The sequence below is a fragment of the Leptidea sinapis genome, chromosome 34 (assembly GCF_905404315.1).
Source record: "Leptidea sinapis chromosome 34, ilLepSina1.1, whole genome shotgun sequence".
NCBI classification, from domain to species: domain Eukaryota; kingdom Metazoa; phylum Arthropoda; class Insecta; order Lepidoptera; family Pieridae; genus Leptidea; species Leptidea sinapis.
In genome coordinates this window covers 1,202,014-1,346,192 of record NC_066298.1, presented here as the reverse complement: position 1 = coordinate 1,346,192, position 144,179 = coordinate 1,202,014, and the positions used below count along the sequence as shown (strand labels likewise).

The 144,179-nt window shown below is 34.3% G+C and overlaps 1 protein-coding gene across 1 annotated transcript; it reads left to right on the top strand.

Moving 5' to 3' along the window:
- The first annotated feature begins 38,599 nt into the window (after positions 1 to 38,599).
- On the top strand, positions 38,600 to 136,519 carry LOC126974833 (uncharacterized). Its single transcript, XM_050822502.1, has 9 exons — positions 38,600 to 38,684; positions 121,993 to 122,079; positions 123,361 to 123,820; positions 128,502 to 128,610; positions 129,695 to 129,777; positions 131,355 to 131,491; positions 132,498 to 132,678; positions 135,851 to 136,002; positions 136,413 to 136,519. The coding sequence occupies exons 2-9, from the start codon at positions 122,019 to 122,021 to the stop codon at positions 136,517 to 136,519; spliced, it is 1,290 nt and encodes a 429-aa protein (XP_050678459.1). The 5' UTR covers positions 38,600 to 38,684; positions 121,993 to 122,018.
- Positions 136,520 to 144,179: the final 7,660 nt, after the last annotated feature.

Genomic DNA, 144,179 nt, shown 5'->3' with positions numbered 1-144,179 from the left:
TGTCAATGATAAATTGTATGGTTACTATATTTTTTTGCAAACTGTATCGCTATAGTTCTACATTTCCTCTCGCAACTGGAAACTATTAGCATATGAAATATTTTGTCGGATGTTTACGCAGTAAGGTTTTATGTAAACTTCTATTTTTCTGCCTATGAGTTTCGCAGAGCATGAATTTATTATATACCAACTTTTTATTAATCAGAGAAAAAAAATTATTAAGAACATTTATTTAACCAAATAGCTCAAAATATACTATAGGTTTAGATATATTTATTTGTAGAATTCGGTATTTACATGGTATTACAAAACTAATAAACTACTTAATGCTTTGCCGCCCTTTTCTAGAATCGCAAATATTTGAGGGCGCTTATAATTATGTATCATTATAATCTTTTCCTTATAACTACTAAAGTAAGAGATAATTAATGCAAGCATAAAGCTACGGCCACACCTGCGCGTCAAGTTAGCGGGAAGCGGGATGCGATATGGGAGTGTCCATGACGAATGGAATATGAATCTATACGTTCACAACTACGACGCAAATCGTCACTCATTTGTGGTGCATTCTTGCTGAAGTTTCACGTCTTTTTACTGGCATTCAAAGTGTTGTTATTTCATTCTCGTACTAAACATCGGAGTCTGATTCAGATGAAGAAGACCTTTTAGTGTACGCCTTTGCGGTACAAACCACATGGTCAGTACGATTATAAAATATAATATTTTAATAGGTAATAGCCGCGACTCCTTTCGCCTGGATTTAGGTTTGTTAATTATGCCACAGGAACTGCTGTCCGATGCTTTATGCGGGTATGGTTCAAGTGCTAAAACTATTAAGAAAGTAACAAGGTTTTCGGTGGTGCATAAGCACGAATTTGAAAACATTTTTAAAATTCAAGTTGGCCGTCCCGTTAACCTATCATTAATCATTATTGATTAGATAGATTTCCGGGACGATACGACATGAGTACCTTCAAAAAAAGCGCGTACACCTTCCTTGAAAGCCGGCAACGCTCCTGTGATTCCTCTGGTGTTGCAAGATAATGTGGGTGACAATGATCACTAAACACCAGATGACCTCGTTTGTCCTCCTTTTCCATAAAAAAACGTGGAATAAAGATCCCGGATATATATACACGGATACATCCTTGTATCCGTGTATCTATGGAAACAAGAAAAGCAAAGAAAATCCCAATCCATCACTCAAAGCGTCTGCAATGTTTTCATTTTGAAAATGATTCGCTTTTATATAAACTTGTAAAATACTCATTAAAGAGTTGGAGACAATGGTGGAACGACAGTGTGATCCTGTGAAAGTATCGTACGAGTTCTCATCGTTTAAAGTTGTGTCATTAATTATAGCATTACAACTTAAAGTTAGGTCATAGATATTACTTTAGTATTTACTGTAATAGAAACTTTATTTACCAAATTATCTTGTTTTGATATTGCAATATTGAATACTATTTGTATCAAGTCTAAACTAATATTATAAGGCTGAAGGAATTTTTGTTTGTTTTTTTAAACGCGCTGATCTATAGATTTACTAATCAAATTCATAGTATATACTATCTAACATAATAAGCCATTAACACATGGTCCGATTTGGTACGGCTGGACTATCAGATGTGGGCACCTCCCACCTATCGGTCCGGCGTCATACTCCGTACGGTCCGGACGGTAATAACAATCACTTTGTGGGATAGACAATGCGACATACCATAGAATATGGTCCTCTACCAGAACGCACCCGATGGTTCAGCCGTTCCGAATCCGATCATGCGTTTAGGCTATTCCTATACACATCTCAGCTAGCATTAAATATTTATTTTATTGTAATGTTTCCGAAGGTAGAATGAATTTGTGGGTTTAGTTAGAGACAGCTAGGTAATAATATCTTGCAATATACCATTGATATCATTATAATTGTCTTAATAGATAGCTATGATTTTCAATGAAAAATAAGCATTGAAATGTGTTTAAATATTTACAATTAGGTATATATTTACTTTATTCTGAATGTTCAATTTGTAGTGAACTAAGTACGAGCTAATAAACAACAACCGACTTCAAAAACACTATTTCAAAACAATAGATAATAAGATGCACTAAAAAGTATAAAAAATATTGCGTATTTTTATACAATCTTATTAATTAATCTAATTTTAGTTACGATAATTGTTATTTTTGGAGTCGGTGTCAGGCAAGGTAGGTTTGTAACCTCATACATAGTAATAGGTGAGATGTGCTTGAGTCGCACGCCCTGGAGGACTGCGGCGGGAGGACACCGATTTAAAAAATAACAATAATCTAATATAGAATTAGATTAGAAATAGAAATATAAACACACTTTATTAGCAATAAAAAACACTCACACAAAAAACAATAATTTACAATATTAATTAAAATATTAAAATACTAAATTAAATAACGTAACAAATATTATAAAAAATTAATAATAAATAAATAAAAATAACAGTATGAGCGTGATTCCCTGCTAAAAGGAGCTGACTCAGTATATTGTTGTGTCAGTGCAGAAGACACCGACACAACACTGGTTTTCAGCAGCCCCTCGTGACATTTGAAGTAGAAAGTTCCTTTAGTCTTCCCACTGCAAATTAATTTGCGTAGGTATCAAAGTAAGTAGTGTAATAAAATAAAAATAAGTAAATTATTGTAATAATAATAAATATTAAATCATACTATAAACTGTACGTAACTGTATATAATATAATAAAGGTGGTATTAGGTACTATAAATGAGATATAAATATATTGGTGAACATTAAATAATGATAAAAATACAGAATTGTGTTAATTTATAAGATACATTGCACATCAAGGATAATTATTATATAATGATTCTAAAATAGTTTTTTTATATTTCAATCTAAAATTTTGGACATTTTTTAATAGTCTTAAAGGTGGCGGAAGATTAATTAATTAGATTGTATAAAAAATCGCAATTATACTCGAAAAATGTTTTTGAAGTCAGTTGTTTTTTGTTCTTTTTTTTTTATAAGAGTCCTCTTTCGCGACTGATTTTTATGAAATAAATAATTTTTAATTTTGTTTAGCTTTAGTTTGTTGTAATCATAATATTTTGGTTTTACTCTCCGTTAGAATAAATCTTGGATGAAGGTAATTTAAATTATAATAATATAATACGGAATCTAGCTTGTTCAAATGTAAAATATTTTGACAGAGATTTATGGACAAAATAAAATATGATGTGAAACTTGTTTTGTTGGAATAACAATTGGATGTTGAATATATTCTCAGAGCAGATGATAAATTATTTTAAGAAAATCTTTAGTTAAACAGAGTTCAGGCTTAGGATTTCTTGGAAATGTTTTATGTATCCGACGAGCGTGGGCTCAACTCGTTGGACGTTTAATATAATTTTTTAACCAACTTCAAAAAGGAGGAGGCTATCGATTCGATCGGTATTTTTTTTACTTATTATAACTACGAGCTTATAAATAACAATTGTTAAAGTTGTTATTTGCTGTTAAAATTAATATTCTAGGAAATATTGTGAAAAGGGTTTTTTATAACAAATTTTACATACCACCTACCAAATATTCACAAACTAGCTGACATCTTTGTAATTAATTGTAAAATTACATAGAAAAATGTAACAAAACTAAACCAATGTCTCTGCCAAGCTTCTGAGACTTATGATAAAAAGATACTTGAATATTTGATCTAAAATTGGACAGAGTAACTTCCTAACTCGTCAACAATTGAAACGAAAGTGTGTGAAAACCATTTTTTTTCCGGCCAGACAAAGGGAGAGAGCTACCCTCCGGGATAACGACGCGAGAAGGTGGTGAATGCTCATGCACACCAACGCAGCCTTAGTCTGAGTACCTACCCACTAAGCACCACCTGAGGTTGGCTTTGGGCAAGTGCCCTCTAAGCCTACATCGAAGACAACCTTCTCTTGGGGTAGTACACTTCCTATGGAGTATCCGCTGGAATAGGGTTGATACCAGTGAGACATCGCCTTTTTATAGACATCTCTACTCTCTTCTCCTTTCACTATCTACTATATATTAACTAATTTATTATATGAAATTTTTAATCCGTTTTTAAACACATTATGGGTACAATGAGCACGAATATGGAGAAGTGTAATTAGTTTTAAGATTTGTTAATGTGGCACTGTTATTTACTAAAGATTATCTGTGTTATTAATAAATGCGAAGTAAAGTTATTCCAACCTTAAAACTTTGTCTTTCTGTTACCTTTTTGTCACTACAGAATTACATGACAGTTGGAAGTAATTTTAAAGTTGAAGCAACTTCACACTGTGTTTATAAACAAGACATTAAATTGTTTGTAATATGCATTTATTTGGCGTAATTATTTAAGTAACATGTTTATTTATTTGCTATTAAGTAGGGTGGTACAAAGTTGGTCTTACAAAAGCTTAAAGTATATCCTATTATTCCATTACCATACCACCATAATAGCATGGAAACTTCTTGGTCTTGGTGAATTTTTTTATTACAATATAAATTAATTAATTTTATATTTACACAAAATAAATATATATTATAACATAAAAATGTATTTTTTGTTTGAATAAATTTCAGGGAAATTATAACATTTTAATAACTAGTTTACCGGATTATATATAATCGTAAGATTATTAAAGTAAAGATAAGAATAATCTCCTTAGAATACAATGTTAAAGTCCTATACTCTTTGTGCTCAAAAAACTCTTCTATAGAATAAAATGAGTTTTGAATTACCAACTATGTAAAGATATTTTTGAAATCTTCAAAAGAGTAACATCTAAATTGAATCAGGGATCTTCATCCAGAAGCAATATTTGTGACATAAAGTAATAAAGACGCTATATTTAAATAAAGACAATCAGCTTGTAATAAAGACGCTAAATATTCAACTCGGTATCGCGCTGACATTTGACGTGCCATTCTCAATGTTCATGCTGACAATAACCATTATAGAAGATCCCCCTTATCATGAGGAGTCGATACGTGAGCATCAAGAATTTCAGGTGATTTCAGGGATCTTATGATATTGGTTGGTCACAAAGAGAATGTTGGAAAGCGAGTTGAATTAGTGTGGTGAGAGGTCTCCGTAGGTCCGTCCGTTGTAAATTCTGTAATGAATACTAATTCCTTCGTGAAACATTTTCCAGTAAAGTAAGATGTTGAAGTCTTGAAATTTTATCAATCTGAAGGATTTTCACTGATGATATAGATTTAATTCTGGTATATCTAATCCAATCCAGGTCTAGATCTAGAATCTAATCCAGATCGAGTGTGTACGTGAATCTTTTCTAAATTTGTTTTTGCACTAACATGCATTAATACTAATAAGATATACATTTATAATATTATGCAACATGCAACTTGTTATGTTTTGTGTTAAACAATTTTACATTATTATCTCATATATTCAATATGGGTGCAGTCGATACGATGTTCCTTGTGACATGAATAATCATAATATCTAGATATGAATCTTGTGAGTTCTTGCTCATTGCCGATCGGCTACATCTGGGCCTACTCTACGTTGAGTAGTACTGGCAAATCTTGTCTTTAGAAAGGCTAATAAAACCTACTAACCATTGAGACATTAACCTCTGATATGCCAACACGTCCCGCATACCCACAGAAGCCATTTGCTGAGCTGTTTTGGCGCCAAACCCGACTCCAGCCACTTGAAAAATTATACGCACTTGTGTTTATAATACTCGAGGTATCATTATGGGGTTTATGTGACGGGTTGCTAGATAAAAAAGCTTGGTTACTGTAAACAAAAAACGGGATTTATGATAGATACGTACTGTGAATGACCGCTTAATTTTTTGTATTACCTATACTATAGTGGACACGTTATAATTTGATCTAATAATTTCTATAAAAAAAAATATACTAAAATAAAATGAATGGTCAAGAACGAGGCAGACTCTCACGAGAAAGGTACGGAACCTTGTACTAAATATAAATGTTTTTAAATACTTTTGTAAAACGATTGCATTGTTACGTCTTTGGAATTCGCCATTTTGTTAAAATACTAAACTATGGCGGCTTATAGATACAACCAACCGAAAGACAGCCGCGTCCTTTATAGGTATCTCCTTGATTATCCCTCCTTTAAATTAAGATAAACTATCCTATTTTTTTAAATTCAAGACAAACATTGCAAAGTAATGAAGTCACAAGGTGTCACAGCTGTTGCTAGCAGATGTTAAGCTGTTCACAATTTATGCGCTCCTCGTGTTCACTTAGAACTCACTTTACACGAAACAAACTTGTCAAGTGGCGTCACTTTGCGATTCTTATTACCAACGCTCACAGCTACATACCTACATAACGTTATCTAGAATCTTGGGAGTTGTGTCTGGTTAGTTTTAAACTTGGCAAAGTTTAAAGTACTATGAATTGTAATCTTATACGACTCTCTTGCGGATTTCTTATTTATAGGAGCTAGAAAAATGGGCATACATACCTACAGGTAGCCAGATTGGTTTTGATCACCTTGGGACATAGTGTCTTGGTAACACCTGAACACCTGAGGAATCACAAGAGAGTTATCGATCTCACTAAAGCGTCTAAGCGAATAAACTTTGACTGACGACACATTAGTTCGTGACTGGAAAGGGGAAAGACAGAAGTCAACTATTCTAACTTTTGCGCCAACAATGCTCATAAATGTTTAGATAATGAATTCTTAATGAAATATGGTTCAAAAAGGGCCACGGCTTCGGTGATTTCGGAATTTCTTATTACCTTAGTGATTTAAAAGGAGGGCTCAAGTCTCTTTTGCAGCTGTTTAATCTCAGATGTCCCATATTCTTAGATTGCTCCCATTACAAAAATCTGATCTGACGATAGAATCCATTATTAATTGAAGAAAGTCCACAAATTATATGGGTGTGCATATATTCGCATATAATAAATGGTAAAAATGAACCACTGAATGGAAGGGATCACAAGAAAAAAAGACATTTGCAGACCAAAGAGGTGGTCCGATGATACATTGTAAAAAGGCAATAAAACTGCTTGCAAGAAGGAAATATCATGAAAGAAATCAATGGAGAAGGGAAAAGTGATCCAAAATAAGTTAGATTAATTTAATTTTAAGAACCTAAGAAATTGCATTTCACAAAGTCTTTTTAGCAACAAATATGGCATTTACATACAGAAAATTTCGTGTTTGATACCATACCTACTTGGAAAAGAAGAAAATAATTTTTGATAGAAGGACAATAAAGTTATTCGTGCTTAAATTCTGTTGGTTAGACGGTTAGATGATTAACCAACGGCAATATTATCATTTGTAGGGCCCAGTAGTTTTTAATCCTGAATTAGTAGTGATTACCGGTAACACGATTTATGTGGTGTGCGTGACTGAGAGACAAAGCATGTTCCTTTGGGAGCTTACAGTTTGATGACAACACTGCGTGTTTGTCGGATAGTAAAATGCTTTTATTTGAATTAAATTCGTTAGAGTCACTGCTAACACCAGCTTTAATACCGACATTGAATTCATAGTGTATTATATTGTTAGTAAGTTATTTGTTACAGCGGTAGTTGTACATTTACGTCATACTCTAAGTTTTGCTTTGTTATATTTGTTGATTACATAAAACGTTACAAAAGCATTAAGATATTGTGAAATATTTGTCAAGTGGTTGTGATAATAAATGTGAAAAAACCAGCATGAAGTCTGTAATATCACTGTTTTGTTTCGTACAGGTCAGTGTTCGAATCGAAGTCGAAATTTGCCGTAGTTGTCTCCGCGATTGTGAGTATCATTACCTGTCTATTCTATGGCCGTGCGTAGATTATGTCGATATCTACTGCATCATTATCATCATCTACTCATCGACCATGCTCACGCAGTAGTTCACCTTACTGAAATCGGAGTGTTAGGTGATTGGCTACAATTTTACATTGCCGTATGGTTTGTCCTGACAAAATGACATTATTATTGGGTATTCTGTCAACAACACATACTCAAATACGCCAGTTCTCCATCCGCACCTCTACTGGAACTTTCAATTATTTTTTAAGTCTAGTGTGTAATACCAGTTGGACCAGACCACCATCGTGAATGGGATAGGATACATTTTGTATGCATGTTATCTTTATTTTCCTTCCAATGATCCCAGGTTAAGCGCCTTTACAACATAAAAGTCTCTTAACAATTCTTTAGAATTTCTTACATAAACATATGTGGGATCTTAAAGTTAGTAAAACCACATACATCGCCCCATAAAATACTTTCTATCTCGACTTAGCCGAGTAGTTTACCAGTGGAAGGAAGTTACTTCATTACACAGGATGCCGGCTAGATCATACGTATCACAACGGCGCCTACTTCTGCCGTGAAGCAGTAATGTATAAGCATTACTGTGTTTCGGTCTGAAGGGCGCCGTAGCTAGTGAAATTACAGAGCAAATGAGACCGAACATCTTATGTCACAAGGTGACGAGCGCAATTGTAGTGCCACTCAGAGTTTTTGGGTTTTTCAAGAATCCTGATCAGCACTGCATTGTATGGACAGGGCGTATCAATTACCATCAGTTGAACATCCTGCTCGTCTCGTCCCGTATTGGCGGCATTATAAAGTACGCATAATAAGTTTATGTTTGTTCCTGGTGTTAACATTGTGATTATGAGACGTTCTAGATAATTCACATAAGTGCCTCTGTGTATAACATTATCAAGAATATATATATTGAGAGGCAACGGTAATAATGAAAGTATATCTAATACAAGTCATTTTGTGCATGATATGCCATTTAAGATTATCATGCAGTGTGAAGTGTCCATTGTGAAGTAAACTCAACGTTCAATACTACTAAGCTGGTTCCCTTGGGCTTTCTGTAAATTCCAATCAAGTTTGATCTTTGGTTGTTAACTTAACCCAATACAATTATCGACTTCGCTACAAGTTGTGAGCCTCCGGGGCCTTAAGTATCAAAACTAGTTTATTTAATGGTCACTTATGATTATTACTTCCGATCACAGAAAATGAAAGGCAGTTGTATTTTCGATATTATCTATTTTATTTTATGAACTTACCGCTTTTATACAATTGCCTTATACTTCATTTACTAGTTTACATTACATAATAAATACAATATTTCTTATAACATATTATATTATCACTATATTACTACAACTCTGGCGTTCTTTTTCCAAGTAGTATGTACCTATATCCTCTTCATCATAAAACTATATAATTTATAATCTTACATTTTATAAATTTAGTACTTAGACATTTTTGACTGTATAAATCACACTGTTACCATTGAATGATGTGTTCATCTTTAATTGTTGCATAATATATCAGAATTGTACCTAGTACAAGTTTATATAAATAAAAAGTTAAATGTATGTGTAATTTTAATGATCCAAATAATTATTATAAACAAAGTCCTCCAACGCGGCCTTCGGTCTGTCTGTTGGCGATAAACTTAAAAACTACACCGATATTCATACTTATTTCAACAATGGTTATTGAAGAAGGCTTAAGTATATGGCCTGTTAAGTTTTTGTATAAATTTTTGTATAATTAATGAGAGTCGTCGGAAAAAAATAAGCTTTCGGGGAGCAGTCAACGGACACGCTAAGCTCCTGCTTTTAGGATGTAGTATTTCTTTCATTAAAGCGAGCGTTACACATTTAAATGAAATACTTTTCAAAGAATTAATACGCGTGTATAATTACTGTAATTTTTATATAAGGTATTTACGTAAAAGGTACCTTCATGTCCCCATGAAAACGTGCGGCTGCAAAGGTCACGAAACGTTGGGTTGAATAAATTAATTATTAAAAAAATGTAACCTTATTATAGTTGTGTAATATAAGGTAAGTGAATTGCAGTTAGATATATATATATTATTTATATTAAAGCACCCAACTTTACTACGTACAGACTCATGTGAATGCTATGAACTGTAAGTGCTCATATTTGCGACGCGCACTAGAAAATATGTTTCCACATGAAATAGTTAATTTGAGCTTTTAAGCTTTTGATGAAAAATGTTAGATAACTTACGAAGCTGTAATACTGTGGAAATTGAGAAACTTTTACTTAACCTTTAATTATTTTTTTAATATTTGGCTTATCTACCAAATGAAAAATCATTTTAATATAAAAGGAACATAATAAGTAGAGCTATACGAAAATCTTACTTTTTTCTTTTGTCTACTGTATGTTTATTCTTCTTGTTGCTTCTTCTCTCTTTTATGGACGATCTATTGGAAATTTTTACTGTGCATCCCTTGTTCATCATATTAAAGTAATGCAATTGAAAGACCAGCGAACTTTACTGAGATGTTGTTTTTGTTAAACATGGCTCTTAACGAACCCTTTCTATCCCAGAACTAGGCGATCTGCCTTGCCCTTAGCAGTTAAAATAAAATAAATTCTTATTTTGTAGTCGCCCATAGTAAACAATCCTCTAAAATCAAAATTATAAAATTTGTTTTAAAATCGAGTATTTTAAACGAGTTATTTGTTTTTAAATAACTTATTATTCTAACCCCACCTCCAGAAACACACACACTCTCATATATAAAAACACGAAATGTATTGTGTTTAAAGCTACGAAATCGTACCATCAAAAATATTAACCTTTAATTTGCTCGGCTCGTCTTATTGTCATAAAAAATAATAATAATTAATCGAGAGCTGGCGTATGAAATATTTAAGTGACAGCTGGCTTCGATAGTAGCTTATAGTTTTAATCAACACACTACTTCCTCTGTAGTGATATTTAATAAACATGCCTCTATTGGGAAAAATTGTAAAATAATTGGCATACAAGCCTCTATTGGGCAAAATTCTGAAATAAATGAACTATGAGTGGTGACCTTTTATTCATATAATGTTCACATATAATCCAAGCTCATGAATATAAACCAATACTGTGACGAATTAAAAAATAATAAGGCTAATTTCCGATATAAATGTAGTGATTTAACAATGTATCACAGACTACCGTAACATAGCAATCAAAATAATGTCGAATAGGGATGTATTGTAACAAAAGTCCACAATGTTACGGCTGATGTGATAAAACGAAGTAAGAGTGACATGACAGCAGTCGATAGCACGTTTATCTATTGTGCTCAAACAAAGAGCGGAACGGAACACGCTAAACTAAAATTTTATTTTTAAAATGCTTTTTCCTCTACAAAATGAAAAAGCATTTGATTTAAAGAAGTGGGATTTTATTATATTGTATGAAGTTTTGTTGTTAATTCTACATGCTGCCAGAATATATTTCGTTTAAAATAAAACCAAAATACATTATTAAGACTATGTATATGATTTGCTATATTCTATAATAATCTTTACTAATATCATACATGTGAATATCTGTTTCACGCCTTAACTACTTAACTCATCGTCATGAATTTTTCTCACACATTGTGAGGTATATTAAATTCTAGGCAAATTATACAGGTGATGTTTTGAAATATAGGATGCTAAAAAAATCCGTACTATATCATATTATGGATTATATTGGTATCAAGTAGTGACACCATAATACACATTTATTTTCAGGAAATAAGCACATTAAAAAAAGTGAAAATAATTTAATAATAACCCAATAATAATTATAAAAGATTTTACACCTCTGCCTGCGACCATTCTGATTTTTCTCTGCTGGCATACCCATTTCATTCATGTTACCTGTGAAGGGCGGGCGGTGACCGCACATATTTTGATTAATATTATAATCAGCTTACTTACTGTAACTATCAACGACGCCTGTCCATGCGTATCTGTTCGCTTGGGTGTTTTGTTCTAGAATCTAGACGAACTTTTACCGCTCAAATTCAAGCATGGCGAGTGTACTACACTCACTCACACTCACTAGTACCGCAACCAAGCGACTTGGTTCGACCGTGGTGAGTGAGGGCGTTCTACTTCATATCGCACCGCATCGTTGCATACACAATATGGTAGTATTGTAGGTAGCTTATTTAAGTAGCGATGCGGTGAAGTACCTATACCTTGTACGATGATACGGACCCTACATGTGAGTAAGTATTCCATGGTTTCGATATTGATTTATAAAAACATAAATAAGCGGGCACTAAGAAACTATTGACGATACATAATAAGATAATATTAAATAAAATTTGTTTAAGTCACGACATATTGACACGGGAGTGGGCCAGGAATTGGAAATAATACTCCGCTTATAGGAACAAGTCTTTATTTGCGTTCACTTTTTCTGAACTTGCACTTCGCCGGCCTGCCGCTGTTCCTCTTGTGGGCGGCGGTACTTTCAACGCGTCACACCGCACCGAACACTAAGTCTCTTCTATCTTCTTCCTCTTGGAACACTTCCACTTTTCACTACTTCTTCTTTTCTTTTTCTTTCTTCTTCTTCATTACACTTTCGAGTCAGAACTAGAACTGCCGTAGGCCACGCTTAGTACGGCTTATATACCCCCGGATCCGTTCTATTTTCAAAATGATTCTCCCATTCCATCTTTAAATTTAAATTGTACTAGAAAATTCTTTTAACCATTTTTATCCTGCTTACACATTTTCCATCCCTTTTTTTCTGTTCGATTTGATCCTGAACTTACTAGAAATTTCCTTTAACTTTACAAAACCCTTTAACTATTATAAACCTATAAGACCATAATTATTTTTAATGTTTTGTATGTAATGCTGTTGGTGTATCAATAAATAAATAAATAAATAAAAACCCAAAAAAATCCATACACTGGTAGGTGTATCGAACCCGGGTCTACAGCGTCTAAAGTAAACACTTTTCCGCTGAGCTACGAGTATTGCTGACGAAGCTGTTGAAATTAACAATGTCTTGAAGTTTGACAACTCTCGTCATATACTTCGAAGGGTTGCTACGCAACACTGCCCCCTCCCAAGACATGATCGTCCCGATCATCGTTGCTTCCGTAGTACTTAGCCACCCGATCGACATGTACGATTTTCGGGGGACTTCGAGGGGTACGCTGGATCCTGAGAGTCACATCATTTATCCTTGTGATTACTTTGTATGGTCCCTCCCAACTTGGTTGGACCTTCGGAGACTTCCCCTTTCGCCTTACAGGATTGTGTAACCAAATCAGGGTTCCCTCTTCAAAACTAGGAATATTAGCTCTTCGATCGTAGGGGGTCTTCATCCGTTCACTTGCCTTAAGCCCAGTTGTTCTAATTTCCTCGTAGATGTCAACCATCTTTTTCCGTAACACATCCACATATTCTGTTATACTTTTCGGAGTATCCGGTGGACAGCCTGAGAGTAAATCAGCTGGCAATTTCAATTCCCTTCCAAAATTGGTGAACGCAGGAGTCACCGTTGTCGTCTCGTGTATTGCGCTTCTATACGACATAAGAAACAGTGGAATGTACTCATACCAGTTATCCTGATGACTGTCCACTACTTTTGCCAGATGTCGCTCCAATGTTTGGTTAAACCTCTCCACCATCCCGTCCGACTGTGGATGATATGGCGTAGTTCTGGTCTTATGGATCCCCAAGATCTTGCAAACTTCTTGAAATACTTGTGACTCGAAGTTCCGCCCTTGGTCACTGTGCAACTTCATTCACCAGCTTCGTCGCAACGGTAACTGCTTCTTGATTCGGTAGGGCAAATGCTTCCGGCCTTTTCGTGAAATAATCCATCACCACCATTATGTAACGGTTTCCAGATTTGGTGACTGGGAACGGTCCGGCCATATCCAGAGCTACTCTTTCCCACGGAGCCCCAACATTGTACAACTTCATAACTCCTCTGCTCCGGGTCTGAGGTTCTTTGACAGCAGCACAACTCTTGCATTTTCGGCACCAGTCTTCCACATCATCACGGCAATGCAACCAGTAAAATCGTTCTTTACTTTTTGTGAGAGTTCTTCTTATTCCCAAATGTCCACCAAGAACCATCGTGATAAGCTCTCAGGATCTCGTTCACCTTCTCCCTGGGAACGACCAGTTGCAGATGGCAATCCTTTCCTTGCGGGGTTTCCCATTTACGGCAGAGCAACCCGTCATGCATTACCAAACTGTTCCATTGTGCCCAGAGACTCTTGGTAGCCGTACTGTGTCTAGCCACTTCAGACCATTTTGGTTTAAGTGATCCACTTGCTAGCCAATGTAAAAGTGGTTGAAGATCCTTATCATTTTCCTGAGCTCTCCTCATTGCATCGTTGCTCCAGTTCCCATCGATCGAATCTGTTCTGATGATTATTGGATTTTCTTTCTCCTCCTGACGAATTCAATGTTTGCATTCCGTCGGACAAGGTCTTCTAGATAAAGCATCTGCATTTCCATGAGTTTTTCCTCCTCGATGTTCGATTTCAAAGTCGTACTCTTGAAGTTGCTCAATCCATCTGGCCACTTGTCCTTCCGGATTCTTGAATTCTAGTAACCACTTCAAGGCGGCATGATCAGTCCTTACGAGGAATTTGCGACCCAACAAGTACTTTTTAAAATGTTGTAATGTCTTCACCACGGCAAGTAGCTCCCTACGAGTTACACAGTAGTTTCTCTCCGGCTTTGATAAAGATTTGCTAAAGTATGCAATTACAACTTCTTGATCTCCTCTCTTCTGAGATAGTACTCCACCAATTCCAGTGTTGCTAACATCAGCATCCACTATAAATCTTCCCTCTGTGTCAGGATATCTGAGGATAGGTGATTCACATAGTCTTTTCTTCAACTCTTAGAAAGCTTGTTCGCATTCTTCATCCCAGGAAAAGGCTCTTTTCTCCTCCATCAGTCGATGTAAGGGCTTAGCACCATCGGAAAACCCTTTCACAAAGCGTCGATAATAAGTGCATAGTCCTAGAAATGCTCTCACATGTGTCTTTTCTGTCGGCGTCGGCCATTCTTTGACAGCACTTATCTTGGCAGGATCCGTCGCAACGCCTTGCTCCGAGATAACGTGCCCCAAGTAATTCATCTGAGGTTGAAAGAAGGAACATTTCTTTGGACTCAACTTCAAGTTGGCACCCTGCAGTTTTGCGAAGACTTTTTCGAGCTTCTTAAGATGATCTTCAAAACTTCGTCCCATAATGATTATGTCATCCAAGTAGACAAGGCAGATTTCTCCCAACATACCTGCCAGCACATACTCCATCAACCTTTCGAAAGTAGCTGGGGCGTTGCATAATCTGAAGAGCATTGTTTTGAACTGCCATAATCCTTTTCCGGTTGAAAAAGCCGTCTTCTCCTTGTCTTTAGGGTCCAGATCAACTTGCCAGTAGCCACTTTTCAAATCCAGAGAAGAGAACCACGTCATGCCACAAAGTGAATCTAAGGTGTCATCGATTCTTGGCAATGGATAACTGTACTTCTTAGTAACATCATTCAGACGCCGATAGTTCACACAAAATCTAGTTGATCCATCCTTCTTCTTCACCAGAACCACTGAAGAACACCATGGACTCGACGACGGTTCTATCAAACCATTTTCTTTCATATCCCGAATCATGTCTTCCACTTCTTGTTCGCGTGCAAACGGAATACGTCTTGGTCTATGCCGTATCGGAACAGTGTCTCCTGTGTCGATCTTGTGTTTCACCAAACCAGTTCTTCCGAAATCCCCGTCGTTCATTGAGAAAATCCAACCCAATGATGCAGTCATCTGTGATATCCGCGATTACCACTTTTTGCCAGTACAACGTATCCCCGATTTTCATGGCCACGATCTTCTCTCCCTGGACTGGTATACGCTGGCCGGTAGCTGTTGTGAGTATTAAGTTTACATTTTCTCGCATATTTCGCCTTCCGATGCTCTCTAGTCTTCTTTGACTAACGACTGTACGTGAGGCTCCCGTATCCAAAGTGAAACGGCAAGATTTTCTACTTATCATTCCTTCTATAACTAAAGTGTTTCCGTCACATGTCTGCTTAACGAAGATCCTTGGGGCTTTGCTTCTAACGGCCAGCGCCCACCCCACTGCCCTGGCCTTTTCCTGCTGCTCCAGCGGTGATGTTGAGACCGCCTTCCTATCCTTCCTACCATGCGTTATGCTCTCACGCCTGGGGCAAGTGATTCTAACGTGTCCTCGCTCCCCACAACCATAGCATGCTGGGTTATATGCTTGCTTTCGGCTGGAATCTGCTGGTACAATTTTGCGGAGTCTCAACGCCCGAGAATCGTGGCGAACCGCTTCCACTTCCAACGCATGTGCCACCGCTTTCTTCAAGCTGGTATGATGACTCAATCGTACGGCTGCTCTAACTTGGGCGTCCCGTATTCCATCGATGAACACTTGGAGCAACATTTCTTCTATTGCAGTTGGCGATGACTGATATGCTTTACGCACTAGCTTCTCAGCTTCGAGGGACCACTGCTGCAGAGTTTCGTTGGCCCTTTGACTGCGGTCCTTAAGCTGCGCCCGATACACATGCTCAAGGTGTTTATCGCCATAACGTGCCTCCAACACGTTAAGAAGGTCCGTATAGGTTACTTCCTCCTTCCCAGCGCCGAGTGCTTCCAATACGGAAAGTGCTTCATCACGGAGCGCTAGTGTGAGGGCAGAGTGTTCTTCTTGATCACTCCAACCACTTGCTCTTCTGACCGTCTCTAATTGTAGCTTGAAAGCGGCCCAGGAAGACTTGCCGTCGTAGGGGGGTACTTTCAAACTTCTGGTCGATGTGATTCCGCAGGTGACTCCTGGGTTGGCTGAAGGACCCCCACACACGACCTTCCTATTGAGCTGATGAATAGTTGCTTCCATCTCCCCCATCTTCCTTTCCACAGTGTCAATCCGGGCGATCTCCTTTTCTACAGTATCAATCCTGGCGATCTCCTTTTCTACAGCGTCAATCCGGGTGGAGTTTTTCTGCACCACTGATAAAATTTCCTTGGAGAGGCCTTCATGCAGACCTCGCAGCTGCTCCTCCTGTCGACGTGCTTGCTCTTCCTGCAAGGCTCGCAGCTGCTCCTCCTGTCGGCGCGCTTGTTCCTCTTGCAAGCCCCGCAGCTGCTCCTCCTGTCGGCACGCTTGCTCTTCCTGTCGGCGCGCTTGCTCCTCCTGTCGGCGCGCTTGTTCCTCTTGCAAGCTCCGCAGCTGCTCCTCCTGTCGGCGCGCTTGCTCTTGCATCATGGCGGCCATCTGCTGCATGAGCGCGCTGATGTCTACGGCAGGAGCCTGCGGTGCTGACACGGTCGCACTGACTCCAGAGCCGGATGCTTGTTGTGACTCGTCCTCTGCCGCTGCAGCTGCTCCCGCTCGCGTGGTCACTCCCTTCTCGTTCCTGGGCACTAATGGCATCTTTCCAATCCCACTTCTGACACCAATTGACACGGGAGTGGGTCAGGGATTGGAAATAATACTCCGCTTATAGGAACGAGTCTTTATTTGCGTTCACTTTTTCTGAACTTGCACTTCGCCGGCCTGCCGCTGTTCCTCTTGTGGGCGGCGGTACTTTCAACGCGTCACACCGCACCGAACACTAAGTCTCTTCTATCTTCTTCCTCTTGGAAAACTTCCACTTTTCACTACTTCTTCTTTTCTTTTTCTTTCTTCTTCTTCATTACACTTTCGAGTCAGAACTAGAACTGCCGTAGGCCACGCTTAGTACGGCTTATATACCCCCGGATCCGTTCTATTTTCAAAATGATTCTCCCATTCCATCTTTAAATTTAAATTGTACTAGAAAATTCTTTTAACCATTTTTATCCTGCTTACACATTTTCCATCCCTTTTTTTCTGTTCGATTTGATCCTGAACTTACTAGAAATTTCCTTTAACTCTACAAAACCCAAAAAAATCCATACACTGGTAGGTGTATCAAACCCGGGTCTACAGCGTCTAAAGTAAACACTTTTCCGCTGAGCTACGAGTATTGCTGACGGAGCTGTTGAAATTAACAATGTCTTGAAGTTTGACAACTCTCGTCATATACTTCGAAGGGTTGCTATGCAACAATATTATTATATATAATATGATTGCGAAACTGAAGTGGCAGTGGGCAGGGCACATAGTTCAGCGGACAGATGGTCGTTGGGGCAATAAAGTCCTCGAATGGTGACCACGTACCGGAAGACGCAGTGTTGGTAGGCTCCCCACAAGATGGACTGACGATCTGGTCAAGATCGCTGAAATACGTTAGTTGAGGGCAGCGCAGGACCGATCGTCGTGGAAATCTTTGGGGGAGGCTATTGTTCAGTAGTGGCCTAATCCGGCTGATGATGATGATGAGTTGTCGTTCTGCCTTACGACAATCAGGCAGGTTCATGGTATACATGCGGGAGGTGGGGCGAGACAGCTGAGCGATTGATTGATGTAGAAGCTATCAAAGGAACTTATCAGATAATTAATTAACAGGGTTGCGACCGCTACATTACTACAATAACAAATGTAACTAATTACTTAACTCTCAAGTTTAACTTGAAATTTCATCCGATATTTGTAATTATTTACTTTTTACACAAATAAATTTCAAATTTTATTTGTGTAATTAATCCCAGAAGTGACTCACTTTAAAAAATAACAAATTGTATTTAGTTTTTATAAATTTTGCGTGTATATTAGGATAATTATTGATTATACATTGTGTTCCTCGAATAAAAAATTTAAACTGATCTGTTCAGTACTGTTGCAGTACGATCAATTGATCAGCTAGGTTCAAGATTTTCCCTAACTCCCTTAGGAAATTAGGGATTTTAATGAAATTTGAAAGTGAAATTTTGTCGGTTGTCTCTCAATGTATTTATGCGAATGCATATTCGTATATATAAAAATATTAATATATGTATACGTATATACTTAAGAATTTAAATTTGTTTGAATAAAGGAGTGACATACACACCTTCAACACAAGATACAAACATAAATTGGTTTTTTTATTATAAGCAATAAAGTAAAACGGCATTTATAGCTTTGGGTGTAAGAACGATTTTAAGTTGCAAACTAAATGTAAGCTAATAGTTGTATGCAAGAGAAAAGCATAACAGTCATTTAAGAAAATTATAAGACATAACTTTCAACACGATCGAACTTATAGCATTACCGCGTTAATAACAAAAAATCTCGGTAACGTAGTATTTTTATATGTTACCCTTACTAACATCTAACTTTAATTCATCTGCAACGAATCTTCTGTCAAATAACACTCAATTTTGTAAAGATCTGTAGCAGAGTATGCATAATATCCGGCTTGAGTGACAGCACGCTGACGACCGTAATAACAGACTAATTTATATTCCGTCGGAGACAGTAATTGAAAAACACTTCGATGCTGAGTTTTATGAATATAAGTAGATGATCTATTCGTTGTTATGGACATGAATGAGTCACAAAATATGTACTCTTTGTATGCTACTATTAAATATTATTAAATATTTTGTATGCTACTCTTGTATAGTAATTTATCTGTAACCAACTTATCTGTGAAGTGGCAGAAATAGGAACTACGGTCACCATGTTGAACTGTCAGTGTCTACTACTTTCGAGGGTTACATACAAACTAAATATTAAAAATGTGTCGACTTTCCCGACTTTTGTGCAAATTGGAATTAATTAGCAACACTGAAATGACGTTGGCGACACCGATCAGTTCACAGATAAGTTGGTGACACTGTATCTTTGTCTGTGAATAATTTTAATGCCAAGACATGTTAGTTACAAAATTCCATGAGTGTATAATTATGCAAAAAAAATAGTTTACAATGCCAAAAAAATAACAAGGCAATGTAAATGATTTTATCATCCAACAATTTTAATAAGAATAACCATTTTTCAAGCGAAAACATTTCTGCAACGCCTGCAACAATGTGCTGACAGCTTATAAAAGTCACAATATATTAAGTTGTTCGTTATCAAGTTTGCAGCTTTATCAAGCTTTATTATAACTTTTATTTTGTAGTACGTTTCATATGTTCAACTATTACTTAATACAATTAATCTTTTACTAAATCCTTTAAATTATTCTATTTTTAAATTCAGGCTTCTTGTTAGATTTTTTTTAAACATTTCATTTTATTAGAAAACCTCTAAGGTATCTAAAACTTTTAGCAGTGGGAGGCTTCTTTGCACAGGATGCCGACTAGATTATGAGTACCACAATGGCGTCTTTTTTTGCCGTGAAGTAGTAATGTGTAAACATTACTGTGTTTCAGTCTGAAGGGCGCCGTAGCTAGTGAAATTACTGGGCAAATGAGACTTAACATCTTACGTCTCAAGGTGACGAGCACAATTGTAGTGCCGCTCATAATTTTTGGGTTTTCAAGAATTCTGCTGGATGAGTTAAGGCAAGAGAATTGATGAAAGGAGCAAGTGCACTAACCTGGAAGATCATTGAGGTTGTAGATGGTATGCTCGTGCGCAGATGAAGCCTCAATCGTCTCTTTAGACCGAAACACTGTAGTTGTGGTACCCACAATCTAGCCGGCATCCTATGCAAAGGAGCCTCCCTGGTGAACCTATATATTAGTCGATTCACTACTACTTTAATATTATAGTATATATTTAATATATAGTACTTGCGTATAACACGACGTCAGAAAGACGACTAATTAGTAGCGGTACTTCTGGGTACGAATCCCTTCAGTCGGATGCGAATTAAGTCGATATAATATAAATGTGAAATTAGTTAATTGGCGCGAACAATGATATATTCATCAACATTCACATTATGTAAGTGAATATATTGCCCACATATTGCCCATCCAGCAGATAGACTCAGCTCTGCAGCATATGCCGTTAGAAAGATTAGAGAGTACACGAATGTTGCGACCTCTAGATTGGTGTACTTCAGTTATTTTCACAGCATCATTAAGTACGGTATTTTACTATGGGGTCATGCTGCTGACATTGATGTAGTGTTTGCTCTGCAAAAGAGAGCTGTTCGTGCTATATATCAGCTTGGTTATAGACAGTCTCTCAAAAAAAATTTTAAGAAATAAATATTACGACTGTTCATTGGCAGTACATTTATGAAAATTTAATATACGTTCACAAAAATTGTCACCTTTTTGCTCTTAATAGTGATTTTCATTATTATAACACTAGACATAAGGGATTGCTTGTAACTAATTCTAGTAGGCTTCATAAGATACATAATAGCTTTAAGGGTAAATGATTACCAGTGGGAAAAAGGAAAAAAAACTGTTTTGTAGTAACTGAGGGTTCAATTGAACTGCTTCGATGATTTCGATGTTAAAAGTGGCGACGACCGGTTCGATCTCGCTAATAATACCAGTCAGTCTCATTCCGGTGCGTCTTTGCACTATTAAAAGAATTGTACCTACAACTTTGGAATAACTGACGTATTCTTAGGGATTATTCGTAAAGGTTTAATAAACAAAACAATATCGTCATCGCACCTATAAAATATGTTTCATATTAATATATTATTTCTAAATTTGTATGCTATATCTTTATGAAAAAATGTCTTTACCTGACGCGGTCTCTTGAATTTGTATGATATTTCATGTTCAATCGATTTTTTTTATATAATTAACAACTGTTATTATAATTACTAATGATTAGCAACTGTTCATACATTTTTGAAATAGTAATAATGTAGTAAGAGAGTCTTTAATATTTTAAAGTGGTAAAATGAAGATTAATTATACTTAGTAAGAAGCTAAGATCCGACGGCTAACGATGACTGACATTAATTTATAGGTCATTTTCATGTCATTTTATTCAGAGTATTTTTTTTTCTATATGGATTATCGCACTACTTGAAACCTCGAGATCTATTTTAATTCTGTTAAAATAATATATTATTATATTATTTTCACATACACATATACTCACGCCTTGTTCCCGTCGGGGAAGGTAGAGACAATAGAATACCACTTGCTTCTATCCTTACAAACCTCACGCGCTTCCTCTATATTCATTACTCTTTTCATACATGCTCGCCGGTTGCGGGTGCTTCGGATCTTTCCTTTCTCAAAACGTCCCCAATTTGGTCGACGAATGTTCTACGAGGTCTCCCGCGATCGACTTGCCCACACACACTTACCTTATATATTTTATAAGTCATTCTTTCTTCACTCATTATATTATTTTGCATGTATATTATATTATTGTGTATTATTATTAAATCAATTATTATTATATGTATTAGTATAAAATATTATATTTTCTCTACTACGTTTTCAGCCGCATGGACACTAGCAATAATTATCATCATCATCGTTTCAGCCGGAAGACGTCTACTGTTGGATAAAGGCTCCTCCAAAGATCACCATGACGATCGGTCCTGCGCTGCCCTCATCAAACCAATTCCGGCAATCTTGACCAGATCGGTATATTATGTGGGGGGCCTACCAACAGTACATCTTCCAGAAAGTGGTCGCCATTTGAGGAATTATTGCCCCAACGGCCATTTCTCCGAGCATTGCCCTCTGAACGACCATGAGCTTTCTTATAAGGCCCATAGTTAGCGACCACGTCTGCGTTCCGTATGTCATCACTGTCAACACACACTAGTTTATGAAGATTAGATTATTACACAGACAAGAACATTTATCAGAGCTTCCCGAATGCTGTCCATCCGATTTGGGCGACGAGTGACCCGAAATAGAACCTGCCACCACTTATCAGACAACAAAGAATCTCATAGTTGTTAACAGATAGTTGGACGCCATTTATTATCTTGCAGGTGGTTTTTAATGGAGATGGATAGGTCTTTGTAGAATCGCCTGTACGCCTGTTTCTTTTATTAGAAGGTATTCTGATATTTTTTGATAATCTTCTTTTATTTGTGTGAGTAATGCTGTCTTCTTACTTTTATTTTGTCTTTATTGAGAGATGTATCATTTAAATGATTTAAGTTAAATGCTTTCAGTCTGTATAATGTCGTCATATTAGTATTCGGAGCGCGCAGACACCAAATGGCTCAACGAAGCTGATTCGACTGTGGAATGTTAAGATCTCCACTTGATACTGATTTTAATAAAAAAAATATTATATTTATGTTGTGATTCAAGTAGTATTAAGAAGCATAAAAATGTTCCAATATTTGATAGGTTTTTATTGCTTCACATTAATACACTAAAGAATACGAATCTGATTCGTACGCGTAGCTCTTTTTACCTAAATATTAATATCATCATTATTCCTGAGAATGCCCTCTAAACATACATTTTTTTTAATACGTGCAAGTTAAGTGATAACAAACATATTAATATTTATATTAGATTATAGACTGGGCAGAACACAGCACTCCAAGTTACTAAAGGGAATCGAGGAAACAACACCACGGAACCCCGCTCCAAGCTTAATGTGGACTTTTGTAACATTAGGGCGTTCATTCTAATTTTAACATCATACACCACCACCTTGAGATCGTTCTTGTTATTCCTTACCGAGGCAACCGAATGACACAGCAAAATGAATATCCATAGACAAACGCATAGATGCCGATGCGATCTTCTACGCGCAGCCAGAGAGTATACAGTAGTATACCCATTAAATGGGGGGACAGCAGATATCCTACATTTCCAACACACTTACCCCCGAATGAGGCAAAGTTATACGCTATGTCAAACAATAAATCAATCGTTAAATGTGTAGTCAAACACTTATTTATTGGTCGAATCAAAAGTTAATAATTACACTTAAAATAAACTCCATTGTCTTTATTCTGGACACAAGCAATATATCTTGGCTAAGGAATAAGTTTAACTAAATGGACAGACATTCCGTTTCAACGAAGTACGCGATTTGTCCGTGTTAAAGATAAAGTTATAAAACCGTCAATTGACATTCTGCCTAATGTTTAATATCTATCGGTGTTAATTTCAATAAGAAGCTCAGTATAGTATTGGGTATTTATTCGATTTCTGCTTCCTTACTACCTGATTGATTTTGATTGGTCAGATAATTTTAGTTTGACGTACTGTTAGGCTGTTGATTACTTTATATGAAACGGTACTTCATTACTGCATAGCGAATATTGGTAGAGGTTGATCAGCTCTCGGATCTCTACGTGGCATCAAATAATAGTCATACATTGCTAACTGACAATAATTGCTTAGCTAATCGACCACAGTACGTGATATGATATTCAAACGGGAATATATTATGTTTAAAATTACTCATTCCGGGCACTCTAAACCTTGATTAATAATAATAAATAATATGAATAAAATGTCAATCATCTTTCTTGAATATAAAGGTTCTAAATGTTTAACAACAGTTAGAAGAACAATTTTTAAATTTTAGATTTTAAATTTCTTTTGCTAGGAACGTAGAAAGTGTTATAAGTTTTTACGTTATACTTTCACTAACTTTACATCGCATATGAACCTATTACATTCCATACTACTTACTTTTGTAGTACCAAAATAACACAAAAACCGACACATTTCTGATTGCCTAAATCTTCAGTACCTACCGTAACATGAAATAAAGTTATTTCAACTTCTCTGAAACTTTGGATTAGATTTAAAATTTAAAGTATTTCTATTTGTCCGTTACTACTACTACGTGATATAAAACACCTCTAGCGCCATCTGTGATAAGTATCGAATATTGCCCGTACGTACATTATATTTTTACGTTTATTATACGTGTTTAAATACTACGTTTAATTACTATAAAGTTGGATTATGGGTGCAAATTTCGAAAAATAGCGAATGGATTGATTTCAAGACTTGAATATCTGTTTGTTTATTTATGGAGATGGTTTCTACACTATCCACTTTGCTTAACTAGTCACTCAATTTCCGTTAAAGCAAAGAATATATCATAGTACAAGTACGGAAGCCTCACTCCGCAAAATCAATTAAAGAAATAGGGACTCTTGCGGTCATACAATAGGGTGTAATTCAGATGGCACAGGGATATTACCTACATTTTATTCACCTAGAAACCTCTTGTGTACGTAAAGTATACCTACCTACCATAAGGTCATCTTATAAAAATACTTAGTTTTTTCTATAATATCAATAGGCATGTTATTGTAATTTAAAATCAATATTCTTTCGTTGTCAAACCTACATGTGTTGGAAGATCACGACATAGTCAAACTCACAGAACAGAATAAACTAGTAGAAGTGGCATCATGTCCGATTTCGGCAAACTCACACATTTAATAAATAAATATTATGTAATCATAGAATAATAACGCTCAGAACGATAGTTTCATTCGTAGTTCCTGTCAATATAGAAGTAACATTATAATTAATGTGTGCGTGAGCGTCACGTACTTACATTCGCCAACACGCACACAAACAGCCGAATAATGTTGCAAATGAATGGACATTTTCCTCACTCAGTAAATTGTAAGAATTACTAGGTTATATATGACACGTAAAAGCGAGACGATAGAGGCGCCGGTCCCAGATATATCCGAGGTTTTCTAGGGTGCAGAGAATGAATTTGGGATATTTTTTTAAATCCAAGATGGCCGGCGTACAAAATTATGATTTTAACAATATGGATATCGTATCCGAGGTTCTCGTAGGTGCAGAGAACGAATTTGGGTTCACTTTTTAAATCCAAGATGGCCAAATTCATTCTCTGCACCCTCGAGAATCTCGGATACGATATCCATATTGTTCAAATCGTAAATTGACGCGGCGGCCATTTTGGATTTCAAAAATTATGCCAAATTCCTTCTTTGCACCCTCGAGAACCAGGGATTCGATATCAATATTGTTGAAATCATAAATTTGCGCGGCGACCATCTTGGATTAAAAAAAAACAAAATGGCGCGAAACCGAAAATCGCGACGATTTGCTATAAAATTTCTCTCATACTTTAAGTTTCACTTTAAAAACATACCGACGTATTGAGAACCTCCTCCTTTTTTAATTCGGTTAAAAATAGTGGCCGGTAATGAACATTACAGCTCGTGAGAACTCACGAGCTCTACTTTTTCCGAACATATGGTAAATTCAGTAATTAAAAATAAATATTTATAGTGACTATTCAAAGCGCTTATTTTAAGCCTAATTGAATTAAGATTATTTGACTTTGAATACTTATAGCATCATGTGGCGTCGTATTTTATGGCGTCCTATCAATATCTACCAATAAACACAAAAAACTATCCCAGCAGAGGAACTCGAGGTATACTGTGTGTTTTTTTTAAGTGGGACAGTATGGGGAAATCCTAAAGTATAAGAGATATAGGGAAACTGTCTTAGGAAACATTAGGTACTTTTTTGTGAAAAAAAAATTGGTATAGTCAAAATTTTGGTCAAGTGTGAGTTGTCCCTAAAAATGATTAATTTTGATGAAATTTTTTTTTGACGCACATCTACTCAGTTTCATGAGGGGATCATTTTATTGTATGGAAAGAAAAAAATCGGGACAGCAGAAGTTAGTCAAATTTAAGAAAATCATTTTCATTATTACAACCCGTGTAAATTGCCTACCACTGCCCACTGCAAGGTTTTTATTAAAAAAAATATTGCCTATTCCAGTTTTACATTTGAATTTGGAACACTTTATTTGGTTTAAAAGGGATTAAAATACTTTAAGGTATTCTTACGCGAGCACCTTACCTTACAAATCTAATTAAAAAAAAAAACAAATTTTAAATTTGGAACTTCTTGAAACAAACAGTATTTTACTTGATATTTCATTGTTTAAAGTTAACATTCTGTTAAGTTTTCGTCATGGAATTATCGAACTCGCATAAAGTAAATTTAATTGAAGCGTATTTTGTAAATTATCGTAGCTCTGTGAATGCGTTACGGTGGTATCGGGAACGTTATCCGGACCGCAAAATTTTGACAAACTGGTGAAAAATTTAAGAAAGGGAGGCTGTTTTACACTAAAACGGAAGAGGCGAGCAACAGTAAGAAATGAATTTACAACTATCGCAATCTTAGGATATTTTGAAGCCTACACAAAAGCCTAATTGAGGGAAGCTGCTAACAATATCGGTGTGCATAGATCTACAGTACGAAAGGTGTTGAAGGCTTACAAGTACAAGTGTTACATAGAAGGTCATCTTGTACAAGCATTGCTTCCAGGAGACACTGACCGGAGATTAGCATTTTGCCAGTGGTTTGTAGCATGCTGGATAGAAACCCGTCTTTTCCAAGCCGGATTATTTGGACAGATGAATGCAATTTTTCAAACAATGGCATGTACAATAGAAAAAATAATCATTTTTGGGCACGTACAAACCCCTTCCAAACTACGGCAACCCATAACCAGGTCCGCTTTTCCTTTAATTGTTGGTGTGCAATATTAGATAATAAAATCTTTGCCATTAAAATTTACCATGGAACATTGAATAGTCAAAAATATCAGGAAATATTAAACATGGCTGTGGATTTAGTAGATATGGCAATTCCATTAAATAATTTGAATAATATCATCCACCAACAAGACGGCGCCCCTGCCCACAATAGTATCGCTACTAAACAGTTTTTAAATGAACATTTTCTTGATCGCCGGATGGGCACAAATGGCCCTATTAAATGGCCACCACGTTCGCCCGATTTAACACCGTTGGATTTTTTCATTTGGGGGTACCTTAAAGGTCGAATTTATGCAGATACTTAAAACTCGGTACATGAGTTAAAAGACGAAGTGCATTATCATTTTGAAAAACATACATCATAACGCCTTGTCTAAAGCTACCAGAGGTGTTCTGAAACGCGCTCGTGCCTGCATTCGAAAAGAGGGAGGCCACTTTGAAGATTTACTTTAATGTAAAATTATTTTATTAAATTTACCTAACTTCTGCTGTCCCGATTTTTTTCTTCCCATACAATAAAATGATCCCCTCATGAAACTGAGTAGATGTGCGTCAAAAAAAAATTTCATCAAAATTAATCATTTTTAGGGACAACTCACACTTGACCAAAATTTTGACTATACCAATTTTTTTTTCACAAAAAAGTACCTAATGTTTCCTAAGACAGTTTCCCTGTATCTCTTATACTTTAGGATTTCCCCATACTGTCCCACTTAAAAAAAACACACTGTATAGTACATTCTGCTGGCAACATATTTTTTTAATGGCGTCTGTTTTGTTTACAAAATATTTTGCTGTTTAGACGAATGTATTAGCTTAAATTAAAAGTTATGCAATAGTATTTAGGTGTGAAATGTGATTTTCTTATCATAATTTTTATTATAAGACGCTTTGTGACACCCTTTCACTGCACAGTAAGTCATTTTTGAATTAAATTTCGCGCACTGATTGTCCTGGAATATGACAGAATGACACTGACGCGGCGGAAAACGTATGTGGTCATATACGACCACATTGACAGTGCTTCATTTCGCTGGGGCCTACTTATGTTCTAAGCGTTATTATTCTATGTATGTAATACACACACTTAATTCCGGCTTTATGATAGGCTTAAATTCACAGTCACGAAAAGACATAACTGTAAATTTATTGACATCAATTTAGGACTTAATACAATTACGCTAATCTCATATTCTAAAAGTGATCATGACAATCTCAGAACATTTTCTTAAATTGCGAAAAATAACATCTCTGTAACCATAGATTTGACTTCTGTCAAAATACCTAGTGTTGTACGAAAATGAATAAACATATCCATAAGTTAGTGACAAATAGAAATAATGTAATCAGGGTTGATAAACTGTACTACCGATAAAGTACCTACGTCTGCATCGTAAGCTTTTTTTTAGGTATAGTTTTGAAACGAAGTTCCTTATGGGACGATACGGAGGGGTACCCTAACCGGGAAAAAACGTCCGGAACGTAACTCTCTTCATGTACGTCAAAGCTTTCCCACGCGACAATACCTTGCTGAATATTATTGTTATATAAATAATTGACAAGTAACAATTATTGACATTTGACACACTTCTGAGAATTTACATTGATTGTTTATTTTATTTATTTAGAGCATTGGTAACAAGGCCAAATCAAACCAAAATACAATTAACGAATATTTAAATAGGTTTATAACAGCAAAATTACATTGACTTAAAAGCAAAACATAATGACGTTTACAGTACCTTTTTGATGTTATTGAAGATAAACTTCTTTGACTATTATCCGTTGCGCGCGCACAACGACATCTAAAAATAAAAGTTTTCATAAATTTTCTGACGTTTGCGAGATTTCGACATATTTTGGCGTTTCTTCGTCCATTATTAGGACAGGCAAAGGGTTCAAGCCAATACAGCCGTATTGCTTAATATTCAATATTTTATTTCACGATATTTACAATAAAGTTCTTTCTCCAAACGTAGAATAGCACGACGAATAAATAATTTTAAGGATTTGTTTTTTACATGAAAGAAGTATAACTATGTAAGTATAACTACTGTGTGTATACTTATGTATGCAGGCAAGACCTGCATACATAAGTATACACACAGTTTTACTTTTTTTTATTTTAGACAGTGGAATTCAGTGGATACTGCCAACTTTTTTTAGTAAATCAGAAAATTTTTATTTTTATAATAAGAAACTTCGTTCCTATCCGGTTTCCCACGACACCACATGGTTTTTTGTATTTAAAAGTATGGACAATATTTAGCTCAATTATCTGGGGCTACAAAAACAAAATTATCTGGGGCTTGTCATTGACAATAGGCTGAATTGGAAAGACCACATTAGTATAGTGTGTGACAAATTAATAACCTTACTTCCAAAGTTCGCTGTGATAAAGGATAGGGTTCCGTATCAGATTCGAATACTACTTTATAAATCTTTGGCTTAATCAAACATCGGTTATGGGTTGTCAAGCTATGGAAGAACAATTGACCTACAAAGTCACCTTGACAAAATTTATACGTTGCAATTGCAGATCTTAAAAACAATTGTACCGCCTAATATAAAAAAAAATCTCCAATAATTACCATAAACTATTTGAGTATTGCAAAATCCTACCTTGTCACGAAAAAATAAAAATGACACTACCACTTACTAATAATTCTAATTAGATCTTTAAATATATAATTTAGGCACTTGTCAGTTATTTATACTTGGCTGTTAGCAGTGTTATGAACTATAATGTTGATTGTTTTACATTTGCATTTTTTAGTTTTTTTTTTTTGGGATAAATTATAATTGACAGTTGATATAACAAGCAACGAACAGAAATTATCTATTTATTTACATGCGGCCACTGCGTATACAAGTAGAACGTTCTAACTCATTCATTGCCTATTAATATAATCAGATAGAAACACTTAAGAAATTAATTTTAAATTAGGTTACCTTATGTAAGTTTATAAGATTTAGTTTTTATACCACGTTACTTTTAGCTTCCTACCAGTAAAAAGTATTGCTTTTAATTTATGTATCAATATTTTTCGTGACGTCACAAAATGGCCCAACGGAAGACCAGCGTTGGTTTTCAAACCAGCAACTTGCTGAGTTGGGAACATTTTTTGAATCGTATATAAATAATAGAAAATTTTCAGTCTTTTTGTTTTTTGCTTGTTTATAAATCAATATCAATAAAGTCTATATTTATTTTTTATGTTATGTCTTTGTATACTACTTACTTATACGTTTCAAAATAAAAATGTTTCTTTCTTTCTTTCTTTCAAAGGAAGAGTACTGTAATGAGAGCCTCAAAGTATATAAAAAGTAAGACGAAAGCAATATATTATGTACTCGTAGTATGGCAGACTCTAAATTACTCTTACCAAGATTTTCAAATATTTATGGTAAAAACAGGCTCAAGTATTTGGTTCCTAACCTTATTAATGAACTGCCCAAAGTCGTAAAGAAGGACCTGACACTAAAAAACCTAAAATATATATTAAATCAATATTTTCTGTCAAAACGTAACTTATGTTTTAATTTATAAAGAAAAAAAAAATCACCCTCCTCTCCGTTCTTGCAAAACTGTATTGTTTGTAAATAAAATAATCACTCTGTATATAAAGCAACAATACTTGTAGTATTAATATTGAGGGTATTTGTAAGTTATTTAGTTTGTAATCTTGTTCATAAAATTTCTTAGCACTTTTGTTTTGTTTTTTTTTCTGTATAATTAATATTTGTATGTAGTTTTAAGTTTTTTCATTTAAAAATAAGTAATTTAATTTAAGTAGCTAATTAAGTATTAAACTTTAAATTTAAATAATATTATATGTCTACCGACGACCTTATTGTACACGGTAAAACTCAAATGAGTTTATGTATGTACAATAATTTTGTTACCTATACTATGTAATTTGTTAATAAGAAATAAATAAATAAAATAAATAAATAATTGAATTAAAATCAAGACAGCACGTACAAATAGTCTTGAAAAGTTAAAATACCAATATTATATTTACCTGGGAAGCAATATACGCATAAAACATAGTTTTTTTTATATTGTATTCATCGTTATTCTGTATAAACCCAGGGGCCTGTAAGACATGAGATTAAATAAACCGTGCTTGTCAGTCTATCAATGTTATAATTTTACTTTGAGTACTGTACATTTCAATTCTGCACTAATATATTCACAGTCGCTATAGGACAATTTCAAAGCCAAGCTTTCATAATGATACCGTCTCTTCGCTCTTGTGTGACAGCTGCAGACACACGCAACGATGCCTTAAGGAAGTCTTTTTTTTTTCTTCAACAAAATCCAAAAACATACAATATTAGTATCTCCTTTTAAGCATGAGTGGCCTATAGGTGAAGGCCCCGCTCTTCCATAGCAAATAACATATTATGATTTAATAATAATTAACAAGTTAACTTTAATATAATTTTCACAAAATAAAAAAATAAAACTACTAACATAATAAAAAATGATTTATATGGGTATTTATTTATTTATTTATTTATTTATTTATTTATTGGAAAACAAACAGCTTAAGTTATATACACATTGTAACACATAATTTATATTACACAAGCCAATAAAGTTTCCACTTAAATATAAACAAAGTAGGAGTGAATATAATACAAAATATAACGATTTTATATACAATTAAACATAAGGCGAAAAAAGTACACAAAAATACAAATGAAACAAAATTTATCAAATTTATCGGTTGGACATATTTTAAGAATGTTTAAGATATTCTTTAATTTTTTTAGTAAAAGTTGGATAGCTGCTATGAAAAATGTCTAAGTGACTATAATTATTATTATAAGTGTTGCATGCTCTTATAATAAAACAATTGCTAGTATAATTAGTTCTACGAACAGGGATAAAGAATGTATCTATAGAACGTGTATAATGTTTTGGACAGTTAAGTTTAATGTTACTTAAAATACGATTGGAATCAATTAGGTCATGTAATATTTTGAAAAGGAAAACTTGATCTCTGTATTCTCTACGCTGTTGTAAAGATAGGTAATTAAATTTAGGAGTATTACAATTTTGAAACTTATAATTTAATCTTTTAATAAATTTATTTTGTACACTTTCTATAGCATCTATATATTTTGTATAACGTGGGTTCCAAGCAGTCGAGGCATATTCTAAATATGGTCTGACATAAGCATTATATAAAAGATTAAAAGTATGAATATTTTTGAAGTCATTTCCCTGTCTGAATATAAAACCAAGCATTTTATAAGCTTTTGCTGTCATATTGTCTATATGATTTTCAAATAAGAGAGCCGAATCTAGCGTTACCCCGAGGTCTTTTATTTCTGACACCCTTTTAAGGGGTTTATTGTTTATTTTATATTTGAAGAAAATTGGCATTTTTTTCCTCGAAAATGTTATCATACAGCATTTGTCAACATTGAGGTATAAGTCATTAGCGGAACAATAGTTTCCTAACTCAATTAAATCGCTTTGTAGGTCAACACAGTCCTGTTTTTCTTTTATTATTTTAAATATTTTGGTGTCATCCGCATAAAGTAAAATATTAGAATTTTGAAAAGATTGCAAAACATCATTAATAAATATGTTAAATAACAATGGGCCAAGGTGAGAGCCCTGAGGAACGCCCGATGTAACAGGGACAAAACTAGAAATAAATCCTTTAACAGCTACCGCTTGTGTTCTGTTACGGAGATACGACTCCAGCCATCTTAGAAGATCTCCTTGAATACCGATACGCTCAAGTTTAAATAATAGTCGAGCATGCGAAATTTTATCGAACGCCTTTGAATAGTCGGTATAAATTGTGTCTACCTGGAATCCATTGTTTAAGGCATCCATTACTTCATCTAGAAATTCGCAAAGGTTAGTTTCCGTCGAGCGTTTATTTACAAATCCATGTTGCTGTGGAATAATTAGTGGTCGTAATAAAGGAAATAAAGTGTCATAGATAATTTTTTCAAATAATTTTGGGATGACTGATATCTTTGAAATCCCACGATAGTTTTTTATATTATTTCTGTCACCACTTTTAAAAATGGGAACAATTAAAGACATTTTCCATATTGATGGTAAACTACCTGAATGTAATGATTTCCTAAAGAGTATATCTAAAGGTATTGAAATTTGTCTACTACATGCCTTCAGTAAAATTGGGTGTAAATGATCGGGACCACTTCCTTTGGTTGGGTCAAGTTTTAACAAGTATTTTTCTACCTTTTCACGTGTAATGTCTATTGTTCTCGCAAAAGTTTGAGTATAGCTTAATGGTAAGTTATCATGGCTAAATCTAGTATTAGAATCGGCTGTAAAAACGGAGCTAAAGAATGTGTTAAACATATTAGCTATCATTTGACCGTCTGATCCAGTATCATCATCATAGTACATACAGTCTGGAATGCAATTACTACTTCGCTTAGATTTTACAAATGCCCAGAATTTTTTAGAATTGTTATAAATATTATTTTCGGCCTTATTAATAAATAAATCATAGCATTCTGCTTCTAAACGTTTTGTTTCACGGCGTAATTCCGAGAACCTATCATAATCACTAGATCTTCCGTATATTTTCCATTTTTTATGAGCTTTCAGTTTTTTCTTAATTAACTTTATTAAAGATCTAGAGTACCACGACGGAAACTTATCATTTTCATGCACTAGTTTTGTAGGGACAATTCGATCTATAATATGGTTAAGTATAAAATAAAATTTTCCTACGGCACATGTTATATCTTCTGATGAGAGCTCTTCAACCCAGTCAATTTTTGATAATTCATCATTAACTGCATTGTAGTCGGCGTTGTGATAACAACGAACAACACGAGTCGGTGCTCGTAAGTACATGTTATTTTTTTCACTCTCAACCTTCACCACTAAGGATGGATGATGACCGTCTTCTGGCAATGCTAATGGTTTTGTTCTATTGACCACACAAACAGTATTAGATAAAACAAGATCTAATAGTCTATTATTATTGTTGTAAATATTATTATACTGCTTAAATCCTGTAAATGTCATAAATGCAAATAGCTGATTAACTAAATTATTATAAGAAGTGTTTACAATGGTAATATGTCCTCCGGGAACATGCAGCCATGTTGCATCCTTAACATTGAAGTCTCCTAATACTATGAATTTATCATTTGGGAATTTAATTACTAGATCAGATAAATATTCAAAAAATGTAGCTTGAGAGTTACTTTGTTGTGTGTTTTGTGGAAAATAAGAGCAGAAAACCCTTAACTTTTTTCGGGTTGTATTCTTTTCCAAAAGTAGGTCCAGAGAAGTAATGTCCGCATCAGGCAAACATGGAGGCACGTAAGAGTGACGCATGTCTACAGTAACACAACTACGACGTACAGCAATCAGTGTACCCCCACCCATAGTCACTCCTAGACGCTTGTAATCACGATCATTTCGGTATACACTATATCGCGAGTCAAAAAATTCTTCATTGAAAAATCCTTCTGACAACCATGTTTCGCTCAAACAAACTATATCATAATTCATATTCAAAAGATTCAAATAAAATTGTTTTGTTTTGGTGCGTAATCCCCTAACGTTTTGGTAAAATATAGTTAGAGCCATACTAAGTTAGAAGAAGCATTAACAAATAGTAATCATAAGTAATAATTCGATCCAAAATTTGTTCAAACAGTTTTCTACAAAATAAGTTTAAAAACATACACCACAAAATTGTATAGCAATAAATAAAAGCACTTGTAATAAATAATAAAATAACTAGCTTATAGAAACATTCCCTCGTAGAACCAACCACATTATAAAGCTTGCAAAAACAGCAACTACAATTAAAACTATAATATCTATAAATAATTTTAAAAGTCATTAATATCAAAGCAAAGACAAACATGTATGAGTTTAGTATGGTAGCACTTATGTGATTTTCTTTAAACATTCACTAGAACTTATATGAATAACCGGTGAGCTGCTAGTTTTCCGAACCATGATCGTACCGTTACGGACCCAGCAATACATGAAGCCTTTCTGCTTTGCTCTTCGTCTAGCCTCATTTAGAAGAGATTTATTATAGGTTGATAGGTGATCATTAGCATATATTGGAGTATTAACACCGGCATATCCAAGGTCGGAAGCTTTTAAATTTTTTATTTTCCTTAGTGATGAAAGAAAGTCATCCTTTTTATATCGTGCCTGCATTTTTAATATAATTGGGCGGGGTTTATTTTCTACCGAGTCATTCTTAATTGCCACTCTGGTCACGAAATCTATGTCCGTATCTGGATTTAAGCAGTAACCACTTTTTGACGCTAAACTTTTAACAATTTGAATTAAGTTTTCGCTTTTTTTGTGTGGGATGCCGTTAATCTGAATATTCGAGCGCCGAACCCACTGGTCGTTTCTTAAGGTGCCTTCTGATAGTTCATTAATTTTTTGCTTTAAATCATTTAATTCGATTTGATAGCTGTTAACTTTAGAGACCTCCTTATCTAAATCATTTATACGGTCTACGATGGTATTTATGCATGACTCCATAGTAGTAATTTTTGAAGACCATGAACTTACTGTTTCAGAAAGCTTACGAAATTCATCAGTAAAGAAACATTTAAATTATTCTATTGTAGAATTTAAACTATTAAATCTATCGTCAAAGTGAGCAAGCATAGAATTTAAATCGGTGTTTTGAGCTGAAATAGACTGAAAACTACTCTCAGGAATGGTGTTTGTAATAGGACTTATTATTAAATTACTTCCCTTTTTTTTTGATTTGCAGTTATTACATTTCCACTTAGCTTTATTCATAGGCAGCATCTTTTTGTAATCGGTATCTTTTATTCCAAAACATGCGTAATGACACGTTTCCTGGCAGGCCACACATTTTATTGTTTCTTCAGGTATCAACGCAATATTACAATTGTTACACAGCATGTTTAATCTATTTTGTAGAATCCGATTGTAGGTATGAAGACACTAGTTATGCGCTGTGAATTATGAGTCACTCAGGCGAATACTTTGTATCACTCACTAAACCTGTTCGGCGATGAATTTAATGTGCAAAATATTGTTATTTTAGCGAGTCACTGTAACTAATGCAAATATTTAAGTGTTATTTGTTAGATATGATCATAAAAATTGATATGACTAAAAATTCACTCCTGATAAACCACTTTAAACACTGTTACTGATTTATTAAAATAATACGATTGAATAACGTGACGGTACGCACGCGCTGGGTATCTAAACTTTGTGTGCTGGGTGTGTATTAGTATACTAGAACACTTATTAATTTACAGAAAGAAGTTAATTGCAAACCAGCCGTCATTTACAAGCCTGAGGCATCGCGTATCACAAGACGTTTTTCCATATTGTTGTGTTAAGTAATAAAAAACAAATCAAATAAATAAATGTTTATTTCAACATTCTTTCAATTCTGAAAATTAAGAGTTATATTTGAGCAATAAGTAAAAATGAATTTAAGAGTCAAGTTTCATGAACAAGTATATTATGAATAATAGATTAAATAAATATCCCCAGTTCTCATTTAAAATAAAAAGGTATTCAATAAAATAAAAATATAAAATATGGTAATCGTCCAATTTAACTCAGACATAAATGATATCACGTCTAAGTGATATAATGATCGCTTGAAGTTTTGTTTATTTTATTACGCGTCATAATCGGCCACCATTACCATTTTCTTGGCATTACTCTTGATTCCAAATTGCAGTGGGGCACCCATATTGAAGGATTGGCTATTAGGCTTAGTTCTGCAGCATATGCGGTTAAGAAAATTAGACGGTTAACTGACATAGATACGGCGAGATTAGTATACTTTAGTTATTTTCATAGTATTATGTCCTATGGTATATTGTTATGGGGCAGTGCGGCCGATATTAATACTATCTTTGTGCTGCAGAAGAGGGCTATTCGCGCGATTTATAACCTAGGTCCTAAAGAGTCATTAAGAGAAAAATTTAAAGAAATAAACATTTTGATTGTTGCTTCTCAATACATTTTTGATAACGTTTTGTATGTACATAAGCACATTGAGGAATTTTCTAGAAACTGTGACATTCATAATGTTAATACGAGGAACAAACATAAACTTGTTATGCCTACTACTCGGTTGGGTCGAGTTAGTAAGTCTTTTGTTGGGCGATGTATATGCTTCTACAATATGATCCCAGAAAATGTACAAAACAAATGTGTTACGAAATTTAAAAGAATTGTTAAAAAACGTTTGTGTGGGAAAGGTTATTATAGCATAAACGATTTTCTTAATGACACCACGGACTGGGAATAAAGCGAACACCCTCAGGCTCTTTAATTATAAATGTTTATTGTACGATATTACATTGTAATCCATATTTTATATTTTGAAAAAAAGCCCGCTGAGTTTCTTGCGCCCATTCTTCTCAGGCAGTCTCTTTTGAATGGGTGGTAGATTTTGACATTCAATAAGTGATTTTAAATCCTATTTTGAATAAAAATATTTGAATTTGAATTTGAATTACCATACGAAGGTTTTCACGCGTAATTTAAGGTCAGTTCGTGAAAATACATTAATATTTCGTTACAGATTTAAATGCTGAAATAAAGTTACTATCAAAACAAGTATACTTGTACCGATATAAGTAATAATAGTTGAGAAATACAAATACAAGTATTTTATTTTGTCTCAAAAGAATACGTATGATACAAGAAACCATGTACAGGTTACTTACATACTTATAATACCTACTACACAACATAATACATCACAACCATTAGGTTCAAATATTAAGAAGAAGTTTACATTTTTATGTTTGATAAACGCATCTACGTAGAGAGAACGAAGTACGTTGTACTTCGTACGAAGTTGTTATAGCAATAACAGGATATAGGGAATATAGGTAGGCACAACATTACTATACGAAATACATGTGATATTTTAAAATGTAAAATCTATAAATTTTGGAGAGCAATATAAATTTGTTTTTTAAAATTAAGAAAATTTGAAAAGATGATATAAATTTTTTCATCTATATAAAAATACTATTATATAATTGTAGCATTAGCTGTAGAGGAGAGTTTTTAAGCCATAATTACTGTGGTGTAATTTAATGTGCATTAGGGAAAAAATACTAAGACGACGGCAATTGAAGGCAGGCACATGCAAACCGATTTGTGATACCGAAGGACAGTCCATATCATAGCTTAAAAGTTTATGTAAACACAGCAATTTTGAAGCATAATGTACGAGTACATGGCTGAGCTCTAACTCCTAAGTTTCCCTCTGTTTAGGATAAGTACCTAATACAAGATTGGTCATGCCTATTTCGACAATGTCCTTGGTCGCGTGTCCAGTTTCCTATCTATAGTGCACAGCAATATGCCAAACGAACAGGCTACCGGCTACAACTTTACCGTAGCGCTCTACACGGCAGTAGTGCTTCGTAGCCGGGGTAGAGTGAACGCAGTGGCTGTTTCGAAGTTTCCGCGTGTTGGTAGTGTTAATGCGTGAGTGTTGTCATTTATTATCGGTAAGTTTTAAAATTAATACTATTATAAGTGTATACTATAAAGTGCATTTAATATTTAACGTATAAGCATTTATGTATATAAATATAATATGTATAGAGTATTTCATTTATTTAAATATATTATGTGAGTTAAATATTTTAAAACGAATATTTGGCTGATTATTGAGGCTCAAAAATCCCCAAACGGCAAATTTTCAAAGGCACCTTCAATGTAAATTTTTTATTTTATTCTCTTAGTCTTATTGTATTATTCATAATATAATATAATCCAACTAAGTTGTACGTTGATGTAACTAAATTATTACTTGAAGACGAATTAGTAAAAAAGATATAAGAGTGTATAAAAATATCAATATTATTTTAATTTAATAAATTGCTTTATTAAATATATTAAGCTTAACTTCAGTATCAAGAAAACTTAAATGCATATCAAAATATACAATAATTGTTTCATCTAAGCATAAATAGAAAAAGTATGTATGTTATTGATTTAGAGTAAATAAAATAGATTTAATTTAATTATTAATTAAAAATAGACAAACATTTTCAGGAAATAAAATATAATATATTATAAAAATTTATAATATATTTTAAAGTGAATAAATGAAATAATTTTTTTAACAGTGACATATATATAAGAGTAATATAACAACAACAAATAACAGTTAACACTCGTAATAATTAGTAATAATATAATGTGTCAATATTATTTAGAATTTGGCAAATCTTCTAAACAAGTAATAAATTTCATATTTAATAATAAATTTCATAATTAAAAACATTTTATATAACTCACAATAAACATTTATTTTCAAGTGCAATTAGTAACAAATAGTGGTATAACAATATAAAAATGAATTAATAGTTAATTCACTTGTAGTGTCTATATTAACTTCATGAGTAAAGTAAAGTAAAGTAATTTTAAAGTTCATGTTGTAGTAATAATTTGTGATATAGCAGATATATATATATATATCTGCATGTTTTGATGAAATATGAATACTATTATTGTAAATTTCAATTATTTACATGCTGACCCAAAAGAACGCAAAAGAACGAACGTTTTTAAATTTGAAATGAATTCAGAACTTAGTATCATTTGCTTTTAATAGTCCTATGACTTGCAATTCATTTCAATCAAAGCTTCATCATCATCATCAGCCGGAAGACGTCTACTGCTGGACAAGGCCTCCTCCAAAGATTTCTACGACGATCGGTCCTGCGCTGCCCTCATCCATTGTTTTCCGGCGATTTTGACTAGATCGTCGGTCCATCTTGTGGAGAGCCTACCAACACCGCGTATTCCGGTACGTAGTTGCCATTCGAGGACTATACTGCCCCAACGGTCATCTGTCGAAACTTAGGTGTTTGAAATATGCTTTATAGTAATTGCAATTTGCTGACTTTATTGGAAATTATTTATAATACCAACAGCGTATCAACAACCGTTCTTAATCATTCACATTCTACATAATATTTGTATTAGGCTTTCGTTTACCATGTTTACCACATTATGACTTTATACTATTATTATAAAAATGAAGACATTTTTTTTTGTTTTAAATGCGCTCATCACTGGTATAGTCTGACAGATTGAAATCATCTTTTCGTTGTAATTATGAATTATGTCTCATTTGCTGGTTAAATATTAATTTATATGAGGTAAGCCGAAAGAATAATCGTTTAATCCGCTTACACTGGCACATTGGCCAGTGGTATAATTTTAAAAGAAGTCCACGATTATATATACCTACTAGCTGACCTGACAGACGTTATTCTATCCATAATAAAAAAACGTCAGTTAGAAACACTGCTAATGTTAACTTTTTTTAATTTTATATTTCGAACTCTTTGGTAACCTAATGTAGTATATTTCATTCATTTGTCATTTGTTTTTGTTAATTGGCGGCAAATCTAAAACTCTTGTTACGCGTGAAAATGAACCTAACGCGAGAAAATTTTTGGTGGTCAAGTTCAAAAAATATTACATGAAAATTTAGGTGTCAGGAAGTACCAGATGGATTCCCCATACTTTAACCGACGAACAGAAACATCTTCGCATGGACTGGTGTCGCCAAATGTTAGATAAGTTCAATGGCGGTGACTCAAATGCTGTATTTGACATCGTCACAGGTGATGAAAGCTGGATATATTGCTACGAACCCGAAACCGAAAGACAATCAGCTCAGTGGGCGTTTCCTTTCGAGGATCGGCCAACTAAGGTAAAGAAAGGAAGAAGTCTAGGAAAAAAGATGATTGCCTCATTCTTTGGTTGTAAAGGTCATTTCGCCACAGTTGTGCTAGAAGATGGAAGGACAGTTACTGCAGACTGGTATGTCAATCGCTGTTTGCCTGTTGTCCTGGAAAAAAAACGACAGCAGTGCCCTCCAAGCAGGATGCTCTTTCACCACAACAATGCTCCAGCGCACTCCGAAAAACGGACTGTTGAATATTTGACTATAGCAGGTGTCAAGATAATGAGTCATCCACCATACAGACCTGACCTGACTGACGCCTTGCGACTTTTATTATTCCCAAGAACTAAAGATAAAATTCGAGGTATTCGCTTTACGAGCTCTGAAGATGCGGTGAAAGCGTTAGAAAATGCCACATAAGAGACACCTAAGGAAGAATGGGCCCACTGCTTTTCCCAGTGGTTCCATCGAATGCGACGATGTGTAGAGAGGAACGGAGATTACTTCGAAAAACAATAAAAGTATGGGCAACTTTCTACATTAAGCCGTTTTTCATTTTCTAAACATTTTCAGTATAACCTAGGGTTAAATCCCACTACGAGTACACAGTTAGTATTAAGGAGTAAATTTTATATTGATAATTATAACATCACATCCGATATTATTCCAACTACTCAGTAATCACAATCTTATTTATAGTCCCAATAAAGCTGGGTTTATCGTTCAATGGAACGTACTCGTTAATGGAGTAGGGGTGGTGAGGATAAATAATTAAGTTATGTTGAAAGAATTGGTATTTGCTTGTCTCATGATAACTTAAGGCAGCGTTGTATTTGATAAAACTTGGAAGTCGGTAAATAATAATAACGCAGAGATATATTACTCGTGAAACACAATCAATCATTGTGGTTTTGAGATCCGACATTATGCGTAAGTTTTGTCGCAAATATAATCTATGGTGAAATTATATTTGTTAATACGTTTAACATCTAAATTGTTTTTTATTTTTATAATAAGAATAATTTGTATTTTATAATTTACTAGCTTTTATCCACGATTTTACTTGCGTTGATGTATTTAAAAATGTATTTTCATGGTAAATATTTCAAGCATTCTAGTAATTCTAGTAAACTAATCAATTTCGATGGATTCTTAGAATAATTGAATTTGATATTGAGAGAAATTTTGAAAAAGGAATTGTAACTGAATAAAATAGTAGAATACGAAACCTCGAAAGTCAAAACAAATTTAGGTTTTCATAGTTGCTTAGAGACGACATAGAAATAAATAAAAATTGGAAATATATAATTTTAGTTTAAAGAATACAGCTAAACTATATACTATTGGTACCTACCAGTCAATTGAATACCACCACCGTACATTACGCTTATACGTAATTAATTAATTTCCTTGTTTTGCGCCAACTTAAGATTACTAAGGTATACTAACATTTCAACTTTTGGCTTACTTAAAAATAGTATAGTACCCATATTAAAAACTATATTAATAATAGTTTTAGCTAAAAATCAAAAGAATGAACTAAATTGTACTCAATAAAAATGTTACGTTTTTTTAATGAAAATGAGGGACGAGACGAGCAGGACGTTTTGAATTGATACGCCTTGCCTATTACAATGCAGTGGCGCTCAGGATTCTTTGAAAAACCCAAAAATTCTGAGCTACAATTGCGCACGTCACCTTGAGACAAGATGTTAAGTCTCATTTGCCCAGTAATTTCACTAGCTACGGCGCACTTCAGGCCGAAACACAGTAATGCTTACACATTACTGCTTCACCCATAATCTAGCCGGCATCCTGTGCAAAGAAGCCTCCCTCCCACTGGTAACTGAAACGTGAACAGAGGACTGTTACTAAACCTTTGTAGACAGTTTCCGTCAATGTAATTGAAATGAAACTAAGTTAAAGAGGTACATCCAGTAGCAAGCAACCTTTATATATTATTTTGTAGTATCATTATTTTGTCAGCTGACAAACTAGCTACGTACATATATTGCAATATTATTCGCGACATGTGACAAATTATAACTGTGTCTCGCGATGTCATGTTATAGCAGCTATAATTCACGATATTGCTAACGTTTGATGGATTGTTTTTAGAATTGCTTACTTTCTTGTTTGTTTTTGTGATAGCCAGCGCATTCCCAACGTTTATTTGATAGAAGGAAATACAATTGTGTATTTCGTGAATGATATATAAATGTATGGTGACATGCAATCTTTGATAGATGTATTTTTTTTAATAAAAATAAGGGACGAGACGATCAGGACTTCAGCTGATGGTAATTGTTACGCCCTGCCCATTATAATGCCCAGTGCTGTTCAGGATTCTCGAAAAACCCAAAAATTCTGAGCGGCACAACAATTGCGCTCGTCACCTTGAGACATAAGATGTTAAGTATCATTTGCCCAGTAATTTCACTAGCTACGGCACCCTTCAGGCCGAAACACAGTAATGTTTACACACTGCTGCTTCAGGGCAGAAATAAGCGCCGTTGTGGTACTCATAATCTAGCCGGTATCCTGTGCAAAGGAGCGTCCCACTGGTATGCCATCATAATTTTTTATATTTTTCTTTTTTGCGACCAGTCAAAGGGAAAGGGCTACCCTCCAGGATAAGGACGGGAGGGAGGTGGTGAATGCTCATGCATACCCACGCACCTTATATCTTCGTTGGTTATGTGGGACTCACATAAATAGCTAAGTGCCTACCCACTAAACACCACCTGAGGTTGGCTTTGGGTGAGTGCCTTCTAAGCCTTCATCGAAGACAACCATCTCTTGGGGAGAGAACTCTATCTATCTCAATATCACATGGATAAGTGTGCTGTATAAAACAGTGTTAGCATGTCTTAAAATTTACGTAATAGCTTGCTCTAAGTGTGTTATATAATATTTTATGTTTGATCTACTGATCAGATGGATAATGTAATGTTCAGCGCCTACAATACTGTTGGAAACGGTGATAATATATTTTTTGAAGCTATACTTCATGAGGCGCGTTACGAAAAAATTATGAGAGTGAAATTTTAAGATGCGCACGCATCACTGTAACACAAAAGTAACAGGATGAAGTTGGTTCCTAAAATTTTCTGACGTTAGCGACATTCGTTATTTTTTTGGATTCTTCGTCCATTATTAGGATTGGCAAAAGGTTCAAGCCCGTACAGCCGTATTCGCTATTTAATAATTAATTGTCAAAGCCATCGTTGTAAGATTTTTACAATAATGTTCTTTATACAAGCGTAGAATAGCACGGGGAATAAATAATTTTAAGGATTTTTGCTTTGTTAGGCAAAAGAAGTATAACTTATTGTGTGCATACATAAGTACACACACCCTTTTTTATTGAATAGAAGGATTAAGGAGCACAGGTCCTGATCCTAATGGCAAGTGATAACCAACGCTCATACTCTTTTGCAATGCCAAAGAAATATGAGTTGGCAGCATTTCCGACGCTTTCCGCAAGTTTAGTTATGTGTAGCAGATTTTTTTTTTTAAATCACACTGTGGAAACTTTTTCGTGTGGTGCGAGGCTGGAAATTGGATGGACGTCAAACAGCTCTTCGAGAAAAGAAACACAAACTTTACAAATTGTAAATTCAAAACCACATATACAACCAAAACATTCACTACCTCCTTGTAAGTTGCCTGTAAGAACATTTTATGTTTTTAAAGTGATAACCCTCACTTCTAGGATTAATACATAAATAAAATTAGAAAAACAAAATTTTATGAACGATGCGGGACTGGAACCCACGACCTCTCGCGTTCCGTGCCAGTGCTCTAACCAACTGAGCTAAACATTCGAGTGACGTATCGTCATAAAATATTGATGCTTTGTTCAACTCTCAGGTTGTGGCTTCATCTACATGATATACTTTACAGTTGATAACCTGCTCAACCACAATATTTGTATATTAGGATGTCGCTCTTGTAAATCTAAACAATTTGTTATGTTTTTAAAGTGATAACCCTCACTTCTAGGTTTATTACACAAATAAAATTTGAAAAACAAAATTTTATGAACGATGCGGGACTCGAACCGCGTTCCGTGCCAGTGCTCCAACCAACTGAGATAACCGTTCGAGTGGCACGGAACGCCAGAAGTCGTGGGTTCCAGTCCCGCATCGTTCATAAAATGTTGTTTTTCAAATTTGATTTGTGTAACAATTTTATTATTGTATCCACCAAAGCTTATAATAGTAGAATGCTGTAACTCGTAATATAATAATGAACAGTAGATGTTCCAAGGTAATTAAATGGTCCCAAGTTATTATCATCTCGATTGTATCGTTGTCATTGTGAAAATTATAGCTGGAGGCTTTCGCGGTCGCCTCAAGGCATCTACAATCAATTGAATAATATAACAGCGTTTATTCGAAAATATAACCTAGATACTTAAATAAGATTTCCTTTCAAACATTTTTTGGTTAATAGTTTTGCATGCTTAGTGAATGAATGAATGAAAACACTTTATTGCACCAAAAAATGGTAAAATTTGTACATAAAAAATATAGTAGCATAATTGGGTGATTTTAGAAAATAAAGAATATAATATTGATAAAATATAGACGATTTTTTCTAAGAAATAGTTTTTAAATGCACCCGAGCGTCTGAACTCAATGCATTTGAATTGAATGTTAAGTAACAATCATTTTCAACTGACAAATTATTAATCAATCTTAGAGTTTGATGTTACGTAGATATATAAATACAATTTGGTCCTGACAATTATCTCAATCTTGAAATATTGTATTATTGTATATCATCTAACTAATCTGAATCTTATCTATAAAGACAGAAATTAAATGAAATTCGTTTATTGCGGCGAATATAGTAATCGGTTTCTTAGACCGCTTCCGGCTATGACTATGAACGAGACCTTAATAAACAAATACCCTCATAGCTGTCATTATAACAAATAATAAAATAGTGTAGGTATTTTATTCATTACTGTAAACATTTATTTTATACGTTACCCACCTATTTCGTTATAAATGTATCTACCTAATTAGTATTTATTGTAACTCTGTGTAATTATTGTAACTTTAAATATAACGTCTTAAATTGTGTATAGTATATAACGATTTGCCGCTCAATATATGTCTCATGTTAGTTTAAGTATCTCAGTAAGTGAATTTGTATTCTTCTTGAGATAATAAATATTCTGAAATCATGATGATTTAAATAGAAGTCTTGAAAATCGTTTATCAGAATCAACGTTGTTCTTATTCTAAATACTAACTAATAACCACAAAACTAATAAAGTAGTTAATAGTGGAGTTGATTATACGATATGAAGTGAGCGGGAATTACGCCAATAACTTGAGATAATTACGTTTGTCTCCAACAGGATATAAAGGACTTCCTCTTAGATGCTCCTGTCATACATGCTTCTTTTATAATTTTATGCAGGTCCTTTTATTTTTGGTTCTCTCAGATCAAGATCTGTTTGATCTCTTTTCAAAGCAACATATATCTAGTTTATCACATTAATATAAGTTAAGGTGGTATATACTACATTATTAAAACGATATCATTGAGACACTAATAAAATGCTCGCAAAATACCTTCATTTATTTACAGTGTGTGCGGATTGATGCATATACTCAATGACTCTTGTTTTTACGTATTAATTTACATTTACCTTTTTTTTTGACTTACTCCTGTTTGTTGCATCACTTTACATATTATATCGCAACTTAAATGGTTTCTAAAAAGATGAAGCTGTAAATGTTGATTTAAAAGAGTGTTACTTCTAGTTGAAGTTCGTTCGTTCGTTCTTTCCGAAGTGGCGGTGGATATTTAAGAAAACATTTGACATTCATAAGTGATGAACTACATGAAAAAATTGATTTTGATTTGATTTGTAGAGCTTAATCCGCCGCAATACACTTTTAAAAACTATTGCGGAGGGATATCCAGATGTTTTTGTTTTATCATTACTTCTTTTAATTAAAATATGTATCCTTTACTCGATCTCTTTCATCACATACATCCCTGTTATTAAAATGTACAACCAATTTACTGCTATTTGATACAATCATCTCGTTATAGTATCGTTATCTCTCTTCCTTTATAATATTACATTACCCACGTTTCATTAAATAAAATGAGCTAACAAATGAAATGGTATAAGTTTTTTTTTACTATTTACTTAGATTTCACCAGTGGTAATTACAATATTAGATTTATAATTATGCTAATTTACAAGGGTCTTATTTCGAAATGCATTACCTTTTAAGGTGAATACCGCATGCTAAAATATGTGTGAAATAGTTATGTAAAGTTAGTATAAATTATTAAACAATCATTCGTTGATCTAACGAAACTTCGTTAGATGGAGGAACTGAACAAAATCTGAACTAAACAAATCAAAAATACATATTAATTATTTATTTATGATATATTTTTAACATTTTTGCGAAACTTTGGCAACGAATCTCTGAAGGGGTCAACGAATTTATAATCGTTTATTATTTTGCGTAATCGCGACACAGGTGAATTGATCCCCAAAAATGTTTCTCGTGTTTATGTGGACATCTAGGCACTCTAAAATTTAACACAGACACAAGAAAGGAGTTTTCATAGACGTTGTTAATACTGTTAATAATGTTTTGTATAAGAAAAGTAAATCCAATATGTCCCTTCGGTCTTCGAGAGTTAAAATACATATATAAATGAGACTGTTAAGTGGTCAGCCAAACCCAATAAAAATACCATGCCATACGCGTCCTCCTTTCGCGATAAATCGTAATAACCAATAAATTGATCTATTGCGCTGCGGATTGTAACCGAATAGAAGGCAGCGACGGAAATATACCTTAGTTCCTTGGGAAATTACGTATCTGTCATGAACTAAATTACAAGAAGCAGGTACGTACAAAAAATTATTACAATTTATGATACAATTACAGAACATCTCAATTTTATATTTAACTTGGGACAATGTTTACAGTGTCAGAAAATTGATAACGAATTTACATAGGAAAATAAAAGAGGTCGGAAATTCGACATTGTTCGTTTTAGCAACAGTTAAGGATACCATTGAAATGGATTGAGTGTAATTTCGAGGGTTGTTTTGGGCCATCGTTTCAGTTCATAATATGATAATGGACAATTAAACCATCCAGTGTTTATTTTACATGCTGTTCCCTCAATATGGTAGAATTGAATTACTTTACGTATCCTATATAAATTCAAATCTTAATATATATAAATCCAGTGTCCTGATGTTTGCTTCCAGTGAAGCTAATGAACGGATTTTGATGGGTATTACTTTATGGAGTATAGTTAAGTTCAACTTGAGAATTAGTTTTTATTTCGATTTGACTCCCATGATTATTTTTACTTTCAATATTTGTTTTGTAGAGATATATTTTCTATTGAGAGAATTTATTGACTCACGGTTTGACAGTTCTGCTTGAAACTGCGGAGGGCATATTTTACGAAAAATTCTTGATTTTATTAACAAATTCAATAAAAACAGTATTTTATTTAATATTTACAGAACGACGTCTGTCGGGTCAGCGAGTATTTTTATAAAAATATGATTTTAATTTCACTTATACAGCGTCAAAATCTTTCAGCTATTCGGAGAGATATTATGCCCCAAACTAGAAGAATCAGCCTCAAAAACTCAGCGCACTTTCTTAAATAAAAATGCATCTCTCTCTCTCTCTCTCTAAGGTCAGTCCTTTATGTCTGAGGATCATGGTCAGCACTATCGTTGCATCTGGAGCGGATGTACTGCCTCCACCTGATTCTGTCCAATGCGCCTCTAACAACTATGAAGAATTTGGATGACGAGTCTTTAGTTTGGTCAGTACATTTTGTTGAAGATCGATCTAAGAATAAAATTCAAAATATTATTTAAATACTAACTATATTTTCTTCTTCAACTGTGATCACCTGGTACCAAATCACAGTTTATTGCTTCCTATCTCATTCTCTCGCCGGCTGAATCCTATAAATTTACCTGTTTGTGTCTCTATCGTCTCGCTTTTTCTTTTCATCGATTTTCAAATCACACCAATTCTAAAAAAGTTACACTTAAAAAAATTGCTCGGCCTGCTATTAAAACGTATTTAAGTTTTCTGTATTTTAAATGTAATGCATATGCTGGAGAGACTTATAAATTTAAATGTGCAAACGATACTTTTAGAAATAGAACCAAATTCATATAACTTTAAAATTATTAATAATATGTGATTAGCCTTCATACTGTTTCCTCAATACAAATTGTGTAATCATTTTAGATTAACAGTAACAATGTAATCATTGTTTTATTGTTTCAGTAATATTATTGTTGCGAATTAACTTAAAATGTTTCGAACTATTTTATTTAAATGATTAATTTATTCCGATTCATTACACTATAATGGCAGATTCAATAATGCCTTGTTAATATTTGTTCATGCTTATTTAACTTTTAATAATGATTGTTTGATAAACATTATATTTAATGCTCTAAGGGTTTCCTAGTAAGTCAGAAACTATATGTTTGTCTGTGTAGAATTGTGCTTTGAGAATTAGTAAGGATTAGAAAACGGTAATATGGTATAAGCCAATATAACTACTTTAAAAATTTTCTTAGTTTAAAAAAAATCAAGTAAACCTTAATACATTTCTTAGTTTTAGTTTTATTAGTAAGAGCAACAAAAATCTATTAACGTCCATGACATTTTGTCAATTTAAATTCTTACAAACTTGAAATGCATATAAACTCACGTATTAGCTACGGACAAAATACAATTCTTTGATACATACACACAAAATGCATCTTATCCTTGTTTTTTTTTAAATTCATTTTGTGGTTTTATTTACAATTTAAATGTTAACAATTTGTTGTTTTAAAGTGATATCCCTCACTTATGGGATTAATTACACAAATCAAACTGGATCCTGTAGATGAAGCATACAAGATTTTATCAAAGGTACGCCACTCGAACGGTTAGCTCAATTGGTTCGAGTCCCGCATCGTTCTTAAAATTTATTATTAATTAGTTTCGATAGTCAACAGATACATTTTCAAAATAGACATTCCATCGTACTTTTAACAAAGCCATTTTCAGACTAAAAATCCCTTTCATTTATCAAAATTACTTGACACAGTTTCTACCTAGTTTGGGCTCTTAAAAGCCGAAACTATCTGAAGTTGCGAGTTGGCAGCGTTTAAAAATCAACTATGTTTCACTTTACAAGAGGCGCTTTGCGCTCGCTTCGTCGAAAAATGAAATTTTCAAAGCAATACACTCTAAACGAATCTCTCCAAAGCCCGTATGGATAAAATATCATTTTATATTCATGCGTTAGAGCATTACTTTAATTTGATTTTGTTGGAGACATTTCTCGGAAGACGTTTTTGTTTTTATGAAAGTAATTTTTTTGGTTCTGTGAAGAGAAAGCGACGAAACAATCAAATGATCCACCTAATAGTAATTCATATATATCATATATATCATTCACAGTGGCACTATGATCATAAAGCATTTCAAAATGAGCAAAAGCGTAGCATACGTAGGATCCAGTTACTCTAAGATATATAGAGGAACTGTCTCATAGAAGGAAGAAATAGGTGTAGTGGCAGTTTTGCCACGGACCAACACTGCATTTAGTTCAACGGCTGCTTAAACAGTAATATTATTATATAAATATTATGGGTTGTATTAAGTCCTAATTCCGCTAAGATTTGTCTTTCCCCTCTATACGAGGCATCTTCAGGAGATGTTGACGCCAAACTGTGGAATAACTGATTACCGCAAAATTACGCCTAATTCAATCACTTTTTTTACTAAACATTATTAAAGTAGCTTCCGGCATGATTACCGAGTGATTTGAATGTCTTGGTGATAAAGCGCAAATTAATCACAGCCCTGGTTCGATGCGTCAGTTAAAGCAGCATCTGACTGCAAAAACAGGCGTATCGAACTTGGGTTGCGGCGCTGGGCACAAAGGATCCGAACTGCAAAGTTCTTAAGAGGAAATATAACCGTGCCTCCAGATTTTTTAAGCGGCAAATCGCCCGTGCGAAGTCTAAGCACGTCGTCAAAATCGGCGAGCAGCTTTCCAGTTACCCGACCGGAACACGCAAGTTCTGGTCGTTGTCGAAAGCTGCTCTTGGTAACTTCAACCAGCCGTCCATGCCGCCATTGCACATGAGGAATGCCACCCTGGCCCATACGGCAAAAGAGAAAGCCGAGCTCCTGTGCGCTCTTTTCGCCTCCAACTCGACTCTTGACGACAACGGAAAAACACCGCCGACCATCCCGCGGTGTCAGAGCTCTATGCCTGAAGTACAGTTCAGACAGAAAACTGTTAGGCGAGCTCTGTTTTCGTTGGACGTCAGGAAGTCGAGCGGGCCGGATGGCATTTCTCCAATCGTGCTTAGAACGTGTGCCCCTGAGTTGACGCCGGTGCTAACGCGTTTATTCCGGCACTCTTATTCCAAAGGCGTAGTCCCTGACTCATGGTAGTCAGCCCTTGTCCATCCGATCCAAAAAAAAGGAGACAGTTCGGATCCGGCGAACTACAGGCCTATTGCTATCACCTCCCTGCTCTCCAAAATCATGGAGAGCATAATTAGCCACCAGCTTTTAGTATACCTAGAGGGTCACCAGTTGATCAACGACCGACAGTACGGGTTTCGCCATGGACGGTCGGCAGATGATCTTCTGGCATACCTAACACATAGATGGGCGGCGGCTATTGAAAGCAAGGGGGAAGGCCTGGCAGTTAGCCTGGATATAGCGAAGGCCTTTGATCGTGTATGGCACAAGGCGCTCCTCTCAAAACTTCCATCATTTGGGCTTCCCGAGAGCTTGTGCAAGTGGACCTCCAGCTTCCTCACTGTACGTAGCATACAGGTCGTTGTCGACGGATATTGCTTGAACCCGAAGCCCGTGAATGCTGGAGTGCCCCAAGGCTGTGTGCTATCTCCTACGCTGTTTCTTCTGCATATCAATGATATGTTGGACACCTCCAACATGCATTGCTATGCAGATGACAGCACTGGTGATGCCGTATACACGGGCCATGCAGGTCTCTCTCGGGAAATCGTCGACCAGTGCCGGGAAAAACTTGTGTCTTCTATCGAGTCCTCTCTCGAGAAGGTCGCGGAATGGGGTAAATTGAACCTTGTCCAATTTAACCCCCAGAAGACTCAAGTTTGCGCGTTTACCACAAAAAAAAACCCCATTTGTCGTATCACCGCTCTTCGACAACACTTCCCTTAAAGCCTCGCCTAGTATCGGAATACAATATAATCTCGAAATCTGGAGCGATTGCCAATTCCGTGGCCATCTGGAGGGCAAAGCCAAATTGGCTTCGAAGAAGCTGGGCGTCATCAATAGAGCACGGCAATACTTCAAGCCGGCCCACATTCTAGCGCTCTACAAGGCGCAGGTCCGGCCACACATGGAGTATTGCTGTCATCTCTGGTCTGGTGCACCCCAGTATCTGCTCGATCCATTTGACCGCGTGCAACGTAGAGCAGCTCGAATTGTCGGGGACTCAGTGCTCTGTGAACGGCTGGATCACTTGGCGTTGCGTAGAGACGTCGCTTCATTGTGTGTCTTCTACCGCATTTATCACGGGGAGTGTTCCGAAGAGCTGTTTAACCTGATTCCTGCCGCCGAATTTCACCATCGCACGACACGCCACAAGTTAGGATATCATCCCCACCATCTGGATGTGTGGCGGTCCTCCACAGTGCGGTTTTCAAGAAGCTTTCTCCCTCGTACTACAAAGCTGTGGAATGAGCTTCCTTGTGCGGTGTTTCGGGGACGATACGACATGGGTACCTTCAAAAAAAGCGCGTACACCTTCCTTAAAGGCCGGCAACGCTCTTGTGATTCCTCTGGTGTTGCAAGAGAATGTGGGCGGCGGTGATCACTTAACACCAGGTGACCCGTACGCTCGTTTGTCCTCCTATTCCATAAAAAAAAAAAAAAAAAAATTAAGTCATCACTTCAATCTATACTATATTATTAACAGCATTGTCAGATAGACATGTTGAGTACTACTGCCGTATAGACACGTAAGTAAGTTCTAATTAAAGGTAATTCACACTGCTGTTGATCAAGTTTTCTTTTTTATTAATTAGACTTTCGATCTCAATTATTTTTAAATGTAATCGATAACTAGTTTTTTTTTAATGACAGTAAGGCCAAAAAATCTCAGCGATTACAATTGCGATCGTCACCTTGAGACATAAGATGTTAAGTCTCATTTGCCCAGTAATTTCACTAGCTACGGCGCCCTTCAGACCGAAACACAATAATGCTTACACATTACTGCTTCACGGCAGAAATAATCACCGTTGTGGTACCCATAATCTAGCCGGCTTCCTGTGCAAAGGAGCCTCCCACTGGTAAGTGTTGTACTTGTACGTGGAAGAAAGTTCTTTGTGGATGATAGGGGGATGTCGGTATGGGGACTTTTCCCTTTTTACTCACGTGATCATCATGTCAAAGAGACTAAAGAATATAATTACAAAAAAAAATCTCAGCGATTACAATTGCGATCGTCACCTTGAGACATAAGATGTTAAGTCTCATTTGCCCAGTTATTTCACTAACTACGGCGCCCTTCAGACCGAAACAAAATAATGCTTACACATTACTGCTTCACTGCAGAAGTAGGCGCCGTTGTGGTACCCATAACTAGCCGGCATCCTGTGCAAAGGAGCCTCCCACTATCATATCAATTCATTTTCACTTTTTTCATTTGGAAGATATATATCATAATATTTTGCAAATGAAAAGAATCAAATTAGAATATCAAAATGAGTTTTAACGTAACAAACTTATAAAAGTGAATTTAACTTTATGATACCTTCATTTTTAGACAATTGAAATCACTCAATTCGATTCTTATACTGAAAGTACTGTAAGAAAGACAATATTAAATATGATGGTTTTAGTAACACAAAACTTACCTCATATTGCACAAACTTTAAACATTAATAACAACTTAAATTGGAGTGTAGGCACTTGAAATATGAATGCTGCTAATAAAATTTCAGTAATGGAAATGTAAACAGTTTATTATTTAGTTTTTGAACAGTTCTTAAATACAGGTAAGTATGGTACATTTATCGTTAACGCGTATATTTTATTCGCATTATATTCTCCTTATTCATAGATTCTGTAAGGCTTGGGTCATACTACAGCGTATTAGGATCATTATGTATATTAGTACGTGCTGTGGTATTTAACATTTACACGACATTGTATTGATTCTGATCTTGATAATGATGCTGTTCTTGTCTCTCAAGGCAACTGGACTTTTCCTATATTTATCTCTTTCCCTTTTTATGCCTTTAAGCTATAGTTAAGAGTTTATTTATTTATATATTCTAAGAAATTTAATTATACAAGTCACATGGTTAAGAATTCTAGGAAAAAATTGTTCCACAAACTTTGTATTTGTTCTAATAAAGCTTGTGGAAGTGGACGGTTCCAACTGGAGTATTGATAAGCGCACCCCACGGTCAGTCACAACCACAGCTAGAGCTTCGACTAACTCCAACGTGACTGCCCCCGAAGTACACGCAAAATAAAAAGTAATACTCACAAAGCCTTCGTTCTATACTTAATCCGGCACTGTATCCAATCCAGCACACTGTCGAACACCAAAGGCCCCACTAGGCACGCCCGTTTTTGAAGAGTAACAATTTACTCTAGCTAAATCATTGATTTAAGAATACTTTTAGATTCTCATCTACCGCTCTTTCTCTTTCAATACCGTATCAATGTTTCCGAAGCAATGGTAGTGACAATCTTATCATAAATTAAGGACTACCTAACGGTTAAGGATATTTTAAAGTTATTGGCAATAATTGGTTTTGGACTTTTATTATGTTGACATTTTAATCATTACTTTTATTTTATCTTATGCTTTGTTTGTATAAAGTTTATGTTTTTCTTAAGTTTATAATCCTATCTTGTTTGCTTTTTCTTTATTTAATTAAATTAAATGTAATATTCAAACACCTGTTACACTGGTAAAATGTATAAGGCTCATCAGTAATTATTTTCAACCTATTATTATTGTACCTGCATTTTGTTGATTAAATAAATCATTCATTCAGGTTGACTCTCACCACGGCGCTGCTGGTTCGAACCTCGCCCGCCACGTACCAATCTCTTTTCGGTTTTTCATATACTCGTACCTTTATTAGAGCCTTTATTGGGTCGGCAACGCTCTTTTGATTCCTCTAGTGTTACAATTGATGATCTGCGGACACATTTACCATCAGGTGAACCGTTTGCTCGTTTGTCCTCCATAAAAAACGTGATTGATCAAAAAGTATTCAAAAGAAATCAATTTTGAAATGCCTTTCGTGCCTTTTTATTCCCCGAAGGCTCGTCGAAAGTCCCAGCTTTTCTCGAGTTCGTTTGGAATGGCCTTGTTAATTACTTGTAATTTACGACTTTAATCGCTTTCTAAGTTTTTTGTGTGACTTACTAAATCGAACTTAATCGCTGAATTTGTAATTGTCATTACGGCATAGTTATAATTTATTGCCAAATTCTTTATCGTGCCTATTTTTGTCAATAATTTTTTGTTGCGTGCCTCATTTTGTCGTTAATTATATAAAAGTTTACGGACTGTTACAGCCGTCGATAATAGATGAGTTTTAAGTTGTTGTTCGAAAATTGTGACTCTTAAGTACAAATTTAAGTAAATATAACTTGTGTTTGCTAATAACACGTAACGTATAATCCTATAGTTCTATAACAACTATATTAAACTCTCAAATTGTTTCATATCCGTTAAATCTATGGTACTGTTATAAAGAGCAAAGTTTTTTTATTTTTGTTTGTACGTATATTTGTTAGAACTGAATAAAACGACTGATACAAAAATTTCTTTCACGAGTAGGACTCTGTGTTATCATTGACAGGTAGGCTGTATTTTACTAAATATTTGGCGTTCCTTACTAAGATTGAATTAAAAAATAATTAAACATTAAAGCCAATGTTGATGCAAATTTTCTGTTACATAGATACTAACATGTGTATGAAGCTTATAAAAAGGGTGTTTAAATGTAATTCTATTCGAAATCCAGTTTATATCTTTTTGAAGTTTCCAATAAATATATTTGGTTGCGCTGCAATTGTCTATTCTCTTTTAAGCTATTGCATAGCTTCTATCGCGGGCCTTGAGCGTGGAGACCGAATCCAGAAATTCCGTAACGAAAATAACCTAACACCCCACTCACTAAATGTATATAGATAACGCTACGGTTATTACAGTTGCCGTGGAACAGCGGTTATCACGTATGCTTTTTGTGCAGAAGGTCCCAGGTTCGAGCCTGGGATACGTCTTGATTTTATTTAATTTCTTTATTTTTTTTATCACGTTTTTTTTAATTTTAAGCTATTGCATAGCTTCTATCGCGGGCCTTGAGCGTGGAGACCGAATCCAGAAATTCCGTAATGAAAATAACCTAACACTTACTTATTAGATGTATATAGATATTTCGCCACGGTCATTTCAGTTTCCGTGGATCAGCGGTTATCACGTATGCTTTTTGTGCAGAAGGTCCCAGGTTCGATAATGGGGTACGTTTTGATATTTTTTAATTTCTTTATTTTTTTTATTACGTTTTTTTATTTTTTATTATTATAACATGCATTTTTATTTAGTTTCACCTGTCCCGCTGTCTGTCTGTAATCAAATCTTGCAAGTTAAATTTTACTCACTTCCCGTTTGCTTTTTTTTTTAAATTAATTTTATTAAAAAAAAATACTGTATAAATAAAATAAATAAATAATTATAATTGCATAAGTTGATAAAAAATGCTATGCAATAGCTTTACCGCGGCAGTCTCCGAGTGCCACACGTCTTTTTCTATTCTTTTTTTGTAATTTTTGTTATGGCAAACTATAATGCAGATAGTTCCTGTATAAATAGAGAGATACCTATAAACAACAGACGCATTGGTATCTGATTGGCTAATCTAATGCCAATTGACTCTCGCGCCGGTTAGTTACCAATTGTCACCGAGAACCGGCACAGTTCGCACGCATTAATAATTCATCAGTTGTTTACGGCCTAATCGCATCGCATAAGAGTAATCGGTGTAACGCGATTCATTCACCAAACACTGAGAGGACAAAAATGTGTTCCTAGAGGATTAGCGGGGGCCCCCAACTGCAGAACATCTCTTCCTCGGAATCTCTATTGTTTCGCCACTTATTTTCATTTTTAATATCATATGTTTTTATACGCGCGCGCAACAATATTATATATATGTATATGTAATCTATAATCACGGACGAGTAAAATAAGGACTCCGTGTCACCGTACATAACAGTGAGGCACCAAAACAAGCCGTCAAACGTGTAAATACATAGCCCCACGCACACACTTACACTAATACAAGCCGATCGGCCGCCATTATGAGATTTGCCATCGTCTGTGACAGATCAGTTAGCGTCGCAGGTGCTTCATTTGCTAATATCATGGTGCGGAGTCCTTCTTTTTTTACTAGTCCGTGTCTATAATATGTATGTTATCATTATAAAATTGAAGTCAAGTTATATTGTCAGCAAAGATATTTTATTCGTGAAGGTTATTCAATTAAATTTTAACTATTTTATAGAAGTAAATACAAATTTAATATTTAATTCCTAACATTTGAATTGAATTACGATAGCATTTACATGTAAGCCGACAACTTAATTACACATGCAGCCTTCACCTTTGAAGAGTGAACTTGAGAACTAAAACGATTTGCGTGACCAATTACTTCTGCTAGAAGTCACCTATTTCCAAATAGACATGCCAATAACAAAATACAACGTGGAGTTATAACAGTGACATAAAATGAACGCGCAGGTAACGCTAAGTACTTAACCGTAATCATAAAAACAAAATTCATAGTTATTTATGCAACTGTTGTGTAATAAGGGGTATTAAAACCCGAATGTGGGTTTACACGTTGGTTATAATAGTATCACATGAGTATTTTAATACCTAATTATCAACAGTTGCATACAAGACAATCTAGTCCCATAATACGAATCCTCTGTAAAAGGTTCTAAAACAGCTTACTGCTAACATTAAAAAAGCCAGTCCTAGTAACCATTACGTCATTCAAATGAGTGTTGTAATGAAAATGGATAATATAATGTTGTACCGAATATCATTACAACACTTGTTTGGATGATGTAATGGATACTAGGACATTGGGTGTTTTAATGTTGACAATAAGCTAACTGTTTTAGAATGTTTAATAGAGGATTTAAAGCATGGGTGTAGAATAAAAGTAAAACACATTTTTTTATTTATTGTTATATATTAGCATATAATAAAAGTAATACATTTAAATACAACGAAAACTCCTAAAGGCCAATCAAGCTAACTGAGGACCTTAGTCAAGAAGCGACAATTCTCCGTCTCCGCGTTCCTCACCCCGCCATCGTACTGTTAGAAGCGTTAGCAACTTAGCGCACTGAACACCCAGAAATTATTATTCATTATGATTGCTTGGGGCTGTAATAAGGTTTCCTATAGGGTCGCTGGTTTTTGGGTCGCTTATTGAATGAATTTATGTAGGCACTTGCAATCTACTAAGAATCATGAGGAAAGTAATAAAATGTACTCCACTAACCATTAATAATAATGATAATAATTTCCGGTAAATTCAATAAGAAACAATATTTTTATTTTTTTTTTGACATTCATAAGTGTCATTTCCGTGACCTACATGAATAAAGTGTTTTTGAATTTTGAATTGAACACTCCTACGCCACTCAGGTGGTGGCGGCGCAGCAGCTCCAACGGTTCTGATTCTGGTATTACAGGTGAACGTCACACTGGCAATCGCAAGCTTGCAAAATTTGTATGAATGATAACGTAAAGACACAATGAATTGCATTCGATGATCATCATAAAGACGCATTGAACGTCGACACTGATGGAGAGTTGCACAGCTTGTGTACTCGGGGTAAACACGGGTTACAGGTGTAGTAGTAACGACTAAGCCCGACCAAAGCTCAAAAGCCTCAGTCCGCATGTCAACCCAAGCGCGACTTGTGTCGCCGGCTAGTGGAACAACTTACAACTACCCTCATGATTCCTAATAAAATCAGCAAGTACCGTACAATTATATTGTTAAGCTCGTTTTCCTATATTTTATTCGCATAGCATCTGAATAAAATATAAATTTTGTTACTTATTACTAAATATTTGTTAGTTGTACGAAATATAATAAAATAAAATATAAAAAAGTTGAACACTGTCTCCTTTCTTATTATTTATTTTGGTAATTTATTAAACATTTTTACACACAAAGCATGACAGTTTTTTTGGTATAAAGTGGTTTTAATGTAAAGTACTAGTAGGATCACTCTAATAGGATCACGCGATGGAAACAAAGAACAGTCACCTAGCCGAGTAAATAAATTAAATTTTTTCTTAACAAATAACTAGCCTCGAGTACATAAATTTCGATAACGAATCGTTGAAAAATGAACGTCAAAATAAAAAAAAGTTTTACCTCAGACCTAAAACGTACAGGCACAAGACAATTAGCGGGCTATTTCTTTTTTTTTATTAATTTCGTGAAATTATAACTTAGAAAAATAAACTGTTTAATTAAATAGCCTGAGGGCGGTTGCTCCATTCCCAATCTGTGGTTTGGTAGATTTTCTACAATCATGTCGTAATAGTATAAATATCGCTATTAAAAGCTTTACTGACTCGACTTAACCAAGTAGTAGGCATTACAAGTTCGTAAGTGTTTTCCTAGTGTTAAAATTATGATTATCACAATTTCTAGAAAATTTATGACTGTGGCTATGTACATACATGTACCATAATCTAGTATATATTGAAACTTGTTGAGTTTCAACTATTTTCGCAAACGTGACTATGCAAATTTGACTGTTTTCCTCAAGTTTTCCTACAATAAATCGTTTCTATTTCCTAAAAAACTAGAAACGTTGATTCTTTTGTACGTTTTTGATTACAAATATCAGATACTTTTAGATATTCCATTAAATCAATGAAGCAATCTGATATTGTATATACAGACTTCTATTTCATTTATTTCTGATTGTGTGTCATTTCAGCCTCTTTGTCACATCATATGGGAAGTATTCCCAATAACTGCCTATCAACAAAGAAATTGATAAAACTGAATAAGGGAATCAATATCCGTTTGAGAATAAAAATAAACGAAAACGCGTGTTTATTATTCAGACATGTAAATTATCATAGTTTTGAATTATTTATTTATTACTTTTTAAATTAATTTTATTTATATAACATTCTGACATGAAATTTTCAATAAGTGGTATAAAACAATATAGAATTCTTTAATTACATAAAAATGATTTAACAAATCATTTATACTTGCTTTGAAAACCAGGCTTTTCATTGTCTTTATATCGAGAAACAACTTATACAATACGTTTTAGTTAAGCAGTTCTTTGGTGTAAATGGCACCACAACTAGTTGAATAAACATACCAAAATTGCAAATCTGGTTGTACAATCTTAAATGTGTTGGTAATTTAAATGCACATAATAAAATTTAAATATCTGTATGTAGTTTCCACTAATAATCACAATTTGGGCAGCGTTACCCCTTAGAATTCACTTTGAGTAATGCCTACTCGAAAAAAAGAAACAAAAATTATCAAATTTTAAATTTCTATATTTGATAGTAAAATATACAAAATTATTTATAATCTACTTATTATAGCAATTTACAATCAAGCCTTAAATATGTAGGTATCAGAAAACTTATTTCTACAACACTATCTACGTGTTGAGGGATAAACTTTATAATGCTTAAAAAAAAACTAATATATAAGGTTTGTGGGGGAAAATCCAGGAAACTGGGAAAACCTGGCTATTTGCTATCGAATGCCTACTCGAACTTAGTGGTCTGGCTTATATAGGGCACGACAGTCTACCGTGATGATACTACCAACTGTTAGTTTAGTTAATCAAGTTAATTAAGATCTGAATATTATATGTTATTACAGTCATTTCTAATCATAATGATAATTATATTTAATAAAACTTGAATATTATCGTAAGTTAAATAAATATTATTATTAATTGGGATGTCTTATTGCAGTTCATGACGTTGGTAGCGCTTGTTGACACATCAATATAATAATATTGCCTGACCAAAATAACATCTGGTTTCCTAAAATAAATAGAAACATTATTTAAAAATTACTCTGAATACGCTGATGTGAATTAAAACAATTCCGCTAAGTTAAAATATATGTTGTAAGAAAGTTTGGATAAACGCCAAGAAGTTTTAGCAGCTTCTTGAAACAATTTTGAAATAATTTCCCTGGAAATATGTCAAAATTATGGATATCACATTGGATATCACTATATTATATATAATCACTAGCGCGATATTATAATTTAACGGAAGTGCCTACGTGATAAGACAGTAAATTGTTTGACGATATCGCGGAAGCGTATTGTGTTTTAGGAAGCATAAAGTGTACATATAACTTTGTTATGGTACTGTCAGCCAATAGCAGACACGCAGCTCAATAGGCCAAATGATAGACATAATTCTGGTATGAGCTGTAATAATATGTTGATAGCCAATGAAATAGTAACAGCCGTATACATTATATGTAAAGCGGACAGGCTTGAAGGTTCTGTACCATAATACGAGTTAGTAAGTCTTTTGTAAGGCGATGTTTATGCTCACATGATCACAAAATATACGATCGAACGAATACAAAAGTTACTAATTTCAAAAGAATTGTTTCAAAACTTGTGGCAAAGGTTTAATATAACATAAGCGAGTGTCTTAATGATACCACAAATTGGCATTGGACGAACCGTCCTCAGGCTATCTAATAAACATTTTTTTTTGTATTAAATAATCATCATCATCGGGCGAAAGATTTCCACGACGATCGGTCCTGCGCTGCCCTCATCCAAAGTATTCCGGAGATCTTGACCAGATCGTCGGTCCATCTTGTGGGGGCTTACCAACACTACGTCTTCCGGTAGGTGGTCACCATTCGAAGACTATACTGCCCCAATGGACATCTGTCATCGTTTGGACTATGTCAGTTACTTTGGTTCTCCTACGGATCTCCTCATTTCTGATTCGATCTCGCAGGGAAACTCCGAACCTAGCCCTCTCCATTGCCCCCTGAGTGACCATGAGCTTTCTCATAAGGCCAATAGTTAGCGACCACGTCTGCGTACCGTAAGTCATCACTGGCAACACACACTGATTGAAAACCTTCGTCTTCAGACACTGTGGTATTTGGGACGAAAAGCTTTACGGAGCTTGCCGAACGCTGCCCATCCGAGTTGGATTCGACGAATGACCTCTTTCTCGAAATTGGACCTGCCTCACTGGATTGTTTGTCCGAGGTAGACATACTTGTCGACAATTTCGAGAGTACAGTTCCTAATTGTTATGGGAGTATGTGCGACATGGACATTTGACATGATCTTCGTCTGGTCCATGTTCATTTTGAGACCTACTCCTTGGGAAGCTGTCTTGATACCATCGTGCATATGGCTTAAGTCTTCCATGGAGGTAAAGTCTACGATACAATTCAAATGGAATCTAAAAAATTTACCAAAGTACTTTATACTAAATTATAATTATACAAATTGGAAATTACAAAGTCACCGAAATACCTCGGATGATTGCGAAGCTGAAGTAGCAGGGGGAATGGCACATAGCTCGTGGCTGTTGAAGCAGTAAAATCCTTGAATAGTGACCACGGAAGATGGAGGACGGATTACGGAAGACGAAGTTCCTCCAAAAGACCGTTGGAACATTGGTCGAGATTGCCGGAAAAGGTTGGATGAGGGCCGCACAGGACCAATCGTCGTGGGGATCTTGGGGGAGGCCTGTTCCCAACAGAGGCCGATTTTGGCTAAAGTGATGAAATTTATCGATGTAGTTATCAATTATGTCGTGTAGTCTTTGCTGAACACCAGCATAGTGAGATTACTGAACAATTAATGCAGATAGCTAAACCAATAATATAGCAAAACCAAACATTGTCAGAAATTATAAAATATTAAGCAATAAGGAAAAAAATGAAACTGTGATAACACTAAATTTTTAAGAGCATTCTCGCATTTAGATTAAACTTGACATTCCTATGGGAAATTAGCCGTTTGACTGAGAGCAATTATTGTCAACTGTTTGAATTGTTGAGACCTAACATCCTTGGTCTGCTCAGTGATCCCTTGGCGAAGATAGTATGGCGTTGTGTATTTATGCCAAGTGTACAGGATGAATATAGTCAACCTTTTCAAATACTAAAGTCATTGTTTTAATAGGTTAAGTTGCCTGGTCCGGTTTTGATATCATTTGTGTTGCGTTGCTATAAAAAAGGATTACTTGATTACACATGATTTTAGAATTTATTTTACACATTGAAATATCCAAAAAATATACAAAATAGTAGCTGCTTTATATAATATAGGATCCAATTTATTCATTGAAGTACTAAGTAAAGTTTTATTTATTAAGAACATGCTTTATTGATTTTTGTGAATTATTTATGATTTACAATAATTTGTATTTGTATTGTAAATTAATTCCCACTGATATAATTTCATAAATTTGAAGTTGACGTAATATCCACACCAACCTAAAAATCCGGCCACGCGTTTGTCATTTCTTTGGCATTTCACGATAACTTGTAATCTAGTTCGTTGGCGTATCTTCCACTTATTAAGTTTATACTTAATTTTCAATAACGCCTGCAACTCATGCAGCTTATCGAACAAAAATGCCGTCTGATTTAAACATTAATCCGTTGCGCAATAGCCAGAGATATATTCAACTTAAGAAATTCATCAACCTGTTTTCACGCCGTTCAAATTGCGTTGGGTTGTGATGCAAAAACCAGGATTCAAGAAGACTATTGCCGGCCTTTCGCCATTTCGTAATCGTATCTTTGCAGAATATGATAAAGGGGATGTATTTTGTATTTGTGATAGGTAATATTGAAATTCGGACTGTTTTTTGGGAGCTAGTTACGTCATAACGTCTAACCTTAAGGGAGGGATTCCATAAGAGTTACAAGCCACCATCTCTAAAAGTATTTCTGGATTCAATTTCTGAATCTCTGGATATAATAATCATAAGATCACTTGGCGTAGAAACGTTTCATTGTGTGTCTTCTACCGCATTTATCACGGGGAGTGTTCCAAAGAGCTGTTTCACCTGATTCCTGCCGCAGAATTCCACCTTCGCACGACACACCACAAATTAGGATATCATCTCCACCATCTGGATGAGTGGCGATCCTCCACAATGCGCTTTTCAAGAAGCTTTCTTTCACGTACTACAAAGCTGTGGAAAGCTTTCTTGTGCGGTGTTTCCGGGACGATACGACATGGGTACCCTCAAAAAAAGTGCGTGCACCTTTCTTAAAAGCCGGCAACGCTCCTGTGACTCCTCTGGTGCAAGAGAATGTGGGCGGCGGTAATCACTTAACACCACAAAGATAATTTATTCCTGGTATGAAAATTTTATACCAGGGTATCATAAAATTGTAGTAAATGAAGTTTATACTTTATAATGTCGTCGTATTTTTTACTACCGCTTCGTTTTTTAAATCTCTCCCACAATAGATTACTCTAGTGTAGTTCATTCGTGCCGCACTCTTGCTTTTATTATTGAGAAAACATCGGAGTGAACACATTTTCCAACTGCATTTGTTTAATGAACATTTTCCGTTTTTTTGTATTTAGTTTCTGGATTGTAGTAATCTAGTTAACTTAAATTGTGAGCTTAGTTCGAATATACTTGTTCTTATCGAATTTTTAAGTGTTTTATTTATTTTTGACCTCGATATTCATACAAGTAACTTTTGTGTGAATATTTTGTAAAAAATTATATAAAATTCGTTCCTGTTATATTATTATATTTGAGTAATTTTTTTTTTATTGAAGAGGAGAACAAACCAGGGTACAAGTCACCGGATGTTAAATAATCACCACTAACATTCTCTTGCAACACCAGAGGAATAATAGAAACGTTACTGGTCTTTCAGAAATGTGTACGCACTATTTTATATGATTTAAATGTCGTACCGTCCCAGAAACACCGTACAAGGAAGCTCATTCCGCAGCGAAGTTTAACGTGGAAGAAAGTTCTTTGAAAACCGCAACATGCAGTATATTACCTCTGCTGTACCCTTACTTGCTAAAATAAAAACTCTTTCAAAAGTGCAAAAAATTGTAATCGAGTAGTTTATAATTACTTAAGACGTACGCATGTATTTTTTTTAATGTAAATAAGGGACGAGACGAGCAGGACGTTCAGCTGATGATAATTGATACGCCCTGCCCATTACAATGCAGTGCCACTCATTTCTATAAAAACCCAAAAATTCTGAGCGGCACTATAAGTGCGCCTGTCACCTTGAGACATAAGATGTTGGGTCTCATTTGCCCAGTAATTTCACTAGCTACGATGGCCTTCCGACCGAAACACAATAATGTTTACACATTACTGCTTCACGGCAGAAATAGGCCCCGTTGTGGTACCCATAATCTAGCCGGCATCCTGTGCAAAGGAGCCAGAATTAATTACCAAATTACCCACTGGTAATAAAAGACTCAGACTAAGAGTATGCACAAAACCACAACACTAAATGTATATAAGTTTAATTTTTATTTATGTTTTAACTATAGTGAAATTAGAGCAATAAATGTTGTACCTTAAACATTGTGAACCTGTAATTGGCAGTCCGCCATGACATAATAGTTTTTTAATTAGTATACTTTTCATGTACTGTTGGTTCAATTAAAAAAAACATAAAAGTAGTTATGCTTTATATTATTTTTAATACTGACACACATCATCTCGCCCTAAATCAGGCATTGTCTGTGCTATGGAATGCAAGACAACGATATATTTAATACGATATACTTACTTAAACATACCTACATAAATACATATAAACATCCATGACTCGGAAACAAACATTGATCGTATAAATGTTTGCACATACCAGGATTCGAACCCGGGACATCTAGCTTAGTAGGTAGGGTGGCTAACCACTGGGCTATATAGGATGTCATTTTATTATATTTTATTTTATTTTCTATATATTTTTATTCATATAATTTATACTATACTTGATATTTGTAGATTAAGATATTTTTATAAGTAATACAACATACACACAACACACACACACACACACACACACACATACATTGTTAAGAAGGAAATTAGGTACTTAATGATTGAAAAGTAACGTACTGACATATGACACTCGAACCCTGCACATACAGATATTTCAGCTGCTACAGTGTAATAATAATTATATATCTACAAAAAAAAACAATTAATAATAAAAAAAAATATTACAGAATATTCAATATTTAAAAAATTAACAACTGTACCATTGTTTTGACAAGTTGCGTAATCAATGATAAATTAAGATGAGGCTCGAGACATAACGAAATCATAGCGATCATTAATAACACGTATATAAAATAACCAAAATATGATGCCTGGAATAGTCTGAAAGATTTGAACGGTATTTTCTACGTGATAAGACTGTAAATTGTCTGGCGTTACCTTTAAAATTAAGCCGTGTTTCAAGAGACATAAAATGGCTCGTAACTTTGTTATACAACTTCTTCCCAATAGAAGATACGCAACTATATTGGCTGAAAAATAGGGTCGATAATACAGCTGTTATCATATGCTGAGTTCCAATTTATTAATAATAGCCCGACTATAAAAGTGAGTTCATAATATGACGTCTTTTAACCCAGTTTTTCTACATATTGTCTCTTAAGCCCAAAAAGGTGAACTCTATTTTATTTTTTATTGCAAAGCTGAAGCATAAAGTATAATTCCAGTAACATCTTGCGATTTATTGAAAGCAGATGTTATGAAACTTTTCTTTGTAATAAAATATTTTATTTCATGGGCTTCTTAATTAAAAAAGAAAAAGCTGCTCCTCCTTGAAAACATTTTTTATTAAATTATAATAAGCAAAGCCTATACAATTTGCACATGAAAAAAAATTACATACTTCGTTGTGGTGAAAAAATTGATTTGATTATACTGAGCCTAATAATACGAATAATAATAATACGAAATGGAACATGGGCAGGACATGGGTACTCGTATAACAAGAAGATCTAGCAATAGCTGGAGTAGTCTGGTCACATCATGGTATCCGAGGAACGCAAAACGAAAAAGAGGCAGACCTACCACCAGGTGAATCGACAAATTAATTGCCTTTGAAGGAGTACTCGGGACCCAATCAACAGCCGACGCAATATTTTGGAAGAAAAAGGGGGAGGCTTTCGCCCAGCAGTGGGATAAATTATAAACTAGAATTTTAATTAGAATAAAGGTTTTGTATAGTAAAAAGTAATTTTAAGCCTTAAATAAATAAATAAATAATAATTGTGACTGATTGCATTCCTTTAGTCTACTCAAACAAGCGTAACATATCCGATCGTGATACAACACACTCAGTCATTCAATTCCTATAAGAAAGTGCTTAATGCGCCTAAAAGCTCAACAATACCTAGACCATCATAATTAATGTACATAAATCTGAAGAAAACATTTTTTTAATTAATGTGATGGTGATTTGAAAATCTGCGTAACATAACCCTACATTTAATTAAGTTTAGTTACTATGCACAGCTATGCATTCTTTTATAATGCTGACGGTCCTAAGCTATGATTTGGATACAACTTTGTGATTATTTTTCTATAGAAGATATTCTTTGTAATCACTTATCATGTTTCTGCATAAGTCGTCTTAAGATAGAATCTGACACTTTAACATATTATATTTAATTCAACGCGATTGATAAAGAATTGTAGATAGATATATTCATATTATTATATACATCGATGCTATTAATGTCACAAAAGGCGAACTTTCAACCTTCCTTAGGTTCACTATTATAACATAAAAAGTTGAAAATAAATCTGTAACACGGTTTTTCATTATTTATTGATCTTTCCGGACAATCTTATAATGAAGGAATGTAAAGTTCAGAGGCGGATGTGGGGATTTCAAACTTTTTGACGATGGAGGAAGCAAGAAGAAGGCGACTAACGATAAAGCACAGCATGAACTCGGCAAACGCTCAATTTTATTTCGTATAGTAAGACAATAATATATCGTTAGTTAGTTAGTTAGTTTAGCTGGGCTGATTACACACTTAGCCTCTTGATTGGGCCATTGTGCGTTTTTAAAAATATCTTCCTACTCAACCAGTCCAGATCATTCCAGAAGTCTAGCAGTATTTTTAAGGTTCTGCAAGCATCCGGAAGCAATGCTGGTGATTGGAGTATTTGTGCCCGTTGTTCGGCCACACTGCTGCACTCTATAAGCACGTGTTCTGGCGTTTCCTCTGCCTCCATGCATCCTCTGCACATGGGTCTGTCTGTTACATCTATGATAGACAGATGCTTGTTCAAGGGACAGTGACCGGTAACTACGCCTACAATTGTGCGTATATTATACCTCAATAATATATCGTACAGTGTAGTGTGAACGTGTCCATAATAATGTGCGGTGCGCGATATTGTTGTGCTGTAAACTACATATGCGTAGTCTGAAAAGAGCTTTATCTACACCCATGCTTTAAATTCTCTATTAAAGATGCTAAAACAGTTAGCTTATTGCCAACATTAAAACACCCAATGTCCTAATAACCATTACATCATCCAAACGAGTGTTGCAATGATATTCAGTACAACATTATACCATCCGTTTTCATAATAACACTTCTTTGGATGATAATATGGGTACTAGGACTGGTTTTTTTTAATGTTAGCAGTAAGCTAACTGTTTCAGAATCTTTTATAGAGGATTCATATTATAGTTGCCTTGTAAGCAACTGTTGATAATTAGGTATTAAAACACAAGTCAAGTGATACTATAAACCCACATTCGTGTTTTAATACCCCTTATTACACAACAGTTGCATAAATAACTATTACAGCTTCTAAAAATATTAGTTATTATTTACTGCAAATGTGTTAAATTATTAACAACATAACATAAGCGTAAATTTCATGAACGGCGATAATAAGTGATAATCGTTAAATAGTCTACGTGATAAAACTGTATATCATTTCACGCGGGTATAGCGAAAGTGTATTCGATTTAGAGGCATCTAGTGTACACATGCCTTTATTACGGCAGAAGTCAATGTTAGAAACGCGACAAAATTGGTAATAAATTATAGCGATGATGTTTATTATGATTATTTATATAAATAATAATTGTATAATTCGAAGAAACAAACAAACAGATACAGCTTTTAATTTGTATTACATTTTAATTAAGCTTTTAAATAAGTGATAATTTAAGTGTGTTTTCCGTAAGTTTCAATAAACATGCATGCTTGATGCATCTTCAAGAGCTGTCAATTCTTCTCTGCTACTTCTTCTTATTAGCTCAACCCTTTACGAAGTAGCGATAAATTCGATAAAAGATAATATTTTTATTTTTTTTTTAAATTCATAAGTGTCATTTCCGTGACCTACATGAATAAAGTGTTTTTGAATTTGAATTTGAATAAAGATACTTCAGATAACAACTTCCTCACAAATATTAACTATTAAAAAATGTAACACTAATATTTATTTTTGTGTTAGTGTAAGATATTTGAGACGAAATAACAGATACGTACTACAATTATTAATTCTCCTAGATACTGCATTGCTATAAAAGCTTAAAACAAAAAATTATAATTTATATAATGATCTGGATGAACATCAAACTCTTTATACATATCGACTAAACTTTGTTAACTGGATGTCACCGTTTGACTGAGAGCAATTACTATCAGCTGTTCAATTCGTTACGGCCAACGACTCGAGGTAACTGCTTTACAAATGACGAATTTGTGCAAATTGATATGGAATCACCATTCTGTTTAATTCTGTTAAATTGCATACCGATACTTCTGGAATTAACAAACTCCTTGAAATAATTCTTAATCATATTAGCTGTGTGACTACTTTTATTATTAATTCATTAACATATTACTCAAAAATTAATATAACTTTAATTTTAATTTTATTTAATAATAATAATAATAACTTTAGATTTTAATTTACTTTTAATTTTATATAAAAAATAATAAAATAAAACTTAAGCAATCTATTAAAACTAATTAATCATAAATAGTATATATGGCGAAGATCGTGCTTTTTATGTTTTTAGAAAGAACAGTAGTGTATTAAATACAATCAATGAAAGTATTATTTTAACCTCATAATTTAGTTTAATTAGTCTGAAGTTTGATACGAATGGTCTAGACTCTAGTTGACCAACTAACGTCAGGGTGTCGAAGTCGGATGTCGGTGTCGATATTCGTAAAATGTCACTCGAATAATATTTCCCTGACGCGCCAAAAGAAGTATAGCTTCAAAAAAAGGATAAAATCTTATATGCATTGTTCAACTCTCAGGTTGTGACTTCATCTACAGGATCTACTTTACAGTTGATAACCTGCTCAACCCCAATATTTGTATATTAGGAAATTGACATGAGATGTCGCTCTTGTAAATCACATTTTGCTATGTTTTAAAGGGACTCACTTCTGATTAATCTGACACACACATTTCTAATTAATCCCTCACTTCTGGGATTAATTAGAAAATTAGAAAACGGGACTCGAACCCGCGACCTCAATTTGTGGCTTCTGCTGAAAGTTGAACAAAGCGTACAAAATTATCAATGATACGTCACTCGAACGGTTGGCTCAGGTGAAAGAGCGCTCGCACGGAACGCGAGAGATCGCGGGTTCGAGTCCCGCATCGTTCATAAAATTTTATTTGTGCAAATAATGTTGTATTTGTTTATTTATTTGGGCATCAAACAAATTACACTCCGTAATATTATATTTTAAGTTTAAGCATGTAAAGGCTTAAACTTAAAATTTATAACTTTTACTACGTTTTTATGACAGTAATTTTAACAATTTAAAAACTAAAATCTATAAATATTGTAATATATAATAGAAAAATAAAAATGAAACATGAAAACAATCTTTCTAAAGTCACGTGTGTAAATTAGGTATTTTCTTTTTATATTGAGCAAGCGGAATGAATAAATCAATGTTATATGACCTACAGAGCCTAGAAATATTCATATAACTAACGAACATTTCTTACATAGTCTCCAGTTTTTTTATATCTTTGACAATAGACCAGTTCCAGTGCAGTTCATTCGCGCAGTCCTTTTGTTTTTGCTATTGAGAAAACATCGTACCGAACACATTTTCTAACTCCATTTGTATAATGAACTTTATTTTTCTTTTTTGTATTTTCTCTTCGTATTCTAGCTAACCTAGTTGACTTAAATTGTAAGTTAGTTTCGATTTAAATAACACGACCCGTATTCCTAAGATCTGTTTTAATTTTGGATCTGAAATATGACTTTGAATAACATAACTGACTTCTATAGGGAATGATTACATTAACACATTGACATATGTTAAGCTAACCATCAATTTCATAAAGGAACCCAATTATTTAATATAATGAGTGAAAATTATTAAAATATGAAAGTGGTGTTAATGAATTTTATATAGAACTAGTGGACCCAACAGACGTTGTCCTGTACACACGTCTTAAATATGAAAAATCGGTCAAGCCGTTAGGAAGAGTTCACTAACACACACATGAGCAGGAGAATTATATTATATGGACGGAATTGAGAATCTGAAGCGATCGCAAATTCACTGAAACAAACAAATAATCATCAAAATTGTTCCACCCGTTTAGGAGGTAGTTTAATTGTGAATCTTAACCATTCTCAAATCCACCTGAACACACATACCAATCTCATATTCACTTGAACACACAAAAAATTTCATCAAAATCGGTCCAGCGGTCTAGGAGGAGTTCAGTGACATACACACGCACACAAGAAATATATATATAAAGATATAAATTAAAGTAATAATTATATGTAATTATATATAACCCTGTAATGAATTGGCGGTGTCCCAGGAAAGTTCAGTTGGTATCACGGCTTTAATTAAAAAGTAGTTAGTAATGATTCATAAACCAATGTATAAATTTAATGATACACATTATTTTTTTAAACTTTTTAAGAATAATCATTAACTATATAATTTTTTTTTGAATATATTTTTTTTAACGCAGTGCTGCTCAGGATTCTTGAAAAACCCCAAAATTCTGAGCGGCACAAAAACTGCGCTTGTCACCTTGAGACATAAGATGTTAAGTCTCATATGCCCAGTAATTATAAATAGCTACGACACCCTTCAGGCCGAAACACAGTCATGCATACACATAACTGTTTCACGGCAGAAATAGGCGCCAGAATCCTGTGCAAAGAAGCCTTCCACTGGTATCTGTTTATTATTCCTAAATTTTTACTTCAAGTGTGTGTAAAGATTACACGCACACACTTCTTTTTAAATAAGAGAAATATGATAGTATTCCAATAAAATGCTTGATACAATTAATTAATGAGTTGCTCTAACCCTTTTCGTAAAATAATATATTATAAATAAATTTCTTGAAAGGAAATTGGTCTGACGTTACGTTGTTAGAATATATTCCGGAAAATATTTACGCAAAATGAATTCGGGCGGAAGAAATGTGTTGCTACAAATAACATAATAATATGATTTGAAACTTCTGTTCTCCTGTTGATACTATGGTAATAAGGCGTTTGGTTTTGCTTTCGTAACAGGAATATATTTGCTTTAACATAACTTATATATATCTTATGATGAAATAACATATCATAAGTATGTGTATGTTATTTCATCATAAGATACATGATAGCTTTAAGGGTATACACTTTTATAATAAAGTCCCAGCCACTGTTCAGGCACTATCTATAAATAAATTTAAATGTTTTATTAAAAAATGGCTCTGTCATAAATCCTACTAATCCACAGCTGAATATCTAAGTGATCGGACAGCCTGGGACTAGATTATGATTATTTTATAGCAATAGCAATGACAGTACAATATTGTATATTTTATTAAAAAGAGTGCAAACAAAGAATGCTGGGAGCGTTTCTTGCTCAGAGCGCCATCTGTTTCCGAAGCGGTAGTAGTATCTAGTATATTAGTTTCAATACATACATTTCAATACGGTCATTTATACGTCTAGATAGACTATGACAGCTGTGAAAACGTCGAAAAAATGAGTTTAAAGTCAACCTCTATTTAAAGTAATTTACGCACACTAACACAAAGTGACATACAAATCGCGAGTGTAAGACGTAGCTTGTCCAGTACACAAAACTAATATTCCTGGCCTGTTTTTTCGGTTGTAAAACAGCAAGAGACTATATTACAGACGTATAAATTATCTAAGACAAGATATCTTAATATATATAAATTACGTGTCACGTTGTTTGTCCGCTATGGACTCCTAAACTAATTAACGGATTTTAATGGGGATTACTTCATCGAGTGCAGTTTAGTCCAACTTGAGAGATAGGATAGTTTTTATTTCAATTTGAGACCCATAATTATTTTTAATTCCAATATTTGTTTCGTATGGACATATTTTCTATGAGAGAATTTATTGACGCACGATTTGACAGTTCTGCTGTGAAACAATTTCATTATAACAAAAGGGAGCATATTTTACGGAATAATTCTTGATGCTATGAAATATTATTGACAAAATCATAAAAGATCAGTATTTTATTTATTATGTACAGAACAATGTCTGTCGGGTCAGCTAGTATAACTATATAACTTTAATTTATTATTATAATAGACTCTTGAACAGTGGCGGATTTACCAGCAGGCTGAGTAGGCTGGAGTTCATAATTTTTTTATTTCGATTTACAAATTGGAAAAAAATTAATAAACACACACAAAATACGAATTTTGAAAATTGCTGAGAAATTAAAATATTAAACAAAAATCGAAATAAAGTCCTATTTACAATGCTAAATAATACCGCTTCGGTAACAAATGGCGCTCTGAGAGTGAAGAAGTGGTGCAAGAAACTCTCCCAGAATTTTTTATGCGCTCTTTTTAATGATATACAATTTATATAACACTCTATTCCTGAAGCCACTATTACAATCCCCAAATGCTCGATATTCCACATATACTAAGGAGAGTTTGCAATAGTCCTCAATATGCTGTTTGGCAGGCAAATTATATTACTTTTGCTGGCGATTCTCTAATTTTTTTTATATAAGGGGGCAAACGAGCAAGAGGCTTACGTGATACAAAGTCGTGAGGCAACCACCCATGGACATCTGCAAAACTAGGGGTCAAAAGATGCGGTACCGGCTTTTAAGGTGGAAGTATGCTCTTTTCTAAAATCTCGCTAAGTAGTGTCAGTTCGGGAAAACAGCAGCCGGTAATTGATTCCACAAAGTGGAAGTACAAGACAAGTTTTTTTTTAAAAACGAGCGGTTGTGGAATGCCAACGTGATGCGGGGAATCCCCATTTGTATGTCATATTTTTATATGGCTTTCTAAAGCTTTTATATGGCAAAATAAATTACTTTAATCCTCTATCATTTGATCCTTTGAAATGTAATTGAACTATTGCAAATGAGCACTTTTTATAACAAATGATGTATTTTTTATGTTTAATCTTTTTAATATTGATTTCATCCGTATAATTTGATCTTCTGGTCAGTTAAGACTACGAGTAATAAATAGGGAGCCGTTTTTTTCCTTCGATTATACTGCGAAAACTACTGAAACAACCGGAATTATACTTATAACATAAGATGTAGCGTGTTTTGGAAAATGTTTTAGTATATTATATGTTTTATTATGATTACTTATCTGGCAGCCATATTTTTTGACATAGAAATACCTATATATTCGCAATACAGGATAGAAGTTCTCTATTAGTTTCTGTTCTTTCTCAAGTAGCTTTTATATCTACTGAATATCGCAAAACGGAACTATAGACTGTATAGACTTACGAGTCCCAAGCGCACGTGTTAGATGACCAGAACTGCTACATGTCCCAATCGTATCAACATACTATCGACAAAATTAATTCCTTTTAAGGGCATGCAGGTATTATAAGACATTTAATACAACGGTAACGAAATTTAAACACCTGCTCAGCAAAACATTTTTCGAATAATAACGACAACAACGCCTAAATTTATAGAACAAAATAAGTTAAATTAAAATTTATATAAAAGTATAATACAGTGTTGACTGAAGAGTACATGAATAAGCAAAATTGTATTCAATAAATGTTAGTCTTTATTGAACACGTGCGTGTAGATGTATTAAATATTTATGTATATGTTATTTATTTACCATGATTAAATTGTGATGAAAATATTAGTTTTTTTTTATCTTCGATTTGTTTATTTTAATCTAGTAATCATTTATTTTGTAATTAGGTAGTAAATATCTGTAAAACCTTGTAAATAGCCTCCCATGTAAATATTTACCTAAATATTATTGTATTTGGCTGTAAGTTTTCCAATTACAATAAAATAAATAAATTACTTACTTGGAGTACTTAATTTATATGGCATAACACCGTCCACCGAGAGAGCACTTGTTATAAATAAGTTATTTATAATAATATTGGACCCTCTTTCTGAGTTTTTGTTTTTTTAGGATGTAAAACGAGCTTGGGCACACCCCCACTCGGACAGGTAAGGCGGGTTAGCCTACCCTCTTTTTGGAGGTTATGCTATGAATGAAAACGAATGAATGAAAATTCTTTATTCCACAAAAAATACATAAAGTTACAATTTGTATATAAAGGAACGAATAGGTTTATATTTCGGGCATGTAGCAATAGATCATGTAGTTGGTGATATTAACATATTTGATGAAAAGGTAAATGTTTTCAGATCACTGGTTTGTGATAATGAAAAATAATTACTGTTTTTTTAAACCCCATTCTTATATTTTTTTTTCTGTATCTATAACTCATTGTAGTATTGTATAATAGGAGTTTGTAGTATTGTGTAATAAGTGTTTATAGTCGTGTTGTAACTTATATGATAGGTTACTAATTATTAAGTATGCTATTTTTAATAACTTTTTTGCTTTGTGGTTTATATCGTTATCTTTAACTAAAAATGTTGTATAATTTTGAAAACTGGTTTAAGTGTTAGTTTTAAATTCTGTTAATATTAATTATTATTTTAATACTGTTTGCTGCCTCTGCATAAATAATTAATTAACTTAGCACAATAAGGCTTTAATAAGACTATGCCTTTAAGCAACTTCAAAGTGTTAAATTATTTGTTGTTTATCAATAACAGTGCGACAAATTATATAAAAAAAAATTAATAGGTATTATAATAATAATTTCTCTTACATTTAGGTCCCAATAAATAACTTTCATGTCAAATATTTTTTGTGTTGGTCCAAATAGATAGAACTATCGCTTGATTTGATATTTTTTTTTATCTCACGCAAGGAGTACCGATAGGTGGCTATGATAATATTAAACATACATACAATCCCTAAGCTTTGCTAAGTCTTCTGCTTTTGAAAGATTTTGAGAAAGAAAGCGACACGGGATTCAATTTTACGTCTCTTGGAAATCAGAATACGCCACATCGCTATTACTAACTTAGCCAACCGTCCAAATGACGCATGATTCGTAAATCTTGATATATTTTTTCAACCCTCTGGTTGTGTATTAATGTAATTTAAATATTAAAGTATAACATAAATATTTAAGTTTTGTAAATAAAGTTATGAGTATTGTTTTGTTTTTAATAAAACTATATTATATGTTAGTAGCGACTAATTAATTATTTTTTAAATTTAAATTCTCTTCTCAGAATCAAATTCTGTAATCAGATCAGCATTTTGATAATATATTACATAAAATTAGAGCTTCATGAAAATATTATTTTTATAATAAACAAAAAACTATTTATTTGTTTATCTATGAAGAACTTTTATAGAGTTTCGTACTCAAACGGTAACTAATTCTTGCATTTAATCTTACCAGTAAGATAACTGAAATAGCTAACAAGTAAACATGCATTAAAAAACTCTGTGAACACATGACAGTAGTGAAAACTCCATAAAGGCTCATACAAAACTCCATAAATTATTCATATAAATTACAGCTTTTTTTTTCTATATTCATAAAGTTAGCATTCACAATTATATATATACTAGCTGACGGGCCAGACATTGTTCTGTAATTAATAAATAGAATACTGTTTTTTATTATTTGTCCATAATTTATTTATTTATTTATTAATATTAATATTTCATAACATCAAGAATTATTTCGTAAAATATGCTCCCTGTTGTTATAATGAAATTGTTTCACAGCGTAACTGTCAAACCGTGCGTCACTAAATCCTCTCATAGAAAATATGTCTATACAAAACAAATATTGAAAATATAAAAAAAATATGGGTCCCAAATCGAAATAAAAACTAGCCATCTCTCAAGTTGGACCAAACTGCACTCCATGAACTAATCCCCGTTAAAATCAGTTCATTAGTTTAGGAGTCCATCGCGGAGAAACAACGTGTCACGTAATTTATATATATTAAGATGTATATATACATGTCGTAGTCAATAACGTTGAGCACAAGAAGCGAGTACGAAAATTATTCGGTAGTCGTCTTAGCTCGGGGTGTAACAATGGGCGTGCGGTGCAAGTGCGTGCGAGAGCGGGCGCCTGGCGACCGTAGAGCAGGCAGTCAGGGAATAACTATCGAGCGAGGGGGTTGTTTTTTTTCTAATTTCAGATTTTATCATATAATATATACCTATCATTGTTTTCACAATTGTCACTAAAATTTCTTTTGTAGTGTCTCTTGTGATTCTTTTTATCTTTGGTGTTAACAAAAAATAAGATTGTATTGTATTGTTGTATTTTGTTTTATCTACCAATGAGAAAAACTACGGACAAATGCTTTTTTACTTTAGTTCACAATGCACCAATTTCTAATATTCAAAAAATATGATTTTCACTACTTTAAGTAAGTATTATGTAGGTATATTAATATATTGATTGGATTTAAATCTAAAATTTAGTACAAATACAATAATGCAAGATTATTATACTTCAAAAATAATAACACAGGTAGCCGTGTACGTAAAATTTCCTGTCCACTGTCCAATTTAATAATTCCACTCATAAATCCTTGAAATATTTATGTATATTTTCTATTAAAATTCACCAGAATCTCTCTTCTGCATAAGGTACATGCAGCCGACATGTGGTGAGATATTCAGGCTTTATAGCTGCATTTGAAAAGGAAATCTCTGCCAAGAGATTACGATCGTGTACCAAAGACAGGACTGTGGAGAATTTATAGGAACTGTTCTAATACTACTATAATTAGAATTTGCATTTCACAATGCAATATTCCGTGAATATTTTTGGTAATAGATTTAATTGACTTATTTCTGCAGCACGGTTATAAAGCGGCGATAAACTGACAGATTTTGGCTCACCTTGTTTTTATATCCTATGGGATAAGGGTAAGTATTGCGCCCATTCTTCTCAGATCTAAGGCATAAATTTTCGAATGGGTAGCAGTTTTTGACTTTTATTTTGAATAAGTCTATTGACGCCTACTGTAGTATCGTGCATTAATAGAAAATGTTTTATGATAGGAATGTTTTATAATAACAAAAGCCGTAACATCTTCTTGCAAATGAATTTTTAAGTGAAAACTTTTTTAGCGGCATTGAGCACTATTCTTGGGATGGGTATAAAATGTTTAACTCGCATCAGGACACGTGGGCTGATAGAAACTTCGTAAGATAGTTGAAATTATGAATGAAAGATTTATACTTCTAACTAATTATAGTTCGGCTATTTCAACTAAATGATCCTGTTACGGTCATTGGACCAGTGGTTCAACGATTGTGATTGCGAAGCCGGAACACGGTGAGGTCGAGGGATTGAATCTCAGCCGTGAAATATTTTTACCGTTTATGCATGAAAGTGGATTTTTCTATGAGATATATTTGTAATATCTTTAAAGGTATTTTTTTTTTGTAATATAAATTCCCTAAACATTCCAAAATTATTTGAAAAATGCACAACGCTAATGTTCAAGTTTTCACTTCTACCGGCACTCCCGGAGTGCAACACGTATTTTTTTCTTGCTTACATGCCAGCATTTTAACGCGAAAGTGTGTGAACAGCATTAAATTAATGATTTCCTGTATATCTCGTTATATTTGTACCTACATATTTTAAAATATTCACTCTTTCATATTACAATACAAATCAAATATCAAAGCAGGCGATAGTTGCTTTGCCTGCTCTCGAACTTGTCATTATTCATATTATTTTCTCTCGTTTCTCATAATCTTACAAAGATATAATTTTATTTTGTCTTCAGTCTATCACCATTAGAAAAGTAAGTTTACTTATACGAAACATATATATATATATATATATTAATATACTGGTGGCCCTTAACTGTATGAGCGGTTTGTTTTATCTTTAATTCAAAAACCGTTAGAGGTACGGGGTCGCGGGTAAAAAGAAATATAAATAAATAAAGGTAATGTTTGAGCATTTTACTAGTGATTATAAATATATGCATAACTATAAATATATTAACTATAATTATTATAACTTAAATTTTAAAATCCTATTAAATTATACCAGTGGGAGTGGTATGCTTTCACAGGATGCCAGCTAGATTATGGGTACCACACCGGCGCCTATTTCTGCCATGAAGCAGTAATGTGTAAGCATTACTATATTTCGGTCGCGCTAGCGAAATTACTGAGCAAATGAGACATTACATCGTATGTCTAAGGGTGATGACTGCAAAAGTGCCACACAGAATTTTCGGGTTTTTCAAGAACCCTGAGACGCGGCACTGCATTGTAATGGGCAAGGCGTATCAATTACCATCAGCTAAACGTCCTGCTCGTCTCGTCTCTTATTTTCTTAAAAAAAGTAACCTCAAGTAATCCCTCCTCTTCCTATAAGAGAAAAAAAGTACTAAAAAAACGTTTGACTTCAGAAATGGCGTGATGATTTCTATAATTTAATAAAAACATTGCCATAAATATAAAATCTCCAACAAAACGAAGTGATAATAAAAGTAATTTATGTAACGCACGTTCGCGTTTCGCAAATATTACCTTTTTCATAAAGCCTGTGTATTTATAAGCACTAGAATAAATTCCGTATTCATAATAATTCTTAATATTATACAGATTAAACTTTGGAACGATTTTTAAATAAGTAATTCTTTATTGTTTCTTGCTGAGCAAACGAAATGATTGCTTTATTCAATTTTCCGTCACAATTGTAATTGTAAATTAACACAATTTGATCCATATTCAATGAAGATCATTAAATTACAAAATCGCAACCCAATTTTTTTTGGTGACGAAGAAACGGGGCCCATATGTCAGGCTCGGGTGTAACCCCCGACTAAAAACCTCCTCTGCGCTGATAGCCCTAAAGGCTTTTACAGCGAAAACGGGCGAGGGCCTTGGATGCCAAAAATGGAGTTCACAGGCGCGGGGCGTCTCAGAAAGAGACTGGAACCTCGGACCGCCTGCTCACTGGGCTGGATGGAGAGAAGATCAAAAACGATCTAATATATCTGTTAGTCCAATCAACTCACAACCGAATGAAGTTTTTTTATGACATCAAAATTGAGGTAATAGTTAATACAAAATCATCTTTCCAAAATCCTTATACGCTCGTGTAAGGCATTGAGTATATGACGTTTGAGTATTTGTTTTTTGCATCACTTTGTTGCATCACTTTGCATATTATATTGTAATTAAAATACGATGTAAATATTTTTTTTTAATTTTATTTCACACACACACATAGCAACTATCATTACAGGTATTACCTAATGCGACAGTTACAAACAAACAAGAATAACAAACACAGCAAACAACAATCAAATCAAACTAAAACTAATCATACAATCAAACTACATTACATTACAAATAATACATCACACCAGAAATAGAAAAAACTTAAACATACTACTATTTACCATAACATACTACATATAACAATACCCTTGTGAGTTCGCTCCACGTACACTCAAAAATGTCCACTTTGTTGTGGAGTTCATTTATATGGCGAAGGGCTCTAGTTAATGGCGACTTTGCCAACACATTTGTTCTCGCCATCGGAATGGATAGTAGTGGCGGATGGAGGCGCCTCCACACGTACCGGTCCGGCACACGAAGACTCAAGCAGCACAGAACTCCCGGGTTGTGCTCCTTCCCGCGTAACAACTTCACCACATACGCTGCTAGAAAAAAATCCCTACGGACGCTCAACTCAGTTTACCCAACCATACCCAGCACAAACAGTGTCGGATACATAAGTGGTTAAAATGGGTATACTCCATATAACTTGAAGTATAGGTGCCTAACGAATTTGTTTTGGACACGCTCTAACATCAACCTGTACTTGTCCTCATAAGGGCCCCATATCGCCGAGTTGTACTCCAGACGACTCCTTACCAGTGCATTATAAAGTACCTTGACGGTTGTGATATTAGTGAACTCTTTAGAGTGTCTCAAAACAAACCCTAAATTTCGATAGGCCTTTTTGCAGGTTTTAATTATATGCTCTCTAAACATCAAGTCCGATGTAAACAAGACACCCAGATCCTGTATCTGCTTCACGCGCTGCACTGTATCCGTGCCTATCTTGTAGTTATACAATATAGGTTTACTGGCTCGGGTAAAACTTAAGACACAACACTTAGCAGGATCGAAGTTCAATTTATTCTCCCTGCTCCAGTCTATCAATTTTGAGATGTCGTCTTGTAGGTGGTCGCAATCCGATTTTTCTCTTATTTGGAGCATTAACTTTACGTCATCTGCAAAAAGGAGACATTTGCTGTGCCTTAGGACCTCCGGCAGATCGTTTATCGTTATGATAAATTCAAGAGGTCCAAGGTTACTGCCTTGACTTGCTCCAGATCTCGTAAAGTATGGCTCCGATTCGTATCCATTAAAGTCTACATACTGCTTCCTGTCTCTCATGTAAGAATCCCAGAACTGTAATGTTTTGGCGAGCAACCTACATCCGCTAATTTCCTCAGCAATACGTCATTTTCAACAGTGTCAAATGCTTTTCGGAAATCTAGGTAAACCACATCTACCTGTATTCCAGAGTCCATTGCTGGGACCAAATATGTCATCAGATTTAGAAGATTAGTGGCAGTGCTTCGGGCTGGACGAAATCCGTGTTGGGAGTCGCAAAATTGCGCTGACACTTGGGCGTACAGCTTGCGATGTATAGCTGACTCGAACACTTTTGCCGGCGTTGATAGGACTGCCACCGGTCTATACCCACTGACATCTGGTCCCGCTTTACCCTTCGGGACTGGAATAACTCTCGTGGTTTTCCATAATTCAGGGAATGTACTATATTTCACGCATGTGTTAAAAATGTATTGAAGAGGCTCAGCTAGTACCCTACTACAATCCTTAAACAAGAATGCTGGTATGTCATCCGGGCCTGCGGAACGCTTTGGTTTGAGGCGCACCAGAGCTTCACTCACTTCCGCCACAGTAAGCTCTTCTAAGTGGACGCGCACGCTGCTAGACCCGTAGCATGCCGCCGATCCTGCGTCCAAAAGTGGCTTTTCGCAACTGTAAACACTTTCGAAGAACTGAGCAAATTGCAAAGCACTTTCTTCATTCGTGAGAAGTTTGCCATCTTTCAAAATTAATTGCTTACTCGATGACCCCCTTCTTGCTTTTATAATGTAATTATAATGTTTCTTTAAAAGAGTGGAAATGAGTTTCTTGCCAATTCTTCTCATTCAATTTATTGAAGTAGGCGTTACTTTGCGGAAATCTGCAGAATCAGTCTCGTGCCAGATTTTGGCGAGCCAACACGTCCTGGGGATGCCTCGTGTAGAGGCGAAATACGTGTCAAATTGTTTAAAGACAAATATTGGCGGAATGAACACTAAAGAAAACTCAAATCATTTTGATACTTCTCATTATAGCTCAACCTGTACCAAAGCAAATGGTAAGAAGAAAAAAAGTTTTAATATTCATACGTGTCGTAGTGTAGTCATAGTGTCGTTAACCTAAGAAATCAAGTGATTTTGATTTGATTTGAGGACGACCTATCCTACATACGGGCCATCTGATGTATGATTTACCGCGGCTCGTCATCCCTTTTGTTTGGTGGCTTGTATTGAGTGAACTTGAGTCGTCAGTCACAGCAACCAGAGTAAATTATAAACACTTGCCATTATATATGTTGTAAATATTATGTCTTTATGAATAAATAATAAAATAGTAGGAATTGTAGTTCGTATTATTAACCATGCCTCAATTAAGTTTAAAATTTTATTGTGTTATAATAACATAAGTATTTTGCATCACTTAACACAGCAAATACTGTTTTATTTCCTCACATAGTTTAAATATTTTATTATTTTCTTTGTTTTTCATAAATGTAGGACAGTTTTGTTGATGAAATATAAAAAGCAGGTGAGTACATATATAATATAATAAGTACCTAACTCAATCACAGGCTTTAACAAAATATACTGTATCAATCTCAGAATTTTAATAAGAAAAGTATTTGAGTGTATATTTTATAAATGTAGTGTACAAAAATTTGTGCGTGTGTATGTGTGTGAGTGTATACATATGTGTTAATGTGCCTATTTTAATGCGAGAAATAGGAGACAAATATAATAGGTTTAATTTATGAAAAATATTATGTGAAATAACTTTCAAATATCTAATAATATTATCTTAATTTTGAATTCATTATTGGAAACAAAAGTGGAAGAATTTATAAATATATATTTATAAAGTATGTAGTAAAGTTCAAAGGTTCCAATTAGTTTACGTCAAAACCATTTTTGAAGTTTAAAATAAAACAATTAAAAATATCAACAATTTTCCAAATATGCTTATTTGTTAACAAAGGCCTATTGAAGTTCTACGTATTAATTATCAATGTTAATTATAAAATACTGAAATAAATATTATAATAATTGTAGTAGAAATAAAGATTAAAATTACCTACATGATTTATTTGAATAAGCGAAAGAAGTTTGCAAGGGTACATGAAACAGCATTTTTATGCCTACGTTATCGCGGTTTATGAATGAAATTGAGGATGTGCTCTGGAACTAAAATAAAGACTCAATCGATGTGCAAGCATATATTAGCTGAGGTTTTTCTCGGACTTAAGGATTCTAAGTCAATATTTTGTCGAGTTAACGCGGGTGAGACTAAAATCACTGCGATAAGGGCAATTGCAACTCCGACTACAAATTCTGTGTTTTTCTTCCTCTCAACTATTTCCTCCACGAAAATTTAACCGATCGCAACGAAATTTTGGAAATTCAATGGGAGGGAAATATTCTGTGGCAGGCTGTTTAAATTCCTCCGCTTATTAATTGTACGGATTAGAATACCAGGCTTCTGCTTACGGCTTATATGATTAAGCTGTTTTAAATTTAATATTTATATTATTGGAACGAAGTTCCTTATCGCGCGTTGCGAAAGGGGGCTAGACGGAAAAAATTAAGACCAAAAGTTGTAATGACACTTTTTTATATATAAATAATTGACAAGTAACAATTATTGACATTTGACACATTACAGACAAATGACATTGATTGTTTATTTTCTTTATTTAGAGCATTGGCAACAAGGCCAACTCAAACCAAAATACAACAAACAAATATTAACTAATAATCATATTTAAATAGGTTTATAACTGCAAAATCACATTGACATAAAAGCAAAACATAATGAAGTTTACAGTAAGTACCTTTTTGATATAAACTTCTTTGACTATTATACGTTGCGCACACCGACATCTAAACATAAAAGTCTTCAGACATTTTCTGACGTTTGCGACATTAATTAATTGTTTTGGTTTCTTCGTCCATTATTAGGACAGGCAAAGGGTTCAAGCCAATACAGCCGTATTCCTTAATATTCAATATTTTATTTCACGATTTTTACAATATAGTTCTTTCTACAAACGAAGAATAGCACGACGAATAAATAATTTTAAGGATCTGTTTTGCTATGCCAAAGAAGTATAACTTCTTGCATGCATACTTAAGTATTCACACACTTTTTTTTGTTGTAGACAGTGGTATTTTGTGGAAACTGCCTTTTTTTTAAAAAATCAGTAAAATTAATATTTTTATAATAAGGAACTTCGTTCCTATCCGGTGTCCCACGACACCACACGGTTTTCATGTTAAAGTAAATTAAGTTGAATATTCATTAGTTGATTTTTGCTTATATAGAGAGACCTGTAATTGGCTGTTATATGTACACAAAATTTTAAGACTCATTTGTAACATTTATGTTGTTGTTTCAATAAATAAATAAAAGTACCAAAGAGTACTTTTAATGATGATGATAGAGAGATAATGTAGAAATTGATTTTTGTTGTAACATGAGACGCAAAAATTATGATGATATTGAGTTTTGTTGTATCCCTCTTAGACACAGATAGACACAGATAATTATGATATTGATTTTAGTTTAATATGTGATGGGTAAGAACGTAAAATATCTCGAAGTTTTAGTCCCTTATCTTTGAATTAGTGAAATTTAAGTATCAAGCGAATATTTGTTTCATGCGGTGCAATAATATGATGTCTGGCATGTGTAGCTGTGGCATTTGTGGTCTTCACAAGAGATAAACTGAATGACAGAGTCATAGAGTAGGGATGGATACATACGGTATCGTAATATCATTAATTTATTCCCTAAAAGATCTTCGTAAATTTAAGTTAGTTCATTTTAATTGTGTTGTTTGATTAATTAATAAGAGAAGTGTTATTCTCGTTAGTTAAGACTTAAGTAAAAAATGAGAAAAATAAATGGAGCCTCGTATTTCGAATTAAGACAAGCTGGACAAATCGTTGTCATTAATATCAAAAGGTTTTAATGGATTAGAAACTGACGATTTTTTTGTTTAATTAAATAGAATTAAGTCGCGAAGCTAGTATAATTCTCAGATTATTTTTCACTATAACCACGTTCTTCGTTCAAGTTCTTCGATTACATTTTGTAAAGGTAACGACCGTGAAAATGGAAAAAGAAATAATAAGGCCACAAATGAACGTGTGGCCCATTTAGTTTTTAGTGTGGTCAATTCACAATAAACATGCGGATGCGCTAGAACTCCTTAAAATATTGTGAAGGTGAGGTTCACTTTATGATACAAAAGCTCGGAATACTACATAAATTTTAATAAATATCACGTCAAGATATATCCAATGAGCCGTGTTATAAGCCTGCAAGGCTAGACGTAAGTGCTGAAAACAAATAAAAAAAACATAACATCTCATTTAAATTAACATTTTCACGTAGATTTATCCAAAGTAGATTATGTAAATATTATTAGATGTAAATACTACGTAATAAGAGGTGGGAATGCCTAAGTAAAAATTGAAATTTAGTTTAGTATGAAACGTAAATTTACTCTAAATTAGATAAGTAACTAAAACTAATTAAATTAAACGTAATTATTATTTCAAACTTATGTAAACATTTGACATAAGTTTGAAATAGCAGTAATTTCAATAAGATGATTGGCCACGAAGTATAATCCGGCTAAGTTTGAAAGCGAACAGTTGCATAAAACCTAGTGGATTTCGACTATAATAAACAATTAATGATAATTTTAAATGTTACTGTTGCATGGAATTGTGTGCATAAGGTTGTTATTGTAATAAATTGACTCTAAGATACGAAATCTGTCCATTCATACTTATTCCTTTTAAAACTTTACACGTCTCTTTAGAGCGTACTGACTATCCTGGACATGGCAAGCATAATAGGACTCACTTGGTAAGATAATACACTTAAATCATCAACAACACATTATACATAATTTGTTAGAAGAAATATTTCTTGCCAGACATTAAAAAAGCTTAAATTAATGACAACAATTTGTCCTGCTCTTTGTAATTCGAAATTCGAGTGAAACAAACGGCTGCATTATTTCATCAATACTTTTTTACTTAAGGCTTTCTAAACGAGAAAAGCAGGCTTCTTAAACGCTCATAAATAAAAAAATATATAACTTAATATGTTGTAAGAGATTCTTCTTAAATAATTCTTAATGTAATATTAAATATATGAGTATATATAATATTAAACCGAGGAAGAAAATAAAGTGTAAAATGTAGCTCCAACTAAATTTCCCGAGCTTATCTGTCCGAAGCAACACCGCTTGGCAAAACCAAGCTTTGAATATACATGAAGTCAACTCGACAAAATTGTAAACCCACTTATGCAGTAGTTCGCTTACTCCTAGCATAATATTCATGTAGTACATTGTTAGATAACAATTTGCGTATATTATCCCTATATCCGTCTAGAAAATTTTATTTATCTGCCATCATAGTGTGATCATAAAATGCTATTAAGGAATATTAATTATTCCTCATGGTTGACTTAAGCAAACACTAGGTACCTGGTGATCATAAAATGCTTTAAGAAATATTTATAACTCATGGTTGACATATACAAATACTAAGTATCTAGTGATCATAAAATGGTATTAATATTTATTCCTCATGGTTGAGATAAACAAACACTAGGTACCTAGTGATCATAAAATGGTATTAAGAAATATGTATTCCTCATGGTTGCCATATACAAACACTAAGTACCTAGTGAACATAAAATGGTATTAATATTTATTCCTCATGGTTGACATAAACAAACACTAGTACCTAGTGATCATAAAATGGTATTAAGAAATATGTATTCCTCATGGTTGCCATATACAAACACTAAGTACCTAGTGAACATAAAATGGTATTAATATTTATTCCTCATGGTTGACATAAACAAACACTAGTACCTAGTGATCATAAAATGCTATTAAGAAATATTTATTCTCCTTGGTTGACATATGCAAACACTAAGTACCTAGCGATCATAAAATGGTATTAATATTTATTCCTCATGGTTGAGATAAACAAACACTAGGTACCTAGTGATCATAAAATGGTATTGAGAAATATGTATTCCTCATGGTTGCCATATACAAACACTAAGTACCTAGTGAACATAAAATGGTATTAATATTTATTCCTCATGGTTGACATAAACAAACACTAGTACCTAGTGATCATAAAATGCTATTAAGAAATATTTATTCTCCTTGGTTGACATATGCAAACACTAAGTACCTAGCGATCATAAAATGGTATTAATATTTACTCCTCATGGTTGAGATAAACAAACACTAGGTACCTAGTACAGAACCTGCATAGTGATAGCTTTGACAATAAGCACAAAAAGTATCGCAGGCCTTTGACATTGGACTTATATTATTGTATGAAAGAGCGAATATCTAAAGAGTGCCTAGGGTCAAAAAAAAATTACGTGCGTACAAAGCACAAATGTCAGAAGAGAAACCTGCATTGTGTATGATCCTCATATCTACATATGAAGTCCTGGTACGTATTGCTAGGATGATGCATGATTTCAACGGCTATGAAAGACTATCACCGCTACCATATTTATGTTCTCCTAGCGTCAATGTAGTAATACGTTATGCACATGACGTCAGAATATATTAAGGTATACCCGAGTCATACACAAGGCAATCTATTCTTCAACTATGCTCGCCAGGTACCAGGTACAGTACATGATGCACCACCCACGTTAAATCTTATGAATTTATGTGTTTGTCTCTTTTTACTGTCTCGATTTTTCGTTTCATCGACTTTCAAACCACAACGATGCTAAAGAAGTTTTCACCTCAATAATAAAGGGTACAGGTGTATTACAAACATACGTCAGTTTGGAAACAAAAAAAAATGTACTTTTAAACAAGTTTAAAGAAAACAATAACTTTTTAAATAAATATTTTTATCAATTTTAATATTTTTTTACTAATAAGCATGATTTTCAAGTTAATAAAGCCTTAAGAGAAAAAGTAAGGATGAAATAATGGAGCCGTTTGTTTAACTCGTATTTCGAATTAAAGCGAGCTGGACAAATTGTTGTCATTAATTTTATAAGAAATCCAAGATATTCACGTAGCCATTACGTAAGCTTTATAAATGAATGTCAAGAATATTACCATTTATATTTACGCAAATGCTGGAGATCTTAAATGATTGAGATTAAAAATTGTGTGAAGATATTATAGAAATTATTCAAATATTTTGCGTATTTCACAATTCAAGAGGGAATTTCTTGCAAGGGGACAAGTGTTGGAGGCTTTAATGCACAGCATGCCAGCTAGGTAGGTACCACAGCATCGCCTTATGCTTCCATGCTTAAGCATATGCAAGCATTATTATGTTTTAGTTTGAAGGGCGCCATAACTAGTAAAAATACTGACCCAATGAGGAGACTTAACATCAAATAGTGATGAGCCTTTTTTATATGCTGCCATTGACGTTCAAGTCTAATTCAAATTAAAATATTTTTTATAAATATGACACTCCATCCTTTTTATGTTTTGATATGCTGTTATATGAACAGTTTTTCACTGAACACTTTCTTATTGCGTGTCGTCGTATTCAGAGCGCGGTCGAAACACAACTAAACAAAAACATGTAATGTGAAAATGAAAATGTATTTGTAAGAAGACCGATTTAAATCGTTTCCATACTGACTGAGGAACAGGACTCAACATGTGGCCTTACCTTATCTTCGGTGACTTTTGAATGGTTTTGGTATTATGTATCATAGATTTTAGTAATTATGTCGGTGTTAAAACAGATCCATTGTCACGCCATAAAAACGTTTAAAGCTACAATTTAAATATCCATTCAAGAATAAAACACGGGACGTTTAATACATCTCTTTTGTAACGGATAGCGCAGTAGCGATAATAAGAAACAAAACAAACCGTATCGGCCATTTTCGATCGCCAATTATCTGTTTTGTTGGTAGCCTACATTTGTTTCCGATCGAAGCTGTCTTGTTTCACGGAAACATGTTGGCGTCTGGCATGTTCTGTTCAGCAAGATATGGGGGCGATAATGTGTTTTTGTTCTTTTATTGTTCGCATCTAATTGAAATGTTTTCGAATTGAAAACTTCTTTTTGCAAATTGGGAACTTTTATTTATTTTTTTAATTTAAGAGGAGGACTAATGACTCGGTCACCTGATTATTGATCACCGCCATCCATATTCTCTTGCTACACCAGAGGATACACAGCAGCATTGCCGGCCTAAAAAGGATTATGTGATTTTTTTGAAGGTATCCACGTCGTATCGTTCTGTAAACACCGCACAAGGAAGCTCCACATCTTGGTTGTTTTTTTTTATGAAAATAAGGGACAAGACGAGCAAGGTGTTTAACTGATGGTAATTGATACGCTCTGCCCATTACAATGCAGTGCCGTTCAGGATTATTGGAAATCCTTAAAATTCTGAGCGGATATAGTGCCGCTCGTCACCTTGAGACATAAGATGTTAAGTCTCATTTGCCCAGTAATTTCACTTGCAACGGCGTACTCCAGACCGAAACACAGTAATGTTTACACATTACTGCTTCACGGCAGAAATAGGCACCGTTGTGGTATCCATAATCTAGCCCGCATCCTGTGCAAGGGAGCCTCCCACTGGTAAGTGTTGAACTTGTACGTGAAAGAAAGTTCTTTGTGGGTGATAGTGGGGATGTCGGTATAGGAAAAAGTACTCACGTGATCATCGTGTCAAAGAGACTAAAGAATATAATTATATATGACATAGGGCCACAACGAATTTGTTTTAGGAAACATTTGCTAACGACCGCTCTGTTTCTTTGCCATAACTCATTGGACAATTTAACAGGCATTTGAAATTTTAATCAAAATTATTTGTTTCTTTCGGTTAGGATCATTTTAATTCTTAGCTAATTTAAAACCAAGCTAGAACTGGATGGATCCTTTTTTCCTTTTGTTTTTTATTTATTGATCCTATAATTTATTACGATCAAGACGCTCGTCACCATCACATGCAGATGATAGAACAATGCAGTGTTGCTAATGCTTCTTAAATAAAAAAACGCAACTGTGCTCATCATCTAGATATTTTGTCCCACCGCTGGTTATGAAAGACTAGCCTAAGCGAATCAGAGAGATTGAGAGATCGACGCGATTTTGGCGCTCACGAAGCGCTCTGTCAATGCGTATTATTTTACGTGATTTAATAGATTGCTTATAATTAGGATAATTTGAGTGAATGTATCTGAAAGCTATTGAAACAAGCTACAAGAACCTGCATAAATTATTCATATTGTGTGTTTAATTTACTTAACACACACATTTATTTCGACAAAAGTGGAAAATTAGTTTTATTTTAAAATAAATGAGTATATATGAGTCTCGCCTCTATTTGCGTAGTATTTACATCCTACAAATTGGCCTGTAATTGTTGTTCTATATGTTAAATGTCAAATATTGAAACGAATTCTAATCTCTCTTAGATGTCATTGGATAATAAGTTTATAGAAAAATATATCATCTCCCAAAAAAAATTGGTGTCAGAAATTGTCCAGAACGTCATACTTTTATGACAAAGGCACTGTAGCAAATTGGAAATATATAAATAGAAACAAACATATGCCCATAACCAAAACGTAGAGTAAGGTAGAAAAGAAGAACCATATTATATTGTACAGAATAGCCACTGCCATGAAGCCGTAATGTCCAATAAACTCCGAACCCGAAGCTAAAGTAAAGCTTTCACTTATTTTTAAATAATTGACTCGCTACGGTTTGAATATACAAGAATTTTACGAAATCTCTATTTCAAGTAAATGTTTTCATTATGGCCTTTGTAAATATTGTACTTACACAGTGAAATACACAATGAATTTTGTCACATATTAGTGAGAGCAGGGTGAATACATTTTACAACGCACAATTAATTTTTTCGCATCTGTTAGTATTATGATAAATTTTTGTTATATTACTTTTATTTATTAATTTATTCAAATTTAACTCTCGACGTTTCGTGCCGCAATATGTAGAGCTGCGCAGCGCTGCTGTAATGCGTTCCGGGTTTTTACATTAAAGGGCTTTCCCAGTCCAAAAATAATTCCAAGTTTATTTGATGGCCCTGGATTTTTTTTACGATGATTAGGGGCGAGATGAGCAGGACGTTCAGCTGATGGTAATTGATACGTACTGTCCATTACAATGCAGTGCCACTCAGGATTCTTGAAAAACCCAAAATTTCTGAGCACTATATGATGCCGGCACTAGAACAGCGCGAGTCACCTTAAGACATAAGATGTTAAGTCTCATTTGCCCCGTAATTTCACTAGCTACGGCGCCCTTCAGACCGAAACACAGTAATGCTTATACAATACTGCTTCACGGCAGAAATAGGCACCGTTGTGGTACCCATAATCTGTGCAACGGTGCCTATCACTGGTATATTATGCTATCGATATGATCATTAAACTAAAGTTTACAGACATTCAAAACACCGACATCCCTTATAACATCAAACCGCTAGACCACAACACCAAAGAGACTATTTGTTAGGGACAAACTGTAGGGTTATGTTTTCGACTAAATGTTAGGTATGCTGAAAATCTATTAGGTATTATTTCGTTATTAGTATTATGCAGTTCACAATGAAAGGAAGCAACAGATCCCCAAAAATGTACCACTCACTGCTACTTTGCCGCGCTTTTTTGTAAACCTTTGTATGGAGTGTTCAAATCTGTCTGTTCAAAGCTATACCTTCAACTATTCGCCTTTTTTTCATTATAAGTTCAAAGTGAAATAGCACTTCCAAATAACAAATTAAGACCAGAAATCGAATGAGGTCGCGATTTCGTCGTTTAGTCAATCGTCTTACCCGGTATTTTATCCTTGTTAGAAAACGTAAGTTGGTTGACTTACTCGGTACGCAGAGTTAAGACAGTACCAGTAACTTAAGTATGTAAGTTACTTATATACAATCAGCGGGTAAAAATTGATTTAGTTTTAATGAATTTAAATGAAATTAACGAAACGGCTGACAGCAATGCGTTAGTATGGTGTATATCATTATATCTAACTTCAGAAACTTTACCACATTTTGCAACTCTACTATTTGAAATTCAAATATTTTTATTCAAAATAGGATTTAAAATCATTTATTGAATGAAAGTATATTGAATTAGGTTATTCAGAAACGAGACAGTCTCGTTTCATTCGGCGAGTCAACATCTTATAAAGATGTCTCGTGTAGAGGCGAAACACGTGTGGAATTGTGGTGAAAGAGAAATCTTAGTAGAATTAATACTTAAGAAAAGCTCTTAGTATTTGGATTTCTCAGATCTGAGAAGAACTAGGGCTTGTTTTAAATTAAAATTTCGTTACAATATAATATCTAACAATAAAATTTTATAACCTGAGGGCGGTCGCTCCATTCTCATTCTGTGATATTATTAAGAAAATATTTTAATTTATAGTTGCTTATCACACAAACGTTTTTGACAATTCTTTTGATTTTCATAATACATTTGTTTTGTTCATTTTCTGGGATCATATTGTAAAAACAACATATACATCGCCAAATAAAAGATAAAATAAAATTGTTTCATTAATAAAGTTTTTTTTTTTCTTAGTATGTAATATTTCCAAAAATATATATTTTAGTATCACATCGGCTCCTCGTAAAATGATTTCTTTATTTTTCGGGTTCTCTCTTTGTTCACTGGCCGTAAAAGTTTATTTAAGTACCTTTCCCCTCGTGCATGCTCGAGCGAAAGTTAAGGCTTGATATGTGACCAGCCGTCACCTTCGGATTTTCAGATTACTTAAACATTTCATTGATAGCCCTTTACCCTGTACCTTTCCATTGTTCTCTGTATAATTTTTTTGGTTTATCTTATCCAAAAATAAGGTTGTGAATGCATTTTAACGGAAAGATTAACGGAAATATAAAAAATACTAATAGAAGTACAAGAATTTAATTGCATGAGGAGTAATATATATAGGATATTTATGTTAATATTATCACGTTGATGGTAAGCTCAACATAAAATAATAAAACTAATATTAATAATTTTCTCTGATAGGAAATGATTGTTTTAATTATACCAATTCAAATTTATTCAGAAAATTCTGTGTTTTATGCTGAATTTTTTTTTCAAAAGATTTTATTTCGTTTTGATTATTTTTATAGGTTCTACTTTACCAAATGATACTTTTTTGTAATTAATGATACAATGAACAACTAAATTGTTAAAATACAATAATATATTATGCATAAATACGATGGTTATATTAAAGTTCTCTAAACTACTTATAGATTAAATAATCAGAAGATATTTATAGTTTTATTATAACACTTAACTAAAAACAGTTACAAATGAGAGTCTATGAAGGATATGAACCGAGTCCCAAATAAGGGCCACTTTTCTTTTCATATAAAGAGAAATTCAGATCCCCAAAAGCTGAAAACATATCTCGACGACAATATTTGCAAATAAATTTTCTGTCTGAAACAAAAATACTATCATTTAGTAAACGTTTCATTGTAGAATATAAATCTTGGGGAAATACGTGAACGGCTGACTAACGGCAAGGCTCAAAAGCTTCCAAGGGATAAAATATAAAGGAGCTTTGAAACAAGAAGAATGAAAGGGTACGACGCAATGTGTGAGAACAAAAAGTCAACGGAACGACATCTGGACATTTGTCAAATATATTCATTGACTTTTTCCTTACTTAATAATGGCGGGAGTTTTGCCTTTTCGCTTTACCTTACTAAAATAAGGACTAACAAATAAGCATTTTTATAGGAAATAAGTTAAATCAGACATTGCCTATTTATTTTTAATATTATAAAGCCTATTACTCGGCTAATTCCAGTTAGTAAGTGGGGCGATGTATATGCTTTTACAACAAGATTCCAGAAAATGTTCAAAACAAAATTATTACGAAATTAAAAAAGAAACGTTTGTGTGGTTAAAGTGACTATAACATAAATGACTTTTTTAGTGATACGACAGATTAAGAAGGGAGCGACCGCCTTCAGGCTATTAAATAATAAGTTTAATTGTACGGTATTACTTTTTTACCATATTTTTTATGAAAAAAAAAACCCCCTGAGTTTGTTGTGCCCGCTCTTCTCAAGTCTGAGGCATTATTTTTGGAATGGGTGGTTGTTTTTAACTTTCAATAAGTGATATTACATCCTATTTTGAATAAAAATACTTGAATTTGAATTTTAGAAAATTGATACCGTCCTAACAGTAGTTAGCTAAATTATACCTTTATTTCGTAACTACTTAATTATTTCTAATGTTTATTTTAATATCACATCAACTACTCGTAAACTTAAATTTTTTCCGTGTTTTGTCTATTTACCGGTCATTGTTTCCGCCTATAACTGATGCATCATTTACAGGCAATTAGTTCAATCGCAATCCTTTAGCAGCGATCCGACGTTGATAACATAATCCATTGTCTGCTTGTGACTTTTAAGCCGATTTTTTTTTAATTCATAAGAGATGAACGCACGAAATTAAAGGCCGGCAACGCTCTTGTGATTCCTCTGGTGTTGCAAGAGAATGTGGGCGGCGGTGATCACTTAAAACCAGGTGACCCGTACGCTCGTTTGTCCCCCTATTCCATAAAAAAAAGGTGACGTATATATAATTAACGTACTATAATTATTTATTTGGAAATTTAGATTGAAATGTTGAAGTACAGTTCAGAGTCGTAAAAATAGGGTAGACATAAAATGTGGATTCTAAATAATTTTATGTATGGTAAAGAATATAATATGCGGTGATTAGCTTTTGTATGTTTTATTTTTATATTATTATTTCTACTTTGACTCATATTTCAGAGAAGTTTGAGCTACTGTCGCCGATATGTAGATATGTTAATCCAAAATGAACATACCATTTCATTCAAGTATTTTAAAATTGTAAGCGTCCCTGTATTTAAACTTTGGTTTTAACAAACAATTAATACATTTTGTTGGTTGGTTGGTTATCTGTCTGTATGTGTATATTTTTGCGGTATAAACGGCCGTTTCTTTTTTACATTCACTTAGATTTTTAAGGCTATAGACTTGAGTATATCTATTTGACGTTTTTTATTGTAATTGAAATGATTTGTAAAACAATGAAAATGTAAATCTCGATTTAAAAGAGTCGCAATGAGTTTCTTGCTACTTCACTTTAGCTCAACCCGAAAAAATATTTGTTTTGACATTAATAAATGTCTTTTCCTTGACCTACATGAATAAAGTGATTTTGATTTGATTTGATTTATCATTTTAATTACAACTCGTACTCTATGTACACGTTCCGAGATAAAGGGTCTTGACAAACAGACGGACCGGTGGATGGACAATATAGTGATCCTTTAAGAGTTCCAAATTTTTCTTTAGAGGTATGGAACCCTAAAAAGGCCTCAGTTAATGTTTCGTCTTAAAAGTGCACTTAAACTATACGCAAATGAATATTTATTACTTATATTTTATGAATTAAGTAAAAAAAATATCTGCCACTATATAAAAAAATATTTATAAAGCTGCTATGAAAGCATATTGTACGTCATTCTGTATAATATTTTTAGATTGCAATGCGAGAACATAAATTGAATAGATAGTACTTTCGAGTTGAGCTCGGCTTTAAAAGCCAACTAGAATATGAACACGACATAAACAGTGAAATGAGAGCGCGTTTTCAGCGTTCAAGTGGCAACTTTATTATTTTTTTTACTGATAAAAATATTTATTGCTTTGATAGTCGACATGTGTTACGTAAGTCTCGAATATTTTTGAAGTAATATCGAGTTTATTTATGTGATAAATTACGGTACGCAGTTGAAGTGGTCGCAAACTATAATCTGATGAGAAAGCTCATGGTCGCTCAGAGGGCAATGGAGAGGGTTATGCTCAAAGTTTTCCGATGCGAGATCAAATAGCCCAAATGTTTGCGAAACTGAAGTGGCAGTGGGTAGGGCACATAGCACAGAAAAGTCCTCGAATGGCGCCCACGAACTGAAAGATGCAGTGTTGGTAGACCCCCCACAAGATGGACCGACCGGAACACGTTGGATGAAGGCAGCGTAGGACCGATCGTCGTGGAGATCTTTGAGGGAGGACTTTGTCTAGCAGTGGACGTCTTTCGGCTGATGATGATGAAGAATATCGAGCTTCTCACTACATCAATTCACCACAATCATGTCGACGTCTGGCAATCTACAACCGCACGTTTTGCGATGAAGTTGTTGCCTCACACAGCCACTTTGGGAAATCAGTTTCCGGCTGCAGATTTCCCGAACAGGAACATTAGGAACACTCAAGCATAGAGCACAATCCCAACTTTAAGTCTGGCAACGCATCTATTGACCACTGGTTTGGCGGATGTCCATGGGTGGTTGCCTCACCACTACCGAGCACATGATTCTCTTTCTCGTTTGCGCCCATTACAATGCAGTGCCGCTTAGAACTCTTAAAAAAAATTCTACGCGGCAACACAAATGCGTTCGTTATTTTCAGACATTACAATGTTGTAACAGTCTTCTCATGATCTTCTCGGATAGTAGAATCTGCCGTCTTTTTTACTAATAATATTTTTCGTTCGAAGTTGACTTACTTCTGATTTTCTTGCATAGAAGAGAAGAAGATAAGCCACAACAGCTGAAACAATGTTGGTGCATTTGGAAAGTAACTTATTTAAATCAGGCATCTTATGTTATACCCATTTGATGGACGATATTAAAACAATTCAATTTATTATATAAATAATGTTAACAGTTATAGTTACCTTTTGAAACTACGTTTATAAAAAAATATTCAAAATATCTGTTTTCAAGATTAAATATGTCTTATAATTTATGGCATCCCCAGTACTAACATCATTCATGTAAATGTCCACTGCTGGGCAAAGGTCTCCCTCAAATATCTCCACGACGATCGGTTCTACGCTACCCTTATTCAACGTATTCCGGTGACTTCGACCAGATCGTCGGTCCATCTTTTGGGGAGCCTACCGACACTGCGTCTTCCGGTTCGTGGTCGCCATTCCAGGATGTTCTGCCGCACCAGCCTGTCAAACTATGTATTTGCCCTGCCCACTGCGACTTCAGTTTTGCAAACATTTGGACTATGTCATTGACTTTGGTTCTCCTACGAATTTCCTCATTTTCGATTCGATCTCGTAGGGAAACTCTGAGCCTCTCCATTGCCCCAGTACCAACAGAATGTGAAAATGAAAATAAATAACGCTGACAAGAAAAAAGGTGACATTGAGAATCGAAGTAATATCCGTTTTACCCGTATATGTATATGTATGGAATACATTAAGCTTATTACGTATTCCATTCATGTTAAGAAAAAATTGTTACAGAAAAATGGAACATTTATTCTAATTCAATATGTTAGGGAAGCCACAATTAAGTCTGGATTTACTCAACGTTAGATATTATTTATTCAGACACTGTTTCAGTGATTTCCGTGTGGCTTCAGGTTTTAAAACTGGCCCACGTCTTTATAAAACTCGTTCATAGAACCAAATTAAAAAAAAGAAATATTATATGTTTGAACTAGTTATACAATTTACCATTACATATAAAAACATATTCTTAGAAAGAGTGTTTTTTATCTTTATTAACGATTTTCGGACAATTCGGCCGCGCACTGCGAGCGCAAATTCGCAGTGCTAGACGGGACTTTAACGCAACCGAATGGTCTAAAAATAAGCCGAAACCAACACCGATGAATAGTGAGTAAAGCTGACTTAAATAAATAAAGTTAATAATATCTCACGATAGTGTCAATTACTTAATACAAAACTATTGTTTCGAATAACAAGATAAAAAAATGAGAATAATAATAAACAACATAAAAAAATAATTCATATTTTTATATATAAAAAAAAGCCCGCTGAGTTTCTTGCGCCCATTCTTCTCAGGTCTGAGGCAGTCTCTTTTGAATGGGTGATAGTTTTTGACGTTCAATACGTGACTTTGAATCCTATTTTGAATAAAAATATTTGAATTTGAATGTTATGATAGAAACGAAACTGTGCCAGATCTTTTATAATATTTTCCAGAACTTTAATAATTGTATATAAATCTTAAATTGATTATTTTACATAGTATAGGCACTTACTTTTAAGTAAAATAAACAAAATAATGAATATATATTAGGTATATGCGGTTAGTGAGTACCGACAGACATACACTATAATATGAAAGTAATGTTATGCTCAAAGTCGAATCTGAAATTTACAATACCAACATATGCTCAATGATAGACTACGTTAAACTGAATCCACTTATACTCAATCATAAGACTTATTCTTGAAAATTTAAATATAATAAAATTTTTATTAGTGAACAGAACAATAAATTATTGTAATCATTTTTAATATTTTCACTAAGAAATCTTGTTTTAGGTAACATACAAAATTTCACGTACATAAGAAATTCAACGTATATAGGAACTGACATCGTTACTACATATAATCTGAACTCGTATCAACCCTGACGCACATTAGAGGGCACACATGAATTGTAACTTACTATTACAAGAACGAGGCAATCAGTCTTGTCGCTTTGTGTGTGGAGCAGTCGCTAAGTATCGCCATAGCGGTGTTCAAAAGACTTCCATTGAAACCCATCAAGAGTCATGGTTGGCTATTACTCGGGGCTCTTACATACCTATTACACCTTATTCACAATAATACGCTTATCGTAGGTACATAGTACACACACTTGCTAAAATATGTTTTAAACCTTATAATCAAACCTATTTATATTAGAGAAAAAACTGAGCTACTTTTATAAGATGATCTTATGCTAGGTAGGTACACCCTAATGTCGTCCGAAGAGGCACGCGATAAAAAGAGAGACAACTTCTAGGTTAATAAAAATGTAGGCTAGTCCCTATTTCTTTGGCTAGGGTCACATGTAGGTAGATTTTAAATCCGTTATTATGAACGCGTTATGGGTTCTTTTCACATGGTTCGATTTTATATAAAACAAAATATTATATTAAATAAAAATTGATTATAAACTGACAGGTATCGAGAATCAATCGTCTAATACGAAACAGCTGACTGACGTCGGCCATTTGCTATCGAGGGCCCAAAACAGGTTGATAGAAGGGTCCTAGCATCAATAAGTCACATCAACGTTAGTGTGTGAGAGTGAGTGTTTTAGCACCAATATGCGATTATGAGTACCTTTTTTTAGCAAGCGAATATTAACGGTGGTTTTAAACTCCAATAAGTCACTTTAAATAAGATCATATGGCTTTAATGTAAAGTTTGATACATGGTTCCAAAGTTATAAACAATTAATGTTTCAAACAAGTATTTAAAAAATAACACTAAAAAGTAATAATATCAAAACATCAATGGCTGCGAATACTTTAGAAATACTGCTATTTTCGCTGGTATCTCTAAAAGGTTGAACAGAAAGATTCGAATGCCAAAAGTCTTAAAATAATCTCGTACAAATTATGGAACCGAAAACCGAAACTAGTCGGTACCAACACCGATTATTCGTGAATATAGATTTTCATTGAATATAGTTAATAATGACTAACGAAAGTTTTACTAAAGTAAGGTCGTTATGATATTCGCATGTGTATATTATTATTGGCTAACAATTTAATTTATAGATCTACAAGTATTTTCTATGTTGGAAACACCAGCGTAGCATAACTTTTTTCATTTTATATTAAACCAGATATTTTTGGTACATCGTAATGAATTTTTTATCTATTGTTTTGTGTACTGTACAGAATCTACATAATATGCTCAGGCACTATAGCTCAGATCTATTTCATTTGGCGAAATATATGACATTGTGGGCGTTTAAAACGACAGCCAGTTAAACGCAAGGTCACATAGCTTGGCAATGGCGACTGGTATCACAGCTCAGCAGATCTTGGTCTTCGGTGGCCCGTGGCAGAATCTGCCCAGATTATGATACCTATCAAACTAATCATAACAATATGTATTCGGCCATAAATTATCCTTTCTGACTCCCGCATCGTTCATAAATTTTGGTTACAAATTTTTATTGTAACTAATCCCAGAAGCAAGATAAATCACTTTAAAATAAAAACTTACTAATCATTAACAATTGAGACAATTCTGCATAATATTTGCCAAGCTTGGATCGATTATCCAATAATATTTTTGGAGTTCTGATATATTTTTACCCTTGAAATAATTGCTTTTAATATACCGACGAAACACTCGAATTAACTCTTGAATAATTGATAACTTTCAGTTAGCTAACAGACTGCTTGTCTAAGTTTTGTAAAAGTTTTTGAATTTCAAACATGAAAGCACGCTTTCAACTCGGCTAGCAATAATACTATATATGCTTTAAATATTTAACAGTGGCGATGCTTATTGTAAATGTTTTGTTATAATGATATCGACATCTTTTCTATTAGAAAAGCAAAAGTGTTCAGAGGCATAAAAATAATAATAATCAGAAAATAAACAAATATCCTATTTATTATAATAAAAAAATAAAACTTAAAACTCCCATTAGAATTCAATCTATTTAGTTTCTTCTCTTTTTGTAATATTTGTAGAGGGTCACTTTTAAGACCTATAAATAAAGGAACCGAGTTGTCTACGGCTGCTGTCAACAGGTCGACTTGGTAGGTACCTACTGAAAATCAGTGTTGGAATTGGGGTGATCCTTATTTCAATTCAAAAAATGCTGAATGGGTGTCCTCTTCATGACGCTGTATTATTAAATTTGTTAGTTTTATTATGGATATAACGTTTTGTGTTGTCATGAATAAATGAATACTTTACTTTACATATTATGTACTGTAACTGTAAGTTGTCACATATGACATAGGGGCTTTTTGAAAATATACTTCTTTAGGCGCGTTATGAAAATATTATGAGAGTGAAATTTTAAGATGCGCGCGCATCATTGTAACACAAAAGTAACAGGTTGAAGTTGGTTCCTAAAATTTTCTGTCGTTTGCGACATTCGTTATTTATTTTTTTGGTTTCTTCGTCAATTATAACAATAGGCAAAGGATACAAGCCCGTACAGCCGTATTCATTATTTAATAATTAATTGTCAAAGCAATCGTTGCAAGATTTTTACAATATTGTTATTTCTACAAACGTAGAATAGTACGAGGAATAAATAATTTTAAGGAGTTTTGTTAGGCCAAAGAAGTATAACTGCTTGCGTGCATACATAAGTACACACACACTTTTTTTCAATTATATTAAAAAACAATTTGGTATATTTTTAGTGACGAATTCTGGTGATATCACTCTTTAGAACTCTGATCGCTGTCCGCTTCTTAAAATATATTTATAATATTCTTTATACGTAAAACATAGGTGGAATTGCTTCATTTTATAAAGGTACAAAACATGATATTATAATGGCGACAATTTGTTATGTTGAAGAAAGCATACAAGATTTTATGACGATACGTCACTCGCACGATTATCTCAGTTGGGACAGCACTCGCACGGAACGCAAGAGGTCGTGGGTTCGAGTCCCGCATCGTTCATAAAATGGTTATCTACGATTTTTATTATACTCTCAAAAGCAATCAGATACTATTTTTTAAACACCGCTTAAATGATTTTTAATTATAAAAAAATTCAGTTACATTATTTTATATAATACTAGCTGACCCGACAGACGTTGTTCTGTTCATAATAAAAAAAAACTCTTGCGGATGGAATTTTGGAAAATCCGTTCTTAGCTGACCTCTACTCGGTGAAAAGAATATTCCTACCAAATTTCAAGTCTTTAGCTCTAGTGGTTCCAGAGATATCGTGATGAGTGACTACATATATACGTGGAAATCTCTTATATATATAGATTGAACTTCGGAAATGGATTGTCTTGATTCATACCACAAACTTTCAAGGATTGGCCTTAAGATTTGGTCAGAGCGAATGCGAGACGGATCGGAAATTAAAGATTTGCGGGCTAACTCGTCATGCAAAATGTTCATTAAGTAGTTGCTGCGGATCTGAAGAATTGCTATTATCATTGCTGCATTAATCTCTTGACATCGATCAAGTTATTTGTCCATGTTGCCCATGAAGTATAAATGTAAAAATTTAAGCTGTGCATCTTCGAGAGGTTGCAGTGATCCAATACGATGGTGAATCTGTCCTTATATCTACAATATCAAAAGCAAAACCCGTTTTACTGATTTATAAACACTTTTTTTAGAATTAGCATACACAATACACAGGAATAAGTGTAGTACGTATGTTATTCTTTTACTGTATTGTGTGTAGCTATCTAAATAAATAAAGACCTTGAATGTCGGATTAAATACTCGTTCTTAGATGTCTGCCCCAAATGACGTCATTTGGAAACAAACATTGTATTTTTGAGTGTTTTCTAGAACAAGGCAGCACAATTCTTGCGTTTTTCCGCAGAATACTCGCAAACAACGTCCATCGGCCCAATGCGAAAGCTAGTATGCAAGCAGTACTACAGTACAGTATAAGTACTGCAATCGTATCGAAACGCTGCTCGATTCAAATCAGTACTTCATAAATTTCTTCTTGTGCGTCGAAAATTATCTATAAGTTGATGATCTCTGAGGTTTTACTGGACGATTTCGTATTGCCAGCCGATCCGTTTTACGGGCTGCTACGCTTTGCTTTTGAACGCGGTTCTTTTCACCTGCAATTTCTTGTTCTTCTTCAGTCCTTTCATTCGCAATATTTCGAATCCTATTTGCATTACGTCTTTGTCGGGAATAATTTAATCGTCTTGGTCGTGACATTGTTAATGATAATAACGGCACAATAAGCTAATAGAAACTCGAAACAAACACACCAACCGGTCAACTTGAATAACATGACGTGCACTGTCAGTTGTATTTTAAAACTCATGTAGCGTGAAACTAACAAAAAACTTTATTGAATTCTTTCTATACTCGAGATGTCATCAAAATGTCAATCCAATCAAAATGTATCAGAAAATATTTTTTTTATAATAATATTTTTTCGTAATTTTTTTGTCTCCTGGCTCTAAGCTACCTCCTCGCAAATTTTCAGCCATATCGGTAAAGCCGTTTTTGAGTTATAAATAGTGTAACTAACACGACTTTCTTAATATCTACATATATAAATATATAGATATAGTACACGCGACTTATCATATTATGTTTGAAATAATCTTAAATGTCTTAACTTTGTACATACGGCAGTGAAATAAGAATCGCGACTTAGCAGCGTCATGACAACCTACATGCTTAGCGTAAAGTAACTCTTCTTATTGGAAACGAGATGCGAATAAATCGTGAACTGCATGACTTCTACTAAGAGCACCTGTGTCACTCTTTACTTTACTTTTAATGTTCTTGAAGCGGAAATATAGGAAACTTTGTCTTGTTCACACGTAAATTGTAAATATTTTTTTATTGAATATAATAGTTTATTGTCTACTTACCTATACATATACATACGTATAAATAAAATTGGAGTGTCTGTTTATAATATTGAAATAACCGTCTTTTACTGCATGTATATGAATATATGTACGGTAAATACACCGAATTAACATTTTTTACAATTTTTATCTGTCTGTCTGTTTGTTCCGGCTAATCTCCGAAATGGCTGCACCGATTTTGACTTTGATTGGCAGGTAGCTGATGTAATAAGGAGTAAATTAGGCTACGATTATTTTAGAAAAAATCTTTTATTTAGAAAGATAAATTAATGTTGCAATGTCTAAGAAACGGCCTAACTCTGTAAAAAAATTATATGGCAAAACGACGTCAGTCAGCTAGTTGTAAGCTAACAATGACTTATAACCAATTACACTTATTAACAAGGAAATATTGTTTACAAATGAAATTATCATTAAAATAAAATCCAATTAACAATAAAATTTAAACAATTTCTAAAGTAATTAGAAATATATATACTCGTATATATACAAAGATGTTGAGACAATACAAAAAATCTTATACGAATCAAATTCGTCTCAACCGTTGTCAATCGTCGAGTTAAAAAAAAATTGATATAAATATTGATACTATAATTATAAAACAAAGTAATAAGTACGACTACAAAAAAAGTTGTTTTAGCATAAGTCAGAAGCATTATTTTATGTTACATCATCCAGTACTGAGTTCTCTAATAAAATGTTTAATATGAGAATAATCATGAGAGTCGTCAAGCCTGTCAGCCATTAAGTTGGCATAGCGACATCGTATTCTGCACGGACGCAGGCCAAGAAAGAGAAGATATTACACACACATATAAACTTATATAATATCTATTTATAATATGCACAATAATTCTTTATATATACTCAAAAGGAGGTTCTTCCCACCCATTAAGGAAAATATGTAAAACCAATAAAGTATTTTATTTTATTTTATTATTTTTTGCAAAATAAATGATTATTTTGTTCCCAACTCGACACACTTTCTGTTGTACTGGTAATTCTTTTTCAGGTACAGTCAGGAATAAAATACGCTTGCTAACAGCAAGCGTATTAATATTTTATAATACTTAACCTTACAAAAAAAAATATAATTAATATTTTTTTTTTGTAAGGTAATTATTCATTATATTATTTTGATTGAAAATATTAATTATTGTGGCTTGTACCTTACTGTTGTTATTTAATTTAAATAATTTTCATATTATCTATCGTAGAAATAAAACGTTAAAAATATTTTTGTGACGAATTAAGAATGACTGTTGAATATCAAGCTCCAGTTGTGGCTTCTGGTGGTCTTGAATTAAAATACCTTGTATCACAAAAGGACTGTATTACGTAATTAATATACATCAGCTGCAAGTTAATATAATGCTAGCGTTAATGCATGTGCGCGCGGGTCAAGTTCTTAAGGCGACTGGTTCCGCCGTCGGCCGCGGTGCGAGCGCTGCTCCGCCACGAACGCAAGCCCCCACTCTCGCCGATGAGACGACAGGAACATATTCCCCGGGTTGAAGTAGTAAGGCTTCAAGAAGTCTCCGATGAAGGCACGGGCAAAGGGCAAAGCATGTTGTATGCCCGTGTTATGACTCCCTTTCTCGTCGTAATGTCGGCAACTCTGCTGCGCCCGTCAGACCTAGGATGAAATTTGGTGACTCTGCCCAAGAGCCACAGAAGAGGAGGAAGATGGGAGTCCCTCACTAGCACCATGGTACCTGGTTTTAGGTCTTGATAGCCTGTATGCCACTTGGCCTTTTGCTGCAAAACAGAAACGTATTCATTTGAATAACATCGCCAAAAGTGCTGTCGCAAGTTCTCAATGCAGTCGTAGCGAGGCAGGCGCTGCAGGTTCACGTCGTCTGGCATCTGAGGACGAGGAACAGTAGTGAGCGGTCGTCCGATTAAGAAGTGAGCGGGAGATAAATAGGATAGGTCACTAGGATCGGTGGAGTGAGGTGTTAAGGGTCTAGAATTAAGAATTGCCTCTATTTGAATGAGACAGGTTGAAAGCTGTTCATAAGTAAGATGAGTTAAGCTCATGACTCTACGTAATAAAGTTTTAATGGATTTAACAGCTGCTTCCCATAAACCGCCAAAATGCGGACTGTATGCAGGAATAAATTGAATTGTGTTCTCTCGCTGGGTAAGTTGCCCATGACGACTTGAATAGGTTGAGCTTTAAAGCGCGTGCAACGAACACAATTACGTACAGTTTGCTTAGCTAGGTTTCTACCTCCAAGAGGCCAGTATGTGAGCCTTACATTGGCAAGAAGAAGCTGAGGGCCAGCATGAAACAGTGATTTATGATATTTAAGAAATAATATTTTAGTTAAATGATGTTTACTACATAATAAGACTGGATGCTTTACGTCGTAACTGTAGTTAGTATAGTTTCGAAGGCGTCCACCGACACGAATAAGGTTATTAGAATCAATAAATGGACTAAGACTTATAAGACGATTATTTTTAGGGAGTATTTGATTATGCTTAAGATGATTATATTCCTCAGGGAACATTTCCTGCTGAGAAATATATATAATTGTGTTATAAGCTGAATTTAATTCGTTACTCGTTATATAGGATTTATTTTTATTATTGGGACTACGACAATTGTAAATAAATTTTAAGATATATGCAAAAACTCTATTCAATTTTGTAAATGAAGACATTTTATGAATTAAATCTGAAAGTACATTAATGCTTTTATTATTACAATGTGTAACTGTGTGAAGTGAAGTTTCAGGTAATGTTTGTGGTGTATTTGGGGAAGGAGGAAAATGTATGGTTCTCTCATGGAGGAATTGAGGACCTGACCACCAAAGAGTGGACGCGCTGATACAATCAGCCTTCACCCCCCGAGAACCTAAGTCTGCAGGGTTGCTTCTAGAAGGTACATAGCGCCACGTCTGGTCAAGTGTACATTCCTGAATCTCATTAACTCTATTTCGAACAAACTGATTAAGATTACTTCGTTGTGTGGAAAGCCATCCTAACACTATTGTGGAATCGCACCAAAAGAAACAATGAATGAAGACGTTGGTAAGTGAATTGCATACCTTCAAATAGAGACGTGTACCCAACAAAGCACCACATAACTCCAAACGTGGAATAGTGGTTGTTTTAATGGGAGCAACCTTATTTTTAGAGGTCAAAAGACGAACACAAACCGTCCCATCGACTGCGATTGTCCTTACGTAAATACAAGCACCATAAGCACGTTCGGAAGCGTCTGTAAAAGTATGAAGTTCAGTTACCAAAGGATTACTACAAGACACCCACCTAGGAATACGAACAGAGTTAAGAGCTGGAAGTGATTCGATAAATTCGATGAATTGATTCTTTATTTCTAAAGGTACTTCATCGTCCCATGTACATTTAAGAATCCACAGTTGCTGTAATATAAATTTAGCTTGAACTGTGCAAGGTCCCACTAGACCTAAAGGGTCAAATACTTGACTAACGTTTGATGTAAATGTGAAGTTGACAGAATATAATAAATGATCAGAATTACAATTCCAATATAAGCCAAGAGTTTTGCTAGGAAGAATTTCATTTAAGTTCAAAGTTTTATTTTGAGTATCTGTACACATATTGCTAATAGACTGAAGAACTTCAGAACTATTTGATTGTAATTTTCGTAGGTGATGAACCTGGCTGATTCGAGAGCTTTCATTACACCTTGGCACAGCTTTATTACTGACTCGATCGAGTCACCACCACCTAGATAATCATCAATATAAAAGTCGCGTTTAATACTCTCTCTAACACTAGATCCTAAACATTGGTCAGCTAAAGACACAAGACATTTGGTTGCCAAATATGGAGCTGAAGCGGTACCGTAAGTTAACGTATTAAGTGTGTATGACTGCAATGGATCTGATGAATTGAAACGAAAAAGTATTTGCTGAAGAGAGCGCTGAGAAGGTTCAACTAAAACGGCTCTATACATCTTCTCTATGTCGCCTGTGACCACGAACTTGTGTTGTCGAAACCTCAGAAGGATGGCTAAGAGGTCTTCCTGTATAGTGGGGCCCACCCTCTGTATGTCGTTGAAAGACTTGCCTGATGTCGTACGGGCGGAAGCATCGAAGACTACACGGAGCTTTGTTGTAGAGCTGCTCTCTCGTACAACGCCGTGATGTGGTAAAAAATATTTGACTTGATTATGTGTATTTAATTTGCTGTTTTTTGTCATATGATTCAGATCTATATATTCTTGAATGAATTTAATGTAACGCTCTTTATAAGTAGAATCTTTTTCAAATCTACGTTCTAGGGAATGGAAACGTTGCTTGGCCATTGCATAAGAGTCACCCAAGCTTTCAGGCGAGTCCTTCAACGGAAGAGTGACGACAAATTGACCATGTTCGTTTCTGTGTGTGGTTTCATGAAAGAGCTTTTCACAAGCTTGCTCCTCTGAAGAGAAACCATTGCAAGACGATACAGAATCTAGCTCCCAAAAACGTGTAAGCTGCTGAGACTCCTCATGAGAAAGAAAAAGACAATTTGGTTTTGAAGGAAGACCACATTGGTATATGCTGCCGGAAATAAGCCAACCAAATTTAGATGATTGTAATTTAGGATAATGTTTACCTAAATCTATGGAATCGGAACCCAGGACGTTCCAAAAGACTTCAGCACCTACGAGGATGTCTATGGCCGAAGGTATATTAAAAGTAGGATCGGCAAGTTTAAGACCTGGCGGGATAGGAATTAATTTTTTATCAACGTAAGACCCAGGCAAACTATGCGTTATATTTGGTAAGATAAAGCACTCTATGTGAGCTTGATAACGACTATGACAAGACTGTAAGGTAAGACTACAGCTCTCTGAAGTATTGGAAACTTGTTCACAAATACCTGAGACTGAAGAGATAGTGCTTCGTGTGTTCAGACCGAGCTTACGGCACAGATCCTGAGTGATGAAGTTGGAAGTGCTGCCGTTATCGAGAAGAAGTCTGGCGGAATGAAGCCTACCGTTGACATCTGTCACCCTTGCCATAGCTGTGGATAATATTATAAGAGCCTGATTATTTTTTCCTTTTGTATTTGTAATAATATTAGTAGATAATGCAATATTGTCTTTTGGTTTGAGATCTATTTGAGATTCCCTGGGTAAGAGTGTGTTGTGTTTTGATTTGCAATACTTGCAATGTGAAAGTTTACAACGTTTGTCGGTATGACCAGGACGAAGGCAGTTCATACACACATTACTTTCTGAAGCTTTTTTGATTCTGGAATCAACATTAAGATTTCTAAATGATTGACAATTAAATAAAAGATGGTTTTGAGAGCACATAGGACATGATGCGATTTTTTCTGGTTTAAAATGTGTGTTCGTTAGATAGTTTGTGTTTTTGATACTTTCGTAAGTTTTAGTATTTATATAATTATTATTTAAAGTTTTATTATCATGTAAGGTCTCGAGTAAATCAGCTCTATTAGATAAATATTTAGTGTAGTTTTTCCCACTCTCGGTTGGTCACATTATCCAATTTTTTAGACATTATATAGATGATTAATGTGTCCCAATGTGCTGTAGGCTGTCCGAGAGTGTCAAGCGCTCTTAAATTTTTATTTATATTATCTGTCATATTTCGTAATGAATGACAGGATTCTTTTTGTATAGCAGGAAAATTAAATAATACTTGCACGTGATTATTGACAAGCAACCTTTCATTATTGTAGCGGTCTAACAATAACTGCCATGCTATAGTATAGTTGTCGGCCTTAAAGTCAATACTTTTTATTACTAATGATGCACTGCCAGTTAAAGCAGCACGCAAATAATGGAATTTATTGATTGATTGTATGCTGTTATTATCGTGAATTATTGAAATGTACATATCTCGAAATTCAAGCCAGTGCTGATAGTCGCCGTTGAAGTGGGGTGGGTCAATCTTTGGCAGGCGTACGAAGTCATGTTTGCAGCCAGAAGCGTGGAGCGTGTCGTGGTGCGTTGAGCTGGCACCAGGGTTCGGTGCCGGAGAGCTGGCACGCGACACGTCTGGAGGGAGCAGGGCACGCGCGCGCGACATTTGCGTGAAGTACTGAGTCTCGAAGGCCTCGCGCTCCTGGTACATATCGTCTGCATTCTCCGACAACAGCTCCAACTGCGTCTGCAAGTCATCGAAGTCTTTGTATAAAGATTTCATTACGCCTAGACGGCATTCTAATTCAGCTACTTGAAAACTATCTAATTCGTCTGTAGGTAATAGTTTAAAGAAATTAGTGAATTGTGTTAGCTTGGCTTTAAAACTTCCACGTTTTTTTATAAGTTCTTTTAATTTTAATTCAGACATAATGATAAGCAATTAAGATAATAAACGAAAAAAGTAAGATTGAAACAAACTTAATATCGTAAATAAGTTACGTAAGCAAAGGAATGTTCTAGGTGATAGAAAAAACGATTTTGTCAAGCCGACGTAATACAGCGATTCATGCACAAAACTGGTTTTCGTAGGCAATTGTATGGACAAGCGAAACTAGCTAGCTGCCGTATCTATTGCTATAACTTTAAGTATGTATCAGACTAATGAAATGCAGTTTATGAAAAGGCTATTTTTATAACTAAGTATTGAACGTTATTACGTAGCAATAAAAAATTAGAATAGGTAATAGGTTTATTACCTGAGTAAAGATTATTTTATATGTACTTATTATGTGTTTTAACTAATTTATGTAAGTGCAGAAGACAAGATATGTATATGCAATTAAGGCATAGTTTTAAAAATAATGCACTAATGAAATATAGGCGATATTTATTAAAAGGCGATTAGAAGGAATCTAAGCTATTTTATGAAGAGATCAACTTATGTCGAATCCGTAATAGCACAATCCTAATTCCTAGGAAAGGGATAAGATTAGGAAAGAAAGAATTCCTTATCGGAACAAACTCACTCAGAACCAAAGCCTCTCCGGATGTCTGTCCTTTGTTTGTGCCATGTATTCGGGCGGCGTGGCAGTCGAATGTTCTCGGAGAGGTGCGCAACACGACCAACGTAGCAATGTAAGTAGATGTAGATCGTGGCTAGATTCTCGAAATGGACGTCAAACGTTGACCTTAATAAATTTGAAGGGCCGGTTAAACCATCCACTTGCTTTGATGATCAGTTGAAGAGGCGAAGGACCATTTGTTGAATATCAAGCTCCAGTTGTGGCTTCTGGTGGTCTTGAATTAAAATACCTTGTTTCACAAAAGGACTGTATTACGTAATTAATATACATCAGATGCAAGTTAATATAATGCTAGCGTTAATGCATGTGCGCGCGGGTCAAGTTCTTAAGGCGACTGGTTCCGCCGTCGGCCGCGGTGCGAGCGCTGCTCCGCCACGAACGCAAGCCCCCACTCTCGCCGATGAGACGACAGGAACAATGACCCTATTTAATACCCAAGTACAATCACAAAATTTCGTTGTTTTTGTTTTTGAATTGAAATACAGAATCATGCTACATAGCTGCGGTGGCTAAGTAGTGGTCTGTCTGTCTGTCATGACCATAAATCTCGGCAATTCGATAATATAAAACTATTTAAAGTATAAAAAGCTTATTCTAAGTGGTCTCCATTGACTGCAATACAGTCCTTTAAACGTTGAGGCCAGTTATCAATAGAAGCACGGACTCTTTTCATGGGAAAATTCTTCACTGCCAATCGTTCGGATTGTTTTAGGAACTCCAAATTATCATGGTGTTTAGAGCAAGCCGTACTCTCTAAAACTGACCATAAATCATAATCCATTAGATTAAGATCGGGACTAGGCCAGTCTTCAGCTATGATGAAGTCCGAAACGTTCGCTTCTAACAAAAACTTCGAGCTTAATGACCGGCGCCGAGTCTTGCTGGAAGGATCATTCTTGGTTGTTGAACATGGTGTTGTGAAGGGGCTTCACTACCTTCTCAAGAATGGTATCTTGATATACTTGTGCCGACTTTTTTTTATGGAATAGGACGATAATAAAGGAGCGTACGGGTCACTTGGTGTTAAGTGATCACCGCCGCCCACATTCTCTTGCAACACCAGAGGAATCACAAGAGCGTTGCCGGCCTTTAAGGAAGGTGTACGCACTTTTTTGAAGGTACCCATGTCATATCGTCCCAGAATCACCGCACAAGGAAGCTCATTCCACAGGGTTGTAGAACGAGGAAGAAAGCTCCTTGAAAACTGCACTGTGGAGGACCGCCACACATACAGATGGTGGGGATGATATCCTAACTTGTGGCGTGTCGTGCGAAGGTGAAATTCGGCGGCAGGCATTAGGTTAAGCAGCTCTTCGGAACACTCCGTGTAATAAATGCGGTAGAAGACACACGATGAAGCGACGTCTATACGCAACGCCAAGTGATCCAGCCATTCGCAGAGCACTGGGTCCCCGACAATTCGAGCTGCTCTGCGTTGCACGCGGGCAAATGGATCGAGCTGATACTGGGGTGCGCCAGACCAGAGATGACAGCAATACTCCATGTGTGGCCGGACCTGCGCTTTGTAGAGCGCTAGAATGTGGGCTGGCTTGAAGTATTGCCGTGCTCTATTGATGACGTCCAGCTTCTTCGAAGCCAATTTGGGTTTGCACTCCAGATGGCCCCGAAATTGGCAATCGCTCGAGATTTCGCGACCCAGTATTCCGATACTAGGCGAGGCTTTAAAGGAATTGTTGTCGAAGAGCGGTGATACGACAAATGGGGATTTTTAGTGGTAAACGCGCAAACTTGAGTCTTCTGGGGGTTAAATTGGATAAGGTTCAATTGACCCCATTCCGCGACCTTCACGAGAGAGGACTTGATAGAAGACACAAGTTTCTCCCGGCACTGGTCGACGATTTCCCGAGAGAGACCTCCATGGCCCGTGTATGCGGCATCACCAGTGCCGTCGTCTGCATAACAATGTATATTGAAGGTGTCCAACATATCATTGATATGCAGAAGAAACAGCGTTGGAGGTAGCCCCAGCATTCACGGGCTTCGGGTTCGAGCAATATCCGTCGACAACGACCTGTATGCTGCGCCCAGTGAGGAAGCTGGAGGTCCACTTGCATAAGCTCTCAGGAAGCCCAAATGATGGAAGTTTTGAGAGGAGCGCCTTGTGCCATACACGATCAAAGGCCTTCGCTATATCCAGGCTAACTGCCAGGCCTTCCCCCTTGCTTTCAATAGCCGTCGCCCATCTATGTGTTAGGTATACCAGAAGATCTCCTGCCGACCGACCATGGCAAAAGCCATATTGTCGGTCGTTGATCAACTGATGACCTTCTAGATATACCAAGAGCTGGCGGCTGATTATGCTCTCCATGATTTTGGAGAGCAGGAAGGTAATAGCAATAGGCCTGTAGTTTGCCAGATCCGAAGTGTCTCCTTTTTTCTCCTAAGTCATCTTTTAAAATACGCGACATGGTTTTCCTCCCAACATAAAATATTTTATTTTCGGACAGGATTTCTTCCAATTCTTTCCCTTTTTACTTTAACCAGCCTTTTCGTATGAACACTACGTGGACGGCCAGATCTTTTGCTGTCACAAACAGAGAAGGTCTCATTGTACCTATTAATAGCCCGGTACACAAACATTTTTCTAATCCCAAGCGTATAGAGAGTTTTAAGAAATTGCATTTGGCTCCACTCCATTTTAATATCGAAAAATATTGTATAATGTTTGGCGCCAAAATGAGACAACTCAACAATCATATAAAAATGACAGATTCCAAATTCAAACGTACAATTTTGTTTAGTTTTAATTGTAACAGTATTTATTGCCAGACTAAGTATAAGCATGACAAATATAAATATGAGGATAATAGACCAGTGCCGAAGCCTTTGAAAATGATAAAAAGTGAAACAAAATAATAGTAGCATGAAACCCATTGGAAACGGACGAGAATAAAACAAAAATTAAGGGAAAAATAAATTACGGGCGATCTGAGGTCGGGGAAGTGGAAAAGGGGGGGTATTTTAGGGTAAAAAACGGTTTATCTCAATTTCCGGCAAAACTACAAGTCCTATGGTAAAAAGTTAATGGACAAAGTTGTAGGTAATAAGGAGATTTACAACTTTTGTAATTACACTTTTTTCACATAACCTCAAAATTTAGATGAAAAATTCAAAAAACCAAGTTTTTGGTTTTTTATTTATATCTTTTTCAAAAAAAAATAGTTTTTTCTACGAAATTTGGTTAAAACTTACCTTATTATTTCCCGAATACACTGTAATTTATTTGATTTAAAATATTTATTTTTCGCCTTATTTTAACTTAATATCAAAAAAGCACCCTAATTTTCAATCGAAAATTCTGACGTCAAAATATCAGCTTTTTTCAAAAAGTTTGGCGGCTTTTTGTTCGTTGAAATATCTACTTTCTGATGGTGTAAAAAATTATAAATTACAATTGTAAATGTTCGGAAAATTTAAGTTCAACAAAAGGCATTCCATAAAGAATTCATACCTGTTGTTTCGTAGCAGCAAAAATATGGATTACGATTAATCAAGTCTATTTATAAATGTAAAAAGGATAATGATTCAGTGTTAAATTAAACTTTTTTTTCAATTTTATTGATTTTCTAATCCATATTTTTGCTGATACTTAATAACAGGCGTGAATTCTTTATGAAATGGCTTTTGTTGGACTTAAATTTTCCGAACATTTACAATTGTAATTTATAATTTTTTACACCATCAGAAAGTAGATATTTCAACGAACAAAAAGCCCCCAATGTTTTTGAAATCGAGATAAACCGTTTTTTACCCTAAACACCCCCCATTTTCCACTTCCCGACCTCAGATCGCTCGTAATTTATTTTTCCCTTAATCTTTGTTATATTCTCGTCCTTTACCAATGGGTTTCATCCTACTGTAATTTTTTTGGTTTCAAAAATTATCGACCCTGGTCTATATTATATAATACAGACATTGATTCACTCGTTGATAATGACAACAGATGAAACAAAACTTTAAGAAAATATGAAAAGATTGATAATTATATTAAGAGACGCGAAAAATAAGGAATGATATTTGCGCTTGGCACATTGAACATCAAACATAATATTCTGGTAAGTTGAAGTTGCCTGTACACGCTGATGTGACAGAAATTTACATAATTGACATACGAGATGACATCCATTAAGATGGTAGGAAATATAATAAGGTCGAAAGTAAATATAATATTGATATAATGATTTTGAAAACAATCAATCAATTTGATGAATTGACAATTTGAAAATTTAAATACTAAATAATTGAATAATAAGTAAATGAAATTGAATAATAAATAATTGAAATTGAAATCTGCATGTTCATAAGCACATTGAGGAATTTTCTAGACACTGTAACATTTATAATGTTAACACGAGGAACAATCATAAACTTGTTTTGCCTACTACAAATTTGCTTCTACAATAATATCCCAGAAAATGTACAAAACAAATGTGTTACGAAATTTAAAATAATTGTTAAAAAACGTTTGTGTGGGAAAGGTTACATAAACGATTTTCTTAATGACACCTCGGACTGGGAATAAAGTGATCACCCTCAGGCTCTTTAATTATAAATGTTTGTTGTACGATATCACGTTGTAACCTATAATATTTTTATATAAAAAAACGCGCTGAGTTTCTTGCGCCCATTCTTCTCAGGTCTGAGGCAGTCTCTTTTGAATGAGTGGTAATGTTTGACGTTCAATAAGTGATTTTGAATCCAATTTGAATTTGAATAAGGATTCAATTGATTATCCTCTTTCATGATACAAACAGAAGTGACTCAAACTAAACCTGACAAATCTATACTAATATTTATAACAGGTAAAGTTTATGAGGTTGTATGAGTTAATTTCTGAATCTACTTTACCGATTTTGAAAATTTTTTTACCAAAAGAAACTTACATTATTTGTGAGTCTTGTGGCTATATATAAACCCGAAAAATTAAAACATTTTTTCGTAGTAGTTGGATTTACAAAGTAAGTCGGAGAAAAAACTGTTGACCGAAAACTTCTCTTACGAACTACTGCCTTAACGATGAGATATATGTTATTGTTTTGTATGTATTTATTTATTTAAATAAGGGACGAGACGAGCAGGACGTTCAGCTGATGGTAATTGAACCGACCTACCCATTATAATGCAGTGCCGCTCAGGATTCTTGAAAAACCCCAAAAATTCTGAACGGCACTACAACTGCAACTCATTTGCCCAGTAATTTCACTAGCTACGGCGCCTTTCAGGCCAAAACACAGTAATGCTTACACATTAATGCTTCACGGCAGAACTAGGCGCCGTTGTGGTACCCATAATCTAGCAGGCATCCTGTGCAAAGGAGTCTCCCCCTGGTAACACTGGGCGAAGTCGCGGGTAACAGCTAATGTTAAAATTTACCAAACCCGACTTTTCTAAAATATAAGAATCGATTATAATGCAAAAAAAGCGAATAAGCATCGTCTATCCGCATAGAAATGGGGACAATGAAGCCACGAGAATTGCAAACACACTGTATTCTCAATGAAAATCCCACACAAACGCTGGAACTCATTATGCGCGGTTTATTTTAAAACTGTATCTGAGCTAACATTAGTTCCTCCTTCATGTAACAAAGCTAGCTGTAATACAGTTTAATTTTACAGCAAGGGGCATTGTTTTACAATTTCCTTTTATACGCTCTTGGACACAACGATAAATTTAAGTAGTCTTGATATGACAATGGTTAAATAAACGTTTAGTAGATAATATATTTTTATGTTGAATTTATACTTCGGACAAAAATATTTTAGAGAAGATATATAATGTAATGGGACGAAACGAGCAGGACGTTCAGGATTATTGGAAAACCCAAAAATTCTGAGCGGCATTAAAACTGCGCTCGTCTACTTGAAATATAAGTTGTCAAGTCATAGTTAACCAGTAATTTCACTAGCTGCGGCGCCCTTCAGACCGAAACACAGTAATGCTTAGACATTACTGCTTAACGGCAGAAATAGGCGCCGTTGTGGTCAGTCTCTTACCAAAGATCGGTCCTGCCTACTCTCATCCAACCTATTCCAGCGATCCTGACCAGATAATCATTCCATCTTAAAGGGGGGGGCTTACCAATACTACGTCTTTCGGTACGTGTTCGCCATTCATGGACTTTACTGCCCCAACGGCCATCTGTCCGTCGAGCTATGTGCCTGCCCACTGCCACTTCAGTTTCGCAATCATCTGGGCTATATCGGCGACTTTGGCTCTCTTACGGAACTTCTCATTTCGGATTCGAATTCTGGTCTATTGTTAAGGTTTAGAATTGCAACGTTACACTCTTTCTAGACAATTTAATAACAAAAGTACTCTAACAACAGTTTCTTAAAATATAAACACGGTCATCACAAGCATAATGGATATTAATTAACTACTTTACAATTTCTTTCGACACTCTATTCTAATTAAAATTGCTCCGAAATCATTGTAAAAATGTTTTCAGACTCTGCAAAAGAAATCTTTGAAATGAAAGAGAATATTTCTTTATGAAACATTTAAAAGATTCGGGACAATAACAGCTTTACGAATGTTTACAAAACGTAAAACCAATAAAATTTATCAGCGTCACCTTTCGAAGAGAGCCTTTTATGAATTCAATTCTTGTTAATTCTCTTGATGAGTTCTTTTGAAAATCTCACCCAAAGAAATTGTAAATACTATCGTTCTTAAGAAGTGAATACTTGGCGTCCATTTTCCTTGTAACCGTACGCCATAAAAGAAACGGATTAAGCTATTTCTAAATAATTGTACTTTTTCTCACAATAAAATAAGCTAAACAAGAATGTTATTCCATCATACTAATGACTAACAATCCAAATATTTTTATTCAAAATAGGATATGAAATCACATACTGAGAGTCAAAAACTACCACCCATTCGAAAATTTATGCCTCAGACCTGAAAAGAACTGTCTTCTTTAAATGGCCTGACGGCAGTTGCTTCTTTCCCAAGTCAGTGGATAGTTAAAAAAGTCATCTATGTTATTTACCTTAATCATATAAAGGTATTTTTACAATTCTTTTAAATTTCAGATTATATTTCTGTTGAACATTTTCTGGGATGATCCCATACACGTGTGTGCATACATTATTAGTATTCCCCATTTATTATTCAATCAAATGGGCAATTTAAAAATGCTTATGAATTGTCGGTTTTTACATGTCGATTCGTAAATATACCTCATATATATGAGTCTCCAAGAAATTCAAATAAATTCTCTTTGAAAATATGTAATATTATCAAAAAATCAATATCAAAATTCTTAGCCACCAAAGAAATATTTCTACCTTTAAAATCTCTGGCCTTTATGGTTCCGGAGATATCGTGATGAGTTAATTCAAAGGTGGAAATCTCTTATATATTATTACTAGCTGACCCAGCAAACGTTGTACTGCCGATATTAAAATCACGATACAAAAGTAACTTTTGATTGTAGATAGGTGAAAATTTGAAGTTGTACGTATTTTGTAATGCTGACTCATAATCAAACAAATTAAAAAAAAATGTGAAAAAAATTAAAAAAAATCGTGTGTGTGGTAAGGGTGGTCACCCTTAACATTAGGGGGATGAAAAATTGATGTTGTCCGATTCTCAGACCTACCCAATACGCACTCAAAATTTCATGAGAATCGGTCAAGCCGTTTCGGAGGAGTTCAAAGTTTACCACCATGACACGAGAATTTTATATATTAGAGATGTTATATTGCTCTTTGAAAATATTATGTAATATTATTTCATAATAATAATATATATGTGAATACCTAAATATTTACATTGCAATAGTAGGTACCATATTTTATTAACCAATAAAGATTTGGAGGATCCGTGTCTTCTACGTAAGTCGGTACTGGCTAGGAGCCGATCTAATTCCTAGCCAACAGATATGTTTGAAGCGTTTACGCAAAAGCAATCATAATGTCAAGATGGCACCAGCTACCGAGTAAGTTTTTTTGACAAATTCATATTTACGAATTCTTTAATCGAAAACACATTTGCTTATCTTTGTGTATATTTAATTATGGCGGGCTAAGATCGAGGCGGGAAGGTGAAAGTAAGCGAAAGGGAAGAAGTGTCTAAATAACATATTCGACACCCAAATATAGTTTTTCCGTTAATCAATTTGATTTTCATCTGCTAACCAAAGGTTATTGCCGAGGTTCGAGTCGACGGAAGTCCCGTCGATATATAAAAACTCAAATGGCAGCCGCGTCACTTCTTTAACTCGGTTATGCTGAATAAATAGCCAGTCATAAAAAGTTAAACAAAAACATTTATTATTAAAATATAATCATCAACATGGAATTAATTTGAATACAATTATACTTTCATCAGGAATTTTCTTTGCAAACGCGGAATATGAATTATGCAAATCCAATCAAATTACTACAAGCTATTTTCGAAAGCAATGGAAAATCACTCAATCGAAAATCATAATAGCATTTACATAATTATGACAAGGACTTCACAATCGACCTTACCCGGGATGTTAATTTTTAATTAACAATCGTATTGTTTGCCAAATTAAATGAAGGTGCTTTGATGAATATTGACACCAGCTGCTATCAAGGTACTTCTTCGTTTTAAAGCTACTATAGTACAGTTGTGAAGAAAATACTTTAGAGTTTTTGAAGTGGAAACTTCTTTAGCTGCGGTGGGCACTTTTTGGTAGTGGAAAATCTTATGGGTTTAAGTCACTGACAGGCTCATGATTGGCGCACGCGATAAACAAATAATTAAAAAAGTAAATATAAATTTATAGTTAGGTACTTTATGGACGGGTAAATGGGAAATACCAGTATCTCGTGAGTATATTCAGTATATCTGTAGTTATACAGCTGACGTATTGTGCAATGTTAGTGCAACGTAACTTTGTGAAATTGAATGGATTTAGTGAAATGTTCAATGTGTATAATATGCTGTGTATTGTTGAAATAGTGTTTTTGTTTGAATAATTTGTTGTTTGAATAATTATTGAAAATAACTTCTAAATATTGATTGAAACTAATAATTTATTTGTTTTCAAACATTATAAAATTTTAAATTTTAATACTTCAAGTTCTAAGTTTTTACTTTTAACTCCATTCTCTACAACTGCAATTTTTTTTTATTTAACTTTATTAAACATAAATATTTATTTTATTTTATCAACAATTAATATTTATTTTTATTCTTTGACCTGTATTTAGTCTTGCACTAAATCCGATTTAGTTTCATTATTGATGTTTATACAGTCAATAGGTTGCAAAAGAGCTGGCATAGTATATTGTCGGTTCCCATGCAATTATGTGGAAAAGAACCGGTTCCGTAAGAGACATCATCAACAAGATCCTTTGTGTCATGGCTAGTAGGCTAGATGAGGCACTGGGCGAACCTGAACGCTAGACAAATTCCTTAGCATTTGATGACTAACATTTAGTTTTAAAGCCTGGTTACACACAATTTATGAACATTAAGGATCTTTGCTATCTGTCAATGAATGAATATTATTATTATTATTATTATTATTATTATTATAAATATATAAATTTGTTTTTCAAATTTTCTGTTAAATATTTCCATCTCAAAACATGGTCAACGAGCCTAAAGAATACAAATTAAATTTGTAACACTTTATGAACGATGCGGAACTCGAATCCTCTCCTCCTCTCTTTCGGGAGCTCTCGGGGCCCGTCCGAGCGCTCTTACCAACTGAGCCAACAGTTCGAGTGACACATTGTTTATAAATCTTGCTATGTCTTGTTTAACTCTCAGGTTGTCCATCTACTACTTGCCAGTAATTGATAGACTGCTAAACTCTAGTAATTGCATATTAGGAAATTTACTAGAGATGTCGCTCTTTCAAATCTAAACAATTGTTTTGATAATCCCAAAAGTGTGTATCACTTTAAAAATAATTAATTGTTTAGAGCCTAAAGAACCTTTTATCACGTTATAACTTTTTATTGCGACTGTATCCTTTATATAATCTGAATTAAAATAATTTCAGGGCGTGTTATTTCATTATTTAAATCACTCCGTCCTCTTCGAAGTACAAAACTCGAACGCCTACAAAATTTATGTATTCGCTTCATTTTTAACCTACGTAAATACGATCATATCTCCTCCTTCCGAAAAAAACTCAACTGGCTTCCTATACGTCTACGTCGTAATTCCCACATTCTACACCTTCTTTATTCCATTATTTTTCACCAAAACACTACTCTTTACCTTAAAGACAGATTTGAGCTACTAGGGTCTCAGCATGAGCTCTCGTTGCGTTCTGCTGCGAAACAAATACTTAATGTTCCTTTCCATAAATCTGATAGCTATCATTCTTCTTTCACCATTAATGCCATCACTCTTTGGAATCAACTGCCGCTTACTATCCGTCAAGCACAATCATTAGCATCCTTTAAAAATCAACTAAAAAAACATTATCTGTCCTCTATTTGATATAATCTATCTGTATGTATTGTATTCATCAACATAATTCTACAATTCTGAAATATTATTTTTTTTCTACTTTTTACATGCGTATTATTTTACTTTCTTATATATTTATCTATATTTTAGTATAGTCTATATTTTGGTATAGTATATATTTTATATGTGTATATTTTTGACACTTTTCTTCTTTTAATGTACTGTCTTTCTCTTTTATTGTATTACAAATGGTTGCCTGATGTAATTATGTCTGTTACTAGTTAAGTTATATTTTGTTAATGTGGTGTCAAAAAAGTGTAATAAATAAATAAAATGTCTTTAATTACATACAATTGTGTTCATTACTAATAACGAATATAATTGTTCCAGGGAATATGATGTTCTAATGATGTAGGATGTACGTGCCAGCGGCCGCGGCGCTTCTTCTTGCCGCACTTTCTGCTTTACCCTGCCGAGGTGAGTTTATCACATAGAATATACTAGCGTATAGACAACCTGACGGCCAGAATATGAGTGACCAATTTTGTATTGTCAATGTTAGCTAGTGGTTAATATTCAAAATACTTAGGAATAGGAAATACAGTGTATTCTGACTTTAATTGACTTAAAAGCCTTTTGATTGAGCATGCGACTGCCCCGATCTTTTATTTCGACAGAGTAGGTATTGGCATATCAATAAATAAAAAAGATTGATAAATCCAAATGTGCATGCCTTAGGCTAGGGTTACTATGGATGCGAGTTCTGACGAAAAATTGTTCTGACGAGTTCTGACTGATTGGTCAGAAGAAACAAATGCCTGGTATCCAATGACAGTGTTAACACTGGCAATGACGAACGCGTCAGAACATGCACGACGTCGTACGTCAGATGTACTCGTCAGAACAAATTTTCGTCAGAACTCGCATCCATAGTAACCCTAGTCTTAAGCGCTCATTTAAAGGGATTTTAAATACAGACAAGTTTTCACTAATATATAACTTTATTATATAATCTTATTAATATACTTCCAATTTTCTGATAATTTTAAGTCAAATGTCAATATAATTATAAATACATCAATAATAACATATTAATTCCACGATTCTTGGAAAATTGTTATAGTTAAACCTTTACCCAAAACTAGCCACCCAACCGTCTTAAAAGATATACGCCTTATTAACATTCTACCATTTTTGTCAAAGATTATTGAAAAAGCTGTTTGTAAACAACTTACCGAGTACTTAGAACAAAGGAAATTTTTCCTCAATATCAATCGGGATTCAGAAATGGTTATAGTACCACTACAGCGCTCTCAAAAGTCATTGATGACATATTATCTGCTCATGATACGGGATAGGGCACAATACTGACTCTATTCGATTTTTCTCTCTGTCACTATCCAAGTTACTATGGTTTTGACATTAAAACAAGTTATGGTTTTTTTTTCTATTTATCTTTATTTTTGGTCGCAGATTGTCCAGGCTGTTTATGATGATAGTACCCATAGTGTTTCTGAGGAAAGTCTTATAACACGTGGTATCCTCAGGATAAAAAAGTCTGGTTTATTCCAAAATATAGATTTAAACTTTGGACTAATACTGCGATGGATATAGACAGGCTTCCACAGGAATCCTACAAATTCAGTGTCCAATACTAGATCCAATCACGAAATAAGAACAAATAGTACTAAGCCACGTATAGTGTAAGATCTGTAAACTTTTACATATAGTTTTATGTATTGATATGATATTTTTCAGGTACTGATGCCGATCCTTCAACATCTACACAAACCAACACTCAACCAACTATTAACAAATTCTATCAAATGCTTCATAAGCCTGTCTTAAATGAAACAGATAACACTTCAAATAACCCTTCATCAAAACCATTATTTACACTACCTAATCTAAAGTCCACAACTTCTGCAACCTTGCAAGAAATTCTCCACAAATGTACAATCGATGAAAGTATTTCAAATGCCAAAAGTTTAAGTGGTGCTATAGAGTTAAATAAGAATAGCAAAAATCGAAAAAGACGGATAGCTACTAAGCAAGGATATGAAATTGTTAATATATTTGAAGATAATGAAAGCAAAACTACTCCATCACCAGTGGTGTTAGAAAGACGGAAAAAACCAGCGGAGACGGGGTCAAGTGCACCTTTGCTGAATTATATATTTGATACTTATTCAAATACTCATCAGCATAGAAACGACCGGTAAGTACATCTCAAAAAAGTTAAGACATTATTATTTGAAAAAAAATATAAATATACATAACATACGTTTTACTGCGAAAACTACAAAAAACGATGGGAATAATTATATTTATACGATAAGATGCAGCATGTTTCGAAGAAGGTTTTAGTATATAATAAGTTATTGACTACTAATTCAGAGAGAGAGAGAGAGAGAGAGAGAGAGAATTTTTGACTTAGATATATCTTTATATTCACTTCTCACTTTTTACCCTCAAAAATGTCAAATTTTTATTTGCAACTCCTGTTTCCAACCAGTACCTACTGTTAATTTTTTTAAGTGGGCAACGATGGCCACTTCTAATTAGAAATTGCTGAACGAAATCTCGGATCACATTTTGATAAAACGCTGTATGGTTGAAATTTGAAAAATCAATATTCCTGACCAGGTATCTATCGATCTCGTAAATTTATACTGAAAACATCCGTATTTGTTTAATTTAAGATTTCATTTTATTCATAATAAATTATTATTCAAAGCGATAGATTTGTTTTCTGTGATGAAGAAAATATTTTTATATACATATTTATCACCTAACCATTGCACTTGTTCTATATATTTCTAATTGCAACTAACATTAATTAAATGATGGTACCGTAAATTTATCTTTGGTACGAATTATTTACTCTGAAGTCAACTTGTAATTGCTCAAGAACACAGGCGTACAATTTCATCCAAACTCGGGCAATAGTTAGAGGGAAATCGTAATTTAGTTTGTTCTTCATAAACAATTTGTTTTAACTTCAGCTATAACTTATTTGTATATTGTTGACGTTTCTCGCTTAACAATAACAATACGTCGTGTTTGTGTTAAACTTTGATCTAATTTGATGGATATAGGATTACTCATGTAACGCATTCTGGTTGTATTTCGTTGATTAATATCAAGATAAATAATATTATTAATAAGTTTTAAACACACAATAGCTTACGCCTTCACATTTAATTGTAATACAGGATGTCTTAAAACTAGACTATATGTCTTAAAACGGTAGATTTTGACGTTCAATAAGTGATTTTAAATCCTATTTTGAATAAAAATATTTGAATATTGAATTTTATAATTTCTAAGAAAATAAGGGATGAGACGAGCCGGACGTTCAGCTGATGGTAATTGATACGCCCTGCCCATTATAATTCATTGCCGCTCAGGATTCGTGAAAGACCCAAAAATTCTGAGCGGCACTACAACTGCGCTTGTCACAAATAAATTCAAAATCCGGAAACACAGGGCGAGGTTCGAACCGGGGGCAACGTGGTAGAAGTCAACGGTTCTACCTATTGGCTATTTTTTGATTTTTTTTAAGACTTTAAGGGATGAAACGAGCAGGACTTTCAGCTGGTAATTGATACGCCCTGCCCATTACAATGCAGTACCGTACAGGGTTCTTGAAAATACAAAAATTCTGAGCGGCATTACAATTGCACTTGTCACATTGAGACATAAGATGTTAAGTCTTATTTGCCCAGTAATTTCACTAGCTACGGCGCCCTTCAGACCGATTACACATTAGTAATGTAAGTAGTAATAATATGTAAGTAATGCTTACATATTACTGCTTCACGGCAGAAATAGGCGATATTGTTGTACCCATAATCTAGCTGGCATCCTGCTAGCAAAGTGCAAAGGAGCCTCCCACTGGTAATGAATTTATTAATTAAATTAGTAAATAATTAATTAAGTACCAACTAAAATCAGATTGTGCACAATGAGCATAATTTTCGTTTTCAACAATAGGACTGTTCCAAAATCAGAGAAGGTTTGCATTTTTGTATTTGTATATCTAATGAATAAAATCAAATTCAAATTGACCGATTTTTTAAATCTTTACAACAGTAGATTGGTGAGTTACCAGTGAGCAACTGGGCTGTAATATATTTAATAATATTCGAAGATCTTTACATGAATAACTGTTATTTAAAAATATATAATCTTAGCTAATATTATTTACTTATATTGTAAAATTCAGTCCCAACAATGTACAACAATGATGCGAGTGACTAGTATTACATAAATTACGTTACATTCTTTTCTAACTTCTCACCCAAAATGCACATAAGGGGTGACACGAATATTATTTATGAAAGACAATTAATTAACTATTGGTTATATTATACGTTTTTAATAATAAAAAAAAACACCATGTATAAATTCGAAAATGACAATGTGTATTAAATATACCTTCTTAGTTTTGTCTTGTTATAACTTCCACCCCAAAATAAACATTTTAATGACATGAATATTAACTGTCATAAACAAATAATTTACTACTAGATATCGATTCGTGAATATCATTTATCGCAACGCTAAAGTACTTTTCTTTTTTTTTAAACAGCCCGTAGTTATAACTATGAAAATAACAACGTTATTATCCATATTAAATACTACTGAGCATTGTCTTGTTATTACTTCTGACCCAAAATGAACATGAGAGATGACATGAATATTAATTGTCAGTGACAATTAATTTACGTAAGCGTTATAATACCTTCTACCACCTTTAATATTTGCATAACTTAATATGCATAGACTGGGGGCGTAGGTATATGGCGGTATGTAGGCGCATATCTTGTGTGAAAATAGCATTATATTATCGATTACATCTTCGACGAATATTTTCTATTAAAGATTTTATGAGCTTACATGTTCGGTAAATAAAATAAGAAGAGATGTTTTTTAACGAGCTTTTTATTTAACGTATTGGGTGTGTTTCTTTAAATCGCTTTACCAGCACGCAGGGTTCTTTGCACAGGATGCCGGATGTATTATGGATACCACAATGGCGCCTATTTCTGCCGTTAAGGACAAATGTGTAATCATTATTGTGTTTTGGTCTGAAGGGTGCCGTACCTAGTGAAAATACTGGGCAAATGAGACTTAACATCTTATGTCTCAAGGTGACAAGCGCAGTTGTAATACCGCTCAGAATTTTTGGGTTTTCCAAGAATCTTGAGTGGCACTGCATTGTAATGTTTAAGGCATATCAATTACAATCAGCTAAACATCCACTTCTTTTCGTCCCTTATGGTCTTTTAAAAAATGCTAATAATTGCTAATAGGTAGAGCCGTTGACTCTACTACGGTACCCCCAGTTCAGATTACATAGGTATCATCAGGTGACCCGTACGTTTTTTTTATGAAAATAAGGGACGAGACGAGCAGGACGTACAGCTGGTGGTAATGGATACGCCCTGCCCATTACAATGCAGTGCTGTTCAGGATTCTTGAAAAACCCCAAAAATTCTGAGTTGCACTACAACTGTGCTCGTCACCTTGAGACATAAGATGTTAGGTCTCATTTTCCCAGTAATTTCACTAGCTACGGCGCCCTTCAGACCGAAACACATTACTGCTTCACGGCAGAAATAGGCGCCGAGTGATACCCATAATCTAGCCGGCATCCTGGGCAAAGGAGCCTCCTACTGGTAATATTGCTGTAACGTTGTTGCTGATTTGTCCATCTCTTCCTTAGAAAAGTCTCAAAACACTGTCAGATGTACTTGATTTATTTCTTATCTTGTTCTTCGTATGCCTAATAGATTTTGATTTTAATAATGAGCATACTTTTCCAATAATACTGTACGCTTTGAGTATTACATCATTTATACAGCCTAGCGAAACTGTCTTAGAAAAAATCAATTCACTCGATTGTATGAAATGTGCAGTCATTGATACATTGACAGATGACAGCTATAATCTTGTGAAAAACGGAGATAGCCGAAATTCATTACGTTTTTTGCAACTGTTTGCTTTCAAACCTAGCCGGATTATACTTCTTCGTCACTTACAGTATTGTAATACTACTATTTCAAACTTATATCAAATGACTGCACGTTTCATAGTAAACTAAATTTCAATCAGTATTTAAATCCTCTTTGCATTTTAACGTCTAAACAGACTATGACAGCTGTGAAAATGTCGAAAATAAATAGACTTTAGAACTAACCTCTAATTTGAGCAATTCACGCACACTAACAAAGTGTCATACAAATAGCGATTGTAAAACCTATGTTTTGTCTGTTTTGTCTTGTCACTCACACTAAACTAATATTGCTGGCCTATTTTTATCGGTTGTCTAACTGCAAGACACTCTATCTAGACATATAAATTATCTAAGTTTTGAGGCAGTTGCAAATAATTTCTTAATTATAGTAATCTAATAATAATATTCATCAAATGTTAATGCGGCGTGGTCCCTAAAAATTCACCGGGGTCCGCAATGTTTCATCGCAATGTTGATGTTTAAATATGTGTAGTTCACATTTTACTAATTTAACTTGGCTTTTAATTACGGCTTATTGGTGTGGGTATCGACCAGTTTCAGACCATTCGGAGTTCCTTCATCAACTATTGTGTCACAATAGTTTCAGTGATACCATGGTCGTCATCACCACATGAGCACCCCGTGCCCCTCGCGCTGACAAGCCGCGCACTACGAGCACAAGTCCTCAGTATCAGACGGGACGTTATCACGAACCCACTACACCTCATGAAGGACCTCCGAAAAGTCCAAAACTAGTCGGTACCCACACCGATAAAACGTGAGTTAAGCCGCGTTAAATAAATAAAGCTAAAATGTCTCACGAAATTTTTAAAAATTTTATAGTTTGTAAATGTAGTAAAAATGTGTTTTCTTCTAGGGCGGGTCACGGAAATAGCATATATGTTGCAGCTGCACCTGAAATCGAGGCCTTAGTTGGTTCAACCGCCTACATGGACTGTAAAGTTGACGCCTTACACGATAAATTGGTAATAAGTATGTTTTTAATCATCATCCATATTTATATCATCCATCAGTCATATATACGTCAGCACTCTCAAAATTTCCTATGGGACCATAATATTAATAAGAGTAACCTGTCCGTTCGTCTGTCTTTCAGTGTCGCACAATCTATAATTTTTAGTTACCTGAAATTTAGACAGAATGAATAATGCGTTTGTAATATAAAATCATCAAAACCAAAATGGCTCTGTAAAAAAGGTTCTTTAATAAAAATTAAAGAGTTACGTTATAACTCAGATAAAATTGTCGTAACTGTGGACATATTATTATTTTGATACCGCGCAAAAATAGTTGGTCCGACACTTATTCCCATTAAAAAATGGTGTCAGAGGAAATTGCTGCTTACGAACGATTTTCATCATATAGAATGTTCCACGGCGGCATTTTTTTAATGGCCCCAAATTCGTTTCTCTGCCACTCCAACAGCCATCGAAACAATTTTGATTTTGTTACCATGAAATGTTTGCGAGGCGACCATGTTGTATTTCAAAGTAATATACATTATTTCAAAATGATAAGTAAAATAGCACGATACTTTTAGATAATTATTTTACTCCTTATAAAATTTTTAAATCAATTTCCAGCAATTTAAGCTATAACTCAAAATTGATTCATAAGGAGTAAACTCCAAAAGTTATGGTTAATGAACTCATAACGATAGAGTAGTATTGCCAATATTGCTTTCTCGCTTGCACATTATCAATTCACCTCACACTTAAAGTGAAACATTGTAAGTGAATACATTCAGTTAAATGAAAGATTCTTTGTAATTGATTTATAAGTTACACAGCAGTAATACAAGAACTTATATTTTGCAATTTGATTTATCAAGAACGTACATTTTGTTGTATAACACGTGTTGAATGTGTTTTATGATGGAAATTTCTGTAATCTACAAGCGTAAAGAAGCAATCATAAAAGTCGTTCGTGCTTTACTGCAGAGTAAATTATGACCTTCCTACTTGCTAATAACAAATTTTCTTGCAAAAATAAAGAATATTGTCGACAGCTTTATACTTTTATCATACATTTTGTCCTTTGTAATACAAGGTGTCGTGGGTTCGAAGAAAAAGCGATGAAGCACCTATGGATTTACTGACAACGGGGACACAGCCCTACACTGCTGATGAAAGGTAAAATAAGGAAAATATTTTCGGTCTTATAATCGAATAACGAACCTTAAGTAATTGGCTGCCGCACAGTGCTTCTACACAAAATTAAATTGCTTACTATGTTCCGCACTGAAGTCTTCTGTTAAAACGATTACTGTAAGTTCTTCGAAGAAACTGTCATGGCTTTTTGTATGGAACACAGAAGCTACACACAGTCGTCTTTTGCAATTTGTAAATTGACACTTTAAGACCTGCGTTTTAATTAATATTTTGTGAGTGTTAATCATGTATTTCGTTCTTCTGGATACAAGTTGCACGGAATTAAAACATTTGATTTCTTCGGAGGAGCCTTTCATTCACTCAGGGGTTCCTGTAGAATACTTAATAATTACCTTCTAACAAAAAGTAGACAAATTGTAAATTTACATTTAGAAAATAGAAGAAAACGTTAACCTTTGCAATTTAACTAACTAAATAAAGAATACTGTTTGAATTTGAGTTAATTCAATTGCGATTCAAATGTATAGGATAGAAGAAAATATTAAGACTTTGTTGGAGAAGAAGAAAATACATTTACATATTGAAAACCCCGAAACGGGGCCTATATGTCGGGCTCGGGTGCCTTCTTGAATGCCGAAAATGTAGCAGACAGGGGCGTCTCGGAAGGGAACTCGAACCTTGGACCAACAGCTCGCTAGGCTGGAGAGAGGATCACTAACGATCTTTAAAGACTAGTAGTACAAATGAGAATGATTAGACAATTTATAAAAAGTTTGTATGTACGCACGCAAGAAGTTGTTCTTCTTTGGGGTAACAAACAAAAATCCATTTAAAAATTTAATCATTGTCCATTTTTCGTTACTAGCATAACCAATATTGTAATAAATAATGGAAAATATTATTATACCGCATAATTTAGTTATATAATGTGTAATTAAATATTATTAAATTATTTTTATACAATTAGAGAAATTATACATTGAACTTTATTTGATTCTCGTTCATTGGTTGTGGTTCAGTAGACATATGTAGTTTTAAGAGTATAATACAAATGTTCTAGTGGACCAGCAACGTCAGAGTGTCGAATTCGCGTGACGGTGTGCGTGCGCATCGTAAATATTGTTTGATAATCTTTCCTTAACGCGCCAGAAGATGTATAACTGCAAAAAATGTAGTATATCCCGTCACTGGTTAAGCTGCCACAAAGCGCGTGGCGCACATGCCCGACTTAAGCCGCCGCGCGTTACCGACGCCAATTTCAACGGGCTCGTGTTACATTAAAATTTATTGCTTTTGAAGTGTGTTGGCTTGTTTATAAAAACGAACGAAAACAATGCTTTTGTTATTAAACAAGCTAGCGCTTTGTTAGATTACATAAACAATAGATACTGCGTAATTTAAACAAATTTCGTTTAAAGTAGGGCTGTCATGCATATTTTATGATTTTTTAGATTTACCTACAGATTACATTTCGATTATTACTAATTAATGTAGTAATTTTTTATAACTAAAACATACTTCAAAGTAACTAATTAGTCATAGAATAGTTACTAAAACATCATAGATAATACAAAAATTATTTGTATACACATCTATAGATACTCGGCAAGATTCATACCTCCTGATATTTGGCGGCTGGAGATCAAATCAGTGAAGCCAACAGACGCGGCCTTTTACGACTGTCAGTTGTCTGCCCACCCACCTAGAACTGCTAGAGTTACGTTGAGAGTGCCTGGTTTGTATTTATTGTTAGCTAATTTTATATGATTTTTATTTGTAAGTTAGTATTTCTTACTATTTTGCCAAATACTAGATGTACAAATAAAATTTGAAAACAAAATTTAATGAACAATGCGGGACTCGAACCCGCGACCTCTCGCGTTCCGTGCGAGCGCTCTCCCAACTGATCCAAACCTTCGAGTGACGTATGGTTGATAAAACCTTATTATGCTTTGTTCATCTCTGAGGTTGTAGCTTCATAAAATGATGTTTTCAAATTTTGATTTGTGTGATTAATTCCAGAAGTGGTATAGTACTATATATAGTATAAATACTTGTTGTTTTATGGAAGACGTGCTCTGGGTACCCAGTGCTTTGTGAACGGCTAGATCACTTGGCGTTGCGTAGAGACGTCGCTTCTTTGTGTGTCTTTTACCACATTTATCACGGGTGTATATTGATACATCCCGAAGAGCTGATTCCTACCGCCAAGTTCCACCTTCGCACGAGACGCCAAAAATTTGTTATCATTCCCACCATCTAGCTGTGTGGTTTTCAAGGAACTTTCTTCCACGTATTTTTTTGATTTTCTTTTGGAAATTCAAGTATAATAAATTCAAGTATATTCAAGTATAATAGTTCGAGATATAAATACTCATACATAAAAAAGACTTAGGATATGTAAGTTGTCCACTCTTCTGTTTCTATAGTCAAAAGTCTGGCCTCACTTTGAACGAAGCTTAAAGCTTTTACATTTATCCACCTCCCGATATTTTGGTCTTATTTTAAGCGCCATGGACGCGGTTTGACTATTTTGAATCTTAAAAATGGGCTGGGAGTTTCTTATCAGTTCTTCTCTCCACATCGATGTAGGTGACGTTTACCAAGTGTTGTTACAATATGTTATGTTATTGTCACTCCTTGTCTCTAACTCACTGTTTAAGTTTCGATTTTAACAAAACAAAATTTAACTTTATTTTTTATCATCTTAATTTCTTATTCAGAAGGTATTAATTTTTCAGAAGTGTCAATTAGAATAGTGGATGGAGCTGGTGCAGTGGTAACCGAACAGGTGTGTGAGGTTGGCAGCACTGTCGCGTTGAGGTGTGAAGTGAGAGGACTAAAAATGGAAGGTGGGCCCTCGCTTTTGTGGCATCGGAGGGAGTTCCTACTGAACGATGACACTACACGCGGTGGTATAAGGTATAAATGTACAAAAGCGGCTACTTTTCATTTCGCCCAAAAAGTTTTTTTTTACGTTTCAAAATTAGCATTGAATCGAATTCTTCGGAACTTCAAGTGTTTATTTGTTTTTCCATATTAAAATAAAAAAAGCACGATATATTTTTTCCGGACCGTAAAAACGTAATGTAACGTAACCTGATGATATGTGATTATTAAGCGTCAAATAAACAGACAATAATATGAAATCGAAAGCCGAAAATCAATGACGTTCTATACATACAGACATATCATTCGCAGTCTGATAACGGAACGGCAAAAGTGTGCTTAAATTGTCTTTAAGCACACTTTTCTCCTCAGTCGTGTGTCAACTGTGTGTCAATCAACAAGCCTAAATGTGCTATAAAAAGTGCTTCAATAACACATTAACGACTTAAAAAAAAGATGGTGTGACTTATCAATGGTAAGGTTATTTTATTTATATATTATTCATATGAAAAAAGCGGAAGTAATTTAATAAAACAAATATTTTTTCATTACATATGGTACAATATTATTGACAAGCCCCAGACTAGACCCGCTTGTCAGAATGGGACAGATGAAAGGACATAGTCAGAAATGAAAATAATAGAGTCGCTCTTTTTAACTGACTTCAAAAAAGAAGTTCTCAATTCGTCGGTATATTTTTTTATGTTTGTTAACTTTCGACTGGATGAACCGATTTTGATAATTCTTTGAAAGTTTTAGTTGAAAGCTGGTGCTTCCCGTATGGTCCCATAGCAATTTGGTCCAGATCTGATAATGGCAACCACAAGAAAACCATAAAAGTCTTAAATTTGCTATAAGTATGTGCACAACAAATTTACGAATAACTCAATATCGCGCCTGCCGATATCGATAATTCTTTTCTTATTGAAAAGGATATACTTCAAATATAGTTTGGTGATAGTATTATAATTTTTTATAAATAATAAAAAAAAATAGTAATTGACGTAGATGAATATGACAATGATCAATGCAAGTCCTTAACGACTTACAGTAAGGGTGCGGATCTGTGGATTCTGTCTGTAATAAAATTGCAATGCGCCATCGTTCATTACTGCATAGCAAAATTTTGTAGATATACACAAATTTAGACAAATTATTAGTTAGTGTACTTCAGATTCACTAAAAATAAAAAAAATAACAATAAACAACCGACTTCAAAAACACTATTCCAAAACAATAGATATAATATGCACTAAAAAGTATAAAAAAAAATCACGTATTTTTATACAATCTAAATAATAAGTCTAATCGAGTCGGTTGTTTTTTTGTTAAAAAATTTTTAAAGGCACAGTGAACAATAAGTAGCATATTGCTAATCATTGTTTGTATTTTGTGTATTGTAAACGGCTTACAATACGTGAACAATTACATACTAGTGCTATTCACGCGTTATCACGGAAGTAACGTTACCTTGATAATTTATAGGTACTTATTTACATCGCAAATATGTAAAAGCTAATATTTTTCACCTTCCCCGTTCACGAGATAATGAAAGAGAATTGGCGCCAGTTAGTAGCAAGAGGGAGATATGAAGAAATTTACAAACCAAATAAGCATATTTGAATTACACCACTAAAGCATTTAAGTGTTTTGGACTTAACCAAATTTAAAATTTGACAAAAGCTGTCATACAAATATATGTTGATGTCCGCTTACACTACATAATACACCAAAAAGATATCCTGGAAAAGAAGAAGTCTAAAAGACAAATTTTATTTAATTCAAGGAATTAACTATTTAAATAACCAGTACAACTAATTATTTTATTTGAATAAAAATATAATATTTGAGTATTAGTTTCTCTAATTAAGGGTTTCCTTAACTTATTAAATCCAAATCCCTTTAGAACGTAAAGAAGTAAAAAATATAAACACAGGCCAATAAATAAACATACAAACTTTCCCCTGTATAATATGAGTGTGATTTTTGATTAAAAACGTAAAAAACCTCCGACTGAACATCTTGATCGGAAAATAGAGACAGACTGACGAACGTAAAACTTATTGCAACCCTCTTTCTTTCGACTGGGTTTAAAAAAATATCTAACTGCTACTCCATTGATGTCACTGTCCAAATCGGGTTCTAAATTCAAAATACGCAGCTGAACCTGAAATAGTGTTTTCATTGCTGCCTATTGACCAATAAAATTTTAAAAACTGGAGTAAACGCAGAAATGTATATACATAGCAGTTGAAGCTTGTTATGGTGTTATTTGTGTCATGTGCCATATTTCGACTCTGATTTTGTATGAGGTGCATTGTCTATATGTATAGAACGTCATTGCCGAAAATACATAAGTATGTGGCGGGCAAGGATTGAACCGAGGGTCAATGCTTTGTGACTATCTAACAAAATTTCCTGTTATTATTGTATCTTTTTACAGTCTTAAAATAATTTGATAGCGTGCGTGCCTATATTTATAACCATAAAAAGTCATAATAACATCTTTTAAACTTTATTCTTCGTGTCAAGTAAAGCTTATTATACAATATTAGCTGCAATATGAACTGCACTCAAACAATTTTTGCCTATTTAGAAAGGTCAATTATTTGAGTATTAACTACCAACATGTAAAAAATGTTTATTGCATACAAGTGTGTCAGACTTCAAAGCATATTAATAAATACTTACTTTTTCCCCAAAAAAAATTTTAACGTCGATAACACCAAACACCGGCTTAATGGCGGTAACTGACTACTTTCAAATTGTAGAGTCAGTAGTGACGTACAGAATACACTAGACAATAGAATTTAATATCGCGGGAATTTTGAAACCAGTCTTATGACCTAGGTACACATAGTGCCAAGGTACAACAGGTTCCCCTATAGATTCACATACATACACGCACACACACATCGTCACACACACTAACACTTTATTAGTGCTAAGTAGGTACCTACTAAATGATTGTAAAATGGATGAGCGGGATGTCTAGGTAGAACCTCTTGCTGCTAGACGACCTAAGAAAACAGACCAACTTTATTACTATAGTGTGCGTGACAAGCTAGTCCTACACTCGCGATTTGTATGTCACTTTGTATTAGTGTGTGTACTTAATCTTAACTTAAAGTGATCTAAGGTCCCATCAATAATATTACATCAAAAATTGAATTTGAATAAAGAGCCTATATTTTGTATTTGTTAGCGTGCGCACGGAGTTTGGCGCAAATGGCGCCAATTCTGTCCTTCGTGTGGCTCGAGTCCGTGGTGACGATGCCGGCGCTTACTCTTGTAGCGTGGCCCGGGCGCCCTCACCAGAACCACAGCCTGCCCATGTCATACTACATGTTATAAAAGGTAATTATTACTATAATTAAACTCAATCACAGCACTTGATTCCACGTTTTCACTGTTATTTTGAGCTATGCGACGATTGGCAGTGGGCAGGGCACATAGCTCGACTTACAGCTTTTACACCCTTTGACGCAGTAAAGTCCTCGTATAGTGAATCGGAAGATGCAGTGTTGGTAGGCCCGCCATAAGATGGGCCGATCATCTGGTCAAGATCAATGGAAAAGATTGGATGAGAGCAGCACAGTACTAATGTGCTCCGTAATTGATTTTCTACTAAAGGAGTATTGAATTCGGTTGTAATAAGAACAATCTTTTTAAAAAAAGGTGTATAGATTTACTACTCACTTTTATTTAAATGTTTAAATGATTAATTATACTATATATAAATATTAATAATCGTAATCTGTTCTTAGGTGAAAGCCTGGCGGAACTTCATCAGGGCAGCAAGATGGTCGATTTGGACACAACACTTGTCACTCTAACAATTGTCATTGTATTACTAAGACTTTACATCGTATAATTAAAAATCTATTATTAATTTGATGTTTCATTTCATGAATCCTAGAAAAAATACATTTTAGAGTATAATAATTATTCACCCATATAGCCGAGTAGTTAGTAGTTTAGTATCAAGGGGCAGTAATGAAAGATGGAGCAGCATAGCAACAAACTGGTACCCATTAGACGCCAAAAGAAGAAGACGTAGACCTGGTACTAGATGGAGAGAGGACCTAGTAAATTACGAAGGAGTGATGTGGTCACGCACCACATACAAAAAGGACCAATGGAAAAAGAAGGGGGAGGCCTCTGCCCAGCAGTGGGATGATATATAAAAAATATTGCAAATAAATTAGTAATAGTTTTAATATTGTAATAGGCTTTAATAAATAAATAAATAAATAGCCGAGTAGTTAGGGAGTCTGCCTACTGCGAGCAATCATTTATATGATGAATTTTGGAGGTTTCTTTCCGAGTCATGGATGATTATAAGCATGTTTGTATATTCAAGTATGTATTTTGTATTAAATATATCGTTGTCTTGTACCCATACTACATACAGGGTATACCTATTTTGGGACAAGATAATTCGTGTCAAAGTGTATTAATATTACTATGTTATATTAAAGCTTAACTTTTCTGTGATAGATCAGGGTTCTAACATGACACTCTATGGCAAAGACGCTCAAGCGTTATATCTGGCTATAATTCTCTTAAAAAAACATTTAGTTATTTGACAAGTTGAAAGGAGTTCTCTTTTAAGTTCACAGAACCTGTGTTAGGGAAGAGCTCTTTCCAACGGATAATAAGTCTAACATATTATCAAAACATAGCGGCCTAGGTAAACTTATCAAAGGGGATGTTTCACAATATAAAAATAAAGTGGCTATTTGCTTACAAATTGTCATAGGCTAGATAAATTTATGGCTACACAAAAGTTCCGAATAAAACAGATTGCGTTTCATAATCACTTCACCGCTATGTTTATTTACTTAAGTTTAGATGACTTACAGCCGTTCCCAATATACTATCTACAGATAGAGATAAATTACTACCTTCTACTGTCAGTACTTAGCTGTCAAAAATCTAAAGGTGTCCCAATATACCCGATAAGTCATTCTTACCGCCTTATATTGGGACGCGTGAATTGCAATTTCTATACAAACTTCTATGGCTGGTAAGGTATACGTCGTCCCATTAACAGACAGCGTGTACAGATAAGGTGAGTTACCGTCGATAAGTTTATTGGGACAGAAAATTCAATGATAGTTACGATTTTTATCTCAAGTAAGAGATAGACTGAATATTGGGAACGGCCGTTAAAGGCAGGTCGGTTTGGCAACCTCGCACTCCATAGGAACTATTTTTATACTGTTTGACGAAATTAAAGTATAAAAAAAACTGTTTTAATGCAAATTTTTATTTGATATTTAAAACATTTCTATTTTTATACAAACCTTTAGGATGGCACCAACCGCGATTAAAACGGTCGAGCCGTTCAAAAGTTACATACTTTCATACATACACACACACACGCGCGCGCGCGTATCCACTCACACGCGCGCGCACACTATCGCGTTCACACACACACATATATACGTTAGGACGTACGGACACCATTAGGGAAATAGTCAGGGAAGCTTCCTAGGACCTTAAAACGTCGAGATCTGATGAAAATTCGATTTTCGAAAAACGGGGTAAAACCAATAACTTCCCGAAATTTGGAGGATTTTTAATTTTCTTAGCGGAAAGTTTAAAAACGATCGGTCGAAAAACTCGTGAGCGTCAGATTGAGATCCGGTAAGTACATACAGAAAAGTGTCAATTTTGTCAAAAATGCTTGTCGTTGTCACTATCAGGCTGTCCACTACCCAGCAGATAACTATGATATTTTCTACTAGATCCATCTGATAATTTAAATGGCGCTTATCTGCTGGATAACACTATATTTTATACATGTTTGGTAATGTCTATCAAATAATGTCTTTATTTGATAGATGAGTAGCAATTAGCCTATTCGTAACACAGCCCCTAAGACTTATTAAGTATTATTACTTCATAACATAAGAAAATAAGATTTTTTCATATTTTCGTGGCGTGCATTACAAACTATATTACTAATACACTTTGATTAAGGTTGCATAAAGTTCAGAAACAAATACTACGCCCAAGTGGGCGTACTCGAGCTAGTCTCGAACAATGTGTGTCGTTGACATGCCAAATAATTGAACCTAAATTGCCGTGTTGCGTAGTAAAAATTTTTAAAAACAATACTACAAGAAATAAGAAAGACACTGAGATCACATATCATCAGTAAGTCTTCTGTACTATATTAATTTCAATGTAAAATAACACGAAGCGCGTTGATTACTATTCATTAAATTTTAATCATTGAGCGACAGGAGTAAGTGCTCATTGACATCCGCCGATCGAGCATCGACGCGAGTTTACACAAGCGCTCGCTGGCCGGCTTACTGCGATAGCATTAGTTTTAGAACGAGATAAAACACATTGTATTATTCTCAATTCTTATTGAATTAAACGTTTAACTATTGGTCAGAATGTAAGCTTTAGTATTGATGTGTAATTTCTAAACTTGTAAATATTTTATAAGTAACAATTGTAATTGGTTTACTAGTTTTAAGGATTTTGTATGTATATCGTGTAACTGAAATAAATTATATATTCCACATATTCCTCACATTCTTCATACTACACAAGCAGTTGTTTTATTCAATCTCCAAACGCTCAGTCTCTAAGCCGTAATAAAAAATCTATTATCCTTATGTGGTGCGGTATCTAGTTAGCGGAGACCAATCCTTAATCTAAGCTAATACACTATTATATGAAGCAACTTTCACTCTTGTCAAAGTCAAGTCAAGTCAAAAATATTTTATTGACATAAAATCAAAAGATTGCTCGTGAGCGTCAATCACAAAAAATACAATTCAGATTGTTATCATTAAACCAATGTGTGTCCTCTGTGACTGAAGATATCATGCATAAATATAAAATTTTCGTAACACTTACAAGTTATAAAAAGTTTGCCACTTAGCTTTAAATTTCAAGTCGTTTAACACTTGAATGAAGGCGTGAAGATGAAGCACATATTTACATATTTATGAGACATGCGATACTTAGAAAGTATAATATAGGCAACACAGGATTCTCATTTCATTTGAATTAAGTCATAATAGGTGAATAACTGAAACATTGTCATATTTAAATATCAATATAAATCTTTGATTTTGTTTAAAAATACTAAGTATTTAACTTTTAATGTATAATTATACTTAAACCTACTCCGAAATACGCTGCATCTTATGGTATAAGTAATATTCCGATCGGTTCAGTACTTTTATTAATTTATTGCGCCAAAAAAGTAAACACTAATACCTACATATAAAAAAATAAAAACAAAAATACAAGTTGAGTGCTATTTCAATTACAGGCGCAAATAACATTCTTAAGTAAGAAGCAAATAAGTACATTAAAGAGTATAATTTCTATGTTTTAAAAATTAAATCGCGACTATGTCAGAAATTAAAAATTAAATTTCAATTAAATTAAATTATATAATATTTATTTATTATTTTGCAGTTTTTACTTATAACAGGATTTTCAACTTTTTGAAGTAAAACCGATAAATAAATAAAAGGCATTTAATGCACGCATAATTCTTATAAAACGTTATATTGCCTATATTTGTGCAGTCATTTTTTGTTCTTGTCACTGGATTCCTGATGTCCTCAGAGACAGCCATGAGTATTTCGTTGTCGGAACTTCGCAGTCTCCGCCAGAAAGAGGCATCGCGAGACTGGTTTATCGCCAAAAATTCGGGGACTCCAGCGTCTGTGAAAATGCCCGACGCGCTGCAGCACCGCGGGAGCCGTATAAGAGCCCGGAACGGGTCAATGTACTGGACTCTTATTCTGCTCATAGCTTTCTGCGAAAACGTTATCCACGGCTGTCAGGTGTACATGCCTAAACGGTACACCTTGAATAGTGTGGTTTTTACATCATTGCTGCATTTTGCACATCATCGAGCGAGCATGTTGCCTCCGACTGCAAGAGCCATCCGCTCGCGCTCAACGTCATCATCGTCGTAAAGTTACTCCAAGCTTAAGATTACTTCTCCCTGTCTTGTAATTCTGTAGTGACAAAGTTTAGATAAGAAAAAAAGATTTAAACTTTGAATAGCTTTACTTCGCGTTTATTAATAACACCAGCCAGGTATATTACTCTAGAAAGCGTGACAAGCTAAGTCTTACACTCGCGATTCGTATGCCACTTTGTGTTTGTGTGCGTGCGTTGCTCAAAATAGAGGTTAACAGTCAACCTCAATTTTTTCTACTTTTTCACAGGTGTCATTAGTATGTCAGTAGACCTATAAATGATCTAAATTTATAATAATAAATCGCGAAAAATTCGTGAGTTTGCATAAAGCCGCAGTGAAGAGATCTTATAGACAACTTTTGGACGCAAAAATATGGGTGTATACGAATTTTAAGCTTATTGTCACTTATTCCAAGGATTATAATATAATAAAAATAACTATCTGTATAAAAATACCTTTTATACGGTTCCTGAACACATTCCAAGATTCCTAGTTTTATAAAATCAGAATGCTTCCTTTTTATACATTTGTCTTGATTCAGATCAGTCTAAAGGAAGGGAAACTTTTGTTTAGCGTAAATATTAACATGTAAGTCTCGCTTGTTTCACAAGTATGTAAATATGTGCTCCATCTATAATTTTCAGTCTAGTGTTAAATGTCTTGAAATTTAATGGTACGCGGCATGGCAAGTTTAGTGTTTTTTATGGAATAGGAGGACAAACGAGCGTTTTTTTTATTATTTTACTATTAATAATAAGAATAATTTTATATTTATCAGGGCTTCTATGAATGGCAGTCACTTTATAATTACTATCATTCATTTATAAACGTTACCTCAATCCAAACTTCACAATAACAAATATTCTCACAAAACTAATATTCTACAAAACTACTACTACTAAAACTGAAACGCAATTGGACATAATTCCAGAAAAACTTTCCAAAACACAATCATGTCGAAATTGAGTTAAGAACACAAAACTGGTCACGTGATTCATATTAACGGACTGACAAAAAATGGCAGCCCTACTGTCACTCATCAACTCTTTGACTTAGTAGCCCAACCCACATGTATGGAATACACTAATATTTATTAAACTTTAAACACGAATTCCTAAAAAGGTGATGTTTGTGGCTTGAAACGTTTTTCAGGAACTACGTCCAATTGTAATTACAAATAGTTAAATTTTCTAGTTCCGCAAAATTCTAACGATTTGCGTTTTTTCCAAGGATCTTCATTCCATTTAAATTAAATTCAAAGTCTTTTGCATTCTCTGATTTAATAAAATCCCTTTTATATAATATCTGGATTTTCCTAGCACCATTTTAATTTCTTTGTTTGAGCAATTTGTTTTAAGTGCAGGATTTAATTATTTCTATTCCACTTAAGTACCGGATTAAAATTATTTATAGTGTATTTTTACTGTGGTCTGCAACTTAAGGCGCGGTCATACCTCAATATCCACAAAAATTGGTTTCTTAGAGAGGCGATTACAACATAACGCAATGAAAATATTCCTACGCAAAAAAAAGAGTGCACAAAGAAGTACTTAAAGAAAAATTTGAACCGAATAGAATGTTTATATATAATTTGAAATGTCCAATAAAAAATTGTAAGTTGCTTCCCAAAAATAAACTTTGGAGTTTAAAATCTCTGAATTTTCAGCGATAACAACATTCTTTTTTTAAATAATTTAATAGAATTAGAATTTTTCTAAAACTTAAACCGAACAATTATTCAATTTAATATGTATATTTTGAATATACAAAAGAAAACCAGTAAAATAAATGCCCATTTGCCGCTTAGCCTCATGGTCAACTCAAATATTTGTACTATTGGTTGTAGCGTTTACAATCCAAGTCAGTCCGCGCCTTAATTTGATAATAATAATAAAATAATTTGTATCATTACTTTCGGAACACAAATACACTAAAACTTGTGTAATAAATACTTTCCATAGCAATTTAAAAAAAAGACAAATTTTAGAATTTCATCGGCCGGGCATGACTCAAATGAAACCTTACCTATAAATCCTAGTTAGAAAAATGCTTCGTTTTATTAAAACCAGATGAAGGTAGACAGACAGAAAAGACATTACTAGATTTTGTAAGTCTTCATAACGTTAGAATAGATCGTTGGATTTTAAAGACAAAGAATCAATCATAAGAAAGTTCACCTAACAATTTTATCAATTAAAATTTTACCTTAATTATATGGTTAACAATCATCATGTGTGCACAGATTTTATTTTAAATAAAAGTAGGCAAACGAAAGAGACTATCATGATGCAAGCGCCTATGGATATCCACACCACGAGTATGCGTTGTCGGCCGTTAAGTTGGGAGTATGTTTTTTTCTTGAAGGTCTCTGAGTTAATCTCGAACATTCATCTTTGAATTTGAATAGAATTGAATTCGATTCAAAAATTCCAGACCAGACATTCTTCTTCTAAGTAGATGCCTCACTGCTGAGGATCATGACTCCGTTTACTAATTTTCCTGATTGCCTCTCTTCACGTTTCCCTGTTGGGTACTTAGTGGAAAACGTTACTCAGAGGGATCTATCTAGCATATATTTGGTCGCACTAGCAGATTTGGTTTCTTCCCCTAGGCCTAGTGTTATCCGTTATTCACAACACCATAAGACTAAGGTAAGGTTAAAGCAGATGTTGGAGAGACTTGGTTGGTTTTCCAGTTTGAGCTGGGGTATAAGATACATTTATGCGGAGGGCAGTTCAGGGATTCGTAGCATTCGTCACCACAGCTGGAGGTCATCAATTTGCCAGGTCTCTGGACATTCTTGGCTTCCACACTTTAAAATCGCCAAAAAAAAAATTCCTTGCAAACAAAACGTTGTTGCAATGAATTCGACCATTATAATTACAGAGACAAAACAACAGTCCCAATTGAGTACACTGTGTTGAAATTAACAAATTTGTTCATGCACAAGACAATAATTTCCCAAGCGTGAAATAAAGCAAGACAGAAAAAAATGTACTGTTTTGGTGAGTACGCGTGATAGAGCATACATTAGGAATAAAAAATATTTCTACGCAATGTTATCAGGTTTTTGTGTCTGACAATGTATATTATTATCATTGCAAATAATCTTTCAAAATATCAGGATTCCAATCTGAATTTCAAGAGACTATCTTCCCCGTTAGAAGTAGACTTGTAGTAACTTCTACAACCCCGTTAGTTTGGTGGTCCAAAGGGAATGACATTCCTTGTGCGATGTTTCAAAGATGGTACTAAGTGGTTTAATGCGCACATCCATTTAAAAGAAGACTTTATTTTTCATTCTTTTTTGGGATATAATTGGGAGATGGTGATTTTTTTTTTCAATAAATAGTTATTCTGTTATAAAGGTCATCGGGGTGATGGCTTTCCTTTGTGTGACACGTACGCTGGGTTCTCCTCTTTTAGAAAACTTATGTACTAACCTTGACAAAATTTAAATGTCCACCAAAAAAAGTAATGATGAGATCACTGTCAAATTTGATGATTCGCAAGGGTCCAATGCTACATTTAATATGCTTGAAGCTCCAGTCACTATCTAAATTAG

Bases quoted from the DNA above. Each gene is read 5' to 3' on its own strand.
- LOC126974833 (XM_050822502.1), top strand. From the start codon at position 122,019: ATGTACGTGCCAGCGGCCGCGGCGCTTCTTCTTGCCGCACTTTCTGCT. The intron at 123,821-128,501 runs GTAAGTACATCT...GTTTTCTTCTAG, and splicing joins CATCAGCATAGAAACGACCG to GGCGGGTCACGGAAATAGCA. The intron at 128,611-129,694 runs GTAATAAGTATG...TTGTAATACAAG, and splicing joins ACGCCTTACACGATAAATTG to GTGTCGTGGGTTCGAAGAAA.